The sequence below is a fragment of the Hyla sarda genome, chromosome 6 (assembly GCF_029499605.1).
Source record: "Hyla sarda isolate aHylSar1 chromosome 6, aHylSar1.hap1, whole genome shotgun sequence".
NCBI lineage: Eukaryota > Metazoa > Chordata > Amphibia > Anura > Hylidae > Hyla > Hyla sarda.
This window is the reverse complement of record NC_079194.1, coordinates 144770814-144885767: the sequence shown is the minus strand read 5'-3', so window position 1 is coordinate 144885767 and position 114954 is coordinate 144770814. Positions and strand designations below refer to the sequence as shown.

General features: G+C 45.5%; 1 pseudogene; it reads left to right on the top strand.

The window, feature by feature from the left end:
* The first annotated feature begins 7165 nt into the window (after positions 1 to 7165).
* Positions 7166 to 77822, top strand: LOC130277468 (carboxylesterase 5A-like; annotated as a pseudogene).
* The last annotated feature ends 37132 nt before the right edge of the window (positions 77823 to 114954 follow it).

Below are 114954 nucleotides of genomic sequence, written 5' to 3'. Positions count from 1 at the left end.
GTCGGCAGGATCGTAATGGAGGACATTCTGTCCCCCCCCCCTGAAGGTATTTAAAGAACTGTTCAGTACTGTATGCGATGTCACACATCACATACAGTACATATACACACTATACACCCCATACAGCAATGTTTCCCTATCAGTGTGCCTCCAGCTGTTGCAAAACTATAACTCCCAGCATGCCCAGACAGTCAATGGCTGTACATGCATGCTGGGAGTTGTTGTTGTGCAACAGCTGGAGGCACCCTGGTTTGTTAAACACTCCACATACAATGGTCATCCCAGAACCAATTAGCAGTTTCCCATAGAGATATGTATTCAACATACAATGGTTCCGAGGCCCCAGAACCAATTACCATTTTTACATAGACATATGTACTTGACATATGATGGTTTCAACATATGATGGTTCTCCTGGAACCAATTAATATCATATGTTGAGGGACCACTGTATGTGCGACTTTTCTGCGACTTTTGTTCTAGAGGATTTTTAGAACATTATGCATACTAGTCTATTTTAGACGGAAATGCATTGGAAAATGCATTGGTGCTGAATTTATTAAAAGTGACTTTTCAGCGACAAGTCGCATCGGCTGAAAGTACCCCGAAATGTCAGACCATGTTGGAGCAGGTTTAAATATAGACTAAAGCATAGATCACGAAGTCTATTTGATAAATTAGGCGCACAAAAGACTAGCCTAACCCTCTGTGGTTTGGTCTATATTGATGCGGGACATAGACAGCTTTGATAAATATCCCCCAATGTGAAGTACAACCCAATCTACAGCATGACAGACAATTTGAAGTACAACCCGAACTACAGCATGACAGACAATGTGAAGTACAACCTGAACTACAGCATGACAGACAATGTGAAGTAAAATCTGAACTACAGCATGACAGACAATGTGAAGTACAACCTAATCTACAGCATGACAGACAATTTGAAGTACAACCCGAACTACAGCATGACAGACAATGTGAAGTACAACCTGAACTACAGCATGACAGACAATGTGAAGTACAACCTGAACTACAGCATGACAGACAAGGTGAAGTACAACCCGAACTACAGCATGAAAGACAATGTGAAGTACAACCTGAACTACAGCATGACAGACAATGTGAAGTACAACCTGAACTACAGCATGACAGACAAGGTGAAGTACAACCCGAACTACAGCATGAAAGACAATGTGAAGTACAACCTGAACTACAGCATGACAGACAATGTGAAGAACAACCCGAACAACAGCATGACAGACAATGTGAAGTACAACCTGAACTACAGCATGACAGACAAGGTGAAGTGCAACCCAAACTACAGCATGAAAGACAATGTGAAGTACAACCCCAACTACAGCATGACAGACAATGTGAAGTACAACCCAATCTACTGCATGACAGACAATTTGAAGTACAACCCGAACTACAGCATGACAGACAATGTGAAGTACAACCTGAACTACAGCATGACAGACAATGTGAAGTAAAATCTGAACTACAGCATGACAGACAATGTGAAGTACAACCCAATCTACAGCATGACAGACAATTTGAAGTACAACCCGAACTACAGCATGAAAGACAATGGGAAGTACAACCTGAACTACAGCATGACAGACATTGTGAAGAACAACCCGAACAACAGCATGACAGACAATGTGAAGTACAACCTGAACTACAGCATGACAGACAAGGTGAAGTACAACCCGAACTACAGCATGAAAGACAATGTGAAGTACAACCCGAACTACAGCATGAAAGACAATGTGAAGTACAACCCAATCTACAGCATGACAGACAATGTGAAGTACAACCCGAACTACAGCATGACAGATTTGGACTTGTGCTGCTATTGATCCACACGAGGATTATTTTCTTGTTATTCAGTGGGGTTTGGGGTCAATGCACACTACAGATGTAAATGCAAGCATAATTCACTTGCATCAGAGATTAATGGGATTCTGCTGTACAATGCACACTTTCCATCAGAACTTCCAACATGGATCCGGTTTCTTCCGTAAGAATAAACATGTTCATTATGTCGGTGGAATCTGGTCAGAAAAACAGGTAAGTCAAGGCGACTTTTATTTCTGACACTTATTTCCGTAGTAAAAAGCTTGCTGAATTTCTGTAGTGTGCATGGAATTTCTGTAGTTTATTTCTGTAGTATACACTGCTGTGGAATCTGTGTGCACTATATAAATAAAGAATTAGTGTTCCATTATTTGATAGAATGAACATGTTCATTCTTTCGTCTGATTCTGGATCTGCGCGGGAAGTTCAGCTACAGAACTTCCACAGTGTGCACTGAGCAGAAGTCTCATTGAGATATCTGTAGTGTGCATTGCCCCTAAACTCTCTGAATAACAATGAAACCATATCCTCATGGGGATGCACAGCAGCTGTGCTAATTCAGAGCACAAATCTGAGGGACAGTGTAAAGGTATATATGTATCCTAAAGGGGCCAACCACTGAACCACCATGTCACCCAACACCTAAAGGAGGGCTTTTGTTTTATATCATGTATCAGTCCCCGTATCAGGTTTTTGATAAAAAAATGGATCCCTTAAAACTTGACTAAACTGTATCAAAAAGTGTGTACAAATTTTAATCCGTATACGGTTAAAAACCGTATACGGTTTGAAAAATGATGTCCGGTTGCATCCGTTTTTTAAGATAAAAAACCTATACGTTTTTAACTTTTCACTCCATTATGAATAAAGTTTTACTTGTTTGATTGAAATAACCACCAAAAAACTGTGCAAAGTCAAAAACCTTATGGTGAAAACCGTATGGAACCGTACGCACATACGGTTCTGTATGGTTCGCATTGACTCCCATGTTTAAAAAAAAAGTGTATACGTTTCAATACGGTTTTTCACGGTTTTTCACGGTTTTGCAATACAGTTGCTGTATACGTTTTCAATTTGAAAACCGTACGGAATCGTAATGAAAACCGTATGCATTGACTCTCCATTGAAAACCGTATACCAAAGGTGCATCAGGTTGTGTTCGTTTTGCATCCCGTACAGCTTTGTCATTTTTTTCCCCGTACCCAAAACCGTTGCCTACCATGGTTTTTCAAACAAGGGAAACTTTATTCATAATGGAATGAAAAGTTAAAAATGTATGCATTTTTTTCTTAAAAAACGGATGCAACTGGAAATAATTTTGCAAACTGTATACGGTTTTTAACCGTAAACAGATTAAAATTTGTACTCACGTTTTAATACAGTTTAGCCTGCATTCACATCTCGTTTTTATAATACGGTTCCCGTCTCAGGCGTTTTGTAAAAAAACGCATATCTCAAAACCAGACCAAACCGTATACAACCGTGTACAATCGTATATACCTCTGTAGGGTTTTAAACCATATACGGTTTGAAAACGGATGTCCGATTGCATACGGTTTAATACATTTTTGGAAAAAAAATTGTCACGATTCGGCTTACAGGTTGTGGATCCACTGTGTCAGCGAGGGATTGGCGTGGACCGTGCTGGTGGACCGGTTCTAAGAGGCTACTGGTGTTCACCAGAGCCCGCCGCAAAGCGGGATGGTCTTGCTGCGGCAGTAGCAACCAGGTCGTATCCACTAGCAACGGCTCAACCTCGCTGACTGCTGAGAAGGCGTGGGACAGAAGGACTAGGCAGAGGCAAGGTCAGACGTAGCAGAAGGTCGGGGCAGGCGGCAAGGTTCGTAGTCAATATGGATAGCAGAAGATCAGGTAGCACAGGCTTGGACAACACTAAACGCTTTCACTGGCACAAGGCAACAAGATCCGGCAAGGGAGTGCAGGGGAAGTGATGTGATATAGCCAGGGAGCAGGTGGAAGCTAATCAGGCTAATTGGGCCAGGCACCAATCATTGGTGCACTGGCCCTTCCTTTAAGTCTCAGAGAGCTGGCGCGCGCACGCCCTAGAGAGCGGAGCCGCGCGCGCCAGCACATGACAGCCGGGGATCGGGACGGGTAAGTGACTTGGGATGCGATTCGCGAGCGGGCGTGTCCCGCTATGCGAATCGCATCCCCGCCGGCAATGTCAGTGCAGCGCTCCTGGTCAGTGGATCTGACCGGGGCGCTGCAGGGAGAGAGACGCCGTGAGCGCTCCGGGGAGGAGCAGGGACCCGGAGCGCTCGGCGTAACAGTACCCCCCCCCCCCCTTAGGTCTCCCCCTTTTTTTGTCCGACAACTGCTTTACCTGGGACGAGGACACCGGGAGTGAATGTAGGGTTTCCTCAAAGGCAGGCAGTACAGCAGGAGTGGGAATGGGGAGGGAGGGCAGAGGGTGAAGCTTGGCACGGGGCAGGGTGTCACCAGGACGGGGGCCATGAGGGGGCAAGGCACAGTCCAGATAAGCCTTGGGGGGACCAGGTGTAGGAAGAGGCACTGAGGCTTGCCTGACGGGACTGGGAGGGGGGGAGAGGCATTTTTTGGGGCAAGCAGAGTCCCAGTTCTTGATCTCCCCGGTGGTCCAGTCAAGGGTGGGAGAATGAAGCTGGAGCCATGGCAGACCGAGGAGGACCTCAGAGGTGCAATTGGGAAGGACGAAAAATTCAATCATTTCGTGATGGGGTCCAATGCACATTAAGAGGGGTTTTGTGCGGTAACGCACGGTGCAATCCAATCTAACTCCGTTGACCGCGGAAATGTACAGCGGCTTGACGAGACGGGTCACCAGGATGCAGAATTTAATCACCAACAAATCCAGAATAAAATTCCCAGAGGCACCAGAGTCCAAGCAGGCCACGGCTGAGAGGGACGAGTTGGCAGAAGGAGAAATCCGCACGGGCACCGAGAGACGTGGAGAAGCAGACTTTGAACCAAGAGACGCCACACCCACGTGAGCTGGGTGCGTGCGTGCGTTTCCTAGACGTGGAGGACGAATAGGGCAATCCACCAAGAAATGCTCGGTACTGGCACAGTACAGACAAAGATTTTCTTCCCTACGGCGATTCCTCTCTTCCTGGGTCAGGCGAGACCGATCCACTTGCATGGCCTCCTCGGCGGGAGGCCCAGGCGTAGATTGCAAAGGATACTGTGGGAGAGGTGCCCAGAGATCTAAGTCTTTTTCCTGGCGGAGCTCCTGATGTCTCTCAGAAAAACGCATGTCAATGCGGGTGGCCAAATGGATAAGTTCTTGCAGGTTGGCAGAAATCTCTCGTGCGGCCAGCACATCCTTGATGCTACTGGATAGGCCTTTTTTAAAGGTCGCGCAGAGAGCCTCGTTATTCCAAGATAATTCGGAAGCAAGAGTACAAAATTGGATGGCGTACTCGCCTACTGAAGAATTACCCTGGACCAGGTTCAGCAGGGCAGTCTCGGCAGAAGAAGCTCGGGCTGGTTCCTCGACGACACTACGGACTTCAGCGAAGAAGGACTGGACTGTGGCTGTGGCAGGATCATTGCGGTCCCAGAGCGGTGTGGCCCAAGACAAGGCCTTTCCTGAAAGAAGGCTCACTACGAACGCCACCTTAGACCGTTCTGTAGGAAACAAGTCCGACAACATCTCCATATGCAGGGAACATTGAGACAAAAATCCACGGCAGAGTCTAGAGTCCCCATCAAATTTGTCCGGCAGGGACAAGCGGAGGCTAGGAGCGGCCACTCGCTGCGGAGGAGGTGCAGGAGCTGGCGGAGGAGATGGTTGCTGCTGTAGCAGAGGCAGAAGTTGCTGTAACGTGGCGGTCAACTGCGACAGCTGCTGTCCTTGTTGGGCAATTTGCTGCGATTGCTGAGCGACCACCGTGGTAAGGTCAGCGAGACTTGGCAGCGGCACCTCAGCGGGATCCATGGCCGGATCTACTGTCACGATTCGGCTTACAGGTTGTGGATCCACTGTGTCAGCGAGGGATTGGCGTGGACCGTGCTGGTGGACCGGTTCTAAGAGGCTACTGGTGTTCACCAGAGCCCGCCGCAAAGCGGGATGGTCTTGCTGCGGCAGTAGCAACCAGGTCGTATCCACTAGCAACGGCTCAACCTCGCTGACTGCTGAGAAGGCGTGGGACAGAAGGACTAGGCAGAGGCAAGGTCAGACGTAGCAGAAGGTCGGGGCAGGCGGCAAGGTTCGTAGTCAATATGGATAGCAGGAGATCAGGTAACACAGGCTTGGACAACACTAAACGCTTTCACTGGCACAAGGCAACAAGATCTGGCAAGGGAGTGCAGGGGAAGTGATGTGATATAGCCAGGGAGCAGGTGGAAGTTAATCAGGCTAATTGGGCCAGGCACCAATCATTGGTGCACTGGCCCTTTAAGTCTCAGAGAGCTGGCGCGCGCACGCCCTAGAGAGCGGAGCCGCGTGCGCCAGCACATGACAGCCGGGGACCGGGACGGGTAAGTGACTTGGGATGCGATTCGCGAGCGGGCGCGTCCCGCTATGCGAATCGCATCCCCGCCGGCAATGTCAGTGCAGCGCTCCCGGTCAGCGGGTCTGACCGGGGCGCTGCAGGGAGAGAGACGCCGTGAGCGCTCCGGGGAGGAGCAGGGACCCGGAGCGCTCAGCGTAACAAAAATGGATACGCTTTTATGCTTGTCCTTAATTAAATAAAGTTCTTCTTCTATTTGTGGGAAGAACTATCAGAGTGCACTGCGCATGTGAAAACTGCAAAACCGTATTGTGCAAACCGATGGAACCGTACGCACATACGGTTCAATATGGTTCACATAGACCACCATTTAAAAAAAAAAAACATATACGGGTTGTATCCAGTTTTTCACCCGGACATAAAACCGTAGTAGATTACGGTTTTGTGTACGAGAAAAAACTGATAAAGCCGTAAATGAAGCAAACCATACACAACCAAATGCTACGGTTGGCATACGGTTTTCTATGAAATGTCTATACATACGGTTTGCAATACGGTTCCATACAGATTTTTCACTGAAACCGGATACGGGAACCGTATTGCAAAAACGAGATGTGAATGCAGCCTTAGTTAGGTTTTGAGGAATCTGTTTTTCATTCAAAAACCTGATGCGAGAACCGTATTGCAAAAACGAGATGTGAATGCAGCCTTAGTCCGGTTTTGAGGAATCCGTTTTTCATTCAAAAACCTGATACGGGAACTGTATTGCAAAAATGTGGTTTTGGGAGGGGAAAAAAACTGACAAAACTGTGCAGGATGCAAAACGGACACAACCTGATGGTGATCATACTCTGCACTGCCTGTGGGTGTCTCTTAGGGCAGTGGCCTCTAGCTCTTTGATCTGCTGCCCCCAGGTTTATATAATTCCTCATATCATTGCACAGTTCTGTGATTGCAGCAGAGAACATAGTGATATTTGTGCAGAGCTCACGGGGGAGGCATAACACGTACAGGTACTGTCTCCTCATGGCCCTCCTGGTTCTTACTCTCATACTGTGGCCCCTCTTCCTGGGAACATTGGGATCAGGTAAAATAAAACAGTTGAAATTTCTTTTAAAATGTCTTCATTTGCTAATGAATGTAACATTGCTGGGGATATTTTACAATCATGTTTAGTCATATAGAGATAACTGCTATTGATAGCAAATAATATGACAAAATGACTTAGCAGCGTCTGTTATAAAACTGCAAAGTTGAGACCTCTCAGCAGTCCCTGCTTGGTCAGTGCTGGCAATGTGACGTCTTTACCCCGGGCTCTGAATAGTCATCTGATGTAAATCCTCCTTTACATTTTAAGATTTAAATTAAGCTGCTATTGTGATGTCTGTCCACAAATTAAAGATTGTTTCCAATAACAGTCAGCAGAATACTAAGTGCAGTCCTGGAGTATATATAATACTGGATGTAACTTGGGCTCACTACAAGATAAATAATGTATTATATTTACACAGTAACTCCACCAGAAGAATAGTGAGTGCTGATCTGGAATATACCGTAATACAGGATATAGCTCAGGATTAATGACAGGTATAAACATAGAAGACAAGTAGAGAAAAACTCCATCAGAAGATTAGTGAGTGCAGATCTGGAATAACTCCACCAGAAGAATAGTGAGTGCAGATCTGGAATAGAATACAGGATATAGCTCAGGATTAATGACAGGTATAAACACAGAAGACAAGTAGAGAAAAACTCCACCAGAAGAATAGTGAGTGCAGATCTGGAATAGAATACAGGATATAGCTCAGGATTAATGACAGGTATAAACACAGAAGACAAGTAGAGAAAAATAGAGAACATGCAGGATTCTTTATTGTCCAAAGGTGTTGATGAATTTAAATGTATTGGTCTCAAATTCCAATGTGCCAATATGTTTAAGGGCATAAAACCCCTTCTTCAGGTACAGTGAGACATTAACATTAACAACAAACAAATGGTGTACATTCACAATAAAGTGGTTGGAGCCAGGTAAGACTTAAAAAGCAAGCAGATAAAAAAAAACATTGGAATCTGCATATATAGTGCATCCAGAAAGCTTTCAACTCTTTTAACTTTTTTTTAACATTTTGTTATGTTGAGGCTTTGCGCTAAAATAAAAAGAAATCCATATTTTCCTATCATTCTGCTCTTAAAGGGGTATTCCAGGAAAAAAACTTTTTTTTATATATCAACTGGCTCCAGAAAGTTAAACAGATTTGTAAATAACTTCTATTAAAAAATATTAATCCTTTCAATAATTATCAGCTGCTGAAGTTGAGTTGTTGTTTTCTGTCTGGCAACAGTGCTCTCTGCTGACATCTCTGCTTGTCTCGGGAACTGCACAGAGTAGAAGAGGTTTGCAATGGGGATCTGCTTCTAAACTGGGCGGTTCCCGAGACACGTGTCATCAGAGAGCACTTAGACAGAAAAGAGCAACTCAACTTCAGCAGCTCATAAGAACTGAAAGGATTAAGATTTTTTAATAGAAGTAATTTACAAATCTGTTTAACTTTCTGGAGCCAGTTGATATATATATATATATATATATATATATATATATATATATATATATATAAAAGTTTTTTTCCTGGATAACCCCTTTAATACCCCAGAAACAATACCCCAAAAAGTTAGAAATCTTTGCTGATTTATTGAAAATAAAAAAATAATACATAAACATAAGTATTTAGACCCTTTATTCAGCACTTAGTTGAAGCACCTTTGGTAGTTATCACAGCCTCCAGTGTTCTTTAGGATGAAGCCACAAGGTTTTCATATGTGGATATGGGGATTTTTTTGGAGCCTTCTTCTCTGCAGAACCCCTCAAAGTCTGTCATGTTGGTAGAAGCTGTTTTCAGGTCTCTCCAGAGATGTTTTACTTAGTTTAGCCAGGGTTCTGGCTGTGCCAAGGACATTCACTGAGTTGTCCCTAAGCCACTCCTGTGTTGTTTAGGTTTTGTGCTGAAGGTCACAGTTTTGTAAGAAGGTGAACCTTTGTCTCAGTCTGAGGTCCAAAGCGCTGTGGATCAGGTGTTTATTATGAATATCTTTGCTCCACTGAGCATCCCCTCAATTCTAACCAGTCTCCCTGTCCCAGCCATTGAAAAACATCCTCAGAGAATGATGCTGCCCCCACCATGCTTCACTGTAGGGATGGTATTAAACAAGTGATGAGCAGTGCCTGGCTTCCTCCAGACATGATACTCAGACTTGAGGCTACAATGTTCAATTTTGGTTTAATTAAACCTAAGAATTATGCTTTTGACAAAGTGGGACACCATGAAACGCATTTGTACATGCATATAAACTGCACCTTTTAAAGAATTCAATAAAGTTTGTGATTTTACTCCACCTGTCAAGCGCTGACTTGTTCATAACAGTCTGAAAATCCTTTAGGTGCTTTTTGCAAACTTCAGGCTTTAATGTGTCTTTTATTGAGGAGATGCTTCTTATTGTCCACTCTGCCATAAAGCCCATGGTTTCCCCTAACTTTTTAATTTTTAGAATTATGGAGGCCATTGTGTTCTTGTAAGCTTTCAGTCCAGCTAACAGGTTTTTGTATCCTTCTCCAGATCTATGCCTCCATACAATTCTGTCTCTGAGCTCTACAGGCAGTTCTTTCCCCCTCATGGCTTGGTTTTTGCTCTGATATGCATTGCCAGCTGTGAGACCTTATATAGATAGGGCTGTGTTTTTCCACATGTTTACCACACGTGACTCCACTCAAGGTGCAGAAATATCTCAAAGATGATCAAGAGGAATCGGAGGAGCCAGAGCTGAATTTCAAGTGTTATAGCAAAGGGTCTGAATACTTTTGTCCATGGGAAATATTTGTTTTTCCTTTTTAATAAATTTTCCAAAATTTCTAAAATTATACTTTCGCATTTTTATTATAAGATATTGAGGGTCTATTCACACGGCAGAACTTCCGCATACTGAATTCCACACAGATTCCGCATGCGGATTCTGCTTCAAATTAAAGCCCAATATACTTCTATGGGATTACACTTCACAGTTCTGAATTTCCGCATGTGGATTCTGCACTGATTTCGCACAAAATCCACACAAGCCAGAAACCACCCAAATGAATGGGGAAGCGGAATTGGTGCAGATGTGCGGAAATTCTGCAGTGTGAATAGACCCTGAGTGCAGAATGATTAGGAAAAACTAGATTTTTAAATTTTACTGCAAGAACGCAAAATATCAAAATGTAAAACAAAAAAAAAACAAGCAGTGTATATCATAGAAAATTGGAATTATTTAACCTTTAGTCTTAAAGAAAGGCATAGAAGCGTGTATTCGGCCGGGAGTTCTGCATCTTTCACCAATATTTTAAATCCATGCAGATTTTCCGCATGAATTCCGTGTGAATAAACAGTGCATGTCAAAAAAGTGCCTGTATTCATTGCAAAAGTTACATTTTGCACCAAAGTTGCATCAAATCTACATTTAGCAGGAGAAAAAAACATTTACTTCAATGGGCTTCCACAGCCAAATTCCGCAAAAATAAGATATTTGCAGATATTTGCAGAATTTTAGCTGTGGAATGTCCGCAGCGAAAATTCTGCAGTGTGAATGGGACTGCGGAATGCCATTGAACTAAATAGGCTTGAAACACATGCGGAAATTCTGCCGTGTGGACATAGCCTTAAAGGGGTACTCTGCCCCTAGACATCTCATCCCCTATTTAAAGGATAGGGAATAAGATGTCTGATTGCAGGGGGTCTGGCTGCTAAGACCCCTGCGTTCTCCGGCACTGCAGCATTCTGAACACGGAAGCTCTAAACGCGGAAGCTTGGAGCTCCCGTGTTCGTGATGTCACGCCATGCCATATCTATCGGAGGGGACGGGGCGGCTAGTACATAGCCGTCATACCTCCTTCCATAGACATGAATTGAGGGGGCATGACGGCTGTGGTCGCCCGTCACCTGGCACAAAGAGGAGTTCGCTTTGTGCACCAAATGACTGGGGTGCCGTAGATCGCGGGGGGGCCCAGCGGCTGGACCCTTGCAATTAGACATCTTATCCCCTATCCTTTGGATAGGGGATAAGCTGTTTAGGGACGGAGTAGCCCTTTATGGATCCTTTTACCTTGACCCTCATAATCACTGTTCGCCTTATGGCTACATACTGACACTTCCCAAAAGTGCCAAAAAATCACGGGAATCTATTCTCTCACCAGCAATTTGTCTTTACATGTGGATCTTCTGTTACAACATTTTTTTATCCTACTGTGCTCATACCTCAGACATTTAGCTTGGCTTATCCATCCCAACATAGACATAACTACCAGCAAAAGAAAAAAATTATTCATCATGGACATTATTGATTTCCAAATTGAGTTTGGCATTTCAAAAACTTCTATTAACTCCTTGCCAACATCTGTCTGTGGCAATTTGGTACGAAAAAATGCAGTGCAGCAGTTTTGGCAGGTTTTTGGGTGTTTTTGCAAAAAAACAAAAAGTGGTAACTTAGCCTAATTGTCTTTTTTTACACTTCTGATTTTTTTAATGGGTTTAAGTAAAAATGATAAGGCTATTTGCAAACTAGAATGTTTTGGGATCTTTATGGGCCATATATATGACATGTAAACAGCTTAAAAGAAGTCCCTTGCACCTAGGTTTACATCCGTAATAAATACAAATGTAAAACTGAACTAAATGTAAGCTAACAGAATTCAGTGGTAAAGAAAATAGCTGTGTTTTGGATGTTTTTATTCAGATAAAGTGGCAATTTTTTACGTCTCAAAAACTAATCAAACAACTGTGTCCACATAACGTTAGACAACTAGTCAGGGACTTTTCTTTTATATATTTTATTCCAATGGTTTTTACCTGACCATTGAAGGGACAAGAAAAAAGCACTACCTGTCCTGAATTCTTTCATGATTGAGGGCCATTGAAATCCACCAACGACCCAGTGAAGGCGACTACAGGCTGAGTGACTGTTTTACATGCATTTGTTGTGCCCAGCACAAAACCACAATAGATGAGAAAGAGTCCACACAGTTTACATCCTTCCCTGTACATATATTTTAGGTACATACTCTCTTTTGAAGAATAATGAGTGCAGCTCTGGAATGTAATTCAGGATGTTACTCAGGATTAGTACAGGATAAGTAGTGTATGTATATAGTGACACCTCCAGCAGAATAGTGACTACATCTCTGGAGTATAATAAGTAATGTATGTACACAGTGACTACAACAGCAGAATAGTAAATGCAGGTCTAAAGATTACAATAATATATGTACAGTGTTTTATATGGAAGGAATCCATATGAGAGGTTTGAAATATATGTTTTAACTGTCCTGCTTATAGAACAGGTGGACAATCCCCCACTGGTGGTGACACAGTATGGTACACTGCATGGGAAGACACTGTCGGTAAAGGAGGCAAACAGAACCATCCACGCCTTCTATGGTGTTCCTTTTGCCAAACCTCCAGTGGGTTCATTACGATTCACTGCACCAGAACCCCCAGAGTCCTGGAGCTCAGTAAGAGAGGCCAAGGAATATGCACCTATGTAAGTTATCAGTAGTTACCATGATTTATTTCCCAACAATTTCCACCATTTTATAATTGTCATGGATATTAATGTGGTATCGGGGTGTGATGAGGCCAGATGTTGTTACCCTAGGGGCAAATGGCATTAACCCCTTGTATTCATGATGCCAGGGCGTGGTTTATCCTCGATACCACCCGAAGGAATACAGCTAGATCCTGGGCTAGGCACAGGCGGTAATAATGAATACGACGTCAAGTTACGGACAACGGTAGCTTTACTGAGGGTAGACAGATGGTAAAGCCTATACAGTTCAGCCAGGGCCCATGGAGGTGACCAGTGACTCAGAGACCTTAAGGGCTTGCTGGGACTTGTAGTAGGACTGGACAATTTAATGCAGGCCATGCTGACTTGACAGTTGCCTAAAGGGACTGACTTGACTTGACTGACAATTGACAAAGCTATGACTGTAGCTTACTTGCAATTGACTGTGGCTGCAGACTTGACTTGAGGCCTCCAATGACTCTGGACACACACACTAGGACTTGACTTGACTGGACCTCTTATATGGTGGGCTTATATGGGGGAGACTAGCAGGGAGCCCATAGGTTACCCCTGGGATCACCTAGTCACTGGTACCCCCTGGGTAACAATCACATGGTACATTTCTTAAAGCTACAACACATTATATTTATAATACATAGCAAAACATATATACAGGAGGGAAACAAGTACAAGGGGCCCAGGGGACTCTGAAGGGAGGCTGACGGACAGGGCAGCAAGGGTAAGGGGTAACACCTCCCGTACCACATTTATCTGTAGCAAGAAATAAACTAAGTGATATTCAATGTTCCCTGATGCCTTGATTGTAACGAAGGATGGGAGACATCATTATGCACTTTCTGCAGCAACCTGCTAGTGGTGCTGTACGTTATAATATATATATGTATATCAAAACTAATTTTACAATCATTTTCTATAACTCCAGGTGTATACAAAGCCGCTACGTCCTGGAGCAAATATCGAGTTTCTTTAAAATATCTCCCATCATACCCCCCCTGTCAGAAGACTGTCTGTATCTAAATGTCTTCACCCCAGCAGACCGAGAAAAGGATTCCAAGCTGCCCGTGAGTAACTTCTCAATGGGATTGTTGTTGTTACTAAGTTGATCAAGTTAATGAAGACTATGAACAGATGGGATCTGAACCTCTCCGGCTGTTGTGAGAATACAAAAGGAGGTTACCTGCATCTTTCCACCCGTGGCACGACTATATACAGAAATAACCCAGGTCTCTCCAGTTGTTGTGAACTGTAGACAGAGGTGGAAGAGGTCTCTCCAGCTGTTGCGGGACTTGTGGACTCTAAACAGAGGTGACCCAGGTCTCTCCAGCTGTTGTAGGACTATAGACAGAGGTGACCCAGGTCTCTCCAGCTGTTGTAGGACTATAGATAGAGGTGACCCAGGTCTCTCCAGCTGTTGTAGGACTATAGATAGAGGTGACCCAGGTCTCTCCAGCTGTTGTATGACTATAGACAGAGGTGATCCAGGTCTCTCCAGCTGTTGTAGGACTATAGATAGAGGTGACCCAGGTCTCCCCAGCTGTTGTAGGACTATAGACAGAGGTGATCCAGGTCTCTCCAGCTGTTGTAGGACTATAGATAAAGGTGACGCAGGTCTCTCCAGCTGTTGTTGGACTATAGATAGAGGTGACCCAGGTCTCCCCAGCTGTTGTAGGACTATAGACAGAGGTGAACCAGGTCTCTCCAGCTGTTGTAGGACTATAGACAGAGGGGACCCAGGTCTCTCCAGTTGTTGTAGGACTATAGACAGAGGTTACCTAGGTCTCTCCAGCAGTTGTAGGACTATAGACAGAGATGACCCAGGTCTCTCCAGTTGTTGTTGAACTATAGACAGAAGTGACCCAGGTCTCTCCAGCTGTTGTTGGACTATAGACAGAGGTGACCCAGGTCTCTCCAGCTGTTGTAGGACTATAGACAGAGGTGACCCAGGTCTCTCCAGCTGTTGTTGGACTATAGACAGAGGTGACTCAGGTCTATCCAGCTGTTGTAGGACTATAGACAGAGGTTGCCTAGGTCTCTCCAGCTGTTGTTGGACTATAGACAGAGGTTGCCCAGGTCTCTGCAGCTGTTGTTGGACTATAGACAGAGGTGACCCAAGTCTCTCCAGTTGTTGTAGGACTGTAGACAGAGGTGACCCAAGTCTCTCCAGTTGTTGTTGGACTATAGACAGAGGTGACCCAGGTCTCTCCAGCTGTTGTAGGACTATAGATAGAGGTGACCCAGGTCTCTCCAGCTGTTGTAGGACTATATAAAGAGGTGACACAGGTCTCTCCAGCTGTTGTTGGACTATAGACAGAGGTGACCCAGGTCTCTCCAGTTGTTGTAGGACTAAAGACAGAGGTGACCCAGGTCTCTCCAGCTGTTGTAGGACTATAGACAGAGGTGACCCAGGTCTCTCCAGCTGTTGTTTGACTATAGACAGAAGTGACCCAAGTCTCTCCAGCTGTTGTTGGACTATAGACAGAAGTGACCCAGGTCTCTCCAGCTGTTGAAGGACTATAGACAGTGGTTACTCTTGTCTCTCTGGTTTTTGTGGGACTAGAGACATAGGTCACTCTTCTCAGTTGTGGGACTATACCCCTAGGGGAATTGTATCTCCAAAGCAGTTGTGGAACTAAAAACAAAAGGGACCCACATTCTTTTGTGGCACACTATGCAGAGGTAATCGGCATCTCTCCATATGTTGAGGGACTATAAACCTGCGACCTGCATATTTTATTGGACAATAGTAAAAGGAGACCTGCGTCTTTTATTGGACAATAGTAAAAGGAGACCTGCGTCTCTGGGTTTTAATAAGATTTTGGACAAAGGTGATTTGCTTCTATGCTGTTGTGGGACTATAGACAGAGATGACCTAGGTCTTTCTGGCAGTTCTTTCAAAGAGATGACCCATGTTTCTCTAGCTGTGTATACAGAGGTGACCTGGATCTCTCCAGTTGTTGCAAGAGTTAACCCTTTTTGCCCTGCTTTTTTGGATTACAGACCGAAGTGACCTGCAACCCTCTGACTGTTGTAGAACTGTAGTGGCTACGGGAAGTGTAGAAGGTTGTCACGATGCCGGCTGGCAGGAGGTGGATCCTCTGTGCCAGAGAGGGATTGGCGTGGACCGTGCTAGTGGACCGGTTCTAAGTCACTACTGGTTTTCACCAGAGCCCGCCGCAAAGCGGGATGGTCTTGCTGCGGCGGTAGTGACCAGGTCGTATCCACTAGCAACGGCTCAACCTCTCTGGCTGCTGAAGATAGGCGCGGTACAAGGGAGTAGACAGAAGCAAGGTCGGACGTAGCAGAAGGTCGGGGCAGGCAGCAAGGATCGTAGTCAGGGGCAACGGCAGGAGGTCTGGAACACAGGCTAGGAACACACAAGGAAACGCTTTCACTGGCACAATGGCAACAAGATCCGGCGAGGGAGTGAAGGGGAAGTGAGGTATAAATAGGGAGTGCACAGGTGAACACACTAATTGGAACCACTGCGCCAATCAGCGGCGCAGTGGCCCTTTATATCGCAGAGACCCGGCGCGCGCGCGCCCTAGGGAGCGGGGCCGCGCGCGCCGGGACAGGACAGACGGAGAGCGAGTCAGGTACGGGAGCCGGGATGCGCATCGCGAGCGGGCGCCACCCGCATCGCGAATCGCATCCCGGCTGGAGACGGTATCGCAGCGCACCGGGTCAGTGGAGCTGCCCGGAGCGCTGCGGCAGCGAGAGTGAAGCGAGCGCTCCGGGGAGGAGCGGGGACCCGGAGCGCTCGGCGTAACAGTACCCCCCCCCTTGGGTCTCCCCCTCTTCTTAGAGCCTGAGAACCTGAGGAGCAGACTTTTGTCTAGGATATTGTCCTCAGGTTCCCAGGATCTCTCTTCAGGACCACAACCCTCCCAATCGACCAGGAAAAAGGTTTTCCCTCTGACCTTCTTGGAGGCCAGTATCTCTTTAACGGAGAAGATGTCCGAGGAGCCGGAAACAGGAGTGGGAGAAACAAACTTAGGAGAAAAACGGTTGATGATAAGTGGTTTAAGAAGAGAAACGTGAAAGGCATTAGGAATTCGAAGAGAAGGAGGAAGAAGAAGTTTGTAAGAGACAGGATTAATCTGGCACAAGATTTTGAAAGGACCAAGATAGCGTGGTCCCAATTTGTAGCTAGGGACACGGAAGCGGACATATTTAGCGGAGAGCCATACCTTGTCTCCAGGAGAAAAAATGGGGGGAGCTCTTCTTTTTCTATCAGCAAACTTCTTCATGCGTGATGAGGCCTGTAAAAGAGAATTTTGGGTCTCTTTCCATATGGTGGAAAGATCACGAGATATTTCATCCACAGCGGGCAAACCAGAGGGCAAGGGAGTAGGGAGGGGGGGAAGAGGGTGACGGCCGTACACCACAAAAAATGGGGATTTGGAGGAGGATTCAGAGACTCTGAAGTTATACGAAAATTCGGCCCATGGTAGAAGATCTGCCCAGTCATCCTGGCGGGAGGAAACAAAATGGCGTAAATAATCACCCAGGACCTGGTTAATTCTTTCTACTTGCCCATTGGATTGAGGATGATATGCAGAGGAAAAGTTTAATTTAATCTTGAGTTGTTTACAGAGAGCCCTCCAGAATTTTGACACGAATTGGACGCCTCTATCCGAGACGATCTGCGTGGGCAACCCGTGAAGACGAAAAATGTGTACAAAAAATTGTTTTGCCAACTGAGGCGCTGAAGGAAGACCAGGAAGAGGGATGAAATGTGCCATCTTGGAGAATCGATCAACGACCACCCAAACAACAGTGTTGCCACGGGATGGGGGTAAGTCCGTAATAAAGTCCATACCAATCAGAGACCAAGGCTGTTCGGGGACAGGCAGAGGATGAAGAAGACCAGCGGGCTTCTGGCGAGGAGTCTTATCCCGGGCACAAACAGTGCAGGCTCGTACAAAATCCACAACATCCGTCTCCAGAGTCGGCCACCAATAGAAACGAGAGATGAGTTGCACGGATTTCTTGATACCCGCATGACCTGCGAGATGGGAGGAGTGACCCCATTTGAGGATTCCGAGGCGTTGGCGTGGAGAAACGAAGGTCTTCCCTGGAGGAGTTTGCCTGATGGAGGCTGGAGAAGTGGAGATCAGGCAGTCAGGGGGGATGATGTGTTGCGGAGAGAGCTCTACTTCCGAGGCATCCGAGGAACGAGAGAGAGCATCGGCCCTAATGTTCTTATCGGCAGGCCGAAAGTGAATTTCAAAATTAAATCGGGCAAAGAACAGAGACCACCTGGCCTGGCGAGGATTCAGCCGTTGGGCAGACTGGAGATAGGAGAGGTTCTTGTGATCGGTGTAAATAATAACTGGAAATCTTGATCCCTCCAACAGATGCCTCCATTCCTCAAGTGCTAATTTAATGGCTAGAAGCTCTCGGTCCCCGATGGAGTAGTTCCTCTCAGCTGGAGAGAAGGTCCTAGAAAAAAAACCACAAGTAACAGCATGCCCGGAAGAATTTTTCTGTAGAAGGACCGCTCCAGCTCCTACAGAGGAGGCATCAACCTCCAATAGGAAGGGTTTAGATGGGTCAGGTCTGGAGAGCACGGGAGCCGAAGAAAAGGCAGACTTGAGCTGTTTAAAGGCGTCTTCCGCTTGAGGAGGCCATGACTTAGGATTGGCATTCTTTTTGGTTAAAGCCACGATAGGAGCCACAATGGTGGAAAAATGTGGAATGAATTGTCTGTAATAATTGGCGAACCCCAAAAAACGTTGGATAGCACGAAGTCCGGAGGGGCGTGGCCAATCTAAGACGGCAGAGAGTTTGTCTGGATCCATTTGTAGTCCCTGGCCAGAGACCAAGTATCCTAGGAAAGGAAGAGATTGACATTCAAACAGACATTTCTCCATTTTGGCATACAGTTGATTGTCACGAAGTCTCTGAAGAACCATGCGGACATGCTGGCGGTGTTCTTCTAGGTTGGCAGAAAAAATCAGGATATCGTCCAGATATACAACAACACAGGAATATAAGAGATCACGAAAGATTTCATTAACAAAGTCTTGGAAGACGGCAGGGGCGTTGCACAGGCCAAAGGGCATGACCAGATACTCAAAGTGTCCATCTCTGGTGTTAAATGCCGTTTTCCATTCATCCCCCTCTCTGATGCGAATGAGATTATAGGCACCTCTTAAGTCCAGTTTGGTAAAGATGTGGGCACCTTGGAGGCGATCAAAGAGTTCAGAGATGAGAGGTAGGGGGTAGCGGTTTTTTACAGTGATTTTATTAAGACCGCGGTAGTCAATGCAAGGACGTAGAGAGCCATCTTTTTTGGACACAAAGAAAAATCCGGCTCCGGCAGGAGAGGAAGATTTGCGGATAAAGCCCTTCTTTAAATTTTCCTGGATATACTCAGACATAGCAAGAGTCTCTGGGACAGAGAGAGGATAAATTCTGCCCCGGGGTGGAGTAGTACCCGGGAGGAGGTCAATGGGACAGTCATAAGGCCTGTGAGGAGGTAAAGTCTCAGCTTGTTTTTTGCAAAAAACATCCGCAAAGTCCATATAGGCCTTAGGGAGACCGGTTACAGGAGGCACCACAGGGTCACGGCAGGGAGTACTGGGAACCGGTTTAAGACAGTCCTTAGAACAAGAGGGGCCCCAACTCTTGATCTCCCCAGTGGACCAATCCAGGGTAGGGGAGTGGTGTTGAAGCCAGGGTAGTCCAAGGAGAATTTCGGAAGTGCAATTGGGGAGGACCAAAAACTAAATTTTTTCATGGTGAGATCCGATGCACATTAGGAGGGGCTCCGTGCGGAAACGTATGGTACAGTCCAATCTTTCATTGTTAACACAATTGATGTAGAGAGGTCTGGCGAGACTGGTCAGCGGGATGTTGAACCTGTTGGTGAGAGAGGCCAAAATAAAATTTCCTGCAGATCCGGAATCCAAGAAGGCCATAGTAGAGAAGGAGAAGGTAGAGGCGGATACCCGCACAGCCACAGTAAGACGCGGAGAAGCAGAGTTGACATCAAGGGCTGTCTCACCTTTGTGCGGGGTCAGCGTACGTCTTTCCAGGCGGGGAGGACGGATAGGACAATCCTTCAGGAAGTGTTCGGTACCGGCACAGTACAGGCAGAGATTCTCCATGCGGCGTCGTGTCCTCTCTTGAGGTGTCAGGCGAGACCGGTCAACCTGCATAGCCTCCACGGCGGGAGGCACAGGAACGGATTGCAGGGGACCAGAGGAGAGAGGAGCCGGGGAGAAAAAACGCCTTGTGCGAACAAAGTCCATATCCTGGCGGAGCTCCTGACGCCTTTCGGAAAAACGCATGTCAATGCGAGTGGCTAGATGAATGAGTTCATGTAGGTTAGCAGGGATTTCTCGTGCGGCCAGAACATCTTTAATGTTGCTGGATAGGCCTTTTTTAAAGGTCGCGCAGAGGGCCTCATTATTCCAGGATAGTTCTGAAGCAAGAGTACGGAATTGTACGGCGTACTCGCCAACGGAAGAATTACCCTGGACCAGGTTCAACAGGGCAGTCTCAGCAGAAGAGGCTCGGGCAGGTTCCTCAAAGACACTTCGAATTTCCGAGAAGAAGGAGTGTACAGAGGCAGTGACGGGGTCATTGCGGTCCCAGAGCGGTGTAGCCCACGACAGAGCTTTTCCAGACAGAAGGCTGACTACGAAAGCCACCTTAGACCTTTCAGTGGGAAACTGGTCCGACATCATCTCCAAGTGCAGGGAACATTGAGAAAGGAAGCCACGGCAAAATTTAGAGTCCCCATCAAATTTATCCGGCAAGGATAGTCGTAGGCCTGAAGCGGCCACTCGCTGCGGAGGAGGTGCAGGAGCTGGCGGAGGAGATGATTGCTGAAGCTGTGGTAGTAGCTGCTGTAGCATCACGGTTAGTTGAGACAGCTGGTGGCCTTGTTGCGCTATCTGTTGTGACTGCTGGGCGACCACCGTGGTGAGGTCGGCGACAACTGGCAGAGGAACTTCAGCGGGATCCATGGCCGGATCTACTGTCACGATGCCGGCTGGCAGGAGGTGGATCCTCTGTGCCAGAGAGGGATTGGCGTGGACCGTGCTAGTGGACCGGTTCTAAGTCACTACTGGTTTTCACCAGAGCCCGCCGCAAAGCGGGATGGTCTTGCTGCGGCGGTAGTGACCAGGTCGTATCCACTAGCAACGGCTCAACCTCTCTGGCTGCTGAAGATAGGCGCGGTACAAGGGAGTAGACAGAAGCAAGGTCGGACGTAGCAGAAGGTCGGGGCAGGCAGCAAGGATCGTAGTCAGGGGCAACGGCAGGAGGTCTGGAACACAGGCTAGGAACACACAAGGAAACGCTTTCACTGGCACAATGGCAACAAGATCCGGCGAGGGAGTGAAGGGGAAGTGAGGTATAAATAGGGAGTGCACAGGTGAACACACTAATTGGAACCACTGCGCCAATCAGCGGCGCAGTGGCCCTTTATATCGCAGAGACCCGGCGCGCGCGCGCCCTAGGGAGCGGGGCCGCGCGCGCCGGGACAGGACAGACGGAGAGCGAGTCAGGTACGGGAGCCGGGGTGCGCATCGCGAGCGGGCGCCACCCGCATCGCGAATCGCATCCCGGCTGGAGACGGTATCGCAGCGCACCGGGTCAGTGGAGCTGCCCGGAGCGCTGCGGCAGCGAGAGTGAAGCGAGCGCTCCGGGGAGGAGCGGGGACCCGGAGCGCTCGGCGTAACAAAGGTTATGCTGGGTATAGTAGTCCTCAATGTATTTGTCATGTAGCAGAGTAGTGGACTAACCCAATCTTTCTCTATGAACCAAACAAATATATTTTTGTCAGTGAACCTATGTCCGCATATAAAGAACAGAAATTAGATTTTTGACACTAGGATTCTGTGAAACAACTTGTAAACTTTACTGAACTCAATTTTCAATTAAAGTAAATACAGTTGTTTGAATACAGCGTAAATAGTACATCTCTAGGAGTCTAAAGGTTTGACCACTGTCCCTTTTAATTAGCGCTTCTTTAGCAGATATACTGAAGGAATGTGTGACGGATCCATCTGCTGGTTAACCTCTTAGCCCCAATTAAAACGTTGTGGTTAACCGCAGACACCTCTCCATTCCATTCGTACGGGTTGTCGTCGTTCGCCGACCACGAGGCGGTGGCCGTTTTTGGGACCCGAGGAAAAATCAGCAGTGTTCGGTACAAATCCTATGGAACTAAAAACGGACCCTTTATCTACCAAACACCGCTGGACGCTGCCGCCCGCCTTCTATTTCGTCATTTATATGTTTCAATGTGTTTTCTTGTTGTGTTCTGGGATGGCGATTGTCTCTGTCCTGGGAGATAATTGGATTTCTTCGTCCTGGGAGATAATTGGATTTCTTCCCAGTTGTCTGGGGGATAGAGAGGAGGGAGGTATGGGTAAAGTGGGAAGGGCTTTTGTTGAACCCACTGCGATTTGGCTACTGTCCACTATGTTTTCCAGTCTTCCATCAGGTCCCCTAGGGGAGTGTCCACCTGGTGGAGACCTGCAAAAAAGACAGGTAGCCCCATTAAAGTCATTCCTCAAGACAGAGCTGGTCTCGTTTGTGGGGAGAATTACTATTGGGACAGCGCTTTCGTTATTCCTAGCTATGGAAGGAGTTCGACTGATTTGCTGATCGGGAGCGGCGGCGTTCGTATCCTCCGGTCGGGAGTTGGACGGTCGGCTGGAACCAACCTGCGTTCCTGGAGAAGGGGATCATTCCAAGCGGCGGCTTCCTCTACCTGTCGGGGAGTGTCGTAACAGAATGAATATTCCGGGGCCTTGTTAGCACATGTACGTGATATGTCTCCTGCAGATGTATGTGCGGATGTTAGGGTTCTCTAGCTCTCAATCCAAATTACTGAAACTACTAAATGAGGATCTTCACAGGTTAGCTTACCGTGGTGAAAGGTGCAAAATGGGAACCCCATTTTACACTATTGTGGTCATCTTTGACATGACACTGGGAAAGGAGCATCCATGTAAACCCTCCTGATTTGGTAGACAGGCAGAACTGAGCCAACTGTTTGACCCACATAAAGGTCAGCATAAAATAAAGGGGTCCTTGTACAACTTCTTCTTTTTTGTGAAAAATGGTAATTCTCCCTGAAATGTAGTAGAACCTATCCACACAGCAAGGACTGTAACAGGGATTAGGCACAGCAACTGACAAGGTGGGATAAATCGGGCCTTTGTAGATGTAGACCTAGCAAAAACAGGAATAAGTCAAAGCACATGTGGCTCTGACATAGGCCAAGCCTCAACTCTCTAGCTGGTTTTGGACTAGGAACCTTCTCCTCTAACTATTGGCTAGGAGATGACATATGACCAAATTATCATTCAGCTGTACAGTAGAATGCAAGATGTGAGCAATGTTAACTCCTAACACTCTGTAAGACGTTAAAATAAACACAAAACTAAGTGCAATGCACAGAAGTACATTTAAAAACGATTCTAACCTCATAAAGACACATGATGTACAAGCATGTCCTGGACCCACTCCCGCCATATGCGCTCGGGACTTTAAAAGTAGTAAAATAAAACTAAAACTATATAAATTGGGTTTAACCTACATAATAAAGATAATGCATATAAACTTAAGTCCTCAAAAGTTGCAGAATAGCGTTTATTTCAATAATGCCCCACAAATATTTTTTGTGGGTTTCACCATAGATTTTGTGATAAAATGAGGGATATCATTAGAAATTACAATTGGTGATGCAAAAAAAAAAACATGCCACCTTATGGTGTTATTATTTGAAGGCGAAGAGAAAATAAAACAAAAGTGCAAAAATAATAAAAAAAAATTATTTTCAATCAACTAGTGCCTGAAAGTTAAACAGATTTGTAAATTACTTCTATTAAAAAATCTTAATCCTTCCAGTACTTATCAGCTGCTGTATGCTCCACAGGAAGTTCTTTTATTTTTGAATTTCTTTTCTGTCTGACCACAGTGCTCTCTGCTGACACCTCTGTCCATGTCAGGAACTGTCCAGAGTAGGAGAAAATCCCCATAGCAAACCTCTACTGTTCTGGACAGTTTCTGACATGGACTGAGAAGAAATTCAAAAAGAAAAAAACTTCCTGTGGAGCATGCAGCAGCTAATAAGTGCTGGAAGGATTAAGGTTTTTAAATAGAAGTAATTTACAAATCTGTAGCGTATAGATGAGTAGTTCGGCACTGCTAATTTCTGAACCTGAAAGCGGGTGGACACTAATTCGCTGTAGCGGAGTAGGGATACGGTGGTGCTCGGACTCATGTAGAATATACCATCAGTGCATGAGAAGACAAAGAAAAGTCGGCACTCACCGGATTTCCAATTCAGCAGATTTTATTACACGTTACTCACAGCCGTAGTACAATTCTCGGGGAGACGACGGATGGTACAAGGGGGGTACCACAGAGAGGCGACACCTGTGTTTCGCACTTAGTAGTGCTTCAACGGGCCTAACTCTTTACCGGAACATGTCATCTTCTTATACAGGTGAGTTTAGTAATTGGACCTATCACCATCTAACACACCTTGTGACGTTAAAAGAAGGGGAGGAGGTTGCTTAGTTAAGCTTGTTCCTACTTAGATCTAGCTCCTTGTTCAGACTGCCAGGACTAGTATCATAAAAAACACTCTTAGAAGCAAACTGAGACATCAACTTTATCATTAAGCCCTAAGACTCCCGTTGCGTCAGTAGCAATTATCCATTGTGTCTCTCTTCTAAGAAGGTTTTTATCAGATCTTAGCCCCGGTCGTGCAGCTACTTTTTCTATTCCTGCAAACCTTAATGATTCGTGACTTCCTCCATGGGCTTCCACTACATGGGAAATAAATCTGGGAGCTCCCTTTTTAGTGCGTAGAGAGTAAAAGTGCTCTCTGATTCTAGCGCACATTTGTCTGATTGTTTTCCCTATATAGTAGAAGCCACATGGGCAAAATATAACATAGACCACATTTTTTGTTTTACACGTAATAAGTTCGCTAACCGTATGGGTAATTGGACCTATTCTGAATGTTTGCAAGCCGAGATTATATCTACAAAAATTACAATTTTTTAATTGAAAATTCCCTGTTGGTACATGACTAGTTAACCAGTCTGTTTTATTTTTCTTTTCTTTATCTTTTTGTATGTTATGTGCACGTTTCAATACTTCTCCTATTGTTTTCGTTTTTCTATAGGAGATTAATGGTTTCTTTCCTGCCATTTCTTTGAGGTCTTCATCTGTCTCTAGTATATACCAATTCCTCCTAATTGCTCTCTCTATCATTTTATTTACCGGTGAATTCTGAAATGTGAACGTGAACCTATTCAAGGGCGCGTTTTTATGTTTTTTTCTACATAATTCTTCTCTATTTTTCTCATCTGCTTTTTGTCTCCCTTTCTTAATTAGATCTGCTGGATAGTTACATTCTATTAATCTTCTTTCTAGCTCGGTTGCCTGTTTTTGATATGTTGAATCTTGAGTGTTATTTCTTTTTAAACGTAAAAACTGTCCGTATGGAATACCATTTTTAACTGCTTGTGTATGGGAACTTTGATAGTGAAGTATCGTGTTCTTAGCCACTTCTTTCCTGTATCCTTCACTTATTAATTTCTCTTCTTTCACTAGCAATTTAATATCTAGGAATTCTAGTGTATCTCCACCATATTGGTGTGTAAACTCCATATTATAACCTTTAACGTCATTAAGGTAATCTACGAACTGATAAAATTGGTTTCTGGTTCCTGACCATATTAACAAAATATCGTCCACAAATCGGACATAAGTTCTAATATATTTTATGAATGGATTAGCAGTAGTATATACTATGTTATTCTCAAAATTAGCTAAATACAGATTAGCGTATGTACAGGACACCGGTGTCCCCATCGGGGTCCCGGTGTCCTGTCCATACCACCTGCCTTCATATACAAAAGTACTGTTCTGTAGGACGAATTTGAGGGCGTCTTGTACGAATTTAATGTATTGTTTGGAGTTCTCAGTTCTTTTCAAAATTTCGGTCACCGCCTGCACACCCGTATCGTGGGGGATACGGGTGTACAGGCTAGTGACATCAATGGAACATAAACTCCAACCTTCTTCCCATGGTAAGTCATTAACTATAGATAATAGGTGACTAGTGTCCTTAATGTACGCTGGAATTGTGGGCAAAATTGGACGGAGCAAAAAATCTATATACTGTGACAAATGCTCAGTCACTGAGCCGATCCCCGCGACAATGGGTCGCCCTGGGGGTCGGCTCAGTGACTTGTGCACTTTAGGTAAATGATACCATTTTGCGGGGCATGGGCAATCGGGAGTTAACTTATCAGCGGTTTTCTTCGAGATAATGCCTTCAAACACAGATTTACTCAAAAAACCTTTTAAACTCTCTAATATTTTGTTAGTCGGATCACTTAAGAGGGGAGTGTATGTGGTATGGTCTGACAGTTGCCTTTAACCGAATTAAAGAAACGAAGTGATATCGTTATAGTTAGAGCGGATAAAGGAGGGAGTGTAGTGGTGGTCTCTAAGACACAATATAATGAAGAAGCCGAAAGGCAACTGTCAGACCATACCACATACACTCCCCTCTTAAGTGATCCGACTAACAAAATATTAGAGAGTTTAAAAGGTTTTTTGAGTAAATCTGTGTTTGAAGGCATTATCTCTAAGAAAACCGCTGATAAGTTAACTCCCGATTGCCCATGCCCCGCAAAATGGTATCATTTACCTAAAGTGCACAAGTCACTGAGCCGACCCCCAGGGCGACCCATTGTCGCGGGGATCGGCTCAGTGACTGAGCATTTGTCACAGTAGATAGATTTTTTGCTCCGTCCTATTTTGCCCACAATTTCAGCGTACATTAAGGACACTAGTCACCTATTATCTATAGTTAATGACTTACCATGGGAAGAAGGTTGGAGTTTATGTTCCATTGATGTCACTAGCCTGTACACCCGTATCCCCCACGATACGGGTGTGCAGGCGGTGACCGAAATTTTGAAAAGAACTGAGAACTCTAAACAATACATTAAATTCGTACAAGACGCCCCCAAATTCGTCCTACAGAACAGTACTTTTGTATATGAAGGCAGGTGGTATAGACAGGACACCGGGACCCCGATGGGGACACCGGTGTCCTGTACATACGCTAATCTGTATCTAGCTAATTTTGAGAATAACATAGTATATACTACTGCTAATCCATTCATAAAATATATTAGAACTTATGTCCGATTTGTGGACGATATTTTGTTAATATGGTCAGGAACCAGAAACCAATTTTATCAGTTCGTAGATTACCTTAATGACGTTAAAGGTTATAATATGGAGTTTACACACCAATATGGTGGAGATACACTAGAATTCCTAGATATTAAATTGCTAGTGAAAGAAGGGAAATTAATAAGTGAAGGATACAGGAAAGAAGTGGCTAAGAACACGATACTTCACTATCAAAGTTCCCATACACAAGCAGTTAAAAATGGTATTCCATACGGACAGTTTTTACGTTTAAAAAGAAATAACACTCAAGATTCAACATATCAAAAACAGGCAACCGAGCTAGAAAGAAGATTAATAGAACGTAACTATCCAGCAGATCTAATTAAGAAAGGGAGACAAAAAGCAGATGAGAAAAATAGAGAAGAATTATGTAGAAAAAAACATAAAAACGCGCCCTTGAATAGGTTCACGTTCACATTTCAGAATTCACCGGTAAATAAAATGATAGAGAGAGCAATTAGGAGGAATTGGTATATACTAGAGACAGATGAAGACCTCAAAGAAATGGCAGGAAAGAAACCATTAATCTCCTATAGAAAAACAAAAACAATAGGAGAAGTATTGAAACGTGCACATAACATACAAAAAGATAAAGAAAAGAAAAATAAAACAGACTGGTTAACTAGCCATGAACCAACAGGGAATTTTCAATGTAAAAATTGTAATTTTTGTAGATATAATCTCGGCTTGCAAACATTCAGAATAGGTCCAATTACCCATACGGTTAGCGAACTTATTACGTGTAAAACAAAAAATGTGGTCTATGTTATATTTTGCCCATGTGGCTTCTACTATATAGGGAAAACAATCAGACAAATGTGCGCTAGAATCAGAGAGCACTTTTACTCTCTACGCACTAAAAAGGGAGCTCCCAGATTTATTTCGCATGTAGTGGAAGCCCATGGAGGAAGTCACGAATCATTAAGGTTTGCAGGAATAGAAAAAGTAGCTGCACGACCGGGGCTAAGATCTGATAAAAACCTTCTTAGAAGAGAGACACAATGGATAATTGCTACTGACGCAACGGGAGTCTTAGGGCTTAATGATAAAGTTGATGTCTCAGTTTGCTTCTAAGAGTGTTTTTTATGATACTAGTCCTGGCAGTCTGAACAAGGAGCTAGATCTAAGTAGGAACAAGCTTAACTAAGCAACCTCCTCCCCTTCTTTTAACGTCACAAGGTGTGTTAGATGGTGATAGGTCCAATTACTAAACTCACCTGTATAAGAAGATGACATGTTCCGGTAAAGAGTTAGGCCCGTTGAAGCACTACTAAGTGCGAAACACAGGTGTCGCCTCTCTGTGGTACCCCCCTTGTACCATCCGTCGTCTCCCCGAGAATTGTACTACGGCTGTGAGTAACGTGCAATAAAATCTGCTGAATTGGAAATCCGGTGAGTGCCGACTTTTCTTTGTCTTCTCATGCACTAATTTACAAATCTGTTTAACTTTCTGGTACCAGTTGATTAAAAAGAAAAAAAAAAGTTTTCCACCCGAGTACCCCTTAAGGGGCTTGTACCTGAAATATATAATACATACCTAGCAATTCTTAATATACTTAGCCACCAGACAACTCTTTAGTCGGTAGCAGCTGGAACAGCTGTACTGGGACGCCGCAGAACTATAGACAAAGGTGACTCATGACTCTTCAGCTACTGTGGGAATACAGGTGAACCAGGCATCTCCAGCTGTTGCGGGACTGTAGACAGGGGTGACTGTTGTCTTTATAGCTGTTATGTACCTGTATACCTCTTGCAAGCATGTCATGTTCTACAGCCTGTAACCATGTATATGTTGTTTCTTTCTAGGTTATGGTATTTATTCATGGAGGAGGGTTACGTTCTGGGGGAGCAGGTATGTTTGAGGGGACAGCACTGAGTGCGTTCGAGAATGTAGTTGTTGCATCTATCCAGTACAGACTTGGTTTTCTGGGATTTTTCAGGTAAGTGGTTAAAACTGGTATATGATGATTTAGAGATGGTGACATGAATGTGGAGATCAGGGATCTGAGCTGAATACATTTTGAGGAAGCTCAGAAAATAAAATACAGAAAAAAATATGGAAGGGATGTAGTGACTTTTCAAGCCATGTAGATGGTGATCTGCACTAACATAATTACAAAATGGTAAATATTAAAAACTTCCTGCTGCAATTTGTGGTAAAAAGCTGGTTTGTGCTCGAGGCTACATCGTGACCGGCTGCCTGCGACTAATCACTATAATAACAACAACACACAATAACGGTAATCATGATAAACTGTAATAATGATGCAGTGACGATGATAACGGTTATTATGAGTACCGCAGTAACGATAACCATAATAATTGTCACGATGCCGGCTGGCAGGAGGTGGATCCTCTGTGCCAGAGAGGGATTGGCGTGGACCGTGCTAGTGGACCGGTTCTAAGTCACTACTGGTGTTCACCAGAGCCCGCCGCAAAGCGGGATGGTCTTGCTGCGGCGGTAGTGACCAGGTCGTATCCACTAGCAACGACTCAACCTCTCTGACTGCTGAAGATAGGCGCGGTACAAGGGAGTAGACAGAAGCAAGGTCGGACGTAGCAGAAGGTCGGGGCAGGCAGCAAGAATCGTAGTCAATAAGGCAATAGCAGGAGGTCAAGTACACAGTATGGACAAACACAGTAACGCTTTCACTAGGCTCTAAGGCAACAAGATCCGGCAGGGGAGTGCAGGGGCAGTGATCAGATATAGTCTGGGAGCAGGTGGAAGCCAATTAAGCTAATTGGGCCAGGCACCAATCATTGGTGCACTGGCCCTTTAAGTCTCAGGGAGCTGGCGCGCGCGCGCCCTAGAGAGCGGAGCCGCGCGCGCCAGCACATGACAGCAGGGGACCGGGACGGGTAAGTGACCTGGGATGCGATTCGCGAGCGGGCGCGTCCCGCTGTGCGAATCGCATCCCCGACGGCCATGACAGTGCAGCGCTCCCGGTCAGCGGGACCGACCGGGGCGCTGCGGAGAGAGAGACGCCGTAAGCGCTCCGGGGAGGAGCGGGGACCCGGAGCGCTAGGCGTAACAGTACCCCCCCCCTTAGGTCTCCCCTTCTCTTTGTCCGGTAACTGCCTCCCCTGGGATGAGGACACCGGGAAAGAATGGAGGGTTTCCTCAATGGCAGGCAGTACAGCAGGAGTGGGAATGGGGAGGGAGGGCAGAGGGCGAGGCCTGGCACGGGGCAGTGTGACACCAGGACGGGGGCCATGAGGAGGCACCGAGGCTTGCCTGACTGGACTGGGAGGGGGGGAGAGGCACTTCTTATGGCAGGCAGAGTCCATAAAGACCTTAGGGAGACCGGTTACAGGGGGAACCACAGGGTCACGGCAGGGAGTACTGGGAACCGGTTTAAGGCAGTCCTTGAAACAAGAGGTACCCCAGCTCTTGATCTCCCCTGTGGACCAATCCAGGGTTGGGGAATGGTGTTGAAGCCAGGGTAGTCCAAGGAGAATTTCGGAAGTGCAATTGGAGAGGACCAAAAACTCAATTTTTTCGTGATGAGGTCCGATGCACATTAGGAGGGGCTCCGTGCGGTAACGCACGGTGCAATCCAACCTGACTCCGTTGACCGCGGAAATGTAGAGTGGCTTGACGAGACGGGTCACCGGGATGCGGAATTTATTCACCAAGGAATCCAGAATAAAATTCCCAGAGGCACCGGAGTCCAAGCAGGCCACGGCTGAGAGGGAAGAGTTGGCTGAAGGAGAAATCCGTACGGGCACCGTGAGACGTGGAGAAGCCGACTTAGCATCAAGAGACGCCACACCCACGAGAGCTGGGTGCGAGCGTGCGTTTCCCAGACGTGGAGGACGGATAGGGCAATCCACCAAGAAATGTTCGGTACTGGCACAGTACAGACAAAGATTCTCTTCCCTACGGCGATTCCTCTCTTCCTGGGTCAGGCGAGACCGATCCACTTGCATGGCCTCCTCGGCGGGAGGCCTAGGCGTAGATTGCAATGGAGACTGTGGGAGAGGTGTCCAGAGATCTAAGTCTTTTTCCTGGCGGAGCTCTTGATGCCTCTCAGAAAAACGCATGTCAATGCGAGTGGCTAGATGAATGAGTTCATGCAGGTTAGCAGGAGTTTCTCGTGCGGCCAGAACATCTTTAATGTTGCTGGATAGGCCTTTTTTAAAGGTCGCGCAGAGGGCCTCATTATTCCAGGATAGTTCTGAAGCAAGAGTACGGAATTGTACGGCGTACTCGCCAACGGAAGAATTACCCTGGACCAGGTTCAACAGGGCAGTCTCAGCAGAAGAGGCTCGGGCAGGTTCCTCAAAGACACTTCGAATTTCCGAGAAGAAGGAGTGTACAGAGGCAGTGACGGGGTCATTGCGATCCCAGAGCGGTGTGGCCCAAGACAGAGCTTTCCCAGACAGAAGGCTGACTACGAAAGCCACCTTAGACCTTTCAGTAGGAAACTGGTCCGACATCATCTCCAAGTGCAGGGAACATTGTGAAAGAAAGCCACGGCAAAACTTAGAGTCCCCATCAAATTTGTCCGGCAGGGACAAGCGGAGGCTAGGAGTGGCCACTCGCTGCGGAAGAGGTGCAGGAGCTGGCGGAGGAGATGGTTGTTGCTGCTGTAGTTGAGACTGAAATTGCTGTAGCTGTGACTGAAGCTGCTGTAGCTGCGACTGGAGTTGCTGTGTCATGGTGGTCAAGTACGACAGCTGGTAGTCTTGTTGGGCGATCTGTCGGGCTTGCTGGGCGACCAGTGTAGTGAGGTAGGCGACAACTGGCAGAGGAACTTCAGCGGGATCCATGGCCGGATCTACTGTCACGATGCCGGCTGGCAGGAGGTGGATCCTCTGTGCCAGAGAGGGATTGGCGTGGACCGTGCTAGTGGACCGGTTCTAAGTCACTACTGGTGTTCACCAGAGCCCGCCGCAAAGCGGGATGGTCTTGCTGCGGCGGTAGTGACCAGGTCGTATCCACTAGCAAAGGCTCAACCGCTCTGACTGCTGAAGATAGGCGCGGTACAAGGGAGTAGACAGAAGCAAGGTCGGACGTAGCAGAAGGTCGGGGCAGGCAGCAAGAATCGTAGTCAATAAGGCAATAGCAGGAGGTCAAGTACACAGTATGGACAAACACAGTAACGCTTTCACTAGGCTCTAAGGCAACAAGATCCGGCAGGGGAGTGCAGGGGCAGTGATCAGATATAGTCTGGGAGCAGGTGGAAGCCAATTAAGCTAATTGGGCCAGGCACCAATCATTGGTGCACTGGCCCTTTAAGTCTCAGGGAGCTGGCGCGCGCGCGCCCTAGAGAGCGGAGCCGCGCGCGCCAGCACATGACAGCAGGGGACCGGGACGGGTAAGTGACCTGGGATGCGATTCGCGAGCGGGCGCGTCCCGCTGTGCGAATCGCATCCCCGACGGCCATGACAGTGCAGCGCTCCCGGTCAGCGGGACCGACCGGGGCGCTGCGGAGAGAGAGACGCCGTAAGCGCTCCGGGGAGGAGCGGGGACCCGGAGCGCTAGGCGTAACAATAATAAAATGACCGTAATAGCAATACCATAATAACACATAATAATAACGGTAATGATTATAATAATACTCATAATAATAACACTACCAATGGCCCCAATAATCATAATACCAATACCATACTTACAGCGGTCAGATTTGTGCCATAAACCGCGACCGTGGGCATGCCTATAGAGGACCTGCCCAGATGGGAAATGATAGAATAAGGGAGGGTTGGGCGGGTGTCGCCATACGCCAGGCACTCCCTAATCTGTATGCAGGGGGGCAATATATACTCTTCCGCCCCTCCCACAATGAGAACCACAGTAACAATAACCATAATAATAAAATGACCATAATAGCAATACCATAATAACACTAACCATAATAATAATAACAACGGTAATGATAATAATAATAATACTCATAATAATAACACTACCAATGGTCCCAATAACCATAATACCAATACCCTTGAATAAGATGATAACAAGAATAACGGATAACATACTTACAGCGGTCAGATTTGTGCCAAAAACCGCGACCGTGGGCACGCCTATAGAGGGCCAAAAAACCGGGCAGTAATCAAACCAATTATCACTTACCTCCTCCAAAACTCGACCTTGAAGAATAGTATCGAATACCAGAAACCCCCTAATGTACCCTCCGCATTGAGGTGCCAGGGACATACAGATGCCCATGTAACATCTGTTCGACTGGCTGTAAATGTTGTATTTGTACCTGTACGATTGATGATACTTAACATGATGGTTAGTAGTGAACTATAACCTCTTGCAGGGCCCCCGCCATAAGGGCCAAAAAACCCAAACAATGTTCTTTGACTCCCTACCATCACCTACCTCTGGTCTTATTGCTCTGAAAACATGCCAGTAACAATAATTACGCAGTGCTTGACCCTGCAGACGAGGTAGGCATAACAGGTATTGTACCTCCTATGAGTCATGATATCATTACTCTTAAGATGTGTCAGTAACAATAATTACCCTGTACATCCCCCTGCAGACGTGACAGGTACACCGGGAATTCTACCTCCTAATAGCCTTAATATTATTTCTCTAAAAACGTGTTAGTAGCAAATACGTAGTGCATCTCCTTGCAGATGTGGCAGGCGTAGTAGCGTATACAGGACATTATATTATTGCTCTGAAAACGTGTCAGTAACAATAATTGCACTGTGCATCCCCCTACAGACGAGAAAGACACAACAGGTTAACTGCCGCATAAAAGTCGTGATATTATTGCTCTGAAGAGGTGTCAGTAACAATAATTACCCTGTACATCCCCCTGCAGATGTGGCAGGTACAACGGGAATACTACCTCCTAACAGCCTTAATATTATTGCTCTAGAAACGTGTTAGTAGCAAACACGTAGTGCATCTCCCTGCAGACGTGGCAGGCGTAGTATCATACAGGACGTTATATTATTGCTCTGAAAATGTGTCAGTAACAATAATTGCGCGGTGCATCCCCCTGCAGACGAGGCAGACACAATAGGTATACTACCACATAAAAGTTGTGATATTATTGCTCTAAAGAGGTGTCAGTAACAACAATGCACAGTGCATCTCTCTGCAGGCGTGGCAGATATAACGGGTATATTACTGCCTATGGATCGTAACATTATAGTTCTAAATGTGTCATTGACAATAATTACGCAGTGCATCCCCTTGCAGATGTGGCAGGTACAACGGGTATCCTACCGCCTAAACTTCGTAATATTATTGCTCTGAAGAGGTGTCAGTAACAACAATGCACGGTGCATCCCCCTGCGGGCGTGGCCGGCATAACGGGTATATTACCATCCATGGATCAAGATATTATGTTCTGAATGTGTCATTAACAGTGATTACTCCGAGCATCCCCCTGCAGACGTGGCAGGCACAACAGGTATACCACCGCCTCTGTGTCTGAAGACATGTCAGCAAGAATACTTACACAGTGTCTTACCCTGCCAGCGTGGCAGGCAAACAGGTATACTACCACCTGTAAGTTTTGTATTGCTCTGAAGATGGCAGAAGCAATAAGCCTCCCCATGCAGGTGTGGCAGGCCTGGCATGTATACTTGTCGTCTATGACAAACCTCTGAAGATTGCTTAAGCTAGTAAGGCATTGAACATCAATTACCAACGTGAAACAGAAACTCATCTATGATACCGTAACCAGAATATCAGCTATAATAACCTAATCACCGAAATCCTGCATGCCGAACAGTCTAAATTATGAACCTACGCACATCCTATGCTATAACGTAACACGGTATGTATTATAAACGTGTACCTGCTATGTATGCTAATGCAGCATATGCATACTATAGCTGTACTGAAGAAATGTACGCTATAAACGCTAAGAACGTATGACCATGTAATTCTATGAGTATTTTCACCACGTACATGTTACCAAGAAACATTTCATATCGATCATGCTTTGAACATGTACCCATTCTAATGGCATGGAATGTTTGCTTATACTGCTATAACGATGAACATTTGATTTTTTTTTTTTAATGCTAGGTAACTAACAAACATGTATAGTAAATGCTACAAGCATATGTACCGTATAGATACTATGAACGTATGTACCGTATGAATGTGACAAGCATATGTACAGTCTGAATTGTGTGACCGCATGTACCGTATGCAACTGGGTATTACTAATATGTTATGAGCGTATGAACAGAATGACTGTAATGACCATATGTACCTTATAAAGCTATAATATATTCCCAGCATAAGGCTATGAACTTATGATCAGCATCCAGCTATTTACTTATGAACCGGCACCACGCTATAGCCCAAGAAAACTGCTGTGGGCGTGTGTGCTATATACAAGCTGAGAACGTGTCTGCAGTGCCAAGGCTGGATCATGTGCCATAAGGGGCTATGAGCATCAGAGCCAGATAATACTATGGGCGTATATTCTGTATGAATTCCGTAAACATATGTGCAGTGAAAGTTGTGAGCGTATGAAATGCTGTGAGCGTATGTGCGGTGTAATTATGAGTGTATGTGCAGTGTAATGCTATGAGCGAACAATCGGTACTATGTTGTGAGCATCCGTGCCGTGTCAACACTATGAGTGTGTGTGCAGTAACTTTTCTCTGTTCTTTATTAACAGACGTGTGTATGGTATACGAGCGTATGTACAGAATAAATGCTATGAGCATATGAACCGTATGAACCTTACCAGTATGTACAGTCTAAGTGCCACGGCCGTTTGTAGCATATCCTACCAGCGTGTGACCAATAAATGTTGCGAGCGTATGAATAGAATGACTGCTCTGTACCACATGAAAGCTATGCATGTATGCCCAGCCTAACTGCTATGCACTACACCCAGCACCAATGCTATGATCAGTGTAAGGCTATGCACTTATGTATCACACCACACTATTGCGCATGAAACAGCACAAATGATGTGGGCATATGGCAATGTACCAGTTATGAGCATATGTGCAATGTGATGGCTTAGAGCGAATATGGAGTATGGAGCTATGAGCGTACGTGCCTTATAAGAACTATAAACATACGTACAGTGTGAAACTATGAACGTATCTGCTATAGGAATGCTATGAGCATATGTGCCATGAAAAGCTATGAGCGTATGTGTAATATGAATGCTATTAGCGTATATGCAGTATAAATTATATAGCATGTGTGCCATAACTGCTATGAGCGTATGTGTAGTATAAATACTATGAGTGTATGCAGTCTAAATTCCATAAACATGTGTGCAGTAACTGCCATGACTATATGTGTAGTATAAATGCTGTGAGCATATGTGCAGTATAAACCTATGCGCGTACGTACAGTACAATGCTGCGAGTGTATGTGCAGTGAAATGCTATGCGTACATACAGTGCAAATTATATGAGCGTATGTGTATTATAAATGCTCTGGGCGTAAGTGCAAAATGACTATGAGTGAACGTGCAGACTACATGCTTATGGGCGTAAGTGCAGTATGAAAGCAAAGTGTGAGCGAGCAGTATGAACGCTAAGAATGTGTATACAGCATGACTGCTATAAGCGTAATTGCAAAACATTCTGTGAGCATGTACAATGTAGGTGCTATGAGCAATGTACCGTATGAATTCTATGAGCGTACATGCCGTGAAATTCTGTGAGGAATGTGACAGCTTGAGAATACGTGTAGAGTTACTGCTATGGACATACGGGCAGTATGAATGCCGTGAGTGTACGTGCAGCATACACGCTAAGGGCTTACTTACAATGTAAAAGCTATAGCGTAGGGGCAGTATGAATGTTATGAGCATGCGTGCAATGTAATGCTATACGCCTATGTGCACTAAAGATACTGTGAGCGTGCGTGCATCATGATACTATGAGCGGGCGTGCATTGAGATACTGAGCTTGTGTGCAGTGTACATACTATGAGCGTGCGTGCGTAAATGCTAATGAGCATGCATACAGTATGAACCCTATGAACATGCGTGCCATAAATGCTGTGAGCGTACATGCCATGTAATTCTGTGAGCGTGCAATCAGTATCAATGCTTTAAGCGCACGTACAACTGCTACGAGCATATTCATCGTAAAAATGCTTATGAGCATGTGAGCAGTGTGAAGCAGTAGCGAACGAGCACGCTCTAACCTGTATGCAGGGGGGCGTTATATACTCTTCTGCCCCTCCCACAAACTCAGCCTTAACAGGCTTACACTTATGTGATTTGCATCGGTGGCCACTGCATTTATAAACCTGACTAAAGGGTTGTTATCCAGGCTAAACTATAGAATAATATAGCGAAAAGGAGTGAGTGAAACCTGGTACATTCAAAACTTTTGACATGTTTGGGCAACACGTGAAAAGTTTTTTAAAATGATTTCAACCCTTTAAAAGGTAGATTCTTAGTGAATTGACAGTTTAGTGGTGAAGATTTCAGCTATGATATACGCAAGCTCGCTGCCGTGTTTTATAGCAAATTAGACACAGGGTTAGGCCACACCCCTTTAAAGAAAAAAAACAGGCACAAGTATTAAAGGGCAAAAATGCACGCATTTTTTGGTAACTTTTTGCGCATTTTCCACTCTGTGTAGACACTTCAACACCATGCTAAAAGGGTAGTGGCTCACTAAAAAGTGAGTGTGGCACCGCTGGATTGAACATGGATAAAACACATCATAAAAATGCCACTTTTGGCACACATTTTTGGCTTAAAAGTAAGCCAACTAATAGATGATGCAAACTTCTACCAGCCAGTCTAAAGAGGCGATAGATTGTCAAACAACATAAGTCATTGTAGCTGATGGTGCTATTTAGAGACTGAGATAAAGTTTTCCTCTAATGTAGTGATTATGAGAAATAATTTTCATTATTACATTGTCAATGAAGCATCTGAAGACACAGAAACCTCTTGTCATCTCTCTTTTAGCACTGGAGAAGAACAAGCACCAGGAAACTATGGATTTATGGATCAGGTCGTCGCTCTGAAGTGGATTAAGGAGAACATAGAGAATTTTGGTGGTGACCCTAATTTAGTGACAATATTTGGTGAATCAGCCGGAGGAGTCAGCGTCTCTGTCCTTGTAAGCTCCACCAGGTCCTATATAATATAGATGTGCTTATTCCAGGCAGATCCTTCACTTCCTAGAATGTATTGGTTTCATGATATAATGGTAAAATTATTTCCTTGTTCTAATGATAATGATCCTTATTACCCTGTCTAAGAGTAACATCATGGTTCAGCTGGCTCTTTACTTGTGTCATTACTGACAAAACTTTGTGTTTTACTTTCTCTGATCACAGCTGATGTCCCCAATGTCAAGAGGTTTGTTCCACCGAGCCATTGCTGAAAGTGGAGTTGCCCTAATACCACATCTAATGGCAGAAAAAGCCCAAGATCTCACCTTTATTCAGAAGGGAAGTACTCTATCTATGTACAACAGAGAATCTGAACGAAGTTCTACATAGGCTTCATTCTTAGTGATGCCACCGCTGATTGATGTCTAGTAAATAGATAGACTTTATTATCAGTGATTACATTGCCACTATCTATTTAATGTGTGGTATGGGGTGTGAGATGCAGAGCAGATGGAATTACCCTAGGGCAGTGATGGCGAACCTTTTTGTGCCCAAGTGCCCAAACCGTAATGCACGCCAACTTTTTTTTCCCTCAAAGTGCCAGCACAGCAATTAAATCAGAATACTGAGGTTTAAGTTTAGAAAAAACTACTCATACAGTTGCCATAACTAATTAACATATTTTGTTTTAAAAAAAGAACACAACAACAGAGTTCAATGATCCAAACTTGTTTATTTATTTTATTGATAGTTTATAGTTCCCCCACATTAGGTTGTAGTTCCCCCACATTAGATTGACAGCACAGTTCCCCCACATTAGGCTGGCAGTATAAGTCCCCCCACATTAGGTTGTAGTTCCCCCACATTAGGCGCAGGATAGTTCCCCCACATTAGGTGCAGTATAGTTCCCCCCACATTAGGTGCAGTATAGCTCCCCCACAGACATACAGCCTTCAGCCATATACAGTGTATGGCGGGAGGCTGTATGCCTGTGTACTGCCCCACTTCAGTGTTCCGACCACTGCTCCTCCAGTCCGGGGGCCAAAATCTACTGCTATGGCCTACAGGCCCCTGCATTTTTAAAGTTAACAGAGCCGCAGAAAGGTAACCGGGGCATCCTTGTGTCCCGAAAAGATCTTTCAGGACACGGTGATGTCCCGAATGGGCTGATGGTGAACTATGGCCGCGTTCCCACAGAGGGGGCTCGGCGTGCCACCTGTGGCACACAAGCCATAGGTTCGCCATCACTGCAATAGGGGCAGATGGCATTAACCCCTTGTATTCGTGATGCCAGGGTGTGGTTTATCCTCAATACCACCCGAAGGTATACCGCTGGATCCTGGGCTAGGCACGGGGGCAATAATGACTCCGAAACCAAGTTACGGACAACAATAACTTTACTGAGTGACAGATGGTACAGTCTATACAGTGTAGCCAGGCCCATGGAGGTGACCAGTGACTTCAGAGACCTTAAGGGCTTGCTGGGACTTGCAGTGGTTTTGGACAATTTAGTGCAGGCCACGTTGACTTGACAATAGAAGACAGTGACTTGACTTGACTTGACTGGAGACAGACTATGCTGTGACTTTAGCTTACTTGTAGACTTGTAGCTTGTGGCTGCAGACTTGACTTGAGGCCTCCTATGACTTCAGACACACTCTTAGGCTCGACTGCACCTTAGCAAAGACTCAGGAACTAACACTGCAGGGAGGCTGCCTGACAGGGCAGCAAGGGTACGGGGTAACAACTCCCATACTGGGCCACCAAAAATGGATAGGTTGCATTCTCATAGATGTCACTACCACTTTCTCCTGAAATGAGAGGCTTCATGGGGATGGCAATGACTGCAAAGTCCTAGCGCAGACAGATTTGGAATCTCCAGATGGAATTTTTCTGGCCAGGGATTCTGTAATGTGAACCTGCCCTTAGTATAAGGATAGGCTACATTCTTAGTGATCTCATCGCTGCTCTCTATTCAATGGACAGGCTGTATTCTCAGTGTTGCCACCGCTGCTCAAAGATGCATATATAGGCTGTATTCTTTGCGATGTCACTGCTGTTCTTGTAAATGTATAGGCTCTATTCTCAATAACAGTACTGCTACTATCTAATGAATGGATATACGCTGCATTCTCAGTGGTGCCTCTCTCTCAGTGCTGCTGTGTAGTGCATGTATTCTTAGTGACTTCACTGCGAGTAGATAGGCTACATTCTCAGTAATATCACAGCTGTTCTATTACATTTCTTCTCATATTATATGTATATCTAGCTAATTAAACAATTATAACATAATGTTTCTGAAACAGATTGTCAGTAATGTATCTGCCTGTGACTCTGCTTTGCTCCTGGACTGTCTGAGGGACAAGACAGAAAATGAGATCTCTGACATATCTGGATCCCTGGTGTGTATTCTACTGTACACCACAATTAACCAAAATCTGATTTATTTATGGGCACGGATCCAAGATTATGGTTTTGATGGTAACAGAATTCATTCCTTCCCTTACAGGGTCACATATTATTTCCTGGACGTGTTGATGGGAAATTTATTCCCAAACCAACAGTAGAGCTGCTGACTGAGAAGGCAGTGGCACATGTTCCATTTCTCGTTGGTGTTAACAATCATGAATTTGGATATATGATTCCCAGGGTAAGACACTGATTTTTCTAATGATCTTACATTATGTGCCAGACTGTAGCAGCAGAACCTTGGTCCAGACAGCAAAAGTGGCGCTATTGGAGGAATCCTCATTCTGCTCATTGTTGTTTTTGTAATTTGTGCCCAGGCCTTTAATATTACTGGACTCACGGAAGGGATCCGGAGAGATCACATTGAGCATATTTTAGGGAAAACTCATCTTTTGGTGAGTGTATCTGCTAGCTGCTTGGCTGTAACACACATATCTATGTTATTTTTCCACAAAACATAAGTTTACATTTTATAGGTTGTGCGGCCTGAGGTTCTCTCCCTTATTATGGATGAGTACTTTGGTAACATCACTGACCCTCTCAAAATCAGAGAAAACTTCCTGGACTTATGTGGGGATATGATGTTTGTCATTCCAGCCCTTCGCACCGCTGGTTATCATCGAGGTAAGAAATACACTAAAGCCTTGATACATTTTAGAGCATGCTCTTACATACAATGCATCAGCAGTTGACAGAAGGGACACCTCCTAGTTCAAAGATAGAACCTTGTGCTGTAGATCCGGTGTTACTGACTTATTTATTTGCAGATTCAGGAGTTCCTGTCTATTTCTATGAATTCCAGCACAGACCCTCACTCTTCAAGGATCTTAAACCTGACTACGTAAAGGCCGATCACGCAGACGAGATCTTCTTTGTCGTAGGAGGGCCATTTCTTGATAAAGGGGTCATGTTTGCTGGTGAGTCTCTGGATTTTCAATGCAGTTAAAAAACATGGGGGAATTTATCATTGTAGGTGTGCCGTGAACTGTTTTGTAGGCAATCTTTGTTGCACAAAAAGTGCTGAGCTGCGTCAGATTTATAAAATAGTGCACAATGTTTATAAATTTGGTGCAGCAAGAAACTGACCAGAAAAGTTACCTCCCCACGCAGAATTAAAGTTCACTTTCATTTGGTGTGGTGGCTGGAGTGTGTGCTCTCTCCAACATATGGTGTAGATGGAAAAAGGTTTGTGTCACCCTGTAAGACTCATTTAGACCAACAAATTTATAGAGCAAAACATCACGGAGCATGACCAACATCTATTACAATTATGATCAAATTTGAAGGGACAGCAGACGGGCCAGAGAAAGAAGAGCAATTGGGGACTGAGAAAAGGATGATAGGGAAGAAAAGACTAAATAGATAGTAGATGTGGCACTCCCTCCTCTAAGGTGTGTAACGGCTGGAATAGTGGACTCTAGTGTACCACTGAGGACGATGGTGAAAGCCGCACCAGGGAGTGGATTCTAAGGAGCCGCTGGTTTTCACTTGCTGCAGCAGGCGAACTCCCAGGTTGCTACCCCTGGCGCAACTTGCCCACATTGGCAGCTAAGGTGAGGCAAGGTGCAGACTAGTAAGGAAGGACTCTTGGTAAGGGACAGGCAGGAAGGTCAGGACTGGCAGCAAGATACAGTGAACAGGAACATAGCAGACAGAACTGGTACACGGTATAGCAAAACACAATTGGGATACGCTTTCTCAATGGCAAGGTAGCACAAAGATCCAGCAGGGGTCCAAGGAGGTGAGAACACTTTATAGGGTCAGCGCCCGGCAATAGCCAATTACCGGCACGCTGGCCCTTTAAATTTCAGAGAGCCGGCACGCGCGCGTCCCAGGAAGCGGGAACGTGCACGCCGGCTGTCAGGATAAAGTATCCTCTGGCCGGTTGAGTGCGCCCGCAGCCGGACATTCAAGCCATGGCGCTGTCCGTCCCCAAAACAGTACAGGGAGATGGGCAAGGGATGTGCCGGCAGCCAGCATGTCTGGCCGCGATGCGAGTTGTAACAGTACCCCCCCCCCCCACCCCCTAGGTCTCCCCCTCTTTTTCGGCAGCAGAAATTTAAGCACCAGATTCCGGTCCAGAATGTTCTCTCCTGGTTCCCAGGACCTTTCCTCAGGTCCGAACCCCTTCCAGTCTACCAGGAAGAATCGTTTCTTCATGACGGTCTTGGTGGCCAGAATCACAAATATGTCCACAGCATCAGTCACAGGAGTAGTGGAGACACGGTTGAGTACTAGCGGCTTAAGGAGGGAGACATGAACGGAGTTAGGGATACGAAGGTATGGAGGAAGGCAGAGTTTATAAGGCACCAGGTTAATACGATGCAAGATCTTGAAAGGGCCTAAAAACTGAGGACCAAGTTTGTAACTGGGGATCTTCAAATGTACAAATTTGGCAGACAGCCAAACCTTGTCCCCTGGAGAGAAAATTGGGGGTGGTCTTCTCTTCTTGTCGGCCTGAGTCTTTATGCGGATAGAGGCGTGAACTAAAGAGTGCCGGGTTTCCTGCCAAAAAGCAGTTAAGTCCCGAACCTGGCCATCCACAACAGGTACTCCAAAAGAGGCAGGCAGAGGAAGGGGAGGGCGAGGATGGCGACCATAGACAATGAAGAACAGAGATGTTCTTGTGGCCTCAGAGTCCTGATGATTATAGGAAATCTCCGCCCAAGGTAACAGGTTGGCCCAGGGGCGGACTGACTGGCCGGTCCGATCGGACGTCGTCCGAGGGCCCAGGCGGGTTAAGGGCCTGCCGCCGCTACTACTCGTCCCAGATCCCCAGCAGACAGCTCTGCCTTCTCCGGTATGTGCGATACACACACACATACAGGATAAGGCGTCCCCTCCATCTGAGCCGCATCTGCAGCTTACACAGAGGAGATGTGACCTCCGCCCCCACGCAGCATGCAGTATAGGCGCCAATGACGTCACTCATTGGCGCCTGTACTGTGGAGGGGAGAAGACGCTGCTGCTGAGGAGATCGCTGCGTGGGACATTAGGTGAGCATAATTCTTTTTTTTTTACTCTGCCTATTCCTTTGGGGAAGGGGGGGAGTAACTCTGCCTATATTTATGGGGAAGAAGGGGGGGTTAACTCTGCCTATACCTATAGGGAAAGGGGGTGGAGTAACTAAAGGAAAAAAGATGCAAGTGCAGCTCACAATTAATGTGGAAACCCTACCTGAGGTCAACAGGGCATGCAACTATACCACAGTTGCAAAATAATGCGAAATATGTATAGAAAAATATTGCCCGGACCTTCCAAGGTAGTGTGATTGATTAAATAAACAATGGATAACTGGGTCGTACTCCAATAATAATTCAATAATTATTTATTTAAAATGTATAGTGCATTACTCCTCACAGGGCCCTTGTGAGAAAAAACACATATAGTGAATGTACAAGATTAAACAATCTTAAAATGTAAAAATATGCAAATATTAAAAAGTGACACTGGCATATGAGATAGCTCTATATGGACAAATTAATATGATGTCTTTACGGTATTATAAAGATGCAGTATAAATGTCCTTTTGTATGACAATTTTTTATGAAATGTCCTTTTGTATATCAAATTGGATACTTTGTTACCGGTCCTGGATGGTGTGACTCTGACAGCTCCCGCTGAGGCAATATAGTTGTTCCTGTGCCTAGATATCACAGTCAGCGGTCTTAGATGGTGCTGTGGCTTTAACTCTCAGGGTCCAGGTGTTACGCGGTGATGGTCGTCCCAGGCTGGTGGCGCTGGCAGGCGCCGATGGTAGAGTCGCCGGGAGACCGTGCGCTGGCAAGCGCCGATGGTATGCTTGTCAGGAGATCAAGCGCTGGCAGGCGCTGATGATATCAATCTCCTCACCGCTGGACTTGGAAGAAGCCGGAGACCACACGCTGGGTAGATGGAACTTGCCTTGTGTGGATGGCGTGTGACGTCAGCTGAGCCGGAGCTGGCCAGGTAATATCAGGACCGGACACTAGTCTGGATCAACTAATGCGTAGGAGATCCACAATGTGATAAACTTGCTCCGTGAGCAATAGGTAGAGTTCATGAAGAGCATAAATGCCAGTGAGCAAGACTAATGTACAGGACTAGACGCGTTTCAGGGTTCTCAAATACGACCCTTTCCTCAGTAGTCATGATGGTTACTAGCAATGTTTGTCTATTTATAGGAACACGAATCCCATGAATCAACAGTATTCTAAGTGATATCAAAAACATGAAATAGATAATCAAAAGAATTACTTAGAGAGCAAAAATAAATGAATGTGTATGTGAATACCGTCAAAGACGGAAAATAAGTGTTTTAGATTGCGTATATAGGTGAAGCTGACTGAGCTACTTATGGTATTATACAACATATATAATTAAATATCTTTCACACAGTTGCAGTGAAAAAGCGAACACTATTAATGGAAATAAAAGTAAGAATGAAAAATAAAAAATAAAAATAAAAATGAAGAATAAAAATAAAATAAAAATTTAAATAAAGAATTATGAAAATAAAAATGAAAATAAAAATTAAAATAATAATGTGATAAAGATGAAAATAGAGATATGTAAAAAATATATATAAAAAAATGTAAAAAATATTTATAATGAAAGATAAAATAAAAATGAAAAAATAAAAAATAAAAATAAATATAAAGAAAAGTAAATGTGAATAATAATGATAATAACATTTAAAATAAAAATAAGAATAAAAAATAAAATTAAAAATAAAAATGAATATAAATAAATATAAAATAAAATAAATATAAAGATGTATAAATAGGATGTCAATGTAGAGGATGGAGTCAGTCCATGGGGCACCCCCCTAAATCACTACAGGGGTGATCCCATGGGCCAAGTACATCCCCTACAGAAATCCAAATAATTCAAAACTGGAGTTGAGTCCCCCTGGTTCTAAAGTTGCAAATTCAAAGATCTTGCCTTTGGACATTTTGAGCAGATAACTGCCACCACGCCAATCTTGTTTGACTAATTGGGAACCAGTGAAGGAGAGAGAAGACATATCGCTGTTATGGATGGTAGAAAAGTGAGCTGATAACGGATGTTTTAAGTTTTTATTTTTGATGTTATTGAGGTGTTCAGCTATCCTCATCTTAAGGGCCCTTTTGGTACGGCCCACATACTGTTTTTTACAGCCACATTCGATTATATATAGCACACCTTTTGAATTACAGGTAATTAGCTCTTCTATTTTCCATTTGAACGTGTTAGTTTTAGAACAGATCTCTAGACCCTTGATTTTCATACAATTGGCACATGTCCCACACCTCACAAATCCCTTTGTATTTAACCAGGTGGTATTTTGTTTCCTTGGGGGAGCTTTTATAGATGGTGCAACAGTAAGGCCCAAATTTGGGGCCCGAGTATATACTATCGGGGGACATGATGGTAGGAGTGCCCCCACCTCACGGTCTTGTTGTAGCAAATGCCAGTGTTTTTGTATTATTTTTTCTACTTTTTTATATGAATTATTAAAGGGAATTACTAATTTTCCTCCAAAGTCGGCTTCTTTTTTTTCCTTAGTGTTTTCAAAAAAGGTGGTTCTATCTAATAATTTAATATTTTCAAGAGATTGTTCCAGGAGCTGATCAGGATAGTGTTTCTCCTTAAATTGATTTGTAAGAAGGCTGGCCTCGACCAAAAATTGGTCATCTGAAGTACAGTTTCTTTTTAACCTTCGATATTGCCCCTTTGGGACATTCATTAGGCACCTAGGTAGGTGGCAACTCGAAAACCCTATATAACTATTTTTAGCCGTTGGTTTATAGTAGGTTTTGCAAGTGAGACCATCCCGATCAGCACTAATAACAATGTCCAAAAAATTAATGGATTCCCTACTAATTGTGGATGTGAAGTGTAAATTATAATCTTGTGTGTTTAAACCTAGATTGTAATTGTATTCAATGATTGTAATTCTTTCAAAGCTTATCTTTCTTTCTGAGAAATGTTATCCTTCGGGTATTTAGTCTTTTGTATTTTTCTCAAATCATTTTCTACTAATTTTTTTAAAGTGGTAACATCGGGGCCCATAAGGTGTTTGGGATAGAACCATGATTTAGGTCTACACTCAGTTTGTATGTATTCTGTCTCAATTGTTGATCGTTGTAGCGGAGTTTTTAGAAAATGTTTTTTTAAACAAATATTACGAATGTATTTTTCCAAACCAATATAGGTCTGGAACTTATCTAATGTATGGGATGGGGCATATTTCAATCCCTTGTTCAAAAGAGTTTCTTGTGCCACAGTTAATGTATGGTTACTTAGATTTATAATGGGTGTATTCCCTGATGGGGTTTGACTATTTTTTGTGGAGGTAGAATGGCATGATCTAGCTCTATATCTTCTACGTAACCTCTTTTTTTGTTTGGGGTCCCCAGTGTTTGTTGTGTGGGAGGGGCTTGATGCACTTCTGCTGATACTGTGTGAGTCTTTAGTGGAACTTTGATTGGTTGGGTTTCTCTGTATGTTGTTTGATATTTTTGTTGATACCTGTTTTGATATGATTGGTGTTTGTAATAATTTAGACGGAAATTGTAGGGGCTGTTTATGTGATTTGTATATGGTCTGTAATTGTTTCCCTGAGTGGAGTAACTATGCCTATACCTATGGGGAGGGGGGGGGGGGGGTAACTCTGCCTATACCTATGGGGAAAGGGTGGGTGGGTAACTATGCCTGTACCTATGGGGAAGGGGGGTGTAACTCTGCCTATACCTATGGGGAAAGGGGAGGGAAGGGGGGGTAACTCTGCCTATACCTATGGGGAAAGGGGGGGGGGTAATTATGCCTATACCTATGGGGAAGAGGGGGGTGGGTAACTCTGCCTATACTTATGGGGAAGAGGGGGTTAACTCTGCCTATACCTATGGGGAAAGGGGGGGTAACTATGCCTATACCTATGGGGAAGAGGGGGGGGGGGTAAAACTGTCTATACCTATGGGGAAGAGGATTGGTGGGTAACTCTGCCTATACCTATGGGGAAGAGGGGGGGTGGGTAACTCTGCCTATACTTACGGGGAAGAGGGGGGGGCGGTAGCTCTGCCTATACCTATGGGGAAAGGGGGTAACTATGCCTATACCTATGGGGAAGAGGGGGGGGTAACCCTGCCTATACCTATGGGGAAGAGGGTGGGTAACTCTGCCTATACCTATGGGGAAGAGGGTGGGTAACTCTGCCTATACCTATGGGGAAGAGGGGGGGTGGGTAATTTTGCCTATACTTATGGGGAAGAGTGGGGGTAACTCTGCCTATACTTATGGGGAAGAGGGGGGGGGTAACTCTGCCTATACCTATGGGGAAAGGGGGGAGTAACTATGCCTATACCTATGGGGAAGAGGGTGGGTGAGTAACCCTGCCTATACCTATGGGGAAGAGGGTGGGTGGGTAACTCTGCCTATACGTAAGGAGAAAGGGGGTTAACTTTGTTCCTATACCTATTGGGAAGGGAGGGTTTACTCTGCTGCCTATACCTATGGGGAAGGGGGGTTAAGTCTGCTGCTTATACCTGTGGGGGAGGGTGGGGGGCTAACTCTGCTGCCTATACCTTTGGGGAAGGGGGGTTAACTCTGCTGCCTATACCTAGAGGGAAGGGGAGGGGTTAACTCTGCTGTCTATACCTACAGGGAAGGGGGGTTAACTCTGCTGCCTATACTTACAGGGAAGAGGGAGTTAACTCTGTTGTCTATACCTGCAGGGAAGGGGTGTTTAACTCTGCTGCCTATACCTACAGGGAAGGGGGAGTTAACTCTGTTGCCTATACCTACGGGGAATGGGGAGCTATATAACTATAAACCTGGATGCCTAACTACTTACCTACATACCCAGCTACCTAACTATGTACATACCTGGCCTTCATACATGGCTGTCTAACTACCTAGCTAGCCCTCTACCTACCTGGCTTGTCACCTACCTACTTATCTGGCTTCCTGATCTACCTATCTAGTTACCTATTCACCTGGCCAACTACCTACCTGCCCTTTTACTCTGCAGGACACCAAGGAGGGCATTATTACAGTTTGTTGGCCTATAGATGGAAAGATTGCATTTTTCCAGTGCCCTCCCCTCCTCTACACAGAGTCTGTGTCATGTTTGTCCGGCAGATCTTAAGAGACCCACATGGCGGTCTTATCCGGACGGAGAATAAAAGGAAAGAGTACGCCGCTGATCAGAAAATACGTAATTGTGAGTCCCAAAATGTAACAGTAATCACTTATATGGTATACACATCCTGTGTACAGCTGTTATCTACCACCATATGATCCTGTATATAATCACTTATATTGCATACAGATCCTTTATAGTATACTGGTCTATGTATAGTGGTTTTATTCAGTACAGTATGGTGGTATTATCCAGTTATTGTGTGGTGGTATATATTTACTCCTTGAATACCAGTATTATTGGTCATGGAAATTTACCTACGTTAAAGTGTTTCCTACATATATAAATTTTAGTTTGTGTTTGGGTGGAATAGGGGTGTGGCAGAAGATTGACAAGCTCCAGAGCCTAGCAGGGGCCCTTGCCTTTTTTTGGCCTGGGGGGCCCCGAGTTGTCAATCTGCCCCTGGGTTGGCCCAATCATCCTGCCGAGCAGAAACAAAGTGGGGGAGGAAATCTACTAGAATTTGATTCATCCTCTCTAACTGGCCATTGGTTTGCGGGTGATATGCCGAGGAGAAGTCCAGCTTGACCTGGAGACGGGAACAGAGAGCCCTCCAAAATTTGAAGACAAACTGGACCCCTCGGTCAGACACTATGTGTGACGGTAACCCGTGTAGGCGAAAAATATGACGAAAGAATTGGTCCGCCAGCTGAGGAGCAGAGGGAAGTCCTGGAAGTGGTACAAAATGGGACATCTTGGAGAACCGATCCGTGATCACCCAAATGACAATGTAGTTAGAGGAGGGCGGGAATTCCGTGATGAAGTCCATGGCAATGTGAGTCCAAGGAGATTCGGGAGTGAGCAAAGGTTGTAAAAGGCCATAGGCTTAAGACGAGAAGCCTTGTCTCGGGCACAGATTGCACAGGAACGAACAAAATCAGTAACATCGTTCTCCAGGTTCAGCCACCAGTAGTGACGGGAGATGAGCTGAATAGACTTCCGTATCCCAGGATGCCTGGCCAGTAAAGAAGAATGACCCCAGTTCAACAACTTTACTCTTAGTCGGGTAGGCACAAAAGACTTCCCCGTGGGTACTTGCTGTAGGCCAAAATCAATCATTCAGCGGGCACAATATGCTGAGGGGAATGATCCAGCCCAACCACATCAGAAGCCTTAGAGGGAGCATCAGCTTTAAGGTTCTTGTCCGCTGGCCGAAAATGAATAAGGAAATTAAATCTGGAAAATAAAAGAGACCGTCTGGCCTGCCTGGGGGTTTAGTCCCTGTGCGGACTGTAAATATAGGAGATTTTTATGGTCCGTGAAAATATTAACTGGATGGGGAGATCCTTCCAGAAGGTGAATCCATTCTTCTAGGGCGAGCTTAATGGCCAAAAGTTCCTGATCTCCTATGGTATAGTTCCTTTCGGCTGGCGAGAACTTCTTGGAAAAGAACCCGCAAGACACCGTATTGCCACTGGTGGACTTCTGGGTCAGAACTGCACCAGCAACTACTGAGGATGCATCTACTTCAAGGAAGAGTGGTTTTTCAGGCTCGAGTCTAGACAGAACAGGTGCGGAGGCAAATGCCGATTTCAACTGGGAGAATACTTCTTCAGCTTCAGGAGGCTAGTATTTGGGATTACCATTCTTCTTGGTAAGCGCCACAATCGTGGCAACCAAGGAGGAGAAATGTGCAATGAATTGACGATAGTAATTGGCGAATCCAATGAAGCACTGTATAGACCACAGGCCAGTAGGTCGTGGCCAGTTGAGAAGAGATGATAACTTCTCTGGGTCCATCTGGAGGCCTAGGTTGAAGACAATATAATCAAGAAACGGCAAACTCGTCTTCTCAAAAAGGCATTTCTCAAGTTTGCCGTAGAGTCGATTGGACCTAAGGCATCGCAGGACTTGGCGCACATGGGTGCGATGGATTTCCAAGTCATTTGGATGACATCAGGATGTCATCCACGACACAAGTATAAAGGGGATCCTGGAAGATGTCATTGACGAATTCCTGGAAAACGGCCGTGGCATTACAGAGACCAAATGGCCTGACTTTACTCTAAATGCCCATCACGGGCTGAGTCACTGGAAGACGAAGTTCGTGGACCAAAGAGGCATAATAAAGTTCAGGCCAAGGCCAAGGCATAGAACGGAACCCCAAAGCAAAACCGGCATGGTCAGTCGGGGAGAGGGGTTTTCACACCTAGGGACGCCTCTCCCACGAACCCTAGGTGCGTGCGTTTCACGGACATTGAGACCGCAATGGGCAATTCCTGCGGAAATGCTCCGGGCTGGCACAATAAAGACACAAATTTTCTACGCGTCAACAAGACCATGCCTGCTGTTGAGGCAGCCGCTGGAACAAACGGGGAAGACAACGCGACCGAGCTGGTTCGCATTCTTGGCGGAGTTCCTCTTAAGCTCACTGAGCTCACTTAGGGAAGACGGAGGGTCTTGTGCGGCCAAAGCATCCTTGACCCTGCTGGAAAGGCCCTTTTTAAAAGTGGAACATAGGGCTGCATCATTCCAGTCAAGCTCTGAGACTAGGGTGTGGAACTGGACCGCGTATTCGCCAACTGAAGAATCCACTTGGCAAAGATTCAGAAGTGCGGTTTCAGCTGAGGAGGCCCGATGCTGTGGAACTCCAAGAGGAAAGCTTGCAAATTAGTTGCCACCAGATCGCTTCTGTCCCAGAGAAGAGTAGGCCAGACCAGGGCCTTCCTGGAAAGAAGACTGACCACGAATGCCACGTGGAACGCTCAGTCGGAAACTGGTCGGCCATCAGTTCCACATGCATGGAGCACTGCGTCACGAAACCCCTGCACAATTTAGGGTCCCCTTCGTACTTAGTAGGCAGGGACAAACAAAGCTTAGGACCAAAAGACACCATGGAAGCTGCAGACACCGGAGGAGCCAGAGGAGAAGGTTGCGGCTGTTGCAGTTGCGGCTGCTGGGTGGAGAAGAGCTGCTGCATCATAGCAGATAGCTGATTCAACTATTGCACCTGTTGCGCTAACTGCTGAGACTGTTGAGCCACAATGGTGGTGAGGTCAGCAACGTTCGGCAGAGGCACCTCTTCAGGATCCATGGCCGGATCTTACTGTAACAGCTGGAATAGTGGATCCACTTTACCACTGAGGACGATGGTGAAAGCCGCACCAGGAAGCGGAGTCTAAGGAGCTGCTGGTATTCAGCAGAGCCCGCCTCAAAGCGGGATGGACTTGTTGCGGCAGGCGAACTTCCAGGTCGCTACCCCTGGCGCAACTTGCCCACAATAGCGGCTAAGGTGAGGCAAGGTACAGACTAGTAAGGAAGGACTCTTGGTAAGGGACAGGCAGGAAGGTCAGGACAGGCAGCAAGATACAGTGGACAGGAACCTAGCAGACATAACTGGCACACGGTATACAAGACACAATTAGGATATGCTTTCTCAATGGCAAGGTAGCACAAAGATCCGTCAGGGGTCCAAGAAAGTGAGAACACTTTATAGGGTTAGCGCCCAGCAATAGCCAATTACCGGTGCGCCGGCCCTTTAAACTTCAGAGAGCCGGCACACATGCCTTAGGAAGCGGGAACGCGCATGTCTGCTGTCAGGAGAAACAGAGGAGTCAGGAATGCAGCGGGGTAAGTATCCTCCGGCCGGCTGAGTGCGCCCGCAGCCGGACATGCAAGCCTCGGTGCTGCCCGTCCCTGACACAGTACAGGGACACGGGCAAGGTATGTGCCCGCGGCCAGCATGTCCGGCCACGGTTTAAGTAGTAACAAGGTGCTCAAGTAGGAATCCAAATCCTCGTAATATTTATGAAATAAACTTGGCACTCAATATTGTAATTCAAAGGAAATTTTTTTTTTAAATATAACTTTATTGAAATTTTCATTTAAGAGCATAACAAGACAGGAGGAGTATCTCCTGATCGATGATAAAAGTAACAGTATACTTGAATAGCAGAACAAGAAAATGATTTATTCACCCATCAGTGAGATGCAACGTTTCGATCCACAATCCGAATCTTTATCAAGCATCCGGATTGTGGATCGAAACGTTGCATCTCACTGATGGGTGAATAAATCATTTTCTTGGATTACAATCCCTGGAGTGCCGCTTCTTCCGTGTTTTCTTCAATTATCTGGGATCTTAAGTCGGACCCTTGGAGCTTGTGCACCCACTCTGGACTATGAGTCCTCCACTGTGCCTTACCTCACTTTCCTTTGTTTTTCTGAATAGCAGAACAAGTGTGGTACAAGCAGAAAGACAGGGCAAAACACATTGCAAAGCACAACCCAGCACTATACATTTCGGTGCATTGCCTTCCGGAAACATAGAATTCCCATCCCCCCTCCCCCAAGGTCTCCATTACGATAAAGATGTTCAAAACAGTAAGGTTACATCGGTCACCCCACAACAGTAAGGTCTTTTCGGTCACCCCACAAGCTAGGAATACATGTACCAGGAACCCAAAGAACCCCTCAGTTCAATTTCAACCTGCCTAGCGTGCCCGCTACTGCCTTCCTCAGATACCATTCAGTATTTTTGAACGGTAACACCACCTGGGCAATTTCCTCAGAAGATAAAAAATGGATGATAAACAAGGTCCACTTCCTAAAGAATCCTTTTGCCGACTTATTAGCCGTCCTGCTACATTCTAATCTATCTCTGGAGAGGTAAGTTTTCACTTGTGAAACAACCTCCTGTACTGAGGGCATATCTGCCACCCACCAGTGCGCCAGCAAACATCGTTTCCCTACCAGAATAAAAATATGGTGGAGCCCTGTTAAGAACAAGTCATCCTTTGGGATATGAAATAGGATTAACAGAGGATCAATAGGCAGATGCGTGTGTATTTTACGCTCCAGGTAGGCGAATAGAGAGGACCAAAATAATCTTGACTGTGAACACGTAAGGCCATGTAGTAAGTCCGTCCTAGGTGCAGTACAATTAGGACAGCAATCAATGCGGTCCGGATAAGTTGGTGTCTTGGGTGACGTAAAACCATAAACCGCGTGGTGCATTATTTTAACCCCTTAAGGACCGGGGGTTGTCCATTTTTGCATTTTCGTTTTTTGCTCCTTGCCTTTAAAAAATCATAACTCTTTCAATTTTGCACCTAAAAATCCATATGATGGCTTATTTTTTGCGCCACCAATTCTACTTTATAATGACGTCAGTCATTTTGCCCAAAAATCTACGGTGAAACGGGGGAAAAAAATCATTGTGCGACAAAATTGAAAAAAAAACGCTGTTTTGCAACTTTTGGGGGCTTCCGTTTCTACGTAGTACATTTTTCGGTAAAAATGACACCTGATATTTATTCTGTAGGTCCATACGATTAAAATGATACCCTACTTATATAGGTTTGATTTTGTCGGACTTCTGGAAAAAATCATAACTACATGCAGGAAAATTAATTATTATGAGGGCTCATTTTTTGCGCCGTGATCTGAAGTTTTTAACGGTACCATTTATCATTGATAGGACTTATTGATCGCTTTTTATTCATTTTTAAATAATATAAAAAGTGACCAAAAATGCACTATTTTGGACTTTGGAATTTTTTTGCGCGCACGCCATTGACTGAGCAGTTTAATTAATGATATATTTTTATAATTCGGACATTTCCGCACGCGGTGATACCATATATGTTTATTTTTATTTTTATTTACACTGTGTTTTTTTTTTAATTGGAAAAGGGGGGTGATTCAAACTTTTAATAGGGGAGGAGTTAAATGATCTTTATTCACTTTTTTTTTTCACTTTTTTTTTGCAGTGTTATAGGTCCCATAGGGACCTATAACACTGCACACACTGATCTCCTATGCTGATCACTGGTTTCTCATAAGAAACCAGTGATCAACGATTCTGCCGCATGACTGGATCTCAGGCACTGAGCAGTCATTCGGCGATCGGACAGCGAGGAGGCAGGAAGGGGCCCTCCCGCTGTCCTGTCAGCTGTTCGGGATGCCGCGATTAGCCGCGGCTATCCCGAACAGCCCGACTGAGCTAGCCGGGAACTTTCACTTTCACTTTTAGCCGCGCGGCTCAGCTCTGAGCGCGCGGCTAAAGGGTTAATAGCGCGCGGTGCCGCGATCGGCGCTGCGCGCTGTTAGAGGCGGGTCCCGGCTTCACTATGACGCCGGGCCCGCCGTGATATGACGCGGGGTTACTGTGTAACCCCACGTTATATCAGAAGAGCAGGACCAAGGACGTACCGGTACGTCCTTGGTCCTTAAGGGGTTAAACTGAGTCTCTCTCCACTGTTCCCCAACTACCACCTTCCGAACCTTGAACCATCCCTACAACACTGGCTTATGTAACTCAGTAATGGATAATTTATTCTCCCAGTAGCTAAATAAGGAGGTGCTTATGGCCTCTCCACCTTTCCTCTTCACCTTCCAATACAAGTAGGACAGGGAATGAACTGTATTAGAGGACGTCATAAAACTGTCAAAGGAAGTGTAACCCTGGATAAGAGCTAAATTCAACAAGCGTGGTTTCAAAAAAGCCATTATCTGGTTGTATTGTAAAAAGTGGTCTTGACTGATAGTAGCAATAGCAATAGCAATCTCCCAGTTCCCCTAGAGTATAGTACCTAGGCTCAGTCGGATGCATCAAATGTTTTACTCTGTCTACCCCCAGTTGAGCCCAGCGTCTAAAGAGAGGGTTTGTAAGCCCTAGCTGAAATTCAGGGTGAGACCATAATGGCATCTCCTTGCCTAGCAGGAAGGGGAGCCCCATTACAGACCTGCAGGCCTTCCAAGCTGCAATAGTATCCCTTAATAGTACACTAAGTTTAGCATCCCTAGGCAATAATCTATATCGAGTATGTAGTAAGGCAGGTAAAGACCAAGAGGAGACCATCCCGGACTCTAGAGGCAGCACAGAGTATAGCGAAGTCCCCTTGATCCAATCAATGCCATGACGGAGTAAGCACGCTAAATTATAGTGGCGGATGTCCGGAAAATGCAACCCACCCTACTCCTTAGGGAGCATCAACTTTTGGAGGGAGATTCTGGGCCAACGTCCAGCCCAGATGAATTTAGTAAAGGAGAAATTCATCCTCCGTACATCAACATGTTTCAACAGAACGGGGATAGTCTGCATGGGATAGAGGAGTTTTGAAAAATTCATCATTTTCACTAGATGGCAGCGTGCCATAAAGGGAAGCGGAAGAGATTACCACCTCTGTAGTTCCTTTTCTATTCTCTGAAATAGCGGAATATAATTTAAATTATATAGGGATTGCGGGCGACAACCAATAAGAATACCCAAATATTTTACATGGGAATTATACTGGTATTGGTGGTGATCCCCCACGACAGTTGCGTGTCGCCCCCTGATGTCAAGCATAGTACTCTTAGAGGCGTTCACTCTGAAGCCCGACTCACCTCCAAAGTCCAGTAGGGCCCCAAATATCTTATCCAGGTCCCTCCGCGGCCGCAAAAGAAACAGCAGAATGTCATCAGCGAACAACGCTGTATGGAGTATTACGGAACCAAGCGCTATCCCCTCTGCGACCGCCGAGGAGTCCAGGACCCTCACAAGAGATTCAAGTGCAATGTTAAACAACAATGGTGACAAAGGACACCCCTGTCTCGTGCCCCGTTCCAGTCTAAAACTAGGGGACAGGAACCCAGTCGTCGCCACCCTTGCAAAAGGATTGGAGTACAAGGATAATATATCATTATAAAATGTACCAGTAAAGCCCATCGCCCCCATTACCTTCCACAACCACTCCCACCTCACGCTATCAAAAGCCTTAGCGGCATCCAAAGACAAGATAGCGGGCGATGGGTGTGCCTCCGGGTGTAAGTTAACCTCATCCAAGACTGCAATAACTTTACGCAAGTTAGCCACAGCAGCCCTGCCTCTGACAAACCCCACTTGTGAAGGTGCAATCAGTCGGGGAAGTACCTGGGCCAGGCGATCCGCCATAATTTTAGAGAGCAGCTTTGTTACAGCGAGCGCTCCGGTCCCCGCCTCCGGATCGGAGCGCCCGCCGCCTGCTTCTGTTGTCCCCGGTCCTCGGCGTCTCCCGGTCAGAAACACTGACCGGTATCGCGGGTCCTATTGTCCCAGGGACGCGGCTCGCGTGGCGGCTGGCCACCGCTCACGCGCCGTGCCCTTCTCCTTCTTACCTGCGCTCCGGCGCGCTGCTGCTCCGTCCTCGGCATCCCGGCACACGCGCGCCGTCTATGGTAAATTTAAAGGGCCAGCGCACCTATAATTGATGCGCTGGTTCCTGATTCCCCACTGTGTCCCTGCCTATTTAAGTGTTCATCCCCTTCCTGCCCTTGCCGGATCTTTGTGCTAGTGCCATTTTGAAAGCGTTCCTTACTGTTGTATTTTGCCTTGCCCGTTGCCGAACCCATTGCTATTGTCCTCTCGCCTATGAACCCTTGCTACCGCCGCAGCAAGACCATCTCGCTTTGCTGCGGGCTCTGGTGAAAACCAGTAGCAACTTAGAACCGGTCCTCCGGTACGGTCCACGCCAATCCCTCACTGACACAGAGGATCCATCACCAGCCTGCCGAATCCTGATAGTAAGATCCGGCCATGGATCCCGCTGACGTTCCATTGCCTAGCCTGGCGGACCTCACCACCATTGTCGCCCAGCAAGGTCAACAGCTGGCTGAGCTAACCACTATGTTTCAGCAGCTCCCGCCGTCTCAGCAACAGCCAGCACCTCCGTCTGCACCTGCCGCTTCATCTCCTCCTGCAGTTGCTTCCGGATCCAGAATCCGTTTGTATTTGCCGGACAAATACGACTGAGACCCCAAGCAGTGCCGAGGGTTCCTGTCTCAGTGCTCCCTTCATCTCGAGCTACTCTCAGATCAGTCTCCAACTGAGTGAGCCAAGGTTGCCTTCATCCTTAGTCTGCTTACCGGGAGGGCCCTGGCCTGGGCTACACCACTTTGGGACCACGCTGATCCTGCCACCACCTCTGTACAGAACTTCTGCCGGGAATTCCGTAGCATTTTTGAGGAACCTGCCCGGGTTACCTCCGCAGAGACTGCCATACTGAACTTGACCCAAGGAGGTTCCTCAGTGAGGGACTATGCTATACAGTTCCGCACACTCGGCTCAGAACTAAATTGGAACAACGAAGCCCTCTGCGCTACTTTCAAGAAAGGACTTAATTGTGATATTAAGGATGTCCTTGCAGCTCGAGAGCTGCCCTCTACCCTCTGTGACCTCATCTTGCTGGCCACCAGGATTGATAAACATTTTTCCGAAAGACAAGAGGAACTCCTCTCCACCAGGAGAAAGAAAAGACTCGTCCAAGACGTTTTCCTCGTCTGGCTCCCGTTTCTTTACGTCCACATCAAGCTGTTCCTGGGCCTCCCGCCGTGGAAGCCATGCAGGTGGACCGGTCTCGCCTGACCCCACAAGAACGAAGCCATCGTAGAGACGAGAATCTATGTCTGTACTGCGCCAGTACCGAGCACTTCCTGAGAGACTGTCCTCTTCGTCCTCCGCGTTCTGGAAACGCCCGCAATTAGTAAACGTGGGAGAGGCGTTGCTGGGTGTGGATTCTTCCTCTCCACGACTCATCTTATCAGTGCAGTTGTTCCTACCGTCCAAGTCCTCCTTCACGGCTGCCGCCTTCTTGGACTCCGGTTCTGCTGGCAATTTTATCCACGCCTCCTTGGTCGAGAAGTACCGAATTCCCATAGTCCGTCTGCCTAAACCGTTCCTCATCTCTACGGTAAATGGTGAGAGACTTTCTGCCACGGTTCAATACCGTACCCAGCCTCTGCGGATGGACATTGGGATATTTCATACAGAGGCTTTGGAGTTTTTTGTCCTTCCTTTTTGTTCCTCAGAGCTTCTGCTGGGTCTTCCATGGTTGCAATGCCATTGTCCAGTCCTTAATTGGACCAACCGGGGAGATTCTACATTGGGGTTCCTCCTGCTCCAAGCCTGCTCCTATTAAATGGGACCCGCCTGTACTTCCGCCACCAGGTCTTCCCAAGTCTTACCACGGTTTTGCGGATGTCTTCTGTAAGAAGCAAGCAGAGACTCTTCCACCTCACAGGCCTTATGACTGTCCTATTGACCTGCTACCTGGTTCTTCTCCACCTCAGGGCAGAATCCACCCTCTCTCTCCTCCTGAGACTCAAGCCATGTCTGACTATGTATGAGAAAACCTTCAAAGAGGGTTTATTAGGAAGTCTTCCTCCCCTGCCGGAGCCGGTTTTGTCTTTGTCTCTAAAAAAGACGGTTCTCTCCGCCCCTGCATAGACTACAGAGGACTTAACAAGATCACCATCAAGAACCGCTATCCTCTGCCCTTGATCTCAGAACTGTTTGATCGTCTCAGAGGGGCTAAGATCTTGACCAAATTGGATCTTTGTGGGGCTTATAACTTGATCCGCATCCGAGAAGGAGATGAATGGAAGATCGCCTTTAACACTAGAGATGGACACTTTGAGTATCTGGTTATGCCCTTCGGCCTCTGTAATGCCCCTGCTGTCTTCCAGGAATTTGTTAATGATATCTTCCGGGACTTGCTTTATACCTGTGTGGTGGTATATTTGGATGATATCCTTATATTCTCCTTAAACCTGGACCAGCACCGGGCTCAAGTTCGTCAAGTCCTCACTCGTCTTAGGAGAAACCGCCTATATGCCAAGATCGAAAAATGTCTCTTTGAACGTTCCTCCTTGCCATTTCTCGGGTACATCATCTCTGCTCAGGGACTGCAAATGGATCCTGCCAAGCTTTCCTCAGTTCTGGATTGGCCACGCCCCTCTGGACTCCGGGCCATACAAAGATTCTTGTGTTTTGCCAATTACTACAGGCAATTTATTCCACATTATTCTACCCTGGTGGCTCCCATAGTGGCATTAACCAGAAAAGGAGCTAATCCCAAGACCTGGCCTCCTGAGGCTGAAGAGGCCTTCCAGTCCCTGAAATCCGCCTTTGCTTCTGCTCCGGTTCTGTCTAGGCCTTACCCCTCCAAACCATTCTTTCTTGAGGTGGACGAATCCTCGGTGGGAGCCGGAGCTGTGCTGACCCAGAAGTCGTCCAGGGGTAAGACCATAACCTGTGGCTTCTTTTCTAAAACTTTTTCCGCCGCTGCGCCGCGCCCTCCTCCTTCTTACCTGTGCTCCGGTGCGCTGCTGCTCCGTCCTCGGCATCCCGGCTCGCGCGGCCCCGCTCCCCAGGGCGCGCGCGCGCCATCTATGGTAAATTTAAAGGGCCAGCGCACCAATAATTGATGCGCTGGTTCCTGATTCCCCACTGTGTCCCTGCCTATTTAAGTGTTCATCCCCTTCCTGCCCTTGCCGGATCTTTGTGCCTAGTGCCATTTTGAAAGCGTTCCTTACTGTTGTAACCCGTTGCTATTGTCCTCTCGCCTGTGAACCCTTGTCGCCTGCCCTGAACTCTGCTACGTCCGACCACGCTCCTGCCTTCTCCTTTTGTACTACGCCTGTCTCAGCAGTCAGTGAGGTTGAGCCGCTACAGGAGGACACGACCTGGTTGCTACCGCCGCAGCAAGACCATCCCGCTTTGCGGCGGGCTCTGGTGAAAACCAGTAGCAACTTAGAACCGGTCCTCCGGTACAGTCCACGCCAATCCCTCACTGACACAGAGGATCCACCACCAGCCTGCCAAATCCTGACAAGCTTTAGATCAACATTTATGAGTGAAATTGGATGGAAGCCATTGGGTGTGGAGACATCCTTCCCAGGTTTCGGTAGTACCCTAATATAGGCCGTGTTCATAGACTGGGAGATAGGGAGGCCTGATAAGTAGGCATTATACAGCGATAGTAAAGGAGGGGCTATTTCATTCGGTAACAGCTTAAAAAAATTCACTCGAGAACCCGTCCGGTCACGGTGCCTTCCCCGACTGCATTGACCGTATAGCAGAGAGCAATTCAGTGCTGTTGATCTCGGCATTCAAACTCGTCAGCTCCTCTGCAGTTAATTCAGGGAGACCAGCATCCCTCAACCAGTGCCGCAAGGCAGGTTGCTCTGGAGGTCGGTCAGTATACAACTGTTTAAAATAGTCCGCCAAGACCACCACCACCGAATTCGGATCAGTCTGCTGAACCCCCAGGGCATCTTTAATAGAAAATATATGGAAGGGCAATACTGGACCCCTGGCAAAACGAGCCAATAATTTGCCTGGTTTGTTCCCATATCGGAATGACGAAGCCTCCCAATAGGACCTATTAATATTCTCCCTCCTTTCAATACAAGTCTCATGCTCATGCCGTTTTCCACCTTGTCTTAGATACCTCCGACATAGTATGGACAAATCAGTGTATGCCACCCGTAGAGCCTCCCCAGTTTCCTTGAGTTGATCCGTTAGGCGTCTCTTCAGAGAGAAAACATAAGACATTATGAGCCCACGTAAGACAGCCTTCGCCGCCTCCCAAAAAAGGAATTTTATTGTAGCAGTCCCTTTAACAAAATTGAGGTTTTGGTCCTACCTGGACCTTCATCAATATAAACGGGACTGGTGTGGAGGAGGAATAAGGAAGTGAAACGGCCTAGTGCCGTGCATATGGAGGAGTTCAAACGTGACTGAAGCCACTATTGCGTTCTCTGTAGTGGCTTCGAACACTATAGTGGCTTCGTCATGTTTGAACTCCTCCATATGCATGCCACTTGGCCGCTTCACTCCCTTATTCCTCCTCCGCATCAGTCCTGTATATTCTGATGAAGGTCCAGGTAGGACCAAACTGTCAATCTTGATAAAGGGACTGCTACAATAAAATTCCTTTGAATTACAATACTGAGTGCCAAGTTTAATTCATAAATATTATGGGGAAGAAAAGACATCACTGCTATGATGAGAAAGTACATCACTGCCATGTTGTGTGACTGATAGCGCAGGAATAGAGCTACTGCTGGTAGAAGTGCTAGGCGGCCAAGCAGTCACTGGTGGGGTTTCAGTATACTGTGAAAGCTGGGTGCCTGATATTCCTCTCCCCTAAGCTTGGGGTATAAACAACATGCAATGCTAGAACAATCAGCTAAGGGCTCATTTTCATTAACGTCAATTTTCCGTTAATTCATGCCCTTTCTCAAATCCATTCAAGCCTTTTGCAAAAATAAAACGGTTTGCAAATGACTGTAAACAGATCTTTTGTCACCCGTTTGCACTCGTTTGGTTCCTATTCCGTCATTTTTAGCAGAGAAAAGACGTTGCATGCAGTATTGTTTTCTCCACCAAAAATAACAGGTTAAAAATAGATCTATGAAATTCAACATTGAAGTCTATGGCAAATGGAGGAGCCTGTAATGTCATCCATTTGCATCCGTTTTTTTCAATCCGTTTTTGATCTGTAATTACTTCTGGGCATGCTCAGAATAGATGTGAGCAACCAATAAATGATACAAACGGAATAAAAACTGATGCGACAGGATGGCACTTAAAGGGGTACTCCGGCCCTAAGACATCTTATCCCCTATCCAAAGTATAGGGGATAAGATGTCTGATCGCGGGGGTCCTGTAACTGTTGACCCCCGCAATCTAGCATGCAGCACCCACCTGTGAGCACTGCAGGAAGCGCTGGAAGCTCCAAGTCTTATGCCTCCCAACCACGGAGACGGAGTATCGCAACATCACGATTCCGCTCCGTGTAAAATCATACCCCGCCCCCTCAATGCAAGTCTATGGGAGGGGACGTGACGGCTGTCACGCCACCTCCCATAGACTTGCATTGAGGGGGCAGGCGTGATGGCACACGGGGGCGGAGTAGAGACGTGCACATGTGTTTGTGTTAGCATATACTCAAGAGTATTTATTAACCGATAATCTGGTCATAGCACCAAAACAACCCTATCATAGTTTTAATCATTTATATGTGCCAAATAGCCAAATTACAATTTTGATAAAAAAGTAAAGAAATCAAGGAATATTCAGTTTTATTTTGATAGTATTGTTGAATTAAATAAAATAAAACAGTACTATTTCATATCTCTGGCTTAAATAACCTTTCTTTAGGATAAACAAACAATGTTTTGCTACATAGATAGTTTTGTGAGCATGCTTCTTGCTGGAGTGAGCTTTCACAAAAATGTCTTACATTACAAATGTCACTAATGATAAATGCTAGTCCACTGTATAACCAAAAAAAAGTGTCCACGTGTAGAGTATTTTCAGAAATTTGGAGATCAATAAAAAGCACAGCAAATGGACAGATGCACCTGGAAGGCGCCAAAGCACAACCAAAAAAAGAATCGACCCACCATTAAAAATTTCCCCCATTGGCAGAAATGTATCTGTCTCAGACAAAAATATGTCTGTTTTTGTATCGGAAAGATAGCAACCAATCACTACTTATTTTGAGTAATGGAAAAATAAGCTGTGATTGGTTGGTATCTGAGACAAAATGCATAGTTACCATATAAATGCATAGTTATTGGCTGAGCAGACACTTCCATACATTAAGACCAGTAAGTAGTGAGCAACAGGGACCAGGCAGGTGGGTACAGCTTTTTTTTATTTTCTAACTTCCAATTTATTTTAAATCACAGATAATTATATACTTTAAATGGGCACTGGCAGATACAAAAACTATTTATGTGTTGTTACTGATGGAAATTAAAGACCTTTTATATGGTTGTTTACATTTTTTTTTATATTTAAAAAAGATAACTGCTCCTGAAAATCCCACCACTAGGGGTCCCCATACCTAATGGGACACTAACCAGTCCTGCAACAGCATCAGGCTTGTCCATGAGTCATGGACAAGAGATGACTCCTGGACAAGGCTGCATGAGCAGACACACCAATTTCCTCCCACCACCACCACCACCACAAGTAAGGGACAAACCCCCTTCCCCTGAGAGGATTTCTAACACTGTGAGATCATGAAAAGAGGATTTTGTATACAAATATAGGCGATATAGGCATAAAAATGAGATGTACGTGGTCAGTATTAGCTACTGAGTAAAATCTTTTTTTTTTTTTTTGTGGGATCTGACAAGTACGCTTTACATTTTTATATGGAAAGGGAAGGAGGATTACTTTCTCTTGCTCTAAATGTATACCTGGTGGTCTCTTATACAGTATGTACTGTATGTAGCTCCTATTTTCAACCCATTTGGAAATTCTGAAAAACTGAATCTCTAAAGGAGTTTAAGCTTTAGTACACTTATTTTCTACATAGCACCCAGTGTCTCCCCCAGCAGCATAGTAAGCACAGCTCTGGTGTATAATACATGCGGTAACGCAGGATCAGTATAAGATTACTGTTGTGTATTTACAAAGAGACTCCCCCAGCAGAGTATTGAGTCATGCTCTGTGATATAATACAGCAAGTAACTCAAATTCAGTCCAGGATAAGTAATGTGACAAGTGACTCCACTGTTTATTGGGATTTATTTGACATAAATGGCAGATTCTATAAGTTTGTTGATATATTTGAGTTTCTGCAGATTTTCTAATGATTCCGATTCATTAAAGGTCCAGACACAGAGGAGGAGAAGACTCTTAGTAAAGCAGTCATGAAGTACTGGGCCAATTTTGCTCGGAATGGGTAAGCTGTCAACGTTTTATATTGTATGTCCTCTGTGAATTGCTGGGGGATACAGATAACCATGATACACCTGTTTCCCCATATACTGTACAGAGAACATTCATATTGTTAGCGCAAAGCTAGGTTGTTTGAAACTGTTTGTAATGTGTATTTTATGCAAGCAGTTACTGTAAGTTATTTGTCAAGAAAAGAATATGCACAAGGTATATGCGTGTAAAGTAGAACACTTACATTACAGAGTATCTACAGTTAGCAAAAGTTTACCCTGCATCACACACTTCTTTGTAACACAACCATCAACATGACACGGAACAATAAGTAATGTAGAAGGAATAGGGTGTAGGTAAAAGAAGTACAAAGACTTCCTGCAGTTCTCAGCAAACACGTTAGTAAGAGGTCAGCCATACCTCAGGTTTTTGATGGGACAAGCGGACAGTCTAATGTGTATGAAGGCCCCCCAACTCTCCCCCAATAGATAGGTAAGATTTTTCTAACCAATTTTGCTGCTTCTGGAAAATGCTACAAATTATCTGTAGATTATGCTAAATTATGCAGATTATTTGTATGAAAATTATTTGCAGAAAATACCCAACAAGTCTTCCTTTTCTGGCTGTAGCCTAAAGGTACGTTCACACAATGAACGTTCTAGTAATTAGACAGAAAGATACACAGCACTGAAAGTATATGTTGCTATAATTCACCCAGATTATATCAGTATATTAGTGCTGAGAGTCTATGCATTAGTATTCCAGTATACATCCAACAACAACATTGGATACACAAAGAGGAACATGAGAGCCATTGCTACTGATAAAATAATAGACTTTATTTGTATCAATTAAAAATAAACATATGTGTGACTATATTTAGAAGTATATAAAACAAAACAAAACAATGAGTGTGTTCAGGTTATTAAACACAATACATTGATGAGACAGGTAAAAAATCAAAATTGTACCAGCAAATGGTGTCACCTAAGTTAGTAAGAGGTGGAACAGCAGTTAAAGGCTCCTCACGCAAGTAGTGTTGGATTAGACAGTGTCAGAGACAAACCCTCTATAAGGTATGTAGCTATATGCTGCAAGCTGCTAAAAGTAAATATTCTACACACTTATAACATAACCATGTAATGATGTGCCACCTCACTTACCGATAATAGGGACACGTCTCCACCGCCCCAACGTTTCGTCACCCGGACTTTCTCAAGGGACGCTATCTCAATCTAATGCCTGCTTCCTTAAGTACTCCGCCAATGTGGCGTAAAAACGCGTCGACTCTCATGCGGCGGCGCATGCGCCGGGTCCTGACCCGGAACAACCTCACCACCCCCCAGTGAGTCAACACCACGGCACGCAGGTCACAGATACATCATATCCGGAAATGCGCTCCGGGCTACCTGGTGCCCGGAGAGTCAGTGCCAGGAATCGGACCCGGCGCATGCGCACATGTGGGAGTCGGTGCTATAAGGTATAGTGCGACAGATAAATTACCTAATCTCTCTCAAATATTATAGAATAACATGCCGATATATGGAATAGGAGCCCATAGCTGCTGTTCTCTATTTAATAGTGCAATAAAGTGCATATATGTAAACAAGATTCCACAATAACATATTGGGTTTAATAACCTGTCCCATCAACGTATTGGGTTTAATAACCTGAACACACTCATTGTTTTGTTTTGTTTTATATACTTCTAAATATAGTCACACATATGTATATTTTTAATTGATACAAAAAAAGACAATTATTTTATCAGTAGCAATGGCTCTCATGTTCCTCTTTGTGTATCGAATGGTCTAGTAAGCAGAATTCTGCACATAATTTTAGGTGCATTGCATTATGTACTGGTTACAATGGGATTACGCTTTGTCGTGCAGACTGTGGATTTTCCACCTCGGAATTTCCACATGAATATTCCGCCATCATTTGCCTGATGGCAAAAAACAAATAAGAAAAAATTCTAATGAAGTGAACCCAGTCTAATAGTGCCTTCAATGATTGGGACATGACTAAATTTATTCCAGCAAAGTGTCCGCCTGTTTGGAGTGCATTTTACAAGCAAAAAAAAAGTAAAAATTTCCATTTAATGTATTTATTTATTTTTTAGCTTTTTATCTTTAACAGATGTTTTGGTTGTATTGCTAGACATTTGGCTGTTTGTATAGGGGACCTCTTTTAAGACGTTTACATCCCAAAATATGTCCCAAATTACATGGCAAAACACATATTTTGGTACATAAATGGCTATAAAGGAGCCGGTTTATCATTAAATTTAATAGAATTTAATGGGGAAAAAGACAGTTTTTTTTTTGTGGCAAGATATGAATAGGCCATGTTTGGGATGTAAAATATAAGGATGCAGCTACCACTTATATTTATAATGGGGCCGGATCTTTCCCAGCATTCCATGCAGACACAGACAATTGTTACGCCGAGCGCTCCGGGTCCCCGCTCCTCCCCGGAGCGCTCGCTTCACTCCCTCCGCTGCAGCGCTCCGGTCACGTCCTCTGACCCGGGGCGCTGCGATCCTGCTGCCAGCCGGGATGCGATTCGCGATGCGGGTAGCGCCCGCTCGCGATGCGCACCCCGGCTCCCCTACCTGACTCGCTCCCCGTCTGTTCTGTCCCGGCGCGCGCGGCCCCGCTCCCTAGGGCGCGCGCGCGCCGGGTCTCTGCGATTTAAAGGGCCACTGCGCCGCTGATTGGCGCAGTGGTTCCAATTAGGGTTTTCACCTGTGCACTTCCCTATATTACCTCACTTCCCTTGCACTCCCTTGCCGGATCTTGTTGCCTTAGTGCCAGTGAAAGCGTTCCTTGTGTGTTCCTTGCCTGTGTTTCCAGACCTTCTGCCGTTGCCCCTGACTACGATCCTTGCTGCCTGCCCCGACCTTCTGCTACGTCCGACCTTGCTTCTGCCTACTCCCTTGTACCGCGCCTATCTTCAGCAGCCAGAGAGGTGAGCCGTTGCTAGTGGATACGACCTGGTCACTACCGCCGCAGCAAGACCATCCCGCTTTGCGGCGGGCTCTGGTGAAAACCAGTAGTGGCTTAGAACCGGTCCACTAGCACGGTCCACGCCAATCCCTCTCTGGCACAGAGGGTCCACTACCTGCCAGCCGGCATCGTGACAGTAGATCCGGCCATGGATCCCGCTGAAGTTCCTCTGCCAGTTGTCGCTGACCTCACCACGGTGGTCGCCCAGCAGTCACAACAGATAGCGCAACAAGGCCAACAGCTGTCTCAACTGACCGTTATGCTACAACAGTTGCTACCACAGCTTCAGCAGTCATCTCCTCCGCCAGCTCCTGCACCTCCTCCGCAGCGAGTGGCCGCTCCTGGGATACGCTTATCCTTGCCGGATAAATTTGATGGGGACTCTAAGTTTTGCCGTGGCTTTCTTTCCCAATGTTCCCTGCATCTGGAGATGATGTCGGACCTGTTTCCCACTGAAAGGTCTAAGGTGGCTTTCGTAGTCAGTCTTCTGTCCGGAAAAGCCCTGTCATGGGCCACACCGCTCTGGGACCGCAATGACCCCGTCACTGCCTCTGTACACTCCTTCTTCTCGGAAATCCGAAGTGTCTTTGAGGAACCTGCCCGAGCCTCTTCTGCTGAGACTGCCCTGTTGAACCTGGTCCAGGGTAATTCTTCCGTTGGCGAGTATGCCGTACAATTCCGTACACTTGCTTCTGAATTGTCCTGGAATAATGAGGCCCTCTGCGCGACCTTCAAAAAAGGCCTATCCAGCAACATTAAAGATGTTCTGGCCGCACGAGAAATTCCTGCTAATCTACATGAACTTATTCACCTAGCCACTCGCATTGACATGCGTTTTTCTGAAAGGCGTCAGGAACTCCGCCAAGATATGGACTCTGTTCGCACGAGGCGTTTCGTCTCCTCGGCTCCTCTCTCCTCTGGTCCCCTGCAATCTGTTCCTGTGCCTCCCGCCGTGGAGGCTATGCAGGTCGACCGGTCTCGCCTGACACCTCAAGAGAGGACACGACGCCGTATGGAGAACCTCTGCCTGTACTGTGCTAGTACCGAACACTTCCTGAGGGATTGTCCTATCCGTCCTCCCCGCCTGGAAAGACGTACGCTGACTCCGCACAAAGGTGAGACAGTCCTTGATGTCTACTCTGCTTCTCCACGTCTTACTGTGCCTGTGCGGATGTCTGCCTCTGCCTTCTCCTTCTCTACAGTGGCCTTCTTGGACTCTGGATCTGCAGGAAATTTTATTTTGGCCTCTCTCGTCAACAGGTTCAACATCCCAGTGACCAGTCTCGCCAGACCCCTCTACATCAATTGTGTAAATAATGAAAGATTGGACTGTACCATACGTTTCCGCACGGAGCCCCTTCTTATGAGCATCGGATCTCATCATGAGAGGATTGAACTTTTGGTCCTCCCCAATTGCACCTCGGAGATTCTCCTTGGACTTCCCTGGCTTCAACTTCATTCCCCAACCCTGGATTGGTCCACTGGGGAGATCAAGAGTTGGGGGTCCTCTTGTTCCAAGAACTGTCTAAAACCGGTTCCCAGTAACCCTTGCCGTAACTCTGTGGTTCCTCCAGTAACCGGTCTCCCTAAGGCCTATATGGACTTCGCGGATGTTTTCTGCAAAAAACAAGCTGAGACTCTACCTCCTCACAGGCCTTATGATTGCCCTATCGACCTCCTCCCGGGTACTACTCCACCCCGGGGCAGAATTTATCCTCTCTCTGCCCCAGAGACTCTTGCCATGTCCGAATACGTCCAGGAGAATCTAAAAAAGGGCTTTATCCGTAAATCCTCCTCTCCTGCCGGAGCCGGATTTTTCTTTGTGTCCAAAAAAGATGGCTCCCTACGTCCTTGCATTGACTACCGCGGTCTTAATAAAATCACGGTTAAGAACCGCTACCCCTTACCCCTCATCTCTGAACTCTTTGATCGCCTCCAAGGTGCCCACATCTTCACTAAATTGGACTTAAGAGGCGCCTATAACCTCATCCGCATCAGAGAGGGGGACGAGTGGAAAACGGCATTTAACACCAGAGATGGACACTTTGAGTATCTGGTCATGCCCTTTGGACTGTGCAATGCCCCTGCCGTCTTCCAAGACTTTGTCAATGAAATTTTTCGTGATCTGTTATACTCCTGTGTTGTGGTATATCTGGACGATATCCTAATTTTTTCTGCCAATCTAGAAGAACACCGCCAGCATGTCCGTATGGTTCTTCAGAGACTTCGTGACAACCAACTCTATGCCAAAATTGAGAAATGTCTGTTTGAATGCCAATCTCTTCCTTTTCTAGGATATTTGGTCTCTGGCCAGGGACTACAGATGGATCCAGACAAACTCTCTGCCGTCTTAAATTGGCCACGCCCCTCCGGACTCCGTGCTATCCAACGCTTTTTGGGGTTCGCCAATTATTACAGGCAATTTATTCCACATTTTTCTACCATTGTGGCTCCTATCGTGGCTTTAACCAAAAAAAATGCTGATCCCAAGTCCTGGCCTCCTCAAGCAGAAGACTCCTTTAAACGACTCAAGTCTGCCTTTTCTTCGGCTCCCGTGCTCTCCAGACCTGACCCTTCCAAACCCTTCCTATTGGAGGTTGATGCCTCCTCAGTAGGAGCTGGAGCTGTTCTTCAACAAAAAAATCCTTCCGGGCATGCTGTCACTTGTGGTTTTTTCTCTAGGACCTTCTCTCCAGCGGAGAGGAACTACTCCATCGGGGATCGAGAGCTTCTAGCCATTAAATTAGCACTTGAGGAATGGAGGCATCTGCTGGAGGGATCAAGATTTCCTGTTATTATCTACACCGACCACAAGAACCTCTCCTACCTCCAGTCGGCCCAACGGCTGAATCCTCGCCAGGCCCGGTGGTCTCTGTTCTTTGCCCGATTTAATTTTGAGATTCACTTTCGTCCTGCCGATAAGAACATTAGGGCCGATGCTCTCTCTCGTTCCTCGGATGCCTCAGAAGTTGATCTCCCTCCGCAACACATCATTCCACCTGACTGCCTGATCTCCACTTCTCCTGCCTCCATCAGGCAGACTCCTCCAGGAAAGACCTTTGTTTCTCCACGCCAACGCCTCGGAATCCTCAAATGGGGTCACTCCTCCCATCTCGCAGGTCATGCGGGCATCAAGAAATCTGTGCAACTCATCTCCCGCTTCTATTGGTGGCCGACTCTGGAGACGGATGTTGGGGACTTTGTGCGAGCCTGCACTATCTGTGCCCGGGATAAGACTCCTCGCCAGAAGCCCGCTGGTTTTCTTCATCCTCTGCCTGTCCCCGAACAGCCTTGGTCTCTGATTGGTATGGATTTTATTACTGATTTACCCCCTTCCCGTGGCAACACCGTTATTTGGGTGGTCGTTGATCGATTCTCCAAAATGGCACATTTCATCCCTCTTCCTGGTCTTCCTTCTGCGCCTCAGTTGGCTAAACAATTTTTTGTACACATTTTTCGTCTTCACGGGTTGCCTACGCAGATTGTCTCGGATAGAGGGGTCCAATTCGTGTCTAAATTCTGGAGGGCTCTCTGTAAACAACTCAAGATTAAATTAAATTTTTCCTCTGCATATCATCCCCAGTCCAATGGACAAGTAGAAAGAATTAACCAGATCCTGGGTGATTATTTGCGACATTTTGTTTCCTCCCGCCAGGATGACTGGGCAGATCTCCTTCCATGGGCCGAATTTTCGTATAACTTCAGGGTCTCTGAATCTTCCTCCAAATCCCCATTTTTCGTGGTGTACGGCCGTCACCCTCTTCCCCCCCTCCCTACCCCCTTGCCCTCTGGTCTGCCCGCTGTGGATGAAATTTCTCGTGACCTTTCCATTATATGGAGAGAGACCCAAAATTCTCTCTTACAGGCTTCTTCACGCATGAAGAGGTTCGCGGATAAGAAAAGAAGAGCTCCCCCCGTTTTTTCCCCTGGAGACAAGGTATGGCTCTCCGCTAAATATGTCCGCTTCCGTGTCCCTAGCTACAAGTTGGGACCACGCTATCTTGGTCCTTTCAAAATTTTGTGTCAAATTAATCCTGTCTCTTATAAACTTCTTCTTCCTCCTTCTCTTCGTATCCCTAATGCCTTTCACGTCTCTCTTCTCAAACCACTCATCCTCAACCGTTTTTCTCCCAAATCTGTTCCTCCCACTCCTGTTTCCGGCTCCTCGGACGTCTTCTCGGTCAAGGAAATTTTGGCTGCCAAAAAGGTCAGAGGGAAAAATTTTTTTTTAGTAGACTGGGAGGGTTGTGGTCCTGAAGAGAGATCCTGGGAACCTGAGGACAACATCCTTGACAAAAGTCTGCTCCTCAGGTTCTCAGGCTCCAAGAAGAGGGGGAGACCCAAGGGGGGGGGTACTGTTACGCCGAGCGCTCCGGGTCCCCGCTCCTCCCCGGAGCGCTCGCTTCACTCCCTCCGCTGCAGCGCTCCGGTCACGTCCTCTGACCCGGGGCGCTGCGATCCTGCTGCCAGCCGGGATGCGATTCGCGATGCGGGTAGCGCCCGCTCGCGATGCGCACCCCGGCTCCCCTACCTGACTCGCTCCCCGTCTGTTCTGTCCCGGCGCGCGCGGCCCCGCTCCCTAGGGCGCGCGCGCGCCGGGTCTCTGCGATTTAAAGGGCCACTGCGCCGCTGATTGGCGCAGTGGTTCCAATTAGGGTTTTCACCTGTGCACTTCCCTATATTACCTCACTTCCCTTGCACTCCCTTGCCGGATCTTGTTGCCTTAGTGCCAGTGAAAGCGTTCCTTGTGTGTTCCTTGCCTGTGTTTCCAGACCTTCTGCCGTTGCCCCTGACTACGATCCTTGCTGCCTGCCCCGACCTTCTGCTACGTCCGACCTTGCTTCTGCCTACTCCCTTGTACCGCGCCTATCTTCAGCAGCCAGAGAGGTGAGCCGTTGCTAGTGGATACGACCTGGTCACTACCGCCGCAGCAAGACCATCCCGCTTTGCGGCGGGCTCTGGTGAAAACCAGTAGTGGCTTAGAACCGGTCCACTAGCACGGTCCACGCCAATCCCTCTCTGGCACAGAGGGTCCACTACCTGCCAGCCGGCATCGTGACAACAATATGTCATAAGTCACAGTCTCCAGGGGAGTATGGCAGAGTAAAAGGGATAGCAATACTCCAGGGGAGACCATGTGACTTATGAAATATTGGCCCTGATTTACTAGGTTTCTTTGTCAGTTTTAATTCCCCACAATTTTTTTTCCACGGTATTTACTAAGGTTTCCCTACATTTTCCACTTTCCCTACATTATACTTTTTTTTTAACACATGCCCTGATCTGTAGGGTTTTCCTCAGCTGAAATCCACCACATTTTCTGTGGAAACCTTAGTGAATATGTTGGGTTTTTGTGAAAATGTCGTGACCACGTCCCTTTTCCCGGCAACCACGCCAATTTTGGGGGTTTACATAGTGAAATGGAGAGTTAGTCAGGTATTTTCAATTCTGGCGCAAATTCTGATGCAGAATCTGGTGCACAACCCGACAAAACATGTCTGGTTTGCAATAGTAAATGAGGGCCGTTATCTATTTAACAGTAAAATAAAAAAAACACTACAGCAAACATGAAAACAGGACACAATGACACACAGAGGTAAAGGGAGCATATACAGTGGGGCAAAAAAAGTATTTAGTCAGCCACCAATTGTGCAAGTTCTCCCACTTAAAAAGATGTGAGAGGCCTGTAATTTTCATCATAGGTATACCTCAACTATGAGAGACATAATGAGAAAAAAAAATCCATAAAATCACATTGTCTGATTTTTAAAGAATTTATTTGCAAATTATGGTATAAAATAAGTATTTGGTCACCTACAAACAAGCAGGATTTCTGGAGCTCACAATGTCTTCTTTAAGAATCTCCTCTTTTCTATACTCATTACTTGTAGTAATGGCACCAGTTTGAACTTGTTATCAGTATAAAAGACACCTGTCCACAACCTCAAACAGTCACACTCCAAACTCCACTATGGCCAAGACCAAAGAGCTGTCGAAGGACACCAGAAACAAAATTGTAGACCTGCACCAGGCTGGGAAGACTGAATCTGCAATAGGCAAGCAGCTTGGTGTGAAGAAATCAACAGTGGGAGCAATTATTAGAAAATGGAAGACATACAAGACCACTGATAATCTCACTCAATCTGGGGCTCCATGCAAGATCTCACCCCGTGGTGTCAAAATGATCACAAGAATGGTGAGGAAAAATCCAATAACCACACGGGAGGACCTAGTGAATGACCTACAGAGAGCTGGGACCAAAGTAACAAAGGCTACCATTAGTAACACATTACGCCACCAGTGACTCAAATCATACAGTGCCAGACGTGTCCCCCTGCTTAAGCCAGTACATGTCCGGGCCTGTCTGAAGTTTGCTAGAGAGCATTTGGATGATCCAGAAGAGTATTGGAAGAATGTCATATGGTCAGATAAAACCAAAGTAGAACTTTTTGGTAAAAACTCAACTTGTTGTGTTTGGAGGACAAAGAATACTAAGTTGCATCCAAAGAACACCATACCTACTGTGAAGCATGGGAGTGAAAACATCATGCTTTGGGGCTTTTTTTCGGCAAAGGGACCAGGGCGACTTATCCGTGTAAAGGAAAGAATGAATGGGGCCATGTATCGTGAAATTTTGAGTGAAAACCTCCTTCCATCAGCAAGGGCATTGAAGATGAAACGTGGCTGGGTCTTTCAGCATGACAATGATTCCAAACACACCGCCCAGGCAAGAAGGAGTGGCTTCGTAAGAAGCATTTTAAGGTCCTGGAGTGGCCTAGCCAGTCTCCAGATGTCGACCCCATAGAAAACCTTTGGAGGTAGTTGAAAGTCCGTGTTGCCCAGCGACAGAAGCAAAACATCACTGCTCTAGAGGAGATCTGCATGGAAGGAATGGGGAAAAATACCAGCAACAGTGTGTGAAAACCTTGTGAAGACTGTAAGGGTCACAGCAGGTGGTGGATCCTCTGGGCCTGTGTGGATGATGATGTGAGCCGTGCCGCAAAGTGGGATGGTCTTGCTGCAGCAGGCGGCACCCAGTTCGCTACCCCTGACACGACTCATCCACACAGGTAGCTGGGATGAAGCGTGGTACAGATGGATAAGGACAAGACGAGGTCAGGATAGTTGAAGGTCAGGGCAGGCGGCACAGTAGCAGGATCAGGTCACAGAACAAGGATCAGGTACATGAATAAACAGGATCACAGGAACACAGAAACACAGTAGCTTTCTCTCAGGCACTAGGGCAACAAAGATCCGGCACAGGGGAAGGGGGAGGTGCACACACTTATAGGGTAGGAACAGGTGAAGGCACTAATTAGGGCATACTGGCCCTTTAAATCACAGAGCTCCGGCGTGCCCTAGGAGGCAGGGCCACGCGTGCCGGGACTGAGAACACGGAAGACCAGGGAGGTGAGCCACGGGCTGGAACTCGCATGCGGGCATGTCCTGCGATGTGAGTCCCAGCCTCACCAGCAGCGGGGGACATGAGAGGAGAGCGTTCATTGCCAGTGTGTCTGGCCTGAGCACTGACGTTACAGTATCCCCCCCCCCCCCCTTTGGTCTTCCTCTCTTCTTGGAGGGTTTATGGAGTGGTCAAAGGCTGTAAGTCGTCTGCAGGTTTCCGTAGAATAATTTTGTTACGGGCACAGGTAATGCAGGAGCGAACAGAATCTGCGACATCCCGTTCAAGGTGTGGCCACCAGTAATGCCGGGAGATCAGTTGAATAGTCTTTCGTTTTCCAGGGTGAGCCTCCAGCAAAGAAGAATGTCCCCAATTCAGGATTTCACGTCTCAGTTTAGCAGGTACAAAAGATTTTCCAAGTGGAACTTGCTGAAGATAGCCTGGAGCTAAAGGAATCAAATGCTCAGGAGGAATATTATGCCTTGGCTTGGAGTCCAATTCTGCAACATCGGAGGATCTGGAAAGAGCGTCGGCTCTGAAGCTTTTATTAGCAGGCCTAAGAGGAGGCACGAGACAGTGATCTTGGCAAAATTGTCCCCAACAAGTGATTTCACCAGATTTCCAGTCAATTGTAGAGAATGACGTTGAAGCCAAGGAAGACCAAGAAGAAGCTCTGAAGTACAATGTGGTAGCACATAAAACTCAATTTTTTCCTTATTTAAATCCCCCACTTGCATAATGAGGGGTTCAGTGCGGAATTGCACCTTACAGTTTAGATTTTGTCCATAAAAAGAAGAAATGTAGAAGGGCTTGACAAGACGTGTCACTGGAAGACGGTGTTTATGGACCTGGGAGGCACCAATGATGTTGCCAGCGGAACCAGAGTCCAAAAAAGCAGAAACGATGAAAGAAGTCTTGGCAGAGGTAAACACTTGAACCGGGGTGGTCAGGCAAGGAGAGGTAATATTCACATCAAGGGATGCCACTTCTACTTGTCCAAGATGAGAGCGTTCTCACAAATGCGGAGAACATACAGAACAGTCTTTGAGAAAGTGCTCTGGACTGGCATAATATAGGCACAAATTCTCATTGCGTCAATGGGATCTTTCCTGCTGTGTTAAGCGAAAGCGGTCTATTTCCTTAGCCTCTTCGGCAAAATGCACATCAATTTGATGGCCTCGTCGTTCCAAGCAAGTTCAGAGGCAAGAGTGCGGAACTGAACCGCGTAGTCGCTAACTGAACCGCGTAGTCGCCGAGGTTCAGAAGAGCCGTCTCGACAGAGGAGGCTCGCACGGGTTCTTCAAATGCATTGCGGAATTCTGCAAGGAAGGCCAACAGGTTCAAGGAAACCGGATCTCTATGATCCCAAAGAGGTGTAGCTCAGGCTAAACATTTTTCCAGACAGTAAACTGACCGCTTTCCATCGGGAACAGATCTGCCATGAGTTTTAGATGGATAGAACACTGTGTCACAAAGCCTCTACACAGCTTGGGATCTCCGTCATACTTCGCTGGCAAGGACAAATAAAGCTTGGTCCCAGGAGAAGCTGCAGACACAGGAGGGGGCTCAGGAACAGGTGGCTGCTGCTGTTGCTGTTGTTGCTGTTGAGCGGCAAGAAGCTGTTGCACCATGGCTGAGAGTTGATTCAGTTGTTGCACCTAAAGGGCTAACTGCTGCGACTGTTGAGCCACGACAGTGGAAAGATCCGAGACATCTGGCAAAGGCACTCCAGCGGGATCCATGGCCGTATCTTACTGTAAGGGTCACGGAAGGTGGTGGATTCTCTGGGCCTGTGTGGATGATGACATGAGCCGTGCAAGGGAGCGGATTCTAAGGTGCAGCTGGTTTTCACCAGAGCCGTTCTTGCTGCGGCAGGCGGCACCCAGGTCGCTACCCCTGGCACGACTCATCCATACAGGTAGCTGGGATGAAACTGGTATGAAGTGTGGTACAGATGGATAAGGACAAGACGAGGTCAGGATAGCTGAAGGGCAGGGCAGGCGGCACAGTAGCAGGGGCAGGTCACGGAACAAGGATCAGGTACACGGATAAACAGGATCACATCAACACAGAAACACAGTAGCTTTCTCTAGGGCAGTAGGGCAACAAAGATCCTGCACAGGGCAGGGGGAGGTGCACACACTTATATGGAAGGAACAGGTGAAGACACTAATTAGGGCTTACTGGCCCTATAAATAACAGAGCTTTGGCACGCGCGCCCTAGGCGGCGGGGGCACGTGCGCCGGGACTGAGAACATGGAACACCAGGGAGGTGAGTGACGGGCTGGAACTCGCATGCGGTGCGTCCCACGATGCGAATCCCAGCCCCACCAGCAGCGAGGGACATGAGAGGAGAGCGCTCATGGCACTGACGTTACAAAGACTTACAAGAAACGTTTGACCTCTGTCATTGTCAACAAAGGGTATATAACAAAGTATTGAGATGAACTGTAGTTATTGACCAAATACTTATTTTCCACCATAATTTGCAAATTAATTCTTTAAAAATTCTGGAATACCCTCTTTTACAAATGCAGAAAGTGGAAACACCACACATGCAAATAGTAAAATATTGTACAGGGTCACTAGTCTAAATGAATAAATAACTAAATCCTAATAAATAATGCAAATATCAGGATGTGCAAAGTGTGAAATGTGTATGTAGAAATCAGAGATGATTTATTAACATCAATAATAAGATGAAAAGTTTTCCCATAAATACATGTGGATGGATGAGCCCCACATATATCATTGTGAAACATGGCTTCTGCAACCCCTGAACACCCAGTCACTAAGTATAAACAAGAACAATCCTAATCACTGGTAGAAAACATCTTGATCTTGAGAAGGTGAGGCATTGAAACTTAAATAATATAAGTTGCAGAGCTTTTCAACATGCTACCTGAGTAATTCTGAAGAGACAAATAACTATTTGTCATCCTTTACAGAGATCCTAATGGGCCGGGTCTGGTCCAGTGGCCGCAATATGACCAAAATGAAGGTTATCTTCAGATTAATGTAGCTCCAAGCGCTGCCTACAAACTTAAAGCAGAGAAATATGAATTCTGGACTAAAACCCTTCAACAGAAAATTCTGACAATGTCAAAGGAACGCTAGAAGCCTACAGACTGTAAACGTGTTTCTACATAGGCGAAAACTAAAAGGAGACATTCTATTCTACAACGGCTGGTTGACTTTTAAAGGGAATGTGTAACCGTAAACTGACCCATTGTATAATCAAGTTTTTGGGGGAGATTCTCAAAACCTGTGCAGAGAAAAAGTTGACCGGTTGCCTATTAGCATCCAGTCAGAGTGCTACTTTCATTAGTAAAAGGTCTTCTGGTCAACTTTTTCTTCTACACAGGTTTTGATAAATATCCCCTTTATGCTTATGTTTTTTTTAAATATCTTACCTTTTCCATTCTTGCAGCTAGGAATAAAATTATACTGAGAATTCCTATTCTGTACTGTTCACTTCTCAGCAGTATATAAAACTCATCAGCACATCCAAAAGAACTATTATAAATATGTAGGTACTTGCTGACATGGCCATGCCATGTGCAAATGCAAAAATTACAGAAGCACCTCAAGCTCTAAGATACATGTATAATATGAATAACTTTAAAGGGGTACTTCACAGCCGTGACGTCATGACCCCTGCTGCCCGCACCCAGCGTTTTAAATAAAATGGTCCGAACGCTGGGGCAGTAGAGTACCCCTTTAACCCCTTGGAACGGAGGGTTTTTCCACTTTCGTTTTTTCCTTCTTAGCTTTTAAAAATCATAACCCTTTAAATTTTGCACTTAAAAATCCATATGATGGCTTATTTTTTGTGCCACCAATTCTACTTTGTAATGACATCAGTTATTTTAGCCAAAAAATCTACGTTGAAACGGAAAAAAAAAATCATTGTGTGCCAAAATCGAAGAAAAAACACAATTTTGTAACTTTTGGGGGCTTCCGTTTCTACACAGTAAATTTTTTGGTAAAAAGGACACCTTCTCTTTATTCTGTTGGTCCATATGATTAAAATGATATCATATAAAATCATATCTACATGCAGGAAAATGTATACGTTTAAAATTGTCATCTTCTAACTGTCACGATGCCGGCTGGCAGGTAGTGGATCCTCTGTGCCAGAGAGGGATTGGCGTGGACCGTGCTAGTGGATCGGTTCTAAGTCACTACTGGTTTTCACCAGAGCCCGCCGCAAAGCGGGATGGTCTTGCTGCGGCGGTAGTGACCAGGTCGTATCCACTAGCAACGGCTCAACCTCTCTGGCTGCTGAAGATAGGCGCGGTACAAGGGAGTAGACAGAAGCAAGGTCGGACGTAGCAGAAGGTCGGGGCAGGCAGCAAGGATCGTAGTCAGGGGCAACGGCAGGAGATCTGGAACACAGGCTAGGAACACACAAGGAAACGCTTTCACTGGCACGATGGCAACAAGATCCGGCGAGGGAGTGAAGGGGAAGTGAGGTGATATAGGGAAGTGCACAGGTGATAACACTAATTGGAACCACTGCGCCAATCAGCGGCGCAGTGGCCCTTTAAAACGCAAAGACCCGGCGCGCGCGCGCCCTAGGGAGCGGGGCCGCGCGCGCCGGGACAGGACTGACGGAGAGCGAGTCAGGTACGGGAGCCGGGGTGCGCATCGCGAGCGGGCGCTACCCGCATCGCGAATCGCATCCCGGCTGGAGGCGGTATCGCAGCGCCCCGGGTCAGTGGAACTGACCGGAGCGCTGCAGTGAGGAGAGTGTAGCGAGCGCTCCGGGGAGGAGCGGGGACCCGGAGCGCTCGGCGTAACAGTACCCCCCCCCTTGGGTCTCCCCCTCTTCTTGGAGCCTGAGAACCTGAGGACCAGACTTTTGTCCAGGATATTGTCCTCAGGTTCCCAGGACCTCTCTTCTGGACCACAACCCTCCCAATCCACTAAAAAGAAGGTTTTCCCTCTGACCTTTTTTGATGCTAAAATCTCTTTGACGGAGAAGATGTCCGAGGAGCCGGAGACAGGAGTGGGAGGAACAGATTTGGGAGAGAAACGGTTAATGATAAGTGGTTTAAGAAGAGAAACGTGAAAGGCATTAGGAATACGAAGAGAAGGGGGAAGAAGAAGTTTGTAAGAGACAGGATTAATCTGGCGCAAAATTTTGAAAGGACCAAGATAGCGTGGTCCCAACTTATAGCTAGGGACACGGAAGCGGACATATTTAGCGGAGAGCCATACCTTGTCTCCAGGGGAAAAAATGGGAGGAGCTCTTCTTTTCTTATCCGCGAATTTCTTCATGCGTGAAGAAGCCTGTAAGAGAGAATTTTGGGTCTCTCTCCATATGATGGAAAGATCACGAGAAATTTCATCCACAGCGGGCAGACCAGAGGGCAAGGGGGTAGGGAGGGGAGGAAGAGGGTGACGGCCGTACACCACGAAAAATGGGGATTTGGAGGAAGATTCAGAGACTCTGAAATTATACGAGAATTCGGCCCAAGGTAGAAGATCTGCCCAGTCATCCTGGCGGGAGGAAACAAAATGTCGTAAATAATCACCCAAGACCTGGTTAATTCTTTCTACTTGTCCATTGGATTGAGGATGATATGCAGAAGAAAAATTTAATTTAATCTTGAGTTGTTTACAGAGAGCCCTCCAGAATTTAGACACGAATTGGACGCCTCTATCCGAGACGATCTGCGTAGGCAACCCGTGAAGACGAAAAATGTGTACAAAAAATTGTTTAGCCAACTGAGGCGCTGAAGGAAGACCAGGAAGAGGGATGAAATGTGCCATTTTGGAGAATCGATCAACGACCACCCAAATAACAGTGTTGCCATGGGATGGGGGTAAGTCAGTAATAAAATCCATACCAATCAGAGACCAAGGCTGTTCGGGGACAGGCAGAGGATGAAGAAAACCAGCGGGCTTCTGGCGAGGAGTCTTATCCCGGGCACAGATAGTGCAGGCTCGCACAAAGTCCACCACATCAGTCTCTAGAGTCGGCCACCAATAGAAGCGAGAGATGAGTTGCACAGATTTCTTGATGCCCGCATGACCTGCGAGATGGGAGGAGTGACCCCATTTGAGGATTCCGAGGCGTTGGCGTGGAGAAACAAAGGTCTTTCCTGGAGGAGTTTGCCTGATGGAGGCTGGAGAAGTGGAAATCAGGCAGTCAGGAGGAATGATGTGTTGAGGAGAGAGTTCAACTTCAGAAGCATCTGAGGAACGAGAGAGAGCATTCAAACAGACATTTCTCTATTTTGGCATAGAGTTGATTGTCACGAAGTCTCTGAAGAACCATACGGACATGCTGGCGGTGTTCTTCTAGATTGGCAGAAAAAATCAGGATATCGTCCAGATATACAACAACACAGGAGTATAGGAGATCACGAAAAATTTCATTAACAAAGTCTTGGAAGACGGCAGGGGCGTTGCACAGGCCAAAGGGCATGACCAGATACTCAAAGTGTCCATCTCTGGTGTTAAATGCCGTTTTCCATTCATCCCCCTCTCTGATGCGGATGAGATTATAAGCACCTCTTAAGTCCAGTTTGGTAAAAATGTGGGCACCTTGGAGGCGATCAAAGAGTTCAGAGATGAGGGGTAGGGGGTAGCGGTTCTTAACCGTGATTTTATTAAGACAGCGGTAGTCAATGCAAGGACGTAGAGAGCCATCTTTTTTGGACACAAAGAAAAATCCGGCTCCGGCAGGAGAGGAGGATTTACGGATAAAGCCCTTTTTTAAATTTTCCTGGACGTATTCAGACATGGCAAGAGTCTCTGGGACGGACAGAGGATAGATTCTGCCCCGGGGTGGAGTAGTGCCCGGGAGGAGGTCAATAGGACAATCATAAGGCCTGTGAGGAGGTAGAGTCTCAGCTTGTTTTTTGCAAAAAACGTCCGCAAAGTCCATATAGGCCTTAGGGAGACCGGTTACAGGAGGAACCACAGAGTCACGGCAAGGGTTACTGGGAACCGGTTTTAGGCAGTCCTTGGAACAAGAGGGCCCCCAACTCCTGATCTCCCCAGTGGACCAATCCAGGGTTGGGGAATGGAGTTGAAGCCAGGGAAGTCCAAGGAGAATTTCAGAAGTGCAATTGGGGAGGACCAAAAGTTCAATCCTCTCGTGATGAGATCCGATGCACATTAGAAGGGGCTCCGTGCGGAAACGTATGGTACAGTCCAATCTTTCATTGTTTACACAATTGATGTAGAGGGGTCTGGCGAGACTGGTCACCGGGATGTTGAACCTGTTGACGAGAGAGGCCAAAATAAAATTTCCTGCAGATCCGGAGTCCAAGAAGGCCACAGCAGAGAAGGAGAAGGCAGAGGCAGACATCCGCACAGGCACAGTAAGACGTGGAGAAGCAGAGTAGACATCAAGGACTGTCTCACCTTTGTGCGGAGTCAGCGTACGTCTTTCCAGGCGGGGAGGACGGATAGGACAATCCTTCAGGAAGTGTTCGGTACTAGCACAGTACAGGCAGAGATTCTCCATGCGGCGTCGTGTCCTCTCTTGAGGTGTCAGGCGAGACCGGTCGACCTGCATAGCCTCCACGGCAGGAGGCACAGGAACAGATTGCAGGGGACCAGAGGAGAGAGGAGCCGGGGAGAAGAAACGCCTCGTGCGAACAGAGTCCATATCCTGGCGGAGCTCCTGACGCCTTTCGGAAAAACGCATGTCAATGCGAGTGGCTAGGTGAATGAGTTCATGTAGATTAGCAGGGATTTCTCGTGCGGCCAGAACATCTTTAATGTTGCTGGATAGGCCTTTTTTAAAGGTCGCGCAGAGTGCCTCATTATTCCAGGCTAATTCTGAAGCAAGAGTACGGAATTGTACGGCATACTCGCCAACGGAAGAATTACCCTGGACCAGGTTCAACAGGGCAGTCTCAGCAGAAGAGGCTCGGGCAGGTTCCTCAAAGACACTTCGAATTTCCGAGAAGAAGGAGTGTACAGAGGCAGTGACGGGGTCATTGCGGTCCCAGAGCGGTGTGGCCCAAGACAGGGCTTTTCCAGACAGAAGGCTGACTACGAAAGCCACCTTAGACCTTTCAGTGGGGAACTGGTCCGACATCATCTCCAAGTGCAATGAACATTGGGAAAGAAAGCCACGGCAAAACTTAGAGTCCCCATCAAATTTATCCGGCAAGGATAGTCGTAGTCCAGAAGCGGCCACTCGCTGTGGAGGAGGTGCAGGAGCTGGCGGAGGAGATGATTGCTGGAGCTGTGGTAGTAACTGTTGTAGCATAACAGTCAGTTGAGACAGCTGTTGGCCTTGTTGCGCTATCTGTTGTGACTGCTGGGCGACCACCGTGGTGAGGTCAGCGACAACTGGCAGAGGAACTTCAGCGGGATCCATGGCCGGATCTACTGTCACGATGCCGGCTGGCAGGTAGTGGATCCTCTGTGCCAGAGAGGGATTGGCGTGGACCGTGCTAGTGGATCGGTTCTAAGTCACTACTGGTTTTCACCAGAGCCCGCCGCAAAGCGGGATGGTCTTGCTGCGGCGGTAGTGACCAGGTCGTATCCACTAGCAACGGCTCAACCTCTCTGGCTGCTGAAGATAGGCGCGGTACAAGGGAGTAGACAGAAGCAAGGTCGGACGTAGCAGAAGGTCGGGGCAGGCAGCAAGGATCGTAGTCAGGGGCAACGGCAGGAGATCTGGAACACAGGCTAGGAACACACAAGGAAACGCTTTCACTGGCACGATGGCAACAAGATCCGGCGAGGGAGTGAAGGGGAAGTGAGGTGATATAGGGAAGTGCACAGGTGATAACACTAATTGGAACCACTGCGCCAATCAGCGGCGCAGTGGCCCTTTAAAACGCAAAGACCCGGCGCGCGCGCGCCCTAGGGAGCGGGGCCGCGCGCGCCGGGACAGGACTGACGGAGAGCGAGTCAGGTACGGGAGCCGGGGTGCGCATCGCGAGCGGGCGCTACCCGCATCGCGAATCGCATCCCGGCTGGAGGCGGTATCGCAGCGCCCCGGGTCAGTGGAACTGACCGGAGCGCTGCAGTGAGGAGAGTGTAGCGAGCGCTCCGGGGAGGAGCGGGGACCCGGAGCGCTCGGCGTAACACTAACCCCTATAACTTTTTTTTTATTTCGTACGGGGCGGTTTGAGGGCAAATTTTTGGCGCCATAATCTGAAGTTTTTAGCAGTACAATTTTTGTATTGATCGGACTTTTTGTTCGCTTTTCATAAATTTTTTCATGATATAAAAAGTGACCAAAAATACGCTATTTTGAACTTTGGATTTGACCGTGCGGTTTAATTAACAATATATTTTTATAATTCGGACATTTTCGCATGCGAAGATATCACATATGTTTATTTTTATTTACACAGTTTTTTTTTTTTTTATGGGAAAAGGGGGGTGATTCAAACTTTTATTATGGAAGGGGTTAAATGATCTTTATTCACTTTTTTTTCACTTTTTTTTTGCAGTGTTATAGCTCCCATAGGGGGCTATAACACTGCACATACTGATCTTTTACATTGATCAATGGTTTCTCATAGGAAACCATTGATCAATAATTCTGCCGCTTGACTGCTCATGCCTGGATTTCAGTCACTGAGCAGTCATTCGGCGATCGGACAGCGAGCTGTCCTACAGCTGTTTGGGATGCCGCGATTTCGCCGTGGCGATCCCGAACAGCCCCCTGAGCTAACCGGCATTCGTTTACTTTCACTTAAGTTCAAAGTTGAACGCCGCGTCTTAAGGGTTACTAGCGCGCAGCCACGGGTCCCGGCCATTAGCCACAAGACAATTAGGCTAAGTTTCCACTTGTTTTTTTTCTGGCAGTTTTTGAGCCAAAGTTAGAAGTGGTTCTGTAAGTATTAGAATACCTAAGTTCCACCACTCCTGGAGGAACAAAATTATAGCCAATTGCTTTCTACCCCTATTGTTGCATTCTGCTGAGGAAAGTTTTTTTGGGAGAGAAATCCACATGGATGTAATAGGCTCTATCAAGTAGGAAGTTTAGAAAAGTGGGTGTCTACTCCCGTCTCAGACGCATCGACCAACCAACCAGGATGGGAGCTGTGACAAAAACAGTTTTAATGATTTTAACCTGGGAAACCGGAGACCACACAGTTGTGAATGTGCGATTGGAGGGGTGTGCACTTTCTTTAGGGGAGGGGGACTTTTTTATTTTTTTCTCATTTTATTATTTTATTTAGATCACTGCTACCAACGATCTATATAAACTACCAAAGAGAGGGCCATTAGGTACGATGTACTAAGTATGTGTCTCAGATGGAAACACTCACTATAACAAAACCTATCACATAACCACTGAGACAAAAAAATTTGCAAAAATAGTGTACAATCTTTATTAGGGTGCATAGATACATAAAATCACAATTAAAATTAAAATGGAACAGAGACAGACAGAAAATACAGGCGTCTCATACAGTACGTTATTCACATTCCCTGAAGAAGCTTCACATTCCCTGAAGAAGCTCATTGTGAAACGGTGTTGGGGTGGTGGTCTCTGCTGGTAACGGTGTCCGGTTCTAACTTGTGCATCATGTGTCATCTGACCGTTCCTTATTCTTGGACCATGGCATGTTGAGGTGATATGTGCCATATTTTGGTGGGTCTTCACCTGAATTTGTGCTAGGGTTACAGGGTCTAGTGGTCTGGTTATGATACTATATGTTCCATGCACGATCGCACCTGTATCTTTGGGACCCCTATTGTTGTGTTATGTGCAGTATATTTGGGTAGTCTTTAGGTACTTATTATGGGCATTGTGCTAATATGTATATATAGCTGCTCCTTTTACCCATATACCTTTATGGAATAACTCTAGATAGTCCCTGCACTAGAATACTCACCTTACGTACTGTATGAGACGCCTGTATTTTCTGTCTGTCTCTGTTCCATTTTAATTTTAATTGTGATTTTATGTATCTATGCACCCTAATAAAGATTGTACACTATTTTTGCAAACATTTTTGTCTCAGTGGTTATGTGATGTGGTTGCAACAATCTATATAGTCAAGCATTGGAGAGAAGACGCAGATGGCATCTTTTCTGCAAGCCTCTGGGCCACTTTGTTAAGGGAAGCCCTGTCATCACTCTGATGTAGCAAAAGGAATAGAGGGCGCAACCTAGCGCATTACCACTTAAAAATACAAGGGTGAACACAGGTAAATACAATGCTCACCCAGGATGTTACACTCGCCAAGTGTAACAATGGAAAAAGGCTTGTGTAAAAGTATGCCGGCAGCCGGTCCACCTCAGGACAGATAGACAAAAAGCCAAGGAGCCTCCAGGGGAGCGGCGGACATCAACAGGCCCAGCACACTCATGGGGTAGAATATACTTTAATCACCCATCATGCAACGCGTTTCACAGATTATCTGCTTCATCAGGCAAACTCAGGTGAGTGCAGGCATGCCATATAGAGGGAGCTGGGTGGTTAACCCTCCAGGTGAGCCCATGAGGGATTAACCCCCAGGGCTCCACTGGAGGGGAACCACCCAGTATACAAAGATACACATATATAAAAGGAAAGGGGGGGGGGGGGTCACATATGAGCAATGTATATAAAAAAGACCATATATAAAAAAATGTAGATATATATATATATATATATATATATATATATATAAAATATAAACTTATATGTTAGTATATAAAGGAATGCAGGGGTTGTGGAGCACCCAGCCATCTGACCACTATATTGAATGGAGTAGGAAATTATACTCAAACCATAATATGTAAATGGAAAATCGACTGGTAGAGAGAAGATGATAAATGAGTGAGTATGGAAAAAATAATAAATAAAAACAGAAAAAAAAAATATATGTATATATATAAATAATAATAAATAAATATAAATAAAAATAAGTAAAACATTTTTATAAAAGTGAATAAAATAAAATAACATAAAAATCATAAACATAAAAAAAATGTATCTTCTTTTTATCCTTTACATCACCGTGGTGTCCATCTTGAAACTTTTTATTCTTTGGTGTCTAAGGAATTCTCACAAATTCGTGATTATATAAGCCCCACCTCCAAGAATGATAACCTCACTACCCAAGAAAGAAGTGCAATTAAATCCTTGCAGAACAATAAATCTATAGTGATTCGTCCAGCGGATAAGGGTGGGGGTATTGCCATCTTAGACAGATCCGCTTACATTAAAGAATCACTTAGAATATTGTCGGATGATGAATATTACGAAGTATTACCAACTGACCCTTCATCCCAATACTTTTTGGACTATAAGATTCTCATCAATAAAGCTAGAGATGATTCTCTTGTGAATAAAAAAGAGTTTGACTTCCTGAACATCAAACACTATTCTCTCTCCACCTTCTATTATTTGCCTAAACTTCACAAATCTGTCACCAATCCACCCGGACGCCCTATTATTTCTGGTGTAGGATCTCTTACTTCTCATCTTTCTCACTATATAGATTTGTTTTTGCAACACTACGTAGTACAACTCCCTTCCTACCTGAAAGATTGTACCCAATTAATTAGGGAAATCTGTTCTTTACACCTCTCTTCTAATTTTTCTTTTCTCACTTTAGATGTCTTTGCACTCTATTCTAATATCACCACCCCTATAGGTTTGGCAGCGGTTCGGGATACATTACACCTTGACTCCATTCTCTCACCCCCCCCCCCCCCCCCCCCAATCTGACTTCCTCATTAGGGCCATGGAATTTATTTTGGAACACAATGGGGGAGATTTATCAAACGATTTAGACTGGTTTTTCCTGTCTAAATTTGTCGCACAGAAAGTCGCAGTCTAAATATGTGCGACTTTTCTGCGACTTTTGCTGTAGAGGATTTTTAGAACATGATGCATGCAAGTCTATTTTAGACGGAAATGCATTGGAAAATGCATTGGTGCTGAATTTATCAAGTGCGACTTTTGTGCGACAAGTCGCATCTGCCCAAAATACGCTGAAATGTCAGACCATGTTGGAGCAGGTCTAAATGCAGATTAAGCTGTAGACCCTGAAGTCTGAGCACAGAATTTATCAAGGGCTGTGAGATCTTTGATAAATTAGGAGCACAATAGACAGGAGACTACCACATACGCTGGTCTATAAGCATACCCATAATAGACTAGATTAGTAAATGTCCCCCAATGTTTTTGAATTTGATAATATTATTTATAGGCAGAGGCGGGGCTGCGCGATGGGGACTCGATTCACGCCCAGTTATGCCAATTTGGTTATGGGGAGTTTCGAGTCCCTATTCATCGCGCAGTCCCCCCCTCTGTCATCATGTTCTATTTTTCAGAAGATTTATAGATGATTTGTTTTTTATTTGGTCGGGCAGTGCACAACAGGCCATTGAGTTTGTTGACCACATCAATTCCAACGATTGGAGACTCAAATTCACTCTCCATCACTCTGCAGACAGTATTGAATTTCTAGATTTACTCATCAAGAAGGATGAGATAGGTAATATTACCACTGAAACGTTCTTTAAATCTGTGGACGTGAACAGTCTTCTCGCGTTCAATAGCGCCCATTATCCGAAATGGATCTCTAATGTACCCTACAGTCAGTATTTAAGAGTTAGGAAAAATTGTATCTCTGATGGGGATTTTGTTAAACAATCACGCATACTCCAACAAAGGTTTAAAAATAAAGGTTACCCACAATCAATGTTAAATAATGCATACAACCGTGTCAAAGACAAACAACAGGTCAGCCTGGTACAGCCCAAGCCAGTGGAACATTTTGCAAACGGAATTAACAATGGTAACAACTATAAATACAATTTTATTACGAATTACAATTGTGCATCCATAGAAATAAAAAGCATACTTTTGTAATATTGGGGAATACTCAAAGATGACCCAATTTTGAATAAGTCACTCCCTCAACATCTGGGGGTAACCTTTCGGAGATCTAGCAATCTCCGTAATTTACTAGCTCCCAGCAAGTTAAAACCCCTTGATAAATCAGTAAAAAATTATACTACGTCCCAAGGGGCGCCAGGGATGTACCCCTGTAATCATGGGAGATGTTTGTGCTGTTTCATGATTATAGGGGGTACAAATAGTTTTCTGTCCAACCAGTCCGGATTATCCTACACCATAAAAGGTATACATAATTGTGACAGCTCATATGTCATATATCTATTGACCTGTGTTTGTGGCATGCAATATGTGGGCCGCACGGTTCAGGCCGTGCGGTCCCGCATGAACAAACACAGGTCAAACATCAACAGAAATTTTCTCCTCCATAGCGTTTCACGTCACGTTGCATCAAAACACAATAAAGATATTAACAGCATTAAATTAACCATCATTGAAACTATTCCAGACAACATCCGTAACAGATTCAGGAGACTGATTAATAAAGAGTCATTTTGGATTTGAACGAGACAATTGAAAATGCCCGGTAATTATTTATTATTTTTAATTTTAATTTAATTTAATTTTATTTATTGTATACATTTTTTTTTATGTTTATGATTTTTATGTTATTTTATTTTATTCATTTTTATATATTTTTTTATTTATTTTTATTTATATTTATATTTTATTTTTATTCATATTTATTTATTATTATTTTTATATTTATTTTTATTTATTTAATTTTTTCTGTTTTATTTATTATTTTTTCCATACTCACTCATTTATCATCTTCTCTCTACAAGTTGATTTTCCATTTACGTATTATGGTTTGAGTATAATGCCCTACTCCATTCAATATAGTGGTCAGATGGCTGGGTGCTCCACAACCCCTGCATTCCTTTATATACTAACATATAAGTTTATATTACATAGTTACATAGTTAGTACGGTCGAAAAAAGATATATGTCCATCAAGTTCAACCAGGGAATTAAGGGGTAGGGGTGTGGCGTGATATTGGGGAAGGGATGGGATTTTATATTTCTTCATAAGCATTAATGTTATTTTGTTCCAGGAATGTATCTAATCCTGTTTTAAAGCTGTTCATTTTTCCTGCTGTGACCAGTTCCTGAGGTAGACTGTTCCATAAGTTCACAGTTCTCATGGTAAAGAAGGCGTGTCGCCCCTTGAGACTAAACTTTTTCTTCTCCAGACGGAGGGAGTGCCCCCTCGTCCTTTGGGGGGGTTTAACCTGGAACAGTTTTTCTACATATTTTTTGTATGGGCCATTAATATACTTATATACGTTTATCATATCCCCCCTTAAACGTCTCTTCTCAAGACTAAACAATTGTAACTCCTTTAATCGCTCCTCATAACTAAGATGTTCCATGCCCCATATTAGTTTAGTCGCGCGTCTCTGCACCCTTTCCAGCTCCACAGTGTCCCTTTTATGTACAGGTGACCAAAACTGAACAGCATATTCCAGGTGAGGCCGTACCAATGCTTTATAATATATGTATGTTATATATGTAAATATATATAAAATAAGTTATATATGTAAATATATGTTTTCATTTTTTTTTATATATGGTATTTTGTATATACATTGCTCAAATGTGAACCCCCCCCCCCCCTTCCTTTTATATATGTGTATCTTTGTATACTGGGTGGTTCCCCTCCAGTGGAGCCCTGGGGGTTAATCCTTCATGGGCTCACCTGGAGGGTTAACCACCCAGCTACCTATTTAGAGCATGCCTGTACTCACCTGAGTATGCCTGATGATAATCTGTTAAATGCGTTGCATGATGGGTGATTAACCCCTTACCGCAAATTGACGTTCATAAACGTCCTAAGTGCTGTCCCTGTCTATAACGCGGGGTCCCGCCATAGCGGGATGGTCCCGGCGCCTATTCACAGCCAGGGCCCGCGGCTAATAGCGATCGTTCGGCCACACTCTATTAACCCTTCCGATGCGGCGCTCAAAGCTGAGGGCCGCATCGAAAGTGAAACTAAATGCTTCCCGGCTGCTCAGTCGGGCTGATCGGGGTCATCGCGATAAAATCGCGAGGCCCCGATCAGCTACTCGTAGAGAAGAAGGTCTCTTACCTTCTCCGGTGGCGTCCGGGCTCCGATTGATTACTCCCAGCCTGAGTTACAGGCTGGAGCAATCAATCACCGATTTCACTGATTGTTGCCATGCAACGGCAAGGCAGCAGTCTGTGAATGAAATCAGCCATTGCAAGCTGATAGGTCTCTATGGCACCTATCAGCTTGCAAAAAAAAAGTGTAAAAAAAAAGTTAACCCTTTCAGGTATTCCCTTCTGAATTAATAGTTTAAATCACCCGGCATTTCCTAGTAACAAAATAAAACAGAGTAAATAAAAATACACATGTGGTATCACCGCGTGCGGAAATGTCCGAATTATAAAAATATACCGCTTTTTAAACCGCACGTTCAATGGCGTACACGCAAAAAAATTCCAAAGTCCAAAATAGCGCATCAAACCTATATAAGTAGGGTATCATTTTAACCGTATGGACCTACAGAATAAAGATAAGGTGTCATTTTTACCGAAAAATTTACTGCGTAGAAACGGAAGCCCCCAAAATTTACAAAATGGCATTTTTTCTTTAAGTTTGTCGCACAATGAATTTTTTTTCTGTTTTGCCGTGGATTTTTTGGTAAAATGACTAATGTCACTGCAAAGTAGAATTGGTGGAACAAAAAATAAGCCATAATACAGATTTTTAGGAGTAAAATTTAAAGGGTTATGATTTTTTAAAGGCAAGGAGGAAAAAACGAAAATGCAAAAACGTGAAATCGCTCAGTCCTTAAGGGGTTAAAGTGTATTCTACCCCACGAGTGTGTCCAGCGCCTGTTGATGTCCGCCGCTCCCCTGGAGGCTCCATGGCTTTTTATTACTCTGACGTAACAGGCTTGCTTAGCAACTGCCTGAATGTGGGAGCACAGCATTATGATACAGTATCTCACATAAGTGAGTCCATTCCTACAATTTATGTAAATATTTTTTCATGTGACAACAACACTGCTACAATGTAAAGAGTTTCATTTTTTCCCTCTAAATAACTTAAAGGGGTATTCCAGGCAAAAACTTTTTATATATATATATATATATATATATATATATATATATATATATATATATATATATATATCAACTGACTCCAGAAAGTTAAACAGATTTGTAAATTACTTCTATTAAAAAATCTTAATCCCTTCAGTACTTATGAGCTTCTGAAGTTAAGGTTGTTCTTTTCTGTCTAAGTCCTCTGTGAAGACACCTGTCTCAGGAAACGCCCAGTTTAAAAGCAAATCCCCATAGCAAACCTCTTCTAAACTGGGCGTTTCCCGAGACAGGTGTCATCAGAGAGCACTTAGACAGAAAAGAACAACCTTAACTTCAGAAGTTAATACGTACTGAAAGGATTAAGATTTTTTTAATAGAAGTAATTTACAAATCTGTTTAACTTTCTGGAGCCAGTTCATATATATAAAAAAGTTTTTGCCTGGAATACCCCTTTAACATACAGACATTAATGTCTAAACTTTGCGATCCCCCACATTCCATTTGAGGATGCTCAATAGGGTTTAGATCTGAAGACATTCTAGGCCAGTCCATCACCTTTACCATCAGCTTCTTTAGCAAACCAGTGGTCATCTTGGAGATGTGTTTGGGGTCGTTATAATGTTGGAATACTGCCCTGCGGCCCAGTATCTGAAGGGAGGGGATCATGCTCTGCTTCAATATGTCACAGTAAATGTTGGCATTCATTGTCCCCTAAATGAACTGTAGCTCCCCAGTGGCAGTAGCACTCATGCAGGCCCAGACCATGACACTCCCACCACCATGCTTAAAGGGGTATTCCAGGAATTTTTTTTATCATTTGACTATGCTACAGGGGCTGTAAAGTTGGCGTAGTTCATAATATAGTGTCTGTACCTGTGTGTGATGGTTTTCTCACAATTCTTATGTGATTTTCACCCCGATATTTATTTTTAACAGCATACAAAATGACTGTTGTCTCAAATGTTTCCCAGGTTGCTATGCGGCCGAGACTTGACTCACTAGTCAGCTGATGACAGGGAGCCTGTCTGCTTCAATGGGTGGAGAGATCGCTTGGTGGGAGAGAGATCAATCTGCAAATAATATAACAGCTGTAGGTACCCTGATTGAAAACCACAGGTCTTTTGAATGAATGTAGCTCATTTATGTTTCAATGGGTGGGGTGTCTGATTTGTGGGAGGGAGAAAAATGGAATTATGGGATTTTTTGTCAAAAATGAAAAATCAAACAGTAAATACCAGTTCACAAAAATCTAGCCACAGTGTTCTGGTAATCTCACAACATAGCCATTTATCCCCAAGACAAGCACAGATCCTTCCTAAACATGTCCATTACTGTCTGGCAGGTACGTACTAAAATCACCTTATGGTGCATAACCCCTTTAACTGTAGACAAGACACACGTTTGACACAATCTGAACCAAACAAGTTAATCTTGGTCTCATCGGACCACAGAACATAGTGACAGTAATCCATGTCCTTAGTCTTCTTGTCTTCAGCAAACTGTTTGCGGTATTTCTTATTCTTCATCTTTAAAAGAGGCTTTCTTCTGGGACGACAGCATCTGAGCACTGACAGGCTTACCCCCACCCCTTCAACCTAAGCAGCAATGCTGACTGCTCCCATACGTCTATTTACCAAAGACAACCTTTGGCTATGACACTGAGCACGTGCACTGAACTTCATCGGTCAACCATGTTAAGGCCTGTTCTATATGGAACCTGTTATGTAAAACGGCTGTATGATCTTGTCCACTGTGTTGCAGGTCACTTTCAGGGTCTTGGCAATCTTCCTATAGCCTAGGCCATCTTTATGTAGATAACAATTTTTTTTCAGATTTCAGTCCAAGGGTTCAGATTCACAATTTAGGGTATGTTCACACAGCAGATTTCTTTTGCAGAATGTTCACCCAGAAAATTTTCGACCAGACAGCAAGACGGCAATGCATTTCCAAGCGGATTTTGCATAATTGCTACGTCAATTCTTTCTGCAAAGGCCTGAATCAAAATTCTTGTAAAATCTATCGATATTAAAACAAGTATATCTTTTGCATCCATATGCATTAGATCTAGGGATGTAGAGGAATAATGTCTTTTCACTATGATGCATGTAGGATGCAGATGTGTTGTGATAAAAAGCTATTGTGCTAAACATAGGATGCATATCGGGGTGTCATTGTGTCATGGCTTTTTTGGGGCTGAAAGGGCACAGCAGAGAACTCTTAAAAGAGGGAGCCATTTCACTCTTGTGGGCTATAGACCACTTCAGGCTTGTGGCCTATGGCAATCAGCATTATGCCATGTTGCTGTCAGCACAGGAAGAGGTCTGTAGTGAGAGTAGGAGAGTTTTTCCTTTTATTGTGTAAACATGATTTGATAAGTAGCAGTTCTTACACTAAAGAGGGTAAAATTACTGTGTAGGAGCCGTAAGGAAACATTTTTTACTGTGAAGGGGCATTATGGGGGCACTATGAGTGTGCTAGGACACTTATAGTGTGTGAGGCAAAAAGAGTGGCTTTATTACTTTGTAGGGTCAGCAAGGGGCACCATTCGGATATGTTCACACACTGCAGATTTGCTGCAGATAAGTTGCCATAAATGTGCACTGATTCTGTTCCAAAATGATACAGTAATTGAAATCAGTGGCAGAAAATCCGTAGAAGATCTGTAGCATGTGAACGTGCCTGTACACAAAGTGGGCACTATCACTGTATTAAAGCCATTAAAGCCATTTAAAACAGTCATCACTGTTTTAAAAACAAAAATTTTAACATAATTTGTGAGATTTATCAAAACCTCTCAATCAAAATATTTGAAAAGTTGACCGTTGCTATCAATTAGGCTATCAATGAGTTTACATATGAACTCAACGCAACAGATGATACAACTGATGACAACATGCATCAGTTGAATATAACACACGTGTAGGGCAATTAAATGTTTTTTTTTTTCTTTTATTTTTTCTTTTAATATTAAACAATTACAAAAATACATTGTACAAATCCAATAAAACAACATCACCAATCGGGAGAAAAGCAAAAGCCATAGAAGCCAAATAGCCATACTTGTTTACATCTAAGAGTATATCTAATCAACATCCCCCCCCCATCCCCCCCCCCCACCCACTGGCACCGAGAAGAGCAAAGAGTAGAGAAAAAAAAAAAGGAAGAACTTTTAAGTCTACCATAAATTCCACATTTTTCTACATTCTCTTTGACCCCCCCTACTCCTCATCCATCTAAACTCCTTATTTTTCATGGTTTTCAAACCTTCCTTCCATTCCTCTATTTGCAGTTCTTTAGGGGATATCCAATTCCTTAATATAATCAGTCTGGCGAAGAACAAAATCCGATGTAGTAGGCACTCAAATTTGCCCATCTTACCAATAGCTCCCAGCAGTATAAACTCTATCGTACGAGGTACCTTCACAGGGATTTTACTTTCTACCTCTTTTATTACAGATTCCCAGAAAACAGATATCTTCTCGCACGACCAAAAGCTATGTAAATAGTCCGCTTCTTCCAGACCACATTTAACACACTGTGAAGTGATTCTCACCCCTATCCTATGTAAATGAAGCGCGGAATAGTGGGTCCTGTGTAATATCTTAAATTGTGTAATTTTATGTTCCATATTACGAGAAACCTTGCTTATATTTTGGGCCATAATGTCCCAGTCTTCCTCAGACACAGTACCCACTGTTACGCCGAGCGCTCCGGGTCCCCGCTCCTCCCCGGAGCGCTCGCTGCACTCTCCTCACTGCAGCGCTCCGGTCAGTTCCACTGACCCGGGGCGCTGCGATACCGCCTCCAGCCGGGATGCGATTCGCGATGCGGGTAGCGCCCGCTCGCGATGCGCACCCCGGCTCCCGTACCTGACTCGCTCTCCGTCAGTCCTGTCCCGGCGCGCGCGGCCCCGCTCCCTAGGGCGCGCGCGCGCCGGGTCTTTGCGATTTAAAGGGCCACTGCGCCGCTGATTGGCGCAGTGGTTCCAATTAGTGTTTTCACCTGTGCACTTCCCTATATCACCTCACTTCCCCTTCACTCCCTCGCCGGATCTTGTTGCCATCGTGCCAGTGAAAGCGTTTCCTTGTGTGTTCCTAGCCTGTGTTCCAGACCTCCTGCCGTTGCCCCTGACTACGATCCTTGCTGCCTGCCCCGACCTTCTGCTACGTCCGACCTTGCTTCTGTCTACTCCCTTGTACCGCGCCTATCTTCAGCAGCCAGAGAGGTTGAGCCGTTGCTAGTGGATACGACCTGGTCACTACCGCCGCAGCAAGACCATCCCGCTTTGCGGCGGGCTCTGGTGAAAACCAGTAGTGACTTAGAACCGATCCACTAGCACGGTCCACGCCAATCCCTCTCTGGCACAGAGGATCCACTACCTGCCAGCCGGCATCGTGACAGTAGATCCGGCCATGGATCCCGCTGAAGTTCCTCTGCCAGTTGTCGCTGACCTCACCACGGTGGTCGCCCAGCAGTCACAACAGATAGCGCAACAAGGCCAACAGCTGTCTCAACTGACTGTTATGCTACAACAGTTACTACCACAGCTCCAGCAATCATCTCCTCCGCCAGCTCCTGCACCTCCTCCGCAGCGAGTGGCCGCTTCTGGACTACGACTATCCTTGCCGGATAAATTTGATGGGGACTCTAAGTTTTGCCGTGGCTTTCTTTCCCAATGTTCATTGCACTTGGAGATGATGTCGGACCAGTTCCCCACTGAAAGGTCTAAGGTGGCTTTCGTAGTCAGCCTTCTGTCTGGAAAAGCCCTGTCTTGGGCCACACCGCTCTGGGACCGCAATGACCCCGTCACTGCCTCTGTACACTCCTTCTTCTCGGAAATTCGAAGTGTCTTTGAGGAACCTGCCTGAGCCTCTTCTGCTGAGACTGCCCTGTTGAACCTGGTCCAGGGTAATTCTTCCGTTGGCGAGTATGCCGTACAATTCCGTACTCTTGCTTCAGAATTATCCTGGAATAATGAGGCACTCTGCGCGACCTTTAAAAAAGGCCTATCCAGCAACATTAAAGATGTTCTGGCCGCACGAGAAATCCCTGCTAATCTACATGAACTCATTCACCTAGCCACTCGCATTGACATGCGTTTTTCCGAAAGGCGTCAGGAGCTCCGCCAGGATATGGACTCTGTTCGCACGAGGCGTTTCTTCTCCCCGGCTCCTCTCTCCTCTGGTCCCCTGCAATCTGTTCCTGTGCCTCCCGCCGTGGAGGCTATGCAGGTCGACCGGTCTCGCCTGACACCTCACGAGAGGACACGACGCCGCATGGAGAATCTCTGCCTGTACTGTGCTAGTACCGAACACTTCCTGAAGGATTGTCCTATCCGTCCTCCCCGCCTGGAAAGACGTACGCTGACTCCGCACAAAGGTGAGACAGTCCTTGATGTCTACTCTGCTTCTCCACGTCTTACTGTGCCTGTGCGGATGTCTGCCTCTGCCTTCTCCTTCTCTGCTGTGGCCTTCTTGGACTCCGGATCTGCAGGAAATTTTATTTTGGCCTCTCTCGTCAACAGGTTCAACATCCCGGTGACCAGTCTCGCCAGACCCCTCTACATCAATTGTGTAAACAATGAAAGATTGGACTGTACCATACGTTTCCGCACGGAACCCCTTCTAATGTGCATCGGATCTCATCACGAGAGGATTGAACTTTTGGTCCTCCCCAATTGCACTTCTGAAATTCTCCTTGGACTTCCCTGGCTTCAACTTCATTCCCCAACCCTGGATTGGTCCACTGGGGAGATCAGGAGTTGGGGGCCCTCTTGTTCCAAGGACTGCCTAAAACCGGTTTCCAGTAACCCTTGCCGTGACTCTGTGGTTCCTCCTGTAACCGGTCTCCCTAAGGCCTATATGGACTTTGCGGACGTTTTTTGCAAAAAACAAGCTGAGACTCTACCTCCTCACAGGCCTTATGATTGTCCTATTGACCTCCTCCCGGGCACTACTCCACCCCGGGGCAGAATCTATCCTCTGTCCGTCCCAGAGACTCTTGCCATGTCTGAATACGTCCAGGAAAATTTAAAAAAGGGCTTTATCCGTAAATCCTCCTCTCCTGCCGGAGCCGGATTTTTCTTTGTGTCCAAAAAAGATGGCTCTCTACGTCCTTGCATTGACTACCGCGGTCTTAATAAAATCACGGTTAAGAACCGCTACCCCCTACCCCTCATCTCTGAACTCTTTGATCGCCTCCAAGGTGCCCACATTTTTACCAAACTGGACTTAAGAGGTGCTTATAATCTCATCCGCATCAGAGAGGGGGATGAATGGAAAACGGCATTTAACACCAGAGATGGACACTTTGAGTATCTGGTCATGCCCTTTGGCCTGTGCAACGCCCCTGCCGTCTTCAAAGACTTTGTTAATGAAATTTTTCGTGATCTCCTATACTCCTGTGTTGTTGTATATCTGGACGATATCCTGATTTTTTCTGCCAATCTAGAAGAACACCGCCAGCATGTCCGTATGGTTCTTCAGAGACTTCGTGACAATCAACTCTATGCCAAAATAGAGAAATGTCTGTTTGAATGCCAATCTCTTCCTTTCCTAGGATACTTGGTCTCTGGCCAGGGACTACAAATGGATCCAGACAAACTCTCTGCCGTCTTAGATTGGCCACGCCCCTCCGGACTCCGTGCCATCCAACGTTTTTTGGGGTTCGCCAATTATTACAGGCAATTTATTCCACATTTTTCTACCGTTGTGGCTCCTATTGTGGCTTTAACCAAAAAAAATGCCGATCCCAAGTCTTGGCCTCCTCAAGCGGAAGACGCCTTTAAACGGCTCAAGTCTGCCTTTTCTTCGGCTCCCGTGCTCTCCAGACCTGACCCATCTAAACCCTTCCTATTGGAGGTTGATGCCTCCTCAGTGGGAGCTGGAGCTGTCCTTCTACAAAAAAACTCTACCGGGCATGCTGTTACTTGTGGTTTTTTTTCTAGGACCTTCTCTCCGGCGGAGAGGAACTACTCCATCGGGGATCGAGAGCTTCTAGCCATTAAATTAGCACTTGAGGAATGGAGGCATCTGCTGGAGGGATCAAGATTTCCAGTTATTATTTACACCGATCACAAGAACCTCTCCTACCTCCAGTCTGCCCAACGGCTGAATCCTCGTCAGGCCAGGTGGTCTCTGTTCTTTGCCCGATTTAATTTTGAAATTCACTTTCGGCCTGCCGATAAGAACATTAGGGCCGATGCTCTCTCTCGTTCCTCAGATGCTTCTGAAGTTGAACTCTCTCCTCAACACATCATTCCTCCTGACTGCCTGATTTCCACTTCTCCAGCCTCCATCAGGCAAACTCCTCCAGGAAAGACCTTTGTTTCTCCACGCCAACGCCTCGGAATCCTCAAATGGGGTCACTCCTCCCATCTCGCAGGTCATGCGGGCATCAAGAAATCTGTGCAACTCATCTCTCGCTTCTATTGGTGGCCGACTCTAGAGACTGATGTGGTGGACTTTGTGCGAGCCTGCACTATCTGTGCCCGGGATAAGACTCCTCGCCAGAAGCCCGCTGGTTTTCTTCATCCTCTGCCTGTCCCCGAACAGCCTTGGTCTCTGATTGGTATGGATTTTATTACTGACTTACCCCCATCCCATGGCAACACTGTTATTTGGGTGGTCGTTGATCGATTCTCCAAAATGGCACATTTCATCCCTCTTCCTGGTCTTCCTTCAGCGCCTCAGTTGGCTAAACAATTTTTTGTACACATTTTTCGTCTTCACGGGTTGCCTACGCAGATCGTCTCGGATAGAGGCGTCCAATTCGTGTCTAAATTCTGGAGGGCTCTCTGTAAACAACTCAAGATTAAATTAAATTTTTCTTCTGCATATCATCCTCAATCCAATGGACAAGTAGAAAGAATTAACCAGGTCTTGGGTGATTATTTACGACATTTTGTTTCCTCCCGCCAGGATGACTGGGCAGATCTTCTACCTTGGGCCGAATTCTCGTATAATTTCAGAGTCTCTGAATCTTCCTCCAAATCCCCATTTTTCGTGGTGTACGGCCGTCACCCTCTTCCTCCCCTCCCTACCCCCTTGCCCTCTGGTCTGCCCGCTGTGGATGAAATTTCTCGTGATCTTTCCATCATATGGAGAGAGACCCAAAATTCTCTCTTACAGGCTTCTTCACGCATGAAGAAATTCGCGGATAAGAAAAGAAGAGCTCCTCCCATTTTTTCCCCTGGAGACAAGGTATGGCTCTCCGCTAAATATGTCCGCTTCCGTGTCCCTAGCTATAAGTTGGGACCACGCTATCTTGGTCCTTTCAAAATTTTGCGCCAGATTAATCCTGTCTCTTACAAACTTCTTCTTCCTCCTTCTCTTCGTATTCCTAATGCCTTTCACGTTTCTCTTCTTAAACCACTTATCATTAACCGTTTCTCTCCCAAATCTGTTCCTCCCACTCCTGTCTCCGGCTCCTCGGACATCTTCTCCGTCAAAGAGATTTTAGCATCAAAAAAGGTCAGAGGGAAAACCTTCTTTTTAGTGGATTGGGAGGGTTGTGGTCCAGAAGAGAGGTCCTGGGAACCTGAGGACAATATCCTGGACAAAAGTCTGGTCCTCAGGTTCTCAGGCTCCAAGAAGAGGGGGAGACCCAAGGGGGGGGGTACTGTTACGCCGAGCGCTCCGGGTCCCCGCTCCTCCCCGGAGCGCTCGCTGCACTCTCCTCACTGCAGCGCTCCGGTCAGTTCCACTGACCCGGGGCGCTGCGATACCGCCTCCAGCCGGGATGCGATTCGCGATGCGGGTAGCGCCCGCTCGCGATGCGCACCCCGGCTCCCGTACCTGACTCGCTCTCCGTCAGTCCTGTCCCGGCGCGCGCGGCCCCGCTCCCTAGGGCGCGCGCGCGCCGGGTCTTTGCGATTTAAAGGGCCACTGCGCCGCTGATTGGCGCAGTGGTTCCAATTAGTGTTTTCACCTGTGCACTTCCCTATATCACCTCACTTCCCCTTCACTCCCTCGCCGGATCTTGTTGCCATCGTGCCAGTGAAAGCGTTTCCTTGTGTGTTCCTAGCCTGTGTTCCAGACCTCCTGCCGTTGCCCCTGACTACGATCCTTGCTGCCTGCCCCGACCTTCTGCTACGTCCGACCTTGCTTCTGTCTACTCCCTTGTACCGCGCCTATCTTCAGCAGCCAGAGAGGTTGAGCCGTTGCTAGTGGATACGACCTGGTCACTACCGCCGCAGCAAGACCATCCCGCTTTGCGGCGGGCTCTGGTGAAAACCAGTAGTGACTTAGAACCGATCCACTAGCACGGTCCACGCCAATCCCTCTCTGGCACAGAGGATCCACTACCTGCCAGCCGGCATCGTGACACCCACTATTCCGGACCATTTTTCTTTGATTCTATCGGTCCCCCTTACTCCAATAATCTTATTTAATTTCTTATACAAAATTGATATTCCTTTTTTTTTAAAGTGCTCTATTTGAGTTAGTGCTTCTATGAAATTGTGTTTCTGTGCTACGTATATATCTCCTTATCTATCGTGTTATGGACTGCATGACTAACTTGCCAATAGTACAGCCAATCATTATCACTAATATCATACCCCCTTTTTATGTGCTCAAATGAAAAGAGTTGTCCTTTATCAAATAATTGTTCCAGTCGTTTTATACCCTTACTATCCCAAAAAGTTGACTCACAATTCACCAATTCTTTAAATTTATTGTTACCCCATAGGGGTGTGAACCCAAAACTATTTCCTACATGTAATTCTCCCTTTAATCTTTCCCATACTTTCCTATATTTATACAATAACATCGTGTTATTTGACCCACTCTCCTCATAATCATCTAATTCCAACACCTCAAATATGTTCACTTTCTCCTTATCTACTACAATCTTCTCCAGATATCTAGAATTTCTCCAATTCACGATTCGTACCAACTGCGCGGCCATGTAATAAACAAAAAAGTTGGGCATATCCAATCCCCCCCTATCTCCAGGGGCCATAAAATATCTGTACTTCAGACGAACCCTTTTTCTTCCCCATAACAATCTACCCAGTATCACTTCTATCTTCCGGAACCAGCATTTGCCGATCCACACTGGCGAGGCAGTAAGAAAAAAAAGGATCTGTGGGAGGACCACCATTTTTATTATCGCCATCCTTTCTGACATAGAGAAGGGCATTTTAATCCATACTTCTACTCTCTTCGCTAAACTATTCAAAAGGGGCCGTATATTGTTAATCACAAACCTATCATTCGTAGCTGCTATTTTTACTCCCAGATAAAGGAAACATTCTTTTTTTTTTTACACGGATAGTCTTCCCTCCGTCTCCCCCATATCTTCATCCAGGGGGAGCATAGTAGATTTATTCCAATTTATCTCCAACCCAGATAGAGGGGCAAATGCCTCGAACATCTTAATGATACGATGTATTTTTTCTTGTGGGTTAGTTACAAAAAGGAGGATATCATCTACAAATAACAAGATCTTACTCTTCTCTCCATTTACTCCAAATCCCTCATAAACATCATTATCTCTTATCCAAGCCGCTAAGGGTTCAATATAAATTAAAAATAAAGAGGGTGAGAGGGGGCAGCCCTGCCTTGTTCCTCTACTTAGTTTGAATGGGTAGGAGGGAATTCCATCCACCACTACACTCACCTCGGGGTTAATGTATAGTAGCTGAATATAACTCAAAAACCTCGGGCCCATCCCAACCCTCTTCAAAACTTCCCAGAGGTATCCCGACTCCACCCTGTCAAAAGCTTTAGTAGCATCCAATGACAGAATGGAGGAGGGGCCCCGGGATCCACTCTGGATTGCTTCATACACCTGATGAATATTGTCATGAACCGTTCTTCCTGACCTAAACCCTCCCTGGTCATTGCCCACCACTGCCTCCACTACTTTATCCAATCTCCTTGCCAGTGCTTTCGCTATTATCTTTATATCTGTATTAAGCAAGGAGATAGGACGATATGAGCCCAAATCCAAGGTATCTTTATCTTTTTTCCTAATGAGTCTAATATTAGCCTCACACATAGATTTAGGGAGAACCCCCCCCCCCCCCCCCTCCAGGATTCATTAATGATACCCAGCAGTTTTGGAAGTAGCAGAGTTGAGTATATCCTATATATCTGGAAAGGAATGCCGTCAGACCCGGGGGATGTATTCCCTTAGATTGATGCCAATGCCTCCTCCAATTCCTGGAGGGAAATTGGGTCATCCAAGGAGTCCCTGACATCCTCCGTCAAACTTGGAATATTAATTCCCCTCAAGAATTCCGCTACCTCCGCCCTATTAATATTGCTGCCTATATAGAGATTGGAGAAAAAAGAGCCAACCATTTGGGCTATTTCTTCTCTATCTGTGGTTATTTCTTCTCTATCTGTGGTTATGCTGCCATCCTCCCTCCTCCCCCCTCGCCATAATACCACATTCGTCGCCTTGATTTTTAAGTAATCTTGACAGTGTCTTGTTTGGTTTCCCTTTCTCAAAGAAACTAAATTGCCCACTGAAGAATAGTTTATTTTGTGCCTTTTTAAGTAGATATTCTTTATATTCCTCTTGAGCTGCCTTCAGTTATAACAGCTGCCCCCCCCCCACTATCCTCTTCTATCCCTGCTTCTAATGTTGCCACTTTATTATTCAGTACTGATTCTTCCTGTGAGAATTCCTTTTTCTTTTTATTGATTCGCCCTATATATAGGCCCCTCAAATATGCCTTCATAGTATCCCATACCACCTGAGGGTTTGCGGACTTATGATTAATCTCCCAAAATGCCTCTATTTCCTGTCTAAACCAGTCCTGATCTCCCACTAATTCTATCCAGTGGGGGTTGAGCAGAAAGCCCAACCTTTTCCCACCCATTACCTTACCTCCAATTTCCACCACCACTGGGCAATGGTCAGATAGGGTTTTAGCTTTATACTGCACCCTGCTGGTCCAGGTCATTGCATTCTTATCACACAGGCATAAGTCAATTCGGGAAGCGGTGTTGTATGAGGTACTAAAACATGAGTACTGTCTTACTCCTGGGTTTAGTTTCCGCCACCCATCAACCCAATTCATCTCTCCACAGTATCTCGCCAATGCTGTTTCGTTCCCCCCTACATTCCTACCTAATTTGTATCTGTCCATACTAGGGTCCATTACATTGTTCAAATCTCCAACTATCCATAATGCCGAATGTGTCTTACTTTCGCTATAGCTCACGAGGTCCCTCAGGACATCCACTCTAAAAGGTGGAGGAATATAAACAGAAGCCAAGATGACTGCCCTATCTTCCCATATTCCATAAAGAAATGCATATCGACCATACTTATCTACCTTTGCATTCTTAGTCTCGAATGGTACCCTCCTGTGAACATATACTGATACTCCCACGGAGTAAGAAGAGAGTCTGGAGTGGTATTCTTCTTTGGCCCACTTCCTTGGAAGTATCTGCTCATCTCTTGACCTATGGGTCTCGACTAAACATATGATCGCAGGAAGGCACCTCCGAATATAATCGAAGATTGCACACTTTTTAACTCTATCCGACAGACCTCCTACGTTCCAGGCTAATAATTTAAGCATAGATATATTTACCTAAGAGAGAGAAAAAAAAAAAAGAAGATCCCCTCATTTGATCATCCCGTGCCATCCCTTCCCCCTTCCCCTTCCCCCCCTTCCCCCCCTCTCCCCATAATGCACCGTACTTCTACTATGCACTCCTGTCCTAGTGACACCCCAGAGAACCCCCCAACCCCTCCCCCCGAGACGTAACATTATTACTCAACTAATACTTCCAACCCCTAATGCCACAGTAGTGCCTTATATTACATACCTTCTTTATCCATCTAATCTGAGACTTCTTGTGGGGTTCCAAATATTGTTACCTTTCCCTTATGCTCAACCCGGAGTCTCGTTGGAAACAACAGAGAGAAGGGCACCCCTGCGTTCTTTAGCCGCCTTTTTATCTCCCGAAAGGATGCCCTTTTCCTCTGGGTCTCCCAGGAGAAATCCGGATATAGAAAAATATTCTGTCCATTATACTGTAGGTCCCTCATCTCTCTTGCCCTCCTAAGGATAGTATCCTTATCCTGGGAGGTATATAACTTAATGAGGATTGTCCTAGGGGGACCCCCCGGAGGGGGAATACGCCTTGGTACCCGATGAGCTCGTTCAATCCCAAACATTGGGGTAAGATGCCCTTCCCCTATCCCCTCCTTCAACCACCTACTAAGAAACTGTATGGCAGAGTTCCCCCCTCCACCCCCTCAGGAAACCCCACCATCCTTATATTACAACGTCTGGATCTATCCTCAAGGTCAATGAGCTTATCTTTAACAGATGTCCTCTCCTTTTTCAAGTCATTAACCTCCTCCTCCAAAACCTTAATCCTATTTTCTGTTTTAGGGGCTTCTTCCTCCAGTCTGGAAATCCTATCTCTCATTTTAGTCATATCGTGTCTTATCAGAGATACCTCGGTAGATACCACACCCAGTTGTTTATTTATCTCCTCAATTGCACAATTAGATTTTTTCACCCCTCCCAAGATCTCCTCCAACATCTGAGTTCCCATAGGGGGCACAGACTGCCCTTCCTCAGTTTCTTCCACCTCCAAGACCGAGTACCTAGAGCCTGTTTTACTAGGGGAGAGATCCTTCTGGGTTCTAGTTTTTATACCCACAGCTGGAGACTTCCATATTTTATCCAATTTACCCATAGCCCCCTTGTCTTTTTGTGGCGAGCTACCCCCTGATCTTCTGGGGTTCACCTTAGGGGCCATTTCACCCACTATTTCTCTTCACCTTATATTTGTGGGGTATATGTATCACTACGGGGATATCACGGACCAACTTAGTAACTTTATACCCCTCCCACTCGAGAATTTAAATCCCGTTATTTACAGCATACAAAAGTAAGGATTGACAGTCCCATATGGCTCTGGGGAGCGCTTAAAACCTAAGGTGTCACACCCTGATCCAGAAGTATCCACCACCAAATATAGCATACTAATATGCAACTACGGAATCATTAGCATATTCACGCTCCCCCTGGTAGACAGTGCAATCACCCCCAGAGTCACTGATCTTATTGGGTCCAGGGAGGGGTTCAATTTCATGAGAGAGGAATTCTGCTAAGACCAAGTTGTTCAATTTAGTCCATGAGTCCAGGTTTCTCCTGTATAAGAGAGAGAGGGGGGTAAATCCTCCAAAAACATCGATTTTTACAGCATGGCAAGCCATAGGTACATCTACGTGACCATAATTATACCATCCATACTCCTCAAGGTCCACACAGCTTTCATTTCAGCCTCCCATAGTAATATCGGCAGGCAAGTGAAGGGAGAGCACATGAAGAAAAAATGGATCTTTAAATACCAAGGAGTTGCGCTTACTATTGTGGCGTCCTGTGTGAGGATTCCTGTGTAGCTGGCGGCTTGGGGAGGGATCGGCGTGCCGTTGTATTTATCTCCCTCCAAGCAGCGTTTCCTTCCGTACATGCGCATTGAGTTGCACATTCGGGAGCGCAGCGCTTTCCATGCACATAGCGGCAGTTTTTGTAAGTGACGGGGAGCATGTGTTTGCGCATGCGTGCCCGTGTTAGTTGTAAAAAAGAAGGGAGCGCGTATCGCGCTGGGTGACACGGAGGAGAAGGGTGTGTTCTCCTGTCAGTGGTATCAGACAGAGAGCCCACTCTATGGGTTTAATTAGTCAGAGGGGGGAGCGGTGAGAGAAATAAATAGGAATTGTTGTGGTGTCCCGGTACCGTATCCTATCCGGTACCTGCGTATGTGGGTCCCCTTAGCCAGAGTCCCTGGGACGTCGGGGTCCCCATTGCCTAGTTCACCCCTGGTCAATGCTCATCTAGATAGTTATTGAGCTAATGGTTTATTTAGGATGCATGTAAATATGATTGTATAAATGTCTATAAATAGTTAATTACCTGTATACAGCGTAGCAGGACCTGCGGGTCACGTGATCAGGAAAACTCTATGGTTTTTGCTTCAGGACCCTGTGACGTATTCTACCCATCACTCCTTGTAACGGTGAGTGACAGTTACTGGGACCAATCCAAAATGGCCCTGCCCCTGCCCATATAAGGGAGCGGCGGCCATTGCTCTGTCTCTTTGCTCCTGCGCTCCTGACGAGGAAGGACCTGTACAGCTATCTCCCGCAGTGAGTTAGGCCCGAGATTTGCGGCAACGGCTGATCGATTCTAAATTGAGAGTGTATAAATCCCTAAGCACTCTGCATGATCACCGGACCTTATCTGTCCCCTAAATCCGGACGGATCTGCAAATATTACCCTAAATTCAGAGACTGTATCTAAAAGTCAAGGTCCGCAACAACTGTCAGTCATTGCACTATAAAAAGACTGTATTTCTGAGACTGTTATTGTGCATTGGATGTACTGCAAGCCTTTCAGTAAAGTTTGTTCAAGTTCAAGTACCTTGTGGACCTTCAGTCATTTTGTATATGCACCTATCGTTACTGGGAACGGGCGGCGATAGGCCGGAGAATAACCTCAGCATACTAGCCCTAAGCCTGGCATCACGAACTATAGGGTTAACATTAACCCCTCATTTACCAAAACAACACCCCAACTACCATACACCCCCCAAGGGCTACCACACTGTGATATCAAGGTATTGGAGGAAAAACGGCAAGGTGGGGGAGAAGGGGTAGAGGGGGATTAAAGGGAATAGTGGGGAGGGGAAAAAAACAGGAAAAGTAGAGGGATGGACATAGGTGGGTGATGGATGAATGATGGGTTTAGAGATATCGTAAATCAGTTATATCAAATTGTGAACAATAAATTATTGTGGATGAAGTAGGAATGAATGGGGGAGAGGAGTGGAAAATGATGGTCTGGAGAGGCAAATGGTAATAATAAATTAAATTAAATATTAAAAAAACTGAATGGTGAAATGGACAAATGTTAGTTTATGATCTGTGGTAAATCAGAAACCAGTAATGTTGTGAGGGAATCATGTTGGGGATATGTACAAGAGAGTAGTGTATACAACCATAATCGTTCTATGTATTAGAGGTCCGTCTGGCATTAAACATTTCAATTTGTATATCCAGTAGGCTTCACGCTTATTTAAAGCGGCTTGTCTGTTTTCCTGGTCTTCCAGTATTTTCTCAAGTGGGGTGATGCTGATGTATGTGAAGTCTTTGTTATGTTCCTCAAAAAGGTGTCGAGAGACATTATGCTTCGAATAGCCGATGGTGCAATTACGTTTGTGACCGTTCAATCTTTTCCTTAGTGTCTGAGTAGGCCTGCCAATGTACTGCAGGCCGCAGCGACATTCGATTAAGTATATCACGTAGGAGGATCCGCAGTGCATATTGCTTTGATGTTGAATTCCATGGATGTATTGTTGTAGGTGAAGGTTTTTCTGCCATGTGTGATGCTGTTGCAGCATGAGCAGCCTCTTTTTCCACATTTGTAAGCTCCTGGGGGAGTGTGGAGATCCTTACTGTTTTTGTTCTTCTTAGGCGGCTAGATGCTAGAATATTTTTTATGGTTTGGGCTCTTCTGAATGTGAGTCTGGGTTTTTTGGGGATAAGTTTCTTGAGGATGGGGTCCAGGAGTAGTAGCCCCCAATGTTTTTCCAGAGTTTTCCTGATGGAATGGTGGTCCTGATTGTATGTTGTAATAAAGTTGTAGGAATATGCGGGATTGTTCGTTTTTTCAACAGGTGGGTTGGATGATAGTAGATTTGTCTGTTCAACTGCTAGATTGGTAGTGTAGGCTTGTTTGAGAATGCTGGATGGATAATTTTTTGGCTGGAATCTTTGTTGTAGTATTTTGGATTGTTTTTTGTAGTCCCCGTTGGTGGTGCAGTTCCTTCGGATCCTTCTATATTGACTAAATGGGATGTTTCTTACCCACTTTTTGTGGTGTGCACTCTGAAAGTCTAGGAAACTATTAGTATCCACTTTCTTGAAGTGTGTGGAGGTTATGATTTTCCCAAGGTTGTGGCTGATAAGGAGGTCCAAAAAAATGACTGATGTGGAATCTATGGTGGGAGAAAATTCCAGTCCCCATGTATTATTATTGAGATGCTGAACAAAGAGGCGTGCTGTATTTGTATCACCTTTCCAGATTAGAAATCGGTCATCAATGTACCTTTTATAGTACTTGATGTGGGATGCATAAAAGGAGGAATTGAGTATAAATTCTGTTTCAAATCCCCCCATGAATAGGTTTGCGTAACGTGCCCGGAACGCTGAAGAAGATAACGCGCCGCCGGTCCCTTACCAGGCCCCGGCCGGCGCGCGTTCTGCGATGATCCTGCTGTCCTCATGGTCCTCCCGCGTCTCTATGGTTGTACGCACGGAGGACCAGGAGGACTGAAGGAGGATCGCTAGAGGGCAGACGTTCTCTGGCTTGTAGGCTGCCGCGCATGCGCTGAAGAGGCGGCTTTCTTGTGTCAAAAATAAAAACATTAAAAAATTTTAAAAAGCGAGAATAAAAGGTGAAGGCTGGCTGCCGGTGGCGGCTACGCGGGCCACATGACGGGGTCTGGCGGGCCGCGGGCCTTGTGTTTGACACCCGTGCTCTACAGGATCAACATCCTCACATCAACACAAACCCCCTGGAAAGCCCCCACAAAAGGACCTCACACCAGCAGGACCTTTGTCAACTCCAAGAGATCTTCCAATACTCACACCGAATCCAAGAAAAACAAAATCGAGGTTCCAAAAACCATCTCAAACCACTCCACCGCAACCACCCATCTTCCTACCACCCCTGTACCATCCCCCTCTGTACCACACTCAGATCCGATATTCACTTCATCAGGTTCCACAAGGACACTGGGCCTAACACCATAGGTCAGCCTCTGTTTTTCCACATATCTTGACTCTTCCACTTGTGCCCGTATCCAACAAGACCTACTTGACAAATGCTACTCCCCCATCTGTGCCCGAACACAAAAGGACTTTTTCGATTTATGCAACTCACCCTCAGACCCCTTCTGCCATGGGGACACTACCATCATTCCATCATCTACCATTGAGGACCCAGGAGAGGAATTGGAAGAACTCCCCAGCACACATGACTCACCATCAAGCAGCATCTCCCAGGTCTCTTTTTTAGAGTTCCCCATCCCGAAATACCTGGACCACCACTACAGATACTGGAAGCCTGTGCTAGCATTTCTCCTGCAGTGCTGCTTTCAGTATGTGAAGAGTGGGAGAATAGGGTTGCATTGACAATCCAACACAATGGGCAGCACATTGAACACATTTTATAAGTGGTCAGAAACTTGTAAATAACTGGTTTCCTTGTCACCCACCCACGCAGCACGAATACAACTCCCAGCATGCCCTTACAGTAAGGACATGCTGGAAGTTGTAGTCGTGCAACACGGGCGGGCAGAAGATGTGCGGGCGGGTGGTCGGGGAGCGGAGCTGCGCAAAAAGTCACACAAAAGACTTTAAAAAAATTGCTGTCAAAGGCAAGTTTGTAAGCCAGGTCTTACAAGAGATCACGGGGGTCCCCAGCAGCAGCACCCTGCAATCAGACATGTTATGCCCTATCTTTTGGATAGGGGATAAGCATACCTCTCATAAATATTTGACTAACGACTATGATGCAGCATTGTGCACAACAGTCGTTTTTCAAATTGACATGTATTTCAGATTTGGCATTTAAACAGCAAAAAGAGGCGTTGTTCTCCCTGTGGCATAACGCTATTTATATGAGAAAGGGCTTCCCACTCTGTCCCAATAGCTACAGTCTCTAGTGCAAGACCCAGCATGATGCTCCTTCTCTTAGGAATAGCAATATGTGGCAGGGAGAACTGCGCCTCGTTCCGGTCTTAAAGCACAAAATTTGAAACAAGTCAGTTTTAAAAATGACTATTGTGCATAGTGCAGCACAGTGTAATTTTTCCTAAAATTGACCACAACATTAAAGGTATGCTTTAAATGGGCACTGTCAGATACAAAAACTTTTGATATGTTGTGAAGCATGTATAACCAATAGGTTTTTTGCAATTGCTTTCAACAGAAAATTTTCTGTATTTCTACTGAACAAGCCAGTCAAACAACTGCCCCCCCTGCCTGCTTGGACACATACTATTCCTGCTGTGTCCATGCGTCATCACCTATGTCATGGACACACTTCCTTGATTGACAGCTGTGAGCGTAGGGCTCACACCTGGAGGAAAAATCCTCCCACTGTCAGCTTGTGTCCCGCTACTGTCAGTGAGGACATGCTGGGAGTTGTAGTTTTGCTAATGCTAGGGAAGATGTGAGCAGATAGCATACTGAGGGAGGGGGCGGAGACCTCCACAGATAGGCCACGCCCCCTCCTTTTGAGAGGAATTCAGACTAGTGAGCTAAATTAAAAGTGTAATAAAAAAAAAATAAAGGTGCTAGACACATAAAAATTTGATGTACATGGTCAGGATTAGGTACTGAGTGATATATTAAAAAAATATTTTTTTTTTGTTGGATCTGACGGGTACGCTTTAAGAAAGAGATGGCACATGTGACAATACCCTTAGGGCTTGTTCACACAAGCGGATTTTCTTTCAAACTCGCAGGGTGTTTCCAGCTGGTGTTTGAAACGGGGTGGGCTCTCTGCAGCAGATATTTGTACCGCATTTTCGCTGTTGAAAATCCCTCACAGACCCTTTTGACTTCAATGGGGTCTGTGGTGGATTGTACACAGCCGAGATTCCACTGCCGAAAATTTGCTGTGGTGAACGCATCCCCTTTAAAACTCGCAGCTGGAAACATGCTGCAAGTTTGAAAGAAAATTAACCCCTTAACCTGTTAAGGACCCAGGGCGTACCTGTACGCCCTGAGTCCGCTCCCGATCTATAATCTATAGCGGGTCGGGCCCGGCCTCTAACAACGTCTGGGACCCGTGGCTAATAGCGCGCGGCATTGATCGCGCTGCCGCATGCTATTAACCCTTTAGACGCGGCGTTCAAAGTTGAACGCCGCATCTAAAATGAAAGTGAAACCATGCCGGTTAGCTCAGGGAGCTGTTCGGGATAGCCGTGGTGAAATCGCGGCATCCCGAACAGCTTACAGGACAGCTGGAGGGTCCCTACCTGCCTCCTCGCTGTCCGATTGCTGAATGACTGCTCAGTGCCTGAGATCCAGGCATCAGCAGTCAAGCGGCAGAATCATCGATCACTGGTTTCTTATGAGCAACCAGTGAACAATGTGAAAAATCAGTGTGTGCAGTGTTATAGGTCCCTATGGGAGCTGTAACACTGCAAAAAAAAAAGTGAATAAAGATCATTTAACCCCCCTCCTATTAAAAGTTTGAATCACCCCCCTTTTCCCATTTAAAAAAAAAACTGTGTAAATAAAAATAAATATATGTGGTATCGCCGCGTGCGGAAATGTCCGAATTACAAAAATATATCATTAATTAAACCGCACGGTCAATGGCGTGCGCGCAAAAAAATTCCAAAGTCCAAAATAGTGCATTTTTGGTCACTTTTTATATCATGAAAAAATGAATAAAAAGCGATCAATAAGTTCTATCAATGCAAAAATGGTATCGCTAAAAACTTCAGATCACGGCACAAAAAATTTGCCCTCATACCGCCCCATACGCGGAAAAATTAAAAGTTATAGGGGTCAGAAAATGACAATTTTAAACGTATAAATTTTCCTGCATGTAGTTTTGATTTTTTCCAGAAGTACGACAAAATCAAACCTACATAAGTAGGATATCATTTTAACCGTATGGACCTACAGAATAAAAAGAAGGTTTCATTTTTACCAAAAAATGTACTGTGCAGAAACGGAAGCCCCCAAAAGCTACAAAATGTCGTTTAAAAAAAATTTTTGGTCTCACATTGATTTTTTTTTCCGTTTTTCCGTAGATTTTTGGGTAAAATGACTGATGTCATTACAAAATAGAATTGGTGGCGCAAAAAATAAGCAATAATATGGATTTTTAGGTGAAAGATTGAAAGAGTTATGATTTTTTAAAGGTAAGGAGGAAAAGACAAAAATGCAAAAACGGAAAAACCCCGGGTCCTTAAGGGGTTAAGGACCCAGACCATTTTCACCTTAAGGACCCTGCCATTTTTTGCACATCTGACCACTGTCACGTTAAACATTAACAACTCTGGGATGCTTTTACTTTTCATTGTGATTCCGAGATAGTTTTTTCATGACATATTCTACTTCATGTTAGTGGTAAATTTTGTCGATACTTGCATCATTTCTTGGTGAAAATCCCAAAATTTTATGAAAAAATTGAAAATTTTGCATTTTTCTAACTTTGAAGCTCTCTGCTTGTAAGGAAAATAGACATTCCAAATAAATGATATATTGATTCACATATACAATATGTCTACTTTATGATTGCATCATAAAGTTGACATGTTTTTACTTCTGAAAGACATCAGAGGGCTTCAAAGTTCAGCAGCAATTTTCCAATTTTTCACAACATTTTCTAAATCGGAATTTTTCAGGGACCAGTTCAGTTTTGTAGTGGATTTGAAGGTCCTTCATATTAGAAATAACCCATAAATGACCCCATTATAAAAACTGTACCCCTCAAAGTATCCAAAAAGACATTCAGTAAGTGTCTTAACCTTTTAGGTGTTTCCCAGGAATAGCAGCAAATTGAAGGAGAAAATTCTAAATCTTCATTTTTTACACTCGCATGTTCTTTTAGACCCAGTTTTAGAATTTTTACAAGGGGTAATAGGAGAAAAAGTCCCCCAAAATGTGTAACCCAATTTCTCTCAAGTAAGGAAATACCTTATGTGTATGTCAAGTGTTCTGCGGGTGCAGTAGTGGGCTTAGAAGGGAAGGAGCAACAATGGGATTTTGGAGAGTGAATTTTGCTGAAATGGTTTTTGGGGGGCAGGTCGCATTTAGGAAGCCCCTATGGTGCCAGAACAGCATAAAACCCCCGCATGGCATACCATTTTGGAAACTACATCCCTCAAGGCACGTAACAAGGGGTCCAGTGAGCCTTAACACCCCACAGGTGTTTGACTACTTTTCGTTAAAGTCGGATGTGTAAATGAAAAAAATGAAAAAATTTCACTAAAGTGCAGTTTTTCCCCCAAAATTTACATTTTTTTCAAAGGCTAATGGGAGAAAATGCCGCCAAAATTTGTAACCCCATCTCTTCTGAGTATGGAAATACCCCATGTTAGGACGTAAAATGCTCTGTGGGCGAACTACAATGCTCAGAAGAGAAGGAGTCACATTTGGCATTTGGAAAGCAAATTTTGCTGAAATGGGTTTTGGGGGGGGGGGGGGGGGGGTATGTCTCATTTAGGAAGCCCCTATGATTGCCAGAACAGCAAAAAAAAAAAAAAAACACATGGTATACTATTTTGGAAACTACACCCATTAAGTAACATTACAAGGGGTACAGTGAGCCTTAACACCTCATAGGTTTTTGACGACTTTTTGTTAAATTTGAATGTGTAAATTTTTCACTAAAATGCTGGTTTTCCCCCAAATTTTACATTTTTACAAGGGGTAATAGGAGAAAATGACCCCCAAAATTTGTAACCCCATTTCTTCTGAGAATGGAAATACCCCATGTGTGGACGTCAAGTGCTCTGCTGGCGCACTACAATGCTCAGAAGAGGGGGAGCGCCATTAAGCTTTTGGAGAGAGAATTTGTTTGGAATGGTCCATGTGCGTTTACAAAGCCCCCCCGTGGTGCCAGAACAGTGGACCCCCCCCCCACATGTGACCCCATTTTGGAAACTAATTTCCAACAAAGGGCACTGATTCCCTAAATCCTTCCTTCTAAAACTTAACTTTTATTGTTGTTAACTTAAATTATAAGAGTAGAAAAAAGTTAAAAACACAGCACTGTCCACTGTTTATGACCACTGTCTTACTTACAGTATAGCAATATATTGTTTCTTATATAGCTGCTCCATCCGGAGCTAGTCTATCAATTGCTAGCTAATGCCCTTTACAGTTATACACTGTGATTTTTCTGGGTGCTGGCAGCTGTACCTGCAGTGTGCGCTGGCAGCTAAATACACAGTGGACAGTGGTGCTGTTTAAAACCTAATCCCTGTATAACACCCTACATGTTTTGCCACTTGCGTGGCTTTCCCAAGGATGATTTCTACAGACTGAGACTTAGACGTCAGGCGCTGGTTTAAATAACCTCGGCGTCTGACAAAATCAATTACCTGTGGCGAAATCAATTACCTGTGGCATTTTGGAAACTACACCCCTCACAGAATTTAATAAGGGGTGCAGTGAGTATTTACACCCCACTGGCGTTTGACAGATCTTTGGAACAGTGGGCTGTGCAAATAAAAAATTAGATTTTTCATTTTCACGGACCACTGTTCCAAAAATCTGTCAGACACCTGTGGGGCATAAATGCTCACTGTACCCCTTATTACATTACGTGAGGGGTGTAGTTTCCAAAATGGG